Source organism: Caloenas nicobarica, chromosome 1, assembly GCF_036013445.1.
Source record: "Caloenas nicobarica isolate bCalNic1 chromosome 1, bCalNic1.hap1, whole genome shotgun sequence".
Taxonomy (NCBI): Eukaryota; Metazoa; Chordata; class Aves; order Columbiformes; family Columbidae; genus Caloenas; species Caloenas nicobarica.
Genome location: NC_088245.1, coordinates 125,750,075 through 125,893,518, shown reverse-complemented (window position 1 = coordinate 125,893,518; position 143,444 = coordinate 125,750,075). Strand labels below are relative to the sequence as shown.

At 38.5% G+C, this 143,444-nt stretch overlaps 6 protein-coding genes across 12 annotated transcripts; 3 read left to right on the top strand and 3 right to left on the bottom strand.

Annotated features, from left to right (window-relative positions):
- The first annotated feature begins 12,062 nt into the window (after window positions 1–12,062).
- N6AMT1 (N-6 adenine-specific DNA methyltransferase 1) lies at window positions 12,063–19,515 on the top strand. Of its 2 annotated transcripts, XM_065641947.1 has the most exons (6): window positions 12,063–12,249; window positions 13,875–13,964; window positions 14,906–14,996; window positions 15,895–15,978; window positions 17,888–18,029; window positions 19,059–19,515. In XM_065641947.1, the coding sequence occupies exons 1-6, from the start codon at window positions 12,107–12,109 to the stop codon at window positions 19,163–19,165; spliced, it is 657 nt and encodes a 218-aa protein (XP_065498019.1). In that variant the 5' UTR covers window positions 12,063–12,106; the 3' UTR covers window positions 19,166–19,515. The 2 variants fall into 2 exon arrangements, with proteins under 2 accessions (XP_065498019.1, XP_065498030.1); XM_065641958.1 differs by lacking the exon at window positions 15,895–15,978.
- Window positions 19,516–22,439: 2,924 nt separating this feature from the next.
- LTN1 (listerin E3 ubiquitin protein ligase 1) lies at window positions 22,440–54,623 on the bottom strand. Its single transcript, XM_065655200.1, has 30 exons — window positions 54,508–54,623; window positions 52,797–53,000; window positions 52,368–52,466; window positions 51,098–51,328; window positions 50,265–50,317; window positions 49,641–49,821; window positions 48,811–48,984; window positions 47,571–47,761; window positions 46,144–46,291; window positions 44,447–45,229; window positions 43,899–43,940; window positions 42,681–42,873; window positions 40,048–40,287; window positions 38,934–39,087; window positions 38,501–38,651; window positions 37,609–37,810; window positions 36,503–36,662; window positions 36,227–36,331; window positions 35,823–35,965; window positions 33,821–33,956; window positions 32,793–32,937; window positions 30,750–30,963; window positions 30,230–30,467; window positions 29,204–29,278; window positions 28,138–28,324; window positions 27,530–27,701; window positions 25,715–25,935; window positions 25,010–25,204; window positions 24,225–24,392; window positions 22,440–23,475 (listed from the first exon to the last, which is right to left on the bottom strand). Exons 1-30 carry the CDS (start codon window positions 54,547–54,549, stop codon window positions 23,413–23,415), a joined length of 5,310 nt encoding a protein of 1,769 aa, XP_065511272.1. The 5' UTR covers window positions 54,550–54,623; the 3' UTR covers window positions 22,440–23,412.
- Window positions 54,624–55,207: 584 nt separating this feature from the next.
- Window positions 55,208–59,525, bottom strand: RWDD2B (RWD domain containing 2B). 2 transcript variants are annotated; one of them, XM_065644849.1, is made up of 5 exons: window positions 59,466–59,525; window positions 58,159–58,377; window positions 58,004–58,071; window positions 56,931–57,293; window positions 55,208–56,300 (listed from the first exon to the last, which is right to left on the bottom strand). In XM_065644849.1, exons 2-5 carry the CDS (start codon window positions 58,363–58,365, stop codon window positions 56,063–56,065), a joined length of 876 nt encoding a protein of 291 aa, XP_065500921.1. In that variant the 5' UTR covers window positions 58,366–58,377; window positions 59,466–59,525; the 3' UTR covers window positions 55,208–56,062. The 2 variants fall into 2 exon arrangements, with proteins under 2 accessions (XP_065500921.1, XP_065500929.1); XM_065644857.1 differs by having other exon boundaries at window positions 58,177–58,377.
- On the top strand, window positions 59,294–82,140 carry USP16 (ubiquitin specific peptidase 16). Of its 3 annotated transcripts, none has more exons than XM_065644837.1 (18): window positions 59,294–59,403; window positions 61,460–61,558; window positions 65,153–65,334; window positions 65,970–66,073; window positions 68,493–68,596; window positions 70,413–70,591; window positions 71,619–71,711; window positions 72,405–72,535; window positions 72,903–72,990; window positions 73,831–73,909; window positions 74,776–74,867; window positions 75,686–75,742; window positions 76,898–77,065; window positions 77,648–78,314; window positions 78,997–79,091; window positions 80,333–80,419; window positions 81,588–81,744; window positions 81,855–82,140. In XM_065644837.1, exons 2-18 carry the CDS (start codon window positions 61,498–61,500, stop codon window positions 81,977–81,979), a joined length of 2,469 nt encoding a protein of 822 aa, XP_065500909.1. In that variant the 5' UTR covers window positions 59,294–59,403; window positions 61,460–61,497; the 3' UTR covers window positions 81,980–82,140. The 3 variants fall into 3 exon arrangements, with proteins under 3 accessions (XP_065500909.1, XP_065500890.1, XP_065500900.1); XM_065644818.1 differs by having other exon boundaries at window positions 70,410–70,591; XM_065644828.1 differs by lacking the exon at window positions 59,294–59,403 and adding an exon at window positions 59,627–59,709 and having other exon boundaries at window positions 70,410–70,591.
- Window positions 82,141–84,404: 2,264 nt separating this feature from the next.
- CCT8 (chaperonin containing TCP1 subunit 8) lies at window positions 84,405–96,017 on the bottom strand. Of its 2 annotated transcripts, XM_065633057.1 has the most exons (16): window positions 95,869–96,015; window positions 94,141–94,231; window positions 93,463–93,542; window positions 92,119–92,268; window positions 91,666–91,846; window positions 90,916–90,977; window positions 90,097–90,234; window positions 89,475–89,653; window positions 88,456–88,522; window positions 88,284–88,371; window positions 88,060–88,175; window positions 86,755–86,826; window positions 86,374–86,538; window positions 85,823–85,942; window positions 85,306–85,404; window positions 84,547–84,637 (listed from the first exon to the last, which is right to left on the bottom strand). In XM_065633057.1, the coding sequence occupies exons 1-15, from the start codon at window positions 95,926–95,928 to the stop codon at window positions 85,312–85,314; spliced, it is 1,662 nt and encodes a 553-aa protein (XP_065489129.1). In that variant the 5' UTR covers window positions 95,929–96,015; the 3' UTR covers window positions 84,547–84,637; window positions 85,306–85,311. The 2 variants fall into 2 exon arrangements, with proteins under 2 accessions (XP_065489136.1, XP_065489129.1); XM_065633064.1 differs by lacking the exon at window positions 85,306–85,404 and having other exon boundaries at window positions 84,405–84,637; window positions 95,869–96,017.
- A 17,657-nt stretch (window positions 96,018–113,674) lies between these two features.
- On the top strand, window positions 113,675–142,635 carry MAP3K7CL (MAP3K7 C-terminal like). 2 transcript variants are annotated; one of them, XM_065653423.1, is made up of 5 exons: window positions 113,675–113,726; window positions 114,244–114,352; window positions 123,116–123,174; window positions 132,735–132,850; window positions 141,522–142,635. In XM_065653423.1, the coding sequence occupies exons 2-5, from the start codon at window positions 114,283–114,285 to the stop codon at window positions 141,700–141,702; spliced, it is 426 nt and encodes a 141-aa protein (XP_065509495.1). In that variant the 5' UTR covers window positions 113,675–113,726; window positions 114,244–114,282; the 3' UTR covers window positions 141,703–142,635. The 2 variants fall into 2 exon arrangements, with proteins under 2 accessions (XP_065509495.1, XP_065509489.1); XM_065653417.1 differs by lacking the exon at window positions 113,675–113,726 and adding an exon at window positions 113,961–113,989.
- Window positions 142,636–143,444: the final 809 nt, after the last annotated feature.

Below are 143,444 nucleotides of genomic sequence, written 5' to 3'. Positions count from 1 at the left end.
AACGAAGGCTGTTACTGATACTTTCATCAAAGTCATACGATTTGCCTGATTTTTTAAAGTTTCAAAGCTATTTTTGCTTTGTTTTCTGTTGCAGGCGTTGTTGAAGTACCACTTACATATTCACCACAGATCCTGAGGTTTGTACATGGGCTATGTAAGTAATAACAATTAAGGTGCAGTAAATATCCTGAGGATTAATGACCAGCTGGGAGGAGATGAAGGTCAGCAGCACAGCCAAGGATCGTTAACCCAGCCTGGTCATTAATCTCAAGAATTTGTCTGGTGCCAAGGTCAGCATTGTTATTTTAAGCTGGAAATTAGAAAAACATGGCCATATTAATTTTTATTTGATAGGCTTAACTGTAACATCTAATATATTTTAGAAAAAAGCAATTTTGTTTGGGAGAATCACATTAGCTCATCAGACCACCAGCCCACCTTTCAGTGTTTGATTAGTTTTGCTTTCTTTAACATATAACCCGGACTATGACAGGCATAAAAGATTAATAACATTTTTCTTCCATGTGCAATTGCTGTGGACCTATTAAATAGTGGCCTTGTTTATGTATCTATTTACAGGTTTTGATTTCCATTCCAAATTTTATCTCCTAGGGCTTACCGACATCTCCCATACGTTTGACTGAACATCTGTTCAAGTTATTAGAGTTTTGAAAGTGATGTTTCAAAATATTGTTTTTGTTAAGTGAGGGTATTACAGATAACTAGAGCGTATCTACAATTTGGGGAGCATTTACTCCCTTTAGAAAGCAGTACTCTCTTTAGAAGAAAAATAAAATGGCAATTTGGATATTCGCATTTGCACTTGTGGTCATCTAGTATTTAAATCAATACCGTCAAATAATCCTTTCTGTAGCTATTCATCCTATTTCCATGGAAATACACATATGCCGGGCTTAAAAGACTTTAGATTCTTCCTGATTAAGAAGGATCCAGCCCTCAGCTCAGCAGCATGGTTCATGGGGGCACACACCCCCCGCTTCCACCCCTTTCCTGAAAGAAGACCCCAAAAACATCGGTGCTGCCAGCCCTTGCGTCTAGGCACCAAATGTGCCCCAGAAGACCAAATGTCCCCCACCTCTTCTGGCACATTCCAATTTGCCACTGGTACAGGTGACAGTTGAAAACTCGTGCAGACTCGGCAAAAGGAAAAGAAATTGGAACTTATCTTCTACAATACAAGAAATATTTAGATCTAAAGCAAATAACATTTTCTTTGTTTCAAGGTGGAGCTTGTCTTTTGGTTTATAATGTTTCTTCTTTCTAGGAGATTTGCCCCTGCGAGTTCCTCCTCAACTTCTCAGCCTTTGCAGCTTTAAATCTCCACTTTTTCCTTTCCCTCTTTGCTCCCAGCTGGGGATTTGCTGTTCAAAGGGACCAAATGGATCTTTGAGTTCAGTCCTCCAACTTTGCACGCAACTGTGCAATGGACGCAGATCTACAGAGTTTTGACTACGTTTGACCCAACTCACTGCAGATCACAAAATATTTTCCAACATTTCTGACAAACTTTAGTTCTACACTAAGAGACCAAAAGGAGAGTGTAATGTGCTACACAAAGAGAGCAGGAGTGACAAGGATCCATTGCAGTAATTTTACTTGCTCAGCTGTACCTGTATCCAGCTGAGGTCAATCTGCAATGCTTTGAGTGTGGCTCACCAACCAGGCACCTTGAAGATTTTAATACAATTCTAAATCACCTCATTTATTCTTACTGACACATATTACTTCTCTACTTGTAACATATTTTTAGTATTTCCTTTAAAATATATTAACAGGTGTGCATGTGAAAAATGGACAGCTTAAGGAGGTTGTTGTTGCTGGACAAAGACTCAATTTGAGTGTAGTCCAATGAAAATGTTACATTATGTAGCCGTACAAGCCAAAAAAAAAAAAAAGTTCCCCAAATCTCAAATTCTGATTGCAAGTCAGCCTAACTCAGCCAGAAATAAGATAATCTTCAGTCTCCTTCTCAAAATATATTTAGTTTCTTCTTTCAGTCATGCTTTTTTGTATCTTCTCCTTCTACTTTCTTTAAAAACACTAGGAAACATATTTAAAGGAAAATCTTGATGTAAGGTTATTTGAAAACCTGCATAACCCATGAAATATAGGATTGCTTCATTACTTATTAAGTGCCAGCAAATGTTCATTGCTATGGAAAGCCATAGCAAATGTGGACTCCCATCCATAGTACTTAGCATTAAGGTAGACTATTTTGGTGGTAGTCTTACCTTGGCTGTCTTGAACTGTGATGAAGTCCTTCATTATGGGCCTAATTTTACTATTCTTTTTTTAGACTGAACCATGTATGATTTCAGAAATGATTCTTCTAAAACAGCCTTATGTGAATACCTGTGACCAGAACTTTTACAACGTATACTTATCAAACATCTGCAATATCTACAGCTATAGACAACATATATTTTGCATAGCATTAGTGTCTTTTTCCTAAGTCTGTCAAGATGCTTTATTTACATAACCATCAAGAAAATCCTCCGAGGTGCCTGATGATATATTCTATCCAGTACCCACTAAGCTTGCTATAATACATCAACGTCCAGTGTTTTGGTAGATAGCTGCCTAACCCCCCCACTTTTGAAGCATGACTGCAATGGGGTATCAAATGTCATTATGAAAGACATTTCAAGGTTGTTTTGAAATGAAAATCCTTTTTAATATCTCTTTATTAGATTTTCATACTAAAATACACACAGCGAAAACTGCCACCCAAAATATAACTACATACAGAGTTTATTTAGTTTCTTAATAGTCACGCTATCCTTTACTGACTATATGAACACATTGAAATTGTCCAGGAAATAGAATAGATAAGATCAAGCTGGCAAAATGTTCATAACATATCCAAACAAAAAAGAGAAAGAGAGACATAACATTTACAAATGCAAGAACCACAGCCTGCCAAATTGAGTATCAGTGTCAGTGTAATCGGTATTGGCAGTGTCAGCCAGAACAGGGTACACAAAATCTTCCCCAGGATGGGTGGGTGTTTTCCCTGACATATTTACAAGCAGGTTGTATAATAAAGGACTCCCAAGCAAGTTTTCAGATGACAACCGGTTTTGGGACACCCCAATAGAAGAAGGAAATCAAATTACTAGACTCTGTCCAGAGAAGGGTGACCAAGATGGTGAAGGGTCTCGAGGGCAAAACTTAGGAGGAGCATCTGAGGTCATGTAGCTTGTTCGGCTTGGAGGAGGCTGAGGGGGGACCTCATCACAGTCTACAGCTTCCTCAAGGTGGGCAGTGGAGGGGGAGGTGCTGATCTCCTCTCTCTGATGACCAGTAATAGGACACAAGGAAATGGTATGAAGCTGCATGAGGAGAAGGTCAGATTGGACATTAGGAAAATTTTCTTCTCTGGGAGGGTGGTCGCTCACTAGAACAGGCTCCCCACAGCACCAAGCCTGTCAAAGTTCAGGGAGCACCCGGAGGATGCTCTTAGCCATATGATTTAGTTTTTACGTAGTCCTGCAAGCAGCAGGGAGTTGGACTCAATGATCTTTATGGGTCCCTTCCAACTTGAGATATTCTACAATTCTGTGATTCTGTGACCTGGCAGAAGGACAAGAACCAACGGGCACAAGTTGAAACAAGAGAGGTTCAGGCTGAATATAAAGAAAACGATTCTTGCCCTGCGGACAGTCAAGCAGTGGAACCAGGGAGGTGGTGCAGGCTCCATCTTTGAAAGGTTCCAAGACCTGCCTGGAGAAAGCCCCAAGGATCGCAGAGCTGGCCCTGCTTTGGGCAGGGGGTTGGACCAGGGACCTCCTTAAGCCCCTTCCTGTGTGCGTGACTCCTTGATCCTATAGTTAGAGGCCTTTTAATAGAAATAATAAGACAGAAAAAAAATCAGCTCAAACCTCTTCACAATGTTTCGTTGTTCTTAGGGAACAGTCCTTAAAGATGACTCTATTCCAACTGAATCACTTTGCTTAGTGAGTTTCTCCTGGTACTCCTGGTGTAACCTGCTTCAGCAAGTCAACAGAAAATGACATTTTTTTTACTAATGACTCTCAGTAATCACTCTTAATGTAGCGTAACCCCATCAGAATTAAACCTAAGTGCATAATGTTTGAAAAACTTTACCATTTAAGAAATCCTACTCCAAATTCCCATTTGTGAACAGCTGCTTTTTATCTGAAGCAAAAGAGTTAGTGAATTTATTGCCTGTTCCTTAAATAAATGGTTTCAAATTGTTGGCTTCATTTACATGTTTTGAAAATTAGTTCTATTACTTAATTATATACTATGAAAAGATATATTTCTTGCCTTTAAGTTTTATGGGTTCCTGAGAACTCACTTAAAGTTTCAATTTATTCAGTTCATACAATGTAGTTTTCAGCATTTACTGCTTTAAAAGCTTCAATCACATTTTATTCTTCTCTTCCCTTCTGTAGCATCTAATCTATTCTCCAGAAAGTCAGTTTTTCCCTGGCTTCAACAGCTTTCCCTCATCCATTTATGAGCTTCTTTAAGAAACTGATACACAATAAATATGATTATATAGGTATATAAACATATATATACATCATCTTGTAACACAGATTACGTATATGCAATACCATTTTGATATTGCATTATATATATATGTATGCTTATTACAATATTTCTATTTTTATTTCCTCTCCTATTCTGACCTAAGCTATAACTATGCTATTGTTGCATTTGTTAAACAGATGTTCACTGATTTCCCATTACAGTAATCAATTTTCTGAAGAGAGACAACAAATTTACTCTGAAATTTATATGGGAAATTATAATTGTTCTGTCCAGTTTGTCTATCTTTTCTTTTAATGAACACTAGTGTAGCTATGACTCTGCTGAAGTCAATAAAGTTAAAATCATTTAAAAATAGGTAAAGACTTAATCTGTTGTATTGATACCTACTCGGTTGCCTGTGATAAGACAAGATTGGTATTATAGTTTTCTCTAACAGACTAATTCAGATACTGACTGACTGCAGTGTTGCTGCTTCTCTATAAAGTCCTGTACAATGATGTCAGAACTATTTCAGATAATTTGAGCAATTTGTCAACCTGTTTTTTATCCTGGAAATGGAGCACATTTTCTTTGATTTCTTTGTTAAAACTTCTCTAAACCAAAAAGGAAGGTGTTCTCTCTGGCTGGCTCATAGACTTCAATGTTCTATCAAATGAAGAGAGAAAGATCTAGCAACCAAAGAGCTTTCTTAGGGAGATGCAGGAAAAAACTGGCCCTCTTAGGATAACTTCTGAATTTATTCAGTCACTTCTGCTTAGCTGTTCAGTAAGTTCTGTTTCACTCCAGTGCCAGTGGCCTGACACATATAGAAATTGTGCATTATTCATGTAATGAAAATGTCAGTTCAGCCTGAGTTCTGAAACAGGAGAGTTTTTGTCCTTTTTAGAATGTGTTTGCTGAACATGTGTCCTAGATTTTTTTTTCTATTGTATGCAGCCTTGAGAGAGATGTCCTTCTAGCCAGTATGTTTTTCTCCTGTGTCACATTGCTCCCTGCAGATACATACATTTCATTAATAATGTAATTAATGTAATTAAAAAACAACAGAAGTCTCTGTATTACGTATGCATACATTCAAACCAGCTGTTTCTTTAGTAAATTCCTTGATGTGATCCTACTGAGCCTGACTATGCTACAATTTTGTTATTTTTAAGTGATTCCAAATCAACCTCTTACACCTCCCTGTAGGTGAAGGTTCCAGCTGAAGCGTGCAAGGAATACAGCTACATTTTAGACTCAACTAGTTGCTGACAGACTAATATGGGGATCAAAGTAATCTACATTATTTTTAACCTTTTTAAAAAGGATTCCTGATCCTTTATAACTGTCAGGAAGGAATATTGCACATCATTTTCCTATTTTCTCTCTTTCTCTGTGAATTCTTCATTGAAAGTCTTTGGAGGCAAAATAAGACTGCACACTCAAAAGTAGCAGTCATGATAGAGACTTCAGTATTTGGGCAGTCAGGAAGCAAGGGAATCTCTTATCTTACTAGTTTGTGATAAACCAATGCAATAAAATATTTTTTGTCTTATTTACCTCTAAAAACTAACAGTTTAAAATGGCAAAAAAGCAGAAATGCCCTGAAAACAGGTGGAGCCAATCTGCCCTCAGGCACATCGTTGTAGGTGCTTGAGTAAATCGGACATCATTCCTACCCGCTGAAGGAGGCAATGTTGGTAACCCAGTTACAAAAGAAAGCTCTGCTACAACTCTGCTGCTCAAGGTGTTGCAAAATGTAAACCAAAGGGCTTGATGATTTGTGGCTTAAAAATCTCAATTCAATTTCTTTGCATGAGCAATAGGTTTTTTCTATATTTCTGGCCTACATCCAGTTAAAACAACTATATGACTACTTACCTAAACATTCTTTTTCTGCTTAGTTGATTATGGTATTATTCATTTTCTCTCCTGAAGTGCTGAAATACTTTTGTATGCTATTAAAAAGTTCCTTGCCTTCTCCCTGAGGTAGCTACATTTCAGTGATGAGTGATGTAATTCCTTCAATAGAATAGTTGGTAATTGGTTTGTAAAGTTTAGCATGCACTCTGGGATCTTTTCAGGAAGGGCTATAAACAACTATCCATCATTCTTACTCTCTAATATGTCATTCCTGGATTTTTCCTTAGCAGGTCTAAAAATTCCACAGCTGTGATTAAACATTACCATGCCACAGTGTATTGAAGCAATGTTGTGATGTAAGGGCAAGAATTTTCATCAGTCAGTAGGGAAGTAAGGAAGTGAAAAAAGATTGAAGCTATTGACCTTAGAAATAACAAAAGAAAGAGCAGCATGTAAAAAACAGCCTTGACTCATGTGACAGTACCTATGGAGAACAGAGAGTAGAAAGGTTTTCTTAGAGTATAAATTCCAAGGTTTGGCTTTTGGTATGGTTAGGGAACTCAATCATATTATTAGAAAGGGAAATGTTATTGGGAAATGTGACATATGGAAAAAGAAGTCAATTGTCCAAAGACTAGAAATGAGTAAGGTCCAAGTGTTCGTCACATCAATAGTAGCTGATCATAGTTTTTCACTTATAGTCAGGGAAGCAGTAAAAAGATACTACTTTTGACTTTGCTAAGTAATGAGTATGGTGCTTCAAAGATGTCAAGGAAAATAACCTTACACGATTGACCGTAGAATAATGCAATATAATTAAACAAAGGATAAACAAAAGTAGATCTCTAACTAAAACTCACTATTCTAAAATGACAAGCTTTAACATTAAGAGAATAAATGAATGAAATAAATCAAACTATGGAAGGGATTTCAGGATGTGAATGTGAAAGAGGACTTAATTATTTTAGGTCAAAAGGGGATGAAAATATTTGATTGTGTTTAAAAGTGGCAGCATGGAAATGAATGTGTGTGGGAACAGGGTTCAAACCTAATTGGTTAAATAACCATCTCAAGCGAGATATTATGAATATGCAGAGTGTCAAAAAGTAATAGAAAAAAAGCCTGATCAGTAAAAAAGCTATGTCTTAGAAGGTAGAAAATACAATGTAAAACAAGAATTGGTAAAATCAAACATAGAGCAAAAAGGTTTGCACACATGTTCAAAGAGACAAGAAGGAAAGCAGCAGGACCTCTGTACCATTAAGCTGGGATAATGATTAAAAACAACAGACGGATGATGATTTTGGCTGTGATGGCAAAGGCAGTACATCTTGTTACATTACTGCAGCATCTGTCTCCATTTTCAAACAAGAAAAATGAAGCACAGCAAATCTACTTAGACTCCCATGCAGCTTTTGATGTGATGTTACATGGAAAAGTATGAACTAAGCTGGAGATAATGGAATTGGCAGAGGGAATAGGAGGTGAACAAGAAACTGAATAAAGGTTAGATAGTCATGCATCAATGCTGAAACACAATAGTATCAGGTTCAAAGCCACTAATGGTGACTTCCTGAAACATCAGTCTTGGGGCTGATTTTATTTAGTGTTTTTATCAATATCCTTGTCATCACTCTGATGACAGCATGAAGTCAGGAGACATGATGCAGGGGGAACAAAATGATCAGAACATGAGTAACAGGCATGCAAAGGGGACTAGTAAAAACAATAAAACACTACAGAATTCTCACTTTATAGTCAGTTATTTGGAAACCATTGAGGAAAAACTGAGGAAAAACAACCGATTACAAAATGGTAAGAAACCATTTCTACAAGGAAAATTCCAGGGGAGATAATGAAGCCAGTAAATACTGCAAAGCATCAGTAAGGCGTTACCTGGAGTATTTCGTACAAGTCACATTCAGGGTGATGTCAGACTTGAATCCATATTCAGAAAGTCTAAAAGAGTGGTAAGAGAAATGAAAATAATGTCTTATGACAGGAAACTTTTAAGAGCACATCTTATTTAGTCGAACACAACAAAGGCTGATGAAAACCTTTCTTTGTCTACAAATCCATCACGCAAAAACTACAAAAATAACTGCTTAAGCTTACATATTTGCCAGACGAATTAGTATAAAACCTATCACCACTGCATTTAGGTTGGGAATTTCAAGGTTTCTAATCATTAGAGCAGTGAAGTGTTATAATCGCTTTTCATTAGAAATATTGATGACAAGAAACGTAGCTACTTTTAGGAAGATACTTCCTCAGTTTAAGAAAGAGATTATATGATGTTGTTGCCTGCTGGACTACACAGCTAAAGAGATTTCTTCCAGATCTCTCTTAGCAGTTCTGTCTTTGCAGTGATCCCAATGGTTCGACTTCCTCAAATGCACAGAAAACAGGGGTATTCACGCGTGCAGCACAGGCCTTTGTCTCTTCTGGGGTGCGGAGGGCCGGATGCTGTCATGACATGTTTGAGAAGTTTACAATGGAGACCTCTGAGGGCTGAGAGGCAACCAGGAAGTTACGGGTTAAGCGTCGCTGTATGAGAGGAATGGTACTGAATTCCAAATGGGATAGAGCCATACAGCTTAGTCAGTGTAAACAAATGGTTATGATTCCTGTCAAGAACAATTTTTCATCTCCATAAAGCCTAGTCTAATAACATGGCACAGGCACCACTGAAAACGGGAATATTGGCTTTCCAACAATTTCCCAAAATTGAAACAGAATCTGTTTTGGCAAAAACAGTACAGTTGTCTACCAAGAAAAACACTTTAGGTAGTTATATAAGCAATAAAAATAAATGTTTTATAAAATTCACTTAGAAGGACTTATAAGTATTAAAAAACCCAATAATAATTAAGCAGATTTCATGAAGTATGAAACTGCCAAAAACAACAACCAATACAGCTGAAGATGGTGAAGTCATTTCTTCTACTGCACTCCAAAGCCCGACCACCTGTAGAGATTAGAAAAATATAACCAAAGAATTAATTCTCCTAATATGGACACAGTGCAAAATTCTGCCTCTTAACATGACTTCATTTTGCCAAAGTAATGGAATTTTATGCAAGCTTAATATGTTTTACAAGTACTTGTTCCTCTGGCGCAGCAGCAAATCATTGGGAAGGCAGATAAAATGAAGGAGTATCTACTGAGATTCCATTATGCATTTAAAAAACTGGTATGGTCTCCAGACAGGCTATTGTTCACTGCTGCCCACCGAAGCAGCCTATTGTGCTCCACTCATGATCGAGGTAATTTAGGAAGAGCAGACAGGTTAATGTTAACCTCTGTCAGAATCTGCCATTCTGACACAAATGTGACAACCTTACTCTGCATCAGCCAAGGGACTTCCAGTAAAGGAAGGCATTAGTACCTTCTCACAGGGTGAGATCTTGTTTAGCCTGTTTGCAGACACCAGGCTGAAAGACAGAATAGCTCCTATCAGAACAGGTTCAGAGAAGAGCATGTTCAGGACATAAATTAGGAGGCAACAATAGTTAATTTTGTTGCCAAAATGGAGGTGGACATAGGATATGACACTTCATATGAGGGAATAAATCAAGAGAAAAGAACATCTTAAACTAAAAGGTAATACTAGTACAAGATCAGGTCAAAGAACAAATTCACTCCGGAAGTTGAAGTTTTCTGAACTTATGAGTTTCTAGAATTGCTTTATAAGCTAGACAGTGGAGCAAGGATAAACCTCGATGGTTTCATTTCTGTGACAGGACAAAAATGATCCTTTAGTTAAAACCTCATATTTAGATCTCTGATTATTAGTTTCTGGATATCTGTTTGCACTGGCTTGCCCCAAAATACCAGACATAATGGAGGATGCCTGCTTACTACTGGCTGATCATAAATCTTTTCACGTATTTCTCGTATATTATGATTCCCCATAATTTCTGTTGGTTACATGAAAAAACATTGGCTTTCAGGCTAAAGAGTAGCATGTTGATTTTACTTGGAAATGTCAAAGGAGGGCCATAGTAAGGGCAGAGGTAAAGCAGGATGCACTAATACTGAATTTTCAGCTAAATCTTCCAGATACCTGACTGGTGAGCTGGTGTCCAGCACTTGGGCCAGGTAACAGCAGTCACCACATCTGCAGTGAGAATGGAATTGTCCCCTGCTATAAGAATCCCAGAGATTCAGCATTTGCTGATCCTTTTTTTTTTTTTTTTTAATATATATGTATTTTTATGTGTGTGGGTCTCCAGTGTGCAGGCATAGTCCTTCCCCTGAGAAAATTTACCTGAACAAATTTCTTGCTACTGCAAGGACTGAGTATATTGATAACATCATTTTTTCCTCACATGTGTATGTGGAATAGATGAACTCTGAACTTTCAGGACAAAGTATCTATTTCACAGTTCTTTGCAATGAAGGGTAAAGGATGAGACTCTCCCATAAAGCACTTTCTGTGTTTTCCTACATTCCTATGCAAAGCTGACCCATGGTGGATACAGAAATAAACAGAATAAACCTAGTCCAAAATGAGTTAGCTGCATTTATGAACTATGAGCTGCTCAAAAATCAAGTTCTTCTGTATGAATGGAAGACACTCTCTGTTTTACAGAGGTTATTTACAGTTGCAAGTGAAAAACAGAAATTGGATATCTTTCCTTTGTTCCCGAGCCAAAAATGGAGGCTAGCAAACAAAACACACCTAAACCCTTAAATGTACTTAAGATAATAAAGCTTAATCTACTGGATTAGTCACGCTCTTTTTGTTTCATACTTTCCCAAAACTTATTATCTCCAAAATTATTGCAAAAATAATGTTTTAAGATTCTGGCCTGTTTATTAGCATCATCCTTTTCCTTCATTGACCTAGACATCCATCTCACTCTCAGCATTTCAGTGTTCAGTACATTAATAATTGAACACAGACGTTTCTCTCTCCTACATTTCAACTAAATTTGTTTGCTCATTTGTGTTTTGTTGTGTAGAGCAAAGTATTAATCTGATCTATACCCTGAAATTTCCACTCAGTTCTTGGTTTTGCAGAGTCTCGTTTTTCTTTGAATTCTGGAGTTCATAGGGTTGGAGCTAAAGATGCTGTTGAGTGTCACTGGCAAAGAATCATACGCACGTATTGTTTCATAACTGGAAAAAAAGAACTTAAGTTGAATATCAATGTAATTCTTTTCCCTGTGTGCTTCGCTGTAGAATTGCCAAGTAGAAGCTTCCTCACCACCTCTTTTGTTTGGCTTCCTGCTAACTCGCCAGCCACGCAAAGCCAGTATGTTGCAATTAAAGCAATTATTTTGGGAAGGAAAGGCAAAAGTAATAAGATCCTTTCATATCAGTCTTCATGGATGGCCAGGACACCTGCTGTGGGGACGCCTATGCGCACTGACACTGATTTAGTGAAGATTTTTAGTGTTGGATCAGTTGAATCAGTACGGTGAAACCTGACGCTGGAGCTTCACGAGAACAGCAGTTTTCACGGGAAGTCAAGGCCGGAACTTCACTGACGCCGAAGCGGCCACCGGTACCCCCGACAGCCGCCAACGGCTGTTAGGCCCGCGCTAGGGGCGGGGCCAAGCCGGCGCCCTCCCATTGGCGGTGTCGGTGGCGCGAGAGCCCCGCGCGGGCACCAGCCCGACTCTCGCGACGTTAGCGCGCCGGCCGCGCAGCGTCCCTGGGTCCGCCCAGGCCGGATGGGCGCGCCTGCGCATGCGCGCCGCGGAGCGGGGACGGGATGGCGGCCCCCGCGCTCCCGACCCCGCGGTACGACCACGTAGGGCCGGACGGGCCCTTCGGCGATGTGTATGAGCCGGCCGAGGACACCTTCCTGCTGCTGGATGCCCTGGAGCAGGACGCGGCCCGGCTGCGGGAGGCTCGGTAGGCGCGTCGCGGAGGGGAGGGCCGGGAGCAGTCCCCGGGGGCGGCCAATTGGGCGGGGCGGGGCCAGCGCGTGCCGCCAGGGCCGCGAGGGCGGTGCTGAGGGCTCCCGTGCGGGGCGGGGGGAGGGGGAGCGGCCGCGTCGCTTGGGCCCGGGGTGTTCGAACGCCGGGAAGGGGCCGTCGAGCCCCGCAGTCGATTGTCCCCGGGGTGTATTGCCCCCAGCTGCTCATCGGGTCTCAGCCCCTGCGGGGAGGTGGGTGACGCCTTCCCGCTGTGAGCAGAGCAGGGGGGGAATGGGGCATCCTGGGGTGTATTAGAAGGGGGGTGGTTAGTAGGTCGAGAGAGGTTCTCCTTCCCCTCTCCTCTGCCCTGGTGAGACCTCATCTGGAATATTGTGTCCAGTTCTGGGCCCCTCAGTTCAAGAAGGACAGGTAACTGCTGGAGAGAGTCCAGCGCAGAGCCACGAAGATGATGAAGGGAGTGGAGCATCTCCCTTATGAGGAAAGGCTGAGGGAGCTGGGGCTCTTCAGCTGGGAGAAGAGGAGACTGAGGGGAGACCTCATTAATGTTTATAAATATGTAAAGGGTGGGTGTCACGAGGATGGAGCCAGGCTCTTCTCGGTGACAACCAATGATAGGACAAGTGGTAATGGGCACAAACTGGAACACAGGAGGTTCCACTTAAATATGAGAAGAAACTTCTTCATGGTGAGGGTGACGGAGCACTGGAACAGGCTGCCCAGGGAGGTTGTGGAGTCTCCTTCTCTGGAGACATTCAAAACCCACCTGGACGCCTTCCTGTGTAACCTCATCTGGGTGTTCCTGCTCCGGCAGGGGGATTGGACTAGATGATGTTTTGAGGTCCCTTCCAATCCCTAACATTCTGTGATTCTGTTATTTTGGTAGCAGCCACATGTGTTTGAATGTGGTAAAATGTCAGTGTCTCAAGGCTGGAGAAGCTGTAGGATTTGCATATCTGCTCAGGTTGCTGCCCAGTGCCAATCATCTCCACAGCTGAAGTGTGTCTGCACAACTGTAACCGCTATACATGGTGTTTCAAAAAGATGGAAAAGCAGAATATATTTCAAATTGGGTCTGTCTTTTTGAAACACTCTGTAGAAATCACCCAAGGAGTTATATCTTATGAGTGATTATTTTGAAACTGTCTGCCACTGCTGTTTGTCTGGGGCTGGCTGAAACTCTCCTGAGGTACTCTGTGTTTAAGTCTTGCTTTCATTGTGTGGCTTCACGGTGATCTTCTGTAACTTCTGTTGGAGTTCAGTCCTGCTGCAATAAATGTGTAATAAATGCGGTAGAAATGTAGCCTGTACTGTTGAGATTGTGTAGTTAATGGAAACTTTAATGTTAGACGGGGGAAATACATGTGTTTTCCAAAGTGGCTTGTGATAACCAGGAACTGTCTATGGGCACAAGTAGGCCTGGCAGCTATTATGAAACAGGCAACATAATGTGGGCTTTGAAGGTCATATGATCAGCAAGTACTTCAGCATGTTTGGGAGAGGGGCAGCAGGTTTCATAACACTGTCTTGGCTAATTCTGCATCTGTTGCAGGTGCTCTTACATGTTACAAATAAAAGTCATCCAGAGTTTTCTCTCTCTAGAGTTGAGATCTGCCTTGAAATAGGATGTGGATCTGGTGTGGTTTCAGCTTTTCTAGCTTCTTCCATTATTGGATCCAGTGCACTGTACATGTAAGTATAGTAGGACTTCCTTAAACTGTTGCATGTGATAATAAAGAATACATAGCTCTCACATATATACTTTTCATTTCCACATTTTAAAAACTAGTCTTTTCACAAAGAAATCGTAGAATCATTTTGGTTGGAAGAGACCCTCAGGATCATCAAGTCCAACCATAACCTAACCTAACCCTGGCACTAAACTATGTCCCTAGGAACTTAATCTACACATCTTTTAAACATGTCCAGGGATGGTGACTCCACTACTTCCCTGGGCAGCCTGTTCCAATGCCTGGCAACCTTTCTGTGAAGAATTTTTTTCCTAATGTCCAATCTAAACCTCCCCTTATGCAACTTGAGGCCATTTCCTCTTGTCCTATCACTTGTTAATTGGGAGAAGAAACCAACACCCTCCATGCTACAACCTCCTTTCAGGTAGTTGTAGACACAATTCTGCAGATATGGAAATCAAAGCAAAGAGGGCCTAAACTATTTACTTCAGGTTCTGTAACAATTTAGTGGTGCAACTAGAATTCCGTTTTCCCACTTAAACAAATTGCTAAGCTTACACTTTTGTTTGATGGGTTGAAGCCTAAATTTTAGCCACTGGCTAGTCTTACTGAGGTCTGATAACATAATGTTTGTTACCTGAATGTTGGTAGAACCTGAATTTTATTAGACTTGTATGCATATATATTTATGCAGAGCATTGAAAAGGAGATCCTATACTTCACCTTTCCGACAGTCATTAAAACTTCCAGTATAGTGTTGAGTCGTTTAGCTGCTGATATATTGCGTGTATTTTACTGGCTTTTTTTTTTTTTTTTTACTTGCGACGAAAAAGGATGCTGGAAAACATATTTTCATTGAACATAAATTAGTTTACAGCTCACAGGGTTAAGCTTGTAGATACAGTAGGCAGCAATTTATATTTTGTAATATTTTGGTTGTAGATGTACAGATATCAACCCGATGGCAGCTTACTGTACAGTGGAGACAGCTCTGCTTAACAACGTTCACCTTCAGCCAGTCATTACTGACTTGGTAAGGCAGATGTTTCAACAATATCTTCTTTATAGTTTTTGTAATTTTTAATACTTATTAGAGATACTGAAAATTAACCATAAAGTCCAGAACAAACATTGTCTTAATAAGCATGGATGAAAAAAAGATAACAAAATGTCAAAGTATTTGTGAAAGAAGGGAAAAACAAACTACTTAAGCTCTAAAATTCAAATTTAAGCTTTAAAAATACATAGAATAATTTTAAAAATAAATTATTTACATATAGTTTGGAAAATCCTGCACAAGGAACTCTGCAGTGTCCTGACATTATCATAACCCTTGCTCTAATGCTATGCAGTTCTTGGTTCTCAGCTCTTTCTGATTAGCAACTGTGTATGTTGTTACTTTTTGTTTCTTACAAAATTTGATAGGGAGAAAAGCTAAGTTTCTCATCTCTTTAGCAAGATCTTTGTTTAAAATACCGTGATTATATGTGTTTATAGAAGATGAAGATCGGCAACGATAAATGTGATCTAAAATGAATGAACAACTGCTCATACTTGAACTAAACTTCAGTTGTCGCAAATTGGTCATTTTGAGTAACAAATGTTAACCGGTGATAAATTCAAAATTCTTTCATATCTAACCTGAATTCTGAACTGAGCAAGAATAAAGTACTATCTTTGTGTCTGCATATGTGTCTCTTGTTCTTCTACATCCCATATATAACACAGTCTTAAGATTACTGAAATTGTTCTGCTATGCACGGTCCTTCTTGGTGCTGCTCTTGCACATAGAAAGTAAAGATTAGTATTCTTGAGTCAGTCTGAAATGCTTGGAATATCCAGCACTATGTAACTGTATTTTTACAAAATGTTTGCATTCTTTCTGCCTAAAAAATAAAAAATTACAAAAGGATCATCACCTTAATCTATAGGTCGAAGGTCTGTCTCCAAGATTAAATGGGAAGGTTGATCTACTGGTATTTAATCCACCATACGTGGTAACACCTTCTGAAGAGGTAGGAAAAATTTTAAATGCACACAGTAAAAATGGTATTTCTGCTGTCAGAGGACAGATGTCAGGGGTTTTTTTTTAAGGATGCTGTAGGACCAGCACTGTTGTAACAGCATTGTAACACTGTTATAGGGAAAATTATTTACTAGAGTAGCTTGTAAAGACTACGTGGGAATAAGGATTGCTAGCTGCTGCTTCTCAATACCTAGTTTCTCCATCAAGTATAAACCATGTAAGGCTTCTGTTAGGCATGCTAAGGTATTCTTATAGGAGACTTTCAATGGAAAATGCATTTATTTCCTGCAAAATAAATACCCTTTGAGGCAGTCAACATGGCTTCACCAAGGGGAAGTCATGCTTAACCAACCTCATAGCCTTTTATGAGGACATAACGAGGTGGATAGATGGCAAAGCAGCGGATGTGGTCTACCTTGACTTCAGTAAAGCATTTGACACAGTCTCCCACAGCGTCCTCACAGCTAAACTGAGGAAGTGTGGACTGGACAATCGGGTAGTGAGGTGGACCGCAAACTGGCTGAAGGAAAGAAGCCAGAGAGTCGTGGTCAATGGGGCAGAGTCTGGTTGGAGGCCTGTATCTAGTGGAGTGCCTCAAGGGTCAGTACTGGGGCCAGTACTATTCAATATATTCATTAATGACTTGGATGAGGGAATTGAGTGTACTATCAGCAGGTTTGCTGATGACACCAAACTGGGAGGAGTGGCTGACACACCAGAAGGCTGTGCTGCTATCCAGCAAGATTTGGACAGGCTGGAGAGTTGGGCAGGGAAAAATTTAATGAAATGTAACAATGGCAAGTGTAGAGTCTTGCATCTGGGCAGGAACAACCCCAGGTTCCAGTATAGGTTGGGGAATGACCTATTAGAGAGCAGTGTAGGAGAAAGGGACCTGGGGGTCCTGGTGGACAGCAGGATGACCATGAGCCAGCACTGTGCCCTTGCGGCCAAGAAGGCCAATGGCAACCTGGGGCATATTAGAAGGAGGGTGCTGAGTAGGTCGAGAGAGGTTCTCCTTCCCCTCTACTCTGCCCTGGTGAGACCTCATCTGGAATATTGTGTCCAGTTCTGGGCCCCTCAGTTCAAGGAGGACAGGGAACTGCTGGAGAGAGTCCAGCGCAGAGCCACGAAGATGATTAAGGGAGTGAAGCATCTCCCTTATGAGGAAAGGCTGAGGGAGATGGGTGTCTTTAGCTGGGAGGAGACTGAGGGGTGACCTCATTAATGTTTATAAATATGTAAAGGGTGAGGATAGAGCCAGGCTCTTCTTGGTGACAACCAATGATAAGACAAGGGGTAATGGATACAAACTGGAACACAGGAGGTTCCACTTAAATATGAGAAGAAACTTCTTCATGGTGAGGGTGACAGAACACTGGAACAGGCTGCCCAGGGAGGTTGTGGAGTCTCCTTCTCTGGAGACATTCAAAACCCACTTGGACGCCTTCCTGTGTAACCTCACCTAGGTGTTCCTGCTCCGGCAGGGGGATTGGACTAGATGATCTTTTGAGGTCCCTTCCAATCCCTAACATTCTGTGATTCTGCAGACTCCTACTCTCAGAATTTGACCCATGAAGACTTAAAGGGTTTTCTGGCCACCTTCCACTTGGCAAATAAGGTCATAAAACATTACAAGAAAATACATACAAAGCATGTGACAAAATGTAGTTCTTTTGATTTAGTTTAAGAGTGGAACTTGAAACAGAAGTATGATGTTTTTCATGTGGGAAATAGTTTTGAAGTAATTTTTCTGCATGAACTAATCTGCTGAATCAAAGGTGTCAGATTTCCAATGGCAGACACCTAAAACTAGATGTTATGGTGATGTTTCTCTTACAAGTACCACTGACGCTTCTGTCATTCCGTGTTAAGACAATCTTTGCTTTCATTCTTCCTAGGTGGAAAGCCACGGAATAGAGGCATCCTGGGCTGGCGGTAAAAAGGGCAGAGAAGTAATGGATAGAGTTTTTCCATTAGTACCAGACCTACTTTCAGCAGGAGGATTATTCTACTTGGTCACAATTAAAGAAAATAATCCAGGTGATCATTTTCCTTGGACCCTTAAATATGCCAAATCACATTTAACACGGTAGTGATCAAAATGTTGATCGTAGCTGTGTTTCTAGGTTATTAGACTTCAGTAAACAAGTAATGCATGACATCAGTTGAATCCAACATGTGGTGACAGCAAACAATTGAAGATTGACAGCACATACTGAAATTCATGTAGGTGTCCTAGGTCATTACTTAGAAATCCTATAGCTGGCTAGGTTGTATCTGCAGGCTTCATGCAAACTGTGGCATCTCTGTGGACTCTTCTGCTTCTCATCTTTCAAGGTTGTGTGGGTGTCTAATCTGCAGAGGGACTTTTACATAACCTGATGCTTCTTGGAATTCTTTCTCCGAATTCATGCCTTGTGCATCCAGTGTCTGGTGAGGTAGACCAAAAATATAAGCAAATTTACCAAAACTAAGAACTCCCTACACTCATTTGGAAAATGGTAATTTGCAGGTCCTGAGCCCAGCAGCTCTGCAAGACTGAAAGGTGACTGTAAATCTTCTCAACTAAGTAATGAAGCCAGGCCAACCCTTTCTCATTAAAGTGAATGGTGGTATAAACTTAAAAGGCAAAAGCTTTTAGTTAGAAGTGTTATGTCTTTGCTTTTGACATGCATAGAGAAAAGATTCAGACTTGCTGCTTCTGGTCTAATGCTTAATGGCTATACATTATCAAGTAGTTTCAAGAAGAAAGATTGTTCTTTCACGTGTGATTGACTAGGCAGCTTTTGGGAGAAGGCACAAATTTCAGCTTCTCCTACAAATCAGCTTCATAACTGAATGGTTAATTGCTATTAATAACAACTACATACAGAACTTAAGTTAGTAAATTGTAAACTTTATTTGTCCCTGGTGGAAGACTACTTTGCATAAAAAGTACTGTCTGAAAGAATAAGAAGACACAGTTTATAATCTTTGCTTTACAGCTTATGTTTGCCAGATGCATGAGCACCACCTTTTGTGGCTAACTTCTGTATAAACTCAGTTGTAACATTGCACTTTCAATTACAGATGAAATTCTGGAAACAATGAAGAAATGTGGCTTAGAAGGCACACGAGTACTTTCCAGGCAAGCAGGACAAGAGATACTTACTATCCTCAAATTCAAGAAGTCTTGATAACTGTTCTTAACCTTCCAGATACTAGCCATGCAGAAAGTTGAACACAGAGTTGTCAAATGAATTGTTAATCCAGGATTTTCACCCTCTTAAGGTGTATCCTCACTTCTTATTACTGCAGTGAAACTGATCAAGACTCTGTATTTATTTTTATTCTGGATGTTAACCAGCTGTTACCTGCTGTCGGAGGTGCAGTTGTCCTCTGGCTATCCACAGGACTGTTGTGGGGGAACTGTGAAATGCCACACTTTGTTGCATTTGCACTTCAGCACTAAAGACTTTTTCCTCTATAAACAGGTATTTGTATATTTTTTTCATTGTGGCTTATTAAAATGAGGTACTTGATATAATTCATCTGTTTTAAGAGGTAGTCTATACCTGTACTGAGTTTAAATGAATATTTGGAAGCAGTGTTCTCATTGTGATGTAGTATTGGGCACTTTTGCACAATTACTCTCTAAGGCACAATTACTGAGTTTGTTTCTGTAGTAAGGAAACAGATGCAGTAAGTATCTCAAGAGCTGGGACAAAGGCAAGTTCTTAGTCTCCTCAAGTCTTCTGGGCAAAATACTGTGGTGATTGTGCTCCCTATTTTGCCATTTTACAAGGAGGGTACTACGATGGAGATGTAGATTAGATGAAGAGTTCTCATCCATGAAATTATATTATGGGGAAAAAAAGCATATGGTATTAAGGCTAGGTAGCTGAAAACAATTACTGTGAGTAGAGAAGTGGAGCAAAAGTCCTCTCTCAAAATTGCTATCCAATAGAGGAAGTGATTTCCTGACCCCCAGACCCTGATAAAGATCTTTCCTCTGCAGCTTCCTCCCACTGCCCACAGAAGGGTCTATTACAGCATTGCCCTGGCAGCATTAGGAGATACGCAGTGGGCACAGTCCTATGAGGGAGATGTTTCGCTTACATGTAGCAGAAAGGTAGAGATGGTTCAGGTATGTATGCAGCACCACTAGTGCTGTCTGGGAGAATGCTTTCAAAGAAACTGACCTTTAAGGGCGTGTGTCAACAGAAACTTTACCTGATGTTACGATAAGCCACTAGCTGGTTCTCCTATGGTGACTCAGGTCCAAGGATTTTTCTGTTAAGATGCTGAAGCATTGAAGACTATTCCATTTCAGACTTCAGAACTAAACTTACACCACTGTACGTACCCAGCTTGTACAAACATTAAAAGTTCTTCCATGTTTTGATCTGACCACCCAAAAAATTTCTCTAGGAGACTGAAAACAGGGGGCTTTGGACAGGCAGAATAACGCATAAGAAGGATAGGAACTGTTTGCAGAACGTATGACTGAAAACGTGGGTAGACCATTTGAGATATTTTTACCACAATGGAATGAGCAGCTGCTTTTGACTGATACAGGTCAAAAGTCAACTTAAAGTGCTCTGGCATACAAGTTGTTCCTTATACCATCCTGAAGAAGATGCAAAAAGGACCGGATGGCAGGAAGCATGCAGTCTGACATATCCCAAGAGTCACCATTCCCCAGCTTAGAAGATGTGGCAGTTGCACTTCCCTGCCGCCGCGCCCTGAGAACTGGTGTGGCAGTTGCATATCCCCCTCTCAGAACTGGGGCCTTCAATGGGGCAGCTAATGGCTCTCTTTGTGGAGACCCAGAGCTGGTGGGCAGGGTCGTCAGCAGAGGAGGGGCCAAGAGCGCCCACAGCCCAGAGAAGCCAAGAAGCTTCTGGAATGCCCACAGTCAGATCTGAGCAGACTATAAATGGGGTTCCCACCGGAGATCCCCTTTGTGTGGTTTCCTTGGAGCTGCGGGTCTGCCAGAGTCCCTCCCCTTAGACTGAGAAGCCATCTAAGGTAACCTCTGGGCATGGGGAGCTCCTGACCTCCGTGTGTGGGTGAGTGATAAATTACTGAATATATGCTCTAATAAGTCCTCGCCTGGTAGGCAAGTGTAAATTCCTCGTCTGGGACAGACGAGTGTAAAGTCCTGGCCGCAGTGGGCTAGTGTTTATCTCTTATGGGCAAAATGGGGCAGAGAGGGCTCTGGTTTGTTTTCTTGTGAGTGCGTATATGCACGCTCTGGATCCTCATTATTCTTATTTCGCTGCACCCCAAATAATCTCCTAACCTAATATCCGAACCTGTATCTTACGTTATTGGAGTGCTAACTAATTGTATAAACCCCGTTTCTAATTGGTTTATCGGTGGTACTTTTCCAGCCAGAATAAAGTTCTGTTTTGGACCTTGTTGTCCGCCTAAACTTATTTTGGGGTGCCTCTGTGACAGAAGACTACTGAAGAGCAACACAGCTGTGTTTGAGTTGTTGAATTGCAAATCCATCCCTTTCAGTAACTTTTCTGTCAAATTGTTTTTATAGACATAAGCGTGAATGTGAACACAAACACGCAGTAGAAGGATTTAGTGGGAACTCAGTCATGTTAAGGATTCTACTCAACATTTATGCTATATACAAGAAATTCTAGTACTTGAAACTACTGAGTCTAAAAAAATGTGTTTCATTGACCAAAGTGTGGCAAGACTCAAGACTTCGTTGATTCTTCCCTTTGGAATAACTGCTCCCCCAGACCCCTGGGCACCGCTCTGTCAGCAAGTACCAGTGTCAAAAGACATGCTGCTGCTTTGGAAGTGCCCACACTTCTTTGTTCTAGCAGAACCAAGACAAAAGCTCTCCCCAACACTGTTCCAGTAGACAGTTTGCAAGTTAGTGCCTGCTGGAAGAGTTTAAGATGTCTCTTTACAAGTAATACCTAGTTAACCACAATTAGTCTTCAGATCAGTTACTGAACTTGCAAATAAATCGTTTAGAACAACCAGCCTTTTCTGAAACAAAGTGTGGCAATAGAGATATTCCTGGAGGTTTAGTATCAGTAATTATGAAAACAATACACCTTGCTCCTTAATCTGTTTTTTCAGTTAGACCTTTTCAATACTACTTCTATATTCTTTCCATTCTCTCTCAAAAAATGTCAGGAAATTTCTCTTCTTGAAGGCCAGAGCTACCTGTTAATACAGACTTACCAACACCTAAAATAATTTCTAGAGCTGCCACCTCAAAAGAGACCAACTTTGAGAAAACATGCAGAATCTAAAAAAAAAAAACCCCAAACGCACACAAAAACAACTAAAACAAAGCCAGCTATTGAGGTACAGCCAATTGAGTACACTATAAACTTGACATCCGAAAATTTATAGTATTGATTTCTGAAAGTTTATCGCACACAGAGAGCAATCCAGAGACTACAGAGATTGATCAAAGTAATTTATTCCTCCCATTTTATTGACTTTTCAAAGAAATTTGCCACAAATACCACCCAAATTGGAATATATTAGTATGCTACTGCTGTTAAAAAAAAGCATGAAAAAAATGTACAGTTTAAGACAATATTATATTCTGATGCATCTGTCATGTTCAGAGTCATTATTATGGGGCAGTGGAAGGACAGTGTACATTCAGTGATAGGTAATTTGCCACCTAATTAAGATATTAACTGAAGTAATGAAAACAAGAATTGATCAGTGTGTACGCTTTCTCTTCATTTAAAAGCCAATGGTCACTGAATAGGTAGTGTTTGTCATGCAGGAATGATTGTACTCGTTCTACTTACTTGGGCTTCCGAGTTTTCTTGTTTTTAGGGTGCTGGATGGCTGAGGTTTTTTGGGAAAAGAAGACTGTTAAAGGTGAAAGCTCACCTTATAAATATGTTAGAGTATGCTATGTTTAAATTTTATGCCTTAACAGAAGGCTATCACCCTAGTTCCATGCCTTAATGTCTAACAGCAACAACATTTTTTCCCATAAGAAGAACTATTATGAACGCACTATAATAAAAATAACCAAGGCTTTACACCACCTATGTTAAATTCACCTGTTACATTAAGAGGCAGGATCTGGGTTAAGTGCATAACACCATGTTAGAATATACCTAAAATAAGAGGTTTTCATCAACTATGCTGTGGATTAAACACCACTTTTCTGACAACTCTGCAGTATTTCTGAATTTTTAACATATCTCAATACCTTAAAAATATACAAATGAAAATAAGTTATTCTTATATATTTATTTATATCAAAGAAGAATCTTCAAACTTACAAAAAACAGTCCAGAGGTAAATATGTGTTATCATCCTACTAGCCAAGAATTTAAAGTAACTGACGTTATTCCAAGTTAGCTTCTTTCAGCGTACAGTTTATTGCCTCCTCTTAATTTATTACTTAGCTCACAGGAAGAAGAAAGACCGTTTAATTTCAGAAAAATGTCTCTCGACAGAGTGGACAGGTGGATTTGTTGCTGGATGTGAACCATTTGTACTGAAAGAGAAATACAACTGTTTAATATACAGATTCAAGCTGAATATCAAAGAATGCTGGTTTTTCACCAATAACAAACATTATTTGCCAATGAATACAACTATCAAAATATTAACTATACTTAAAAAAAAGTAAAAACACACCTTTCCACTTGTATATGTGTGCATATGTATATACACATATTACACACACACACATAATACTGCAGTTTTATTCTAAAAAACCTGACACAAATGAACTCTTGTCTAGTCTCATTTTAGAATAAAAAGATAAGGGTTTTAAAGCAGCAATATTTCCTCTATTATCTGGCCATACAGATGCCAACCTGTTCCAGTATACTCTGTAACCATACAACCAATGCCTATGATGACTTGGATGTAGTTAAATGTTAACTATCCAGATCAGCAGAGTTTACTGAAGAGTGTGCTGCATAAATTTAAATTTAACCTTTTGTATTCCCATAGCTGAGCTGTTAGCAACAAGATGCTGTTGCTATACCCTATGTACATGCAATGGTTTATGTCTTAGTGAACACAAACCAGAGAGTTATTATCTGTGAAGCATAGCAACCCCTCTCTCATTACATGCCCTTACAACTTAGTAAAAATCCATACAAATAATTTATTAGTTCAGTTAATCCCAGGTACTCCAATGACGTAATGGAGAATTGGTGGTATTACAATAGAAATTCCTGGTTCAACCTATAAATTGATATTTTGCCTATTTAAAAAAAAAATCTAGGTACTTACCAAGCAAGCTGAATGAAACTTTTTCTTGCATGTTCTGCAAGCTTTTTTGGGAAGAGAATAGTTGGAACTATGAATGACTGAATAACAGATCATGCAATCTTCAACGCCCTCAAAACGTTTATCCACGTTGTTTTTCCACAAAGATAAGCCTTCCATGATACTTCCATTCTAACAGAGGGAAAAGAGCTGTTAATACTGTAGAATTCCTTCAGAATATTCTTACTGTTAATTCGTAAGCACATGAAGGAAACAAAGCCCGAAGGCTTTATAATCTGAGATAATACATAATATATGCAGTGAGCAATTTATAAAGCCAACACAGGAAATACAGACGATACTCCATAGAAATGCAAGCATTCAACACAACAAAAAGAATGCACTTAGGAGCACTTAAAAGAGGATTTAAAAATTTTCAGTCACTGTTTTGTTTTGTTCTAACCACAGATTATGCAATTTCAGCAACCACCAATCTTAGAGAATTTAATGTACCGGGTTTTTTTGGTTTCTGTTTTTTTTCAAATTATAGTTGTGATAGTATTGCCATATGGGGCAAACACTGGCCCATGTCTTAAGATATCTAAATTTTCAGCTTTGGCTATGGATTTAACAGGACTTGTTAAGTAGATAATTCTACCTCTCTGTTTCAGCATCTGGTGAAAAGCAGATGGTAAAAGTCACCAATCCTATGAAGTCCTTTGAGATCTAAATAATATTACATTACTAGGTATACTTTTCTATTATTAGGACGATTACATTTCAAAACTACAGGCTCTCTCTAAACTCACCTGATGTGTAAGATACGTGCTTAACTGTAGCATCCAATTACGCCACTGCTGTACAGCCACACCAACCCTCTTTCCACTCTCCACTGTTATGGATCCCAGTGGGTAATTTGATGGAAGCTGTATTATTAGTTCAATAAATATGTCATCAACTGAATAGGTAGCAATCACTTCCCGTGTGGCGGACCGAGCTTTTACCTGTGAAAAAAATGCACGTATTAAAAAGCTCCACAGAGAGATACCGCCTCTAGTCTTTTTATATATAAAAGCCATAAATACTTTACCGCAGACATTAAATAATTTTCTTAGACCAGGAAAACACTTTTCTCAAAGAAAATAAAAACCCACTCGTATCTTGGCAAACCAAAAAAAAAATTACCAGCCATTTTTCAATCTATTGATTGATTATGTTTTTTAATAAACCAAAAAGAAGTATATTGATAGCAGTATCTTCCACGGACCTCCTCAACTACTCCAACATAGTAAACCCCATTCTTTTCTATTTTTTTGCAAAGAGAGCATTAATAAACATCAACTTAATGTATCAATACCAGGCTAAATGATGTTTTCATCAGTCATTTAGAACAACAACAAAAACCCAATCATATAAAACACTGTAATACAATCTAGTTCTGAAAAGCAACATTTCTTGAAACGTTTGCAAAAACACTAAAGTGAATAAAGAAAAGGACATAAGGTCTTACTAACCGTCATGCTGTTAAATAACTGCGTGCTAGTCTGAACAGCAGATATTTCCTGTGCAGAAAGCACATTGCTGACATACTTGCTTGTGAATTTATCTACAATGTTGAAGACGCGTTTCTCGCAGCTGTTCCACCAGAGCCTGACCATGGCCGGCAAGTCTTTCAGTGTTGTACGGTACACGGAGCAGGCCAAGTGCGGAATCAGGGATGACAGGACTCCCGTCCCTGGAAGGGAAAGGAAGGATGTTGAAACACATCAGTCACAAATGTTGGTTCGTCCACACCATGCACAGAAATTTTGATACCAACATGACTGTGGTAACCAGAATTTCACATACATGCTCCTTCTATATTTGCTACTGTACTTAGCACTGGTCAGGCCGCACCTTGAATACTCTGTTCAGTTTTGGGCCCCTCATCATAAGAAGAGCATTGAAGTTCTAGGGAGAGTGCAGAGGAGGGTGATGAAGCTGGTGAGGGGCCTGGAGCACAAGTCTGATGAGGAGCAGCTGAAGGAACTGAGGCTGTTCAGCCTGGAGAAAAGGAGGCTGAGGGGAGATCTTATCGCTGTCTACAGCTACCTGAAAGGAGGGTGTAGCATGGAGGGTGTTGGTCTCTTCTCCCAAGTAGCAAGTGACAGGACAAGAGGAAATGGCCTCAAGTTGCACCAGGGGAGGTTCAGATTGGATATTAGGAAAAATTTCTTCACAGAAAGGGTAGGCAGGCATTGGAACAGGCTGCCCAGGGAAGCGGTGGAGTCACCATCCCTGGAGGTGTTTAAAAGACACGTAGATGAGGTTCTTAGAGACATGGTTTAGTGCTAGAGTGAGGTTATATTTGGACTTGATCTTAAGCGTCTCTTCCAACCAAAATGATTCTACAGTTCTATACTGTAAGCACCTGTTTGATTCTGCCTTTCTCCATCGGTCTGGTTTCTTTGTTGCTCAGGCTAACACTCCACAACTGGGAATTCATCTTCTAATTTAGAGATGAACTCCAGATGGGCAACCAGAAGTCAAGAATAATTTTATATTCTAGAAATTGCAAAAAGCTCACTTCAGAGTGAACAAACAATACAATGTTTCAAACATATTTGAGGTTTGCAGCATTCCCTAAAAATGCATAAAGAGATAAGGGAAATCTTTGTCTTGGGATGTCATGTTAGTCATTCTTTCTTACTGTCATCCAGATAAATTGTTCTGCAACATAGTGATGTTCAAGCAAAAAATAAAGACATGAAAACTCAGTATCTTTGCTTACATCTATACAGGTACATAAAACAGCAGTTTCAACGAAGTAACTTTCAAAACTAATTCTCATTTTCATGTTTCTCAGCTAAAAAAACTAACATATCTTCTCTCATCACAACTGATTAAATCTTGGTCTTCTGAACAGCATGACAAAAACAACACACAATGCCTCAAACACTAAAAAAATACATCTTAACAATATTTTTGTTTTAATTTATTTATAAAAATAGAACAAAAAAAAAATAGAAATTCCATTTACAGTTTTTAAAAGTATCTAGGAGCAATGGAGAAGTCCCAGAATAGATCACACATATTTAGTATTTTGGAATCTTTGTATACATTCAGGATTCAAATACTAGCAATGTATTATTTCTGTCCTAAGCGAATAATCTAAGCATTTCCTGGGATTTTTTCCTTGGTTTTCTAATAAACATTTCAGTTTTGGTTAAGCTTCAAATGAGGAGCGGTTAGCCAAAGATTTTTTAAATCTCTATTTTAAGCACAAAAGTATATTTAAACTTCAGCTATATCAAAACTCTCTCAAATGCACAAATACAATTTTTACTAACCTTTAACATCTAAATGTAGCTCTTCAGTAAAGAAGGTTTTTGTGTCCTTATTTGGAACTTCTGAAGTTGGCCCAGACAAGACAGGGTTTTCAGGCATAAGTCTGAACAAGTGATAAAGCAGCTTATTCAAGCTTTTAGTTTTTCTGAAGTATTGTGAGTAGAGAACTCGCAGCTGATAGTGTTAAAAAACAAAACAAACAAAAATATACAGATGAGACTTAACAAATATAGCTTACTCTGTAAATAATATCTTTCTGTAGGGAGGAAAGGCAAGACTGTGATTCAGAACAAGCGAAGAATGATTTAGTTCTCTGCACCATTTTGAATGATTATAAGGTGATAAAATGTAGCAAGTTTGTTTGAAAATGCCAGAAAAAGTCATCTATTAATGAATCTTCATTCTTTGTACTCTAACATTACCGTCCTTAACTACTGCAGTGCAGAAACCTAAGTCTATTGATGCTTTCAGAATTTCACTAATTCCACAAAAATCAGAGGTAGGAAGATACATAACTAAAAGAATACAAAGGCTGAATGAAACTTCAAGATTCAAACCAAATAAGCATGTTAAGAAATTCAGTTAAAAGGAAGAGACTCTGAACATATACCTGAGAAGAAGCTGCTTTGAAGAAAGCTAAGGTTAACTTCCAAGTGAGAAGATATCCTAGAACAAGGCAGAACTCATCGCTCAGGGGATGAATAACTGCAGATTCTCCAACTGGAACGCATTCCAGGATGTCTTCTAGCAAGCGTTCTTGAGTGGCCAGGACAGACATAAGAACTGCTGGAGGTGATCTATGGAAAAATGTTATCTGTCATAGTAAACTCAAATCTTGAGCAAAGCATTAACTGCATTTATATCCACAGTTTTCCAGAAACCTGTTAGTAAAGCCAGGAACGTAGAACATAAAAGGGGCCTTTTATTACAGGAAAAGTTACTTTCAGATTCACACATTAGATTTAATTTTTTTTTTCCTGAAATGGACAGTTTATGTTTTTACCTCTTGCAAGACAAATATAAACTGAATCCTGATCACTTAATCTGAAAGCCGTCTATGGCTGAGCTTATGTAACCAACATCATGGACAGCTGGTTTGCTTGCTTGCTTCATTTGTCAAGTCACACCAACAAAGAAGCAACTGAACAATGGATCACCTCATCACTGAATGTGTTGGGTTCAGGCTTTGGCATTGGATTAAAAAGCCTTTTGCAGCTCCATAGCAAAGAAAGGAATTAATCATTGGGCTAAGGTTAAATAATTTACCATAGTCCCTCTTCAAAATGTTGACTTTATCAGATTCAAACTATAAAACACTCAGGTTAATTCTGGAGGTTCAAGAAACTGAAGTTATCTGTGCAGCTGAACACATGCTAAATAGATCAGTCCAGTAAAATCCTGTCAAGATTTTACAATGTAGAGCACATATGTTACACTTTAGTAACTGTACCTAGAAAACAATTGCAAATATTGTTTCCAGTTTTAGCACAGAGGCAGACTTAGCCAATTATATTGAATATCTTCAATATTTATGGCCCTATTGTCATAGCCACGTAATTTTTTTGTCTTTTAACATCTCCTGACAGACAACTCGTCTGCTGCAAATCACAACTTTCGTAACACATTTTAAAAATACGGAAAACAGTCATTAAAAAAAGTGAGGAAAAAATACACACAATGACAACTCCTCCTCTTCGTCACCATAAGATTTGAGATCTTCATCATCAAATTTAGGCAATTCAGGCATTAATCTATAGAAACATGGAAAAGAAATCAGATTCAATTTTAACTGTTTTAATATATGCGATGCATACTTCTTTGCTCAATGTCAACATTAATGACAGGCAATAAAATAATGGTAATTATTCCTTAATAACAACACAGAATCTTTAAAAGACATGTCACCATTGCAAAGTTGGTTTCTGAATGACAACTAATGAGCTGTAGCTTTGCTCCATTCTTTTCCAGGCCTTTTACACTTCCCAAGTCACGATAAAATAAACTTTTCTATCTCCAAATACAGCTATTGCAAGACTATGCCTCAGTATAAGTGAAAGGGTAGATTCTTATGCTTATGCTGTCTGCTTCACAATCTGCATTTTGAGCAGACAAATGCACATACTATTTGTCAAATTCTGCATTCTCTCTTTTGGTATTAGAGATATCCAAAAAGTTCATAAGAATACTACACATTTTTATTCAGTTCTTCTATTTTCTTATCTAAATTAGTGAAAATAAAAAGGTTATACTATTTAATGATACTGTCAGACCCAGATCAAACCTGAAATGTTTGAGTTTACATTTTAGGATTCTCTGAGCATTTAAATAGAGGCTAAATATAAAATGCTTTGTAGTTATGGTACTGATATCTATGTAACTATGGTACAGAAAATAAAATTTTATCTTCCTGTACTGCAGTAAAATTTCTCAGTATATATTTAGTCTACCTTACAATTAAATTTAGCATTCATAGTTTTACATAATGTTCTCCAATACAGAACAGAAATTACCCAGTTAAGGATTTTCTCTCATAATGGAACATGACTTTGCTAAACACATCTAAAAATGCATGTTCTACAGCACATTTTAAAATAGTAATAATAATAAATAATTAATAATAATTATTATTATTAATAACCATCATAATAATAAAAGAGGGTTGCAGGGGAGGTGAGGGAAGTGGAAAATTTGTTGCTTCTTACTTATACAACATATGGTAGACAGAAATCTGTACAGGTCTAGCTGGGAAAAGCAACATTGGACACAACGTATTTAGTAGAGTCTGGAGTTTATCTGGAAGATTTGTTTTCTGGCCTGCAACAAACTTTGCTGGCAATTTATGGTTTAACAACTGGTCCTTTGAGATGTACGTTAGAGCTTCACCCAAAGACGTTAACACAGAGTTCTGAAAGGAGCCTTCGGATGCATTTTTGGTTTCTCCTATTTAAAAGGGAGAAAGACAAGTTGTGATACAGAACGTATGGGCGTTGTCATAAACATGCATTACTAGAAACAACTCAGACTCCTCTTATCAGAATCCATCTAATCTTAAATCACAATGTTAAGTGCAATTATTTTACTAATTAGCATAAGTGTCCAAAAAAGTGACGTTTATAAGGCATGTTGACATAATATTCCTATAAATTCAAAATATGGCCCATCAAGTTCTGTTTCAGAATAGCTTGACAGGTACCACTATTACCCTCCTTCCCATATACTTGCCTGTGACTTTCACCAACAAAGGTAAGAGCAAATTGTGAATTCCCTCAGAAAAGAATTCTTTCCATTCACTGATCAAGTTCTCAGGAAGGTTTGCAGTAGTTTCAGGAGCTGCCGCTTCAAAGAAAGCGCTAAGGGCAGATGCCAAGTCACAATTGACACAAGCAAAAATCTGCACAAGTGGGACATGATAAAGCGAACTGTTTTCACTTGTTGTCTAGGAAGAAAAAAATAAGAGGGAGATTTCTTAATTATAAATTTGTTTTAAAGTATCACATTCCCTGTCTATATCAGAAAGTGTAATTTCAAAGAAGAATCAATTGCAAAAGCCATTTTTAAATGATTTGGCAGAAAAATGAAAGAAGTTTAAGAATATAATCTGTATTTTAGTAAAACTTGCTGAAAATTATTTCCAAGTCTCATCAGCATTTCGAATCCTGGATTCCTTCCCTTATATGACCTTTATAATGACACAAAGAAACTGCCACCAAGTGGACTCAAACAGAAATGTAGCTTATCTGGAGCACTTTTGCAGCCAAGCGAGCCAAAAATCGACATTTGAAGTGCTCTCACTTTTCTCTCCCAAACTTAGAGGCCGTACCAATACCATGCTTGTATTTCCGAACTGCAGAAGTAAATTGGCAACACGCTATTGTAAACTGGAAATTATTGAAGTGGCAATCAGAAGAATAATTCCTCTCCCCCAGTATAGTTCCTTTTTATTCTTACGAGTTTACCCCAAAAAGCAGTATCAGTAAATATTAAAAATATTCCCAAGCACTTAATCTACGCAACAAGTTTTGTGGTTTGTTGGTTTGTGGATTTGTTGTTGTTGTTTTGGATGGGTTTTATTTGTTTTTATTTTAAAAAATACAGTTTTGAGGGACATACAGTATAGGTAAGATTAATCCTGAGACCAAGAAAGGCCTCATGGAAGTTTCCAGCCTGCCCTTGAAACAGTGCAGTGACAAAGGGCACTATAATTATTTTAAAAAAAAAAAAAAAAGAAAGAAGAAAGCTAGTGGTTAAGAGATTCTATCTTTATTTGATTAATAAAGTAGTCAGCTGTTTGCTCTGACTTGTTAGAACATAATTTTGATGTTTCATGTGATTATTTAGATATTGAAATACAGATACTGCTTTTCATTCAGTTAATTTTTATATGTCATATTAGACTTTGGTCTTAAAGGGATATTATTTTTCAACATAGAGACCTATAGCAGACACATTTCAAAATTATTCTCCAATTACTAATGACATCACTAAACATTGTAACATCATATTACTTAAAGGGGGAGGTAATTTCATATCCATACACAAAAAGAAACCAGAGACACAGTATTGCTTGTGCTTTTAAGCCACACGTGACGTATGTCAAAGTCCAATGAAAAAGGATTTTGTGCAATTCTTTTTAACATTGTGTCAAATGTTTGCTAAGCTGAGAGAACTATGTCCCTGCATATCCAGAGAATAATATAAAAGGTAAGTACATCAAAAGTGGAGATGCAACATTAGCACTCATGCAGCAGGTAAAGTTCATTTTTTTTAGTTCAATATTTGATAGAAATGCTTTTTAAAATAAGTTATCTTTGCAATGCTGAGTACCCAGCTATTAATATTCATAATTACTCTAAAGTACTAGGAAGTTAGCACACATATTAGACGAAACAAAGTCAAAATTGTTAAGACCATTGTGTTCTAAACTCTAAGTAAGAACGGTTAGGAGCATTCTGATTTTCACTCCTCTTGGCAATCCTCATGCATCTTTGTTCAAATTTAATTGCTGTGTGGCACAGCTTCTACGAGGTTTTACTCTACCATCATGATACTCAACTCTTCCACTTTGTAAACAGATGTGTGAACTTTTAACATACAGCTTTCAAAGATTTAGGATGAAATGTCGACCAGTAAGGTTATAAAAATGTAGTTATTTTGCAGCCTATTTTTTTTTAGCTGCCCCCCATCCCCTGCATCAGTTCAGTAGGTTCAGGAGGATCCTGTTGGAAGCTGCGATGCCATGATTAGCAACAGTCTCTCCCGTATTACCTCTAACCAAGCCAGCATGGAGCACAGGATAAAGTCCCATTCATTATCGGCCAAAGGAGCCATGTGATACTTCAGCAGCAAGGGAAGGAAACGCATCACCTCGATGTTGAAAGCAAGCAACTGAGCACTCGTTTCTTTCAGATTGCTGCAATAAAAATACAACTACAGCTTACATATCTTCATGGTGTAGACACGAGTATTTATATTCTTGCTTTCACTCTTCCTCTTAGGACAAATTGGTCTTGCACCAGGCTCTGCCCTGTGTGCTTTTGATACTCTTGTGTTTCCCAGTTAGAATAGTACATTAGCTGCCAAGTCTAAATAAGTCAGTCAACAGGTACAAAACAGACTATCAGAGCTACTTGCTCATTTGCAACTTACGCAAATTCCTAAAATTGTACAATTTACATATTCACTCAAGTAATACACTTACATAAATTATGAAATTTAGTAATTTTAATTAATTCAATGCAGGAAAAATAATCAGTTCTTTTTAAGATTAGTAACTTAAAATATAAGCCCTCAAGTGTCCAAATAGTATACATTATTTCAAGACTTTGTTGCCTGGATTTTTCCCACTATACTCAAGAAAAACGAACCTCAGTATATTTCCACTCCTTGCTGGAAGCTTTCCAAGTTACATTTTCAGGTCCAAAATTTTAAAAACCAAACACCTAAGTCTGGTATCCAAGTTTTTGTTCTGCTACCTAAACAAGCAATCAGAATTTGGAACTCAATATCCAGCAACACCTACAAAACCAGTTGGCATCCAGGTGCACTATAAAAGCTCCTAGTTTCCCAGACTCCAACCATGTGGATAATTTTCTTCAGTGTATGAGTTACTAGATATTTAAAGATAAGTATATTAAGCCAAGAGATGCAGTTCTACAAAGGCTTAAAAAAGTACCATTAGAGCAGCAGATGGTGGTTGTAACCTACAAATTGATTTTGAGTTAACAACCACTCTGTATTTTTTTAAACTGTTGGTTTAGAAATCTTAAGCCAAATTATCCCAAAGATGCACCCACCAGCTAAAGAGAAAGCTGTCCTCGTTATCATTTTTCCAAGACATTATGATACTTAGAATTCCAGGTAGTATACCATCAGCAACAATAGTTCTGTCATTCAAGCAGGAGTTCAAAATGGAAAGACACCCAAATGGTCCTATAACATAATAATAATATCATCCTCAATACTACTTAATTATCAAGACAAAACAAACATTAGAATGTGTGTCAGTTGACTGGACAGTTTTATCTGAACATTAAGATCATAAGATAGCTTGGACAATACCTCAGCTTTTTTGTTTGAACACTTAATCCAGAGATGCTGTTGCTAACTCAAAAATACTACATCCAACACAAACTTCAAAAAAAAAAAGAACAAAAACAAAACAAAAACCCTCGAACCAATTAAAAACTCCTGTAAGATTGTTGGTTTATACAATTAACAAAAAAAAGGAAAATACCTGCTCAGATTTAAATCTATTCATGCTACTAGAATGTATGGTAAGCAATGATTTGGACAGATTATTAAGTAAATGTAATTGTGAGTTGTGAATTCCAATATTGTTGCAAGAGTGTTAATTTTTATTTTCAGAGTGAAGTGCATTAGTACTGTTTTCCATTTTTAAGGAAAACTGCATTCTTTGGAAAACACTTCTTCCAAGCATGATAACAAAAAACTGAGTTAAAGTACCACTTATGCATAGCAAAACCAACCAAACAAAAAACTCACTTCACTTAAGCAGTAGCACAACGATTTACAAGAACTTTATCAGCATTTTGTTGATCTGAAAAAAAATTAAAACTTGAGTGGTAAGCCCACAACCTACGCCACACTTAATGGGAAAATTTGGGTATATATTGTCTGTTCAGGAATACCTAGGAAAACAAGAGGCAGCAGAAAGGAAAATGCAGACCAGTGTTACAAACGAGAGAACTCCACAGCAGGAGAGGGGTGAGCATTCTTTTTCGCATTTTCTCTTTAAAGTTTCACAGACACATTCAGTTGGTTCAACAGTTAGCTTGGAAAGCCAGGAAGGCCTAAGTCCAAAGAGTAAGGAGCCAGGGAAATTACCACAGTGGCAAGAGTCAGGATTCCTCTCAATTGCTGCACAACATTAACAATGCAAATTTTCACACTTTGAGGACATCCATTTGAAGAACTCGTCTGAAAACCTGGGCACTGCCAAGGCATATAACTCCACAGTTTAAAATCCAAGATAGTTTTTTTAATTTAAGTAAGCACAGTTATTTTAAAAAATAGAAAAAAAAAGAAAAAAAAAATCAACAAATCAACTTTCAAGCTTTAATACAGACCGATCAATACAAATATGCACAAGAAAGCACAAAAGCAATACTTAGAGAAAAAGCTCTTTAAGTGATGTCTAATTCAAACATGTAGAAGGACTGTGTGTAAGTACTTCCAAAGAGTTTTCTTGAAAAGTAACAAGTCTGTGAAAACCAAAAGGTCTGCTAAGGAATGTTCAAAACAATATTGCAACACATCTCAATCACCTCCAAGTAATGTTTCGAAAACTGCTATGAGTGTATGTACAGTATTTCTGACTCAGCACGCTATATCCCACGCACTGGAAGAACTACTCAAAAATTATATATAAACTGTGAAAGAGTTCTTGCTAAAACATCTTGAGACAATCATGACACTACCAGTTGACAACGGTAATACTCTGCATGCTGTATAAAGCCTAAATGACTAATTGAAAGCTTCAATATTTACAGATGTGTTTAAATCAGATAGACCAAACAAGAACTAGAGTAATATAAAAATTCTTTTAACAATATCAACCTGAATCCTTTAGTTCTAATTTTGAACCAGGCAGTATAGCTTATACTTCCTTAAGGCAGAAAGCTACTATGCCAAACAGTCTACAAGGAATATGCAAACTGAGAAGACATTTCTTTCTAGGAAAAATATCATTATAGTTAACGTGGTTTATCTAAAAGCAAAATTACTGCAAAATAATGTTCTTATATTCTAATGAAGTGGACTGAGGTAAGAACATACCATCAGTACTGGAAAGCTCTGTCTGTGGGCACGTCAAAAGTTTGCTCACACAGTGTAAGACAAGTGCTTTGTTTTCTTCTGCAGTCAAAAGAGGTGATAGACACTGAAGTGTATGCAATCTGCCCTCTGTTAATGGTGGAAACCTATTCATACAAGCAAAAAAACCAAGAATGAGACAAACCCAAAACTTTACCTAGTAAACAAAATGTCAATTGGTTCATAATGATTGAATATCCTATGATGTAACTAATCCCCCACACTAAACTAAGCTCCACTGTTACATACCACATCCATCTACTACCAAATTTTCAGTCTTCACATGTCACTCATCAGAATCAGTATCATTTAACATTATCAAACATTTGCAACATAAACTAAAAGGTTATAGGCAGCAGTGTCGATACCCTTCTGTTGTCTCAAAAGGTTTCTTCAACTCAGAGGATTCAAAGTTTTCCACGCGAATCACTTTAGCCATGGTTAAGGACCAGAGTCTTCCATGTTCCTCTGATCTTCAAAGAAGAAGAAAGACCCTGGTTAATATATAGATGCACAGTTCACAACAAAAGCATTTTGATGAAGTTTGAATCAATATACATAAGGAAATACAGTGGCCCTTAATACTCTATACAATGCAAAATATGCAGACAGAGTTAAGAGTTGTTTTACTTGTTCTTACATACCTATCTAATATGGTTTGCTGAAGGCTGGTTGTATTACTAAGTGTACTGAACTTCTCATATGTGATGTGCATGTCTTCTAACATATGAAGATATTCCAGAAGCAGATAAGGAGGATTCTCCAATTCTTCAATCCATTGTAATGAGTACAACAGCTCTGCAACTAATTAAACAAAAGTTGTTGTTTAAAAACAGCTGCTGAATATATTCCGTGCATTAGCGAGAAATTTCAGGTCAAGGTTGTCTGGGTTTTTTTAAAGTATGGGTTTTTTAAGTATGTTTTTAATGGATTTAAAAGATGCCATTTACATGCAATCCCAGGTGCTTCAAAGCATGAGCTGGATATTTGCCATTGCATCATAAAATACAAGCTAAGAAAAGGCAGCAATAATCTACTCCAAATGTCGAGGAAATTTTAAAGCAAATCAAGGATGACAAAAACTCTAACACCTCTCTATTTTTTTTTAAATTTTTTTAAATACAAGGCAATCAAGATCTAAGTCCAGAAAGAAAAAAAAAATAAATTGATGCTAAGAGTTAGCATATGGTTTCTTCATTAGCTTACAAAGACCCACCCTGAACAATTACACTTCTCATCATGGTGAGACCTTCAGAGATAGAACTGCTAATTCAATAATGCTGGCTCTCATTTGAACATTCTATATATAAAAAGAAACAAGACACCACCTGGTGGAATGAACAAAAATTGCTGCCTCAAAATATCTTTACACCATGGCTAAACACCCAGGGTATTTATTTGATGGCATGGATACAGTTCCTATTGCCCGCTCACGCCAAAGCATCGTGTTTTGGCAATGAACAACTTTGAAGGTCATTGTAAATTCAATCTTCTCCAAATTCAAAGTTCTGTTGAGATAGCACGTATATAATCACAAAAGGCCCTAGAAATATAAACACTATGCTTATGCATACTTGTACTTTTAAAGGTGAACTCAAGAGAAGAAAAGGAAACCAAAAAAGATAAAAGAATGATTTCTCATACCTATATGCCAAACCTTAACTACTCATTTCTTAATCCATTATCAGTTCAGATTACATTACAACTACTATAAAATCAAATTCCTTTAAGTTTTAGCATTCTAACTTACTTATATTGTCAATTTTCTTTCTCTCTGTATCATCATTTCCGTGGACTACACCATTTTCCAATACAAGTAGCACCATTTTACTTAATAAGGCTGAAGTACACAGATGGCCTGGAAGTTTAGTTGTGCCACACAGCTTGACACATGATCCCAAAGGTTCACAATTCATACTAAGCCTTCCTTCCAAAAGAGGTTTGCGTATCCACTGTAATATGTGCATAAAAAGAGTATGAACAAATAATTGACATTTTAATGGTACATAGAAGAGCTATGATCTGTTTAACCTCGAAAATTCAGAATTATTAAAAAATTACTATGAAAGATATGAATTAACACCAAAAGCACAATGGTGAGAATGACCCAATCCAGCATATTAAAAAACCTAAATACACGGCAGTAACTTGAAGCTGCATTGCTGACTCAGAAATATGTATCTTTAGAACTCTATGTATTTTACAAGAAATACTAAGGTTACTGAAGGTTGGTGTTGGACAGGAAATTTATGTCCTTCCCTCCTTCCACTCTATGTATGTCAGCTTTTTGTTGACAGTACACCATGTTTCTCTGCATATATTTGTGTCTTTCACAAAATTAACCTTACAGAAGAACTAACTTAAAAACACCTTCATGATGCATACTCTGTCAGACAAAATTCCTGAATTGTAAAGTAAGTTGCTAGTGTTCCAGGCAGAAAAGATTTTTATTTTCTCTAGTAGTACTGGATGGGGCCATAAACATACAGATTTTGTCCTCTGCCACGGACAGAGGCTGAAAAGAACCTTTACACAGACATAACTGCAGTGCCATGTCAAAATAAAGAATGTTTATCATCCTGAAGGACAGAGACATGAAGTAAGGTTGACTACCACATGCAATTCCATTATCGTTTTCATACCTCAGTGGAGAGAGACTCGTGCAATTTCCCCCAATCAGTTTTGTTTGGCGTGACGTGCTCAACATAAGCTCCCACAAGATATCCAGACTGTCCATCATCTTCCATAAGCTTAGACAACAAATCACTAACTGCAGAGATCAAAACCTGAAGGCTTAAAAAAGGACAAAACACTGGAAACAAGTTTGTACCAATGTAAAATAAAGCAGTTTGCTTTTACTGGACAGTGCCAATGCTATATACATTGTATCAATGCTATATACATGCTATACTAATGGCATTTTAAGTTATGCTCTACGCCACAGTTCTCACCTCCGGCAGGCTGAAAAAACTCTCAGTAACACAGATGCCAATTAAATCAAGAAAAGTATAGCACTGATCTTAGTTTGTTTTGGAGAACAATGTATTATGAAACGGACATATACATTACAATTACCTTTTAACATCCAAAGAGGAAGACTGAATTTGATTCTTGACCCACAGTGCAGATTTATGCAAAAAGGTACTCTGTTTCTGCATACTCCGAAGTTGACGCACAAGTGAACTTACACCAGACATCCAAGTGTGTTTTAATTTACATACAAGTAAATCTATTGTAGGAAAAAAAAAAAAAAAAAGACAAACAAAACCACCACAAACAGGTAAACTAAAATTACAACCTACAGTAACAAACACATGTGTAAAGGTCCTAGAGCAAGAAAAGAATTCTCTTTTCCATGTGGTTACATGCAATAACTATTAAGAGCAAATATACATGTTTCTTATTGTAGAGCAATTTTAAATTAACTCTGACACACAAGTACTATTTTGAGGGTAGAAGTGATGTTCCTGTTGTCTACTACAATATGTTCATATGGTCTTCAAAATCACAGATCTCTTTAGTACTGAAATACTGAACATTCACATCATCAATACTCATTTGCAAAGCAGCAATGGATTTCAGGTTAGTCTTGTCCACTTCTATGACAATACTGCAACATTTCCTTTGTATCTATGTCAGTAAATGCATATACCAATTTAACACGCTCAAATTCTGCACTCGAAGAACATACATCAGGATCTCAGTCTGAAAATGAGATGCTGGTGGAGACAGAAATGGGTCATAATTTGTCAGAGCAACTTGACCAATATAAATGGTTTCAGAATAAATATTTGCATTTTTAATGAAGTGATCGCACACATTTGTTCACAGGAACCACACACTGTAGAATGAGCAAAGAAACGCTCATTCTTTGTAGTTCACAGACGTTAAACAACTTTTGTAGCACTCTAGGAAGTGTGGAATATCACAGCCTCAAAGATAGCTGAAGCACAGGGATACTAACATCAAAAAAGTTGAAAATCCTTGTAAAGATGTACAGGACTTGATGTGTAGCAGTAACTACCAGCATTGTAAATTAAAGTACAAATTTTGGTGTCAGTTACAGCTGCAAGTGCTCATTGTGAACTCAATATTCTACTATATACTTGAATCTGTTTCATGAAAAGAAGAATATAGATTTAATAATCAACTACAAAAAAGTCTGGTTGAAGTTGTTTTTCAAAATTACCTGTTAAGTGTGTAGCATCCTGCCTCTGAGCACACAATTGGAAAATGGTAAGCAGCAAGTCTTCGGAGGATGGCATCAGTAAACACCCTTTAACTGAGCTGAAAAAGCTTGAGGCTACATCACAGATGAAAGATACTGATGGTTCAGTATTTCCAGCTTCAGAAAGATCCTTAGCTTTCGACAGAGCTGCTTGAAGTTTATCAATAATCCTTTCAACAAAAGTTTCACCAATCAAAGATTCTATTGGGGAGAGGAAAAAGACAGCATGCTTTGATTAGATGATAAACATGATCATTCAAATATATCATATTCATACGTACTGATTTGTTTTTTATTTATTAATTTTGAATGCAAAATAAAGTGCAAAGCAGTTTCAGTCTAATGTATACCTAAACTCTAGTTCTTATTCCACAGTCATCTAGGATCACCTAGCCAAAGTTTGACATTGCCAAGTATTCCTTCTCTAGACCTTCTGAAGCTGCTTAGACAAAAGGTATATAAAATAGAGCAAGTGCAGAGTGATCCCTTCCCCTTTTATGCCTTCCCAGCTTCTGGTAATCAATTGCAAGTCAGGGATTACACCTGGACCATGGCATATAATTACCCAAATCAGGCCAATCTCTCATGAATATGCTTAGTCCCTTTCTTGCTGGATTGAAGTAGGCTAATCCCATTTATCCTCAAACTCCACAGCATCCTGTGGCAATGAGTTCCATTATTTGATTATGAACTGTATGAGGAGGTATACTTTTCTCTTTCCTCAAACCTACTATCTCAGGCTCTTCTGTTTAAGAAATAATGAATAATTTCTTCCTGTTTGCTTTTTCCACACAAATTATGATTTTATGGCTCTTTACCACAACCCCATCCCAAATCACTTTCATTGCAAGCTGAAAAATCTAGTCTGTTTTATTGCCTCTACAAGCTGTGGCCACTGCATTTGCCTAACCATCCCTGCCATTTTTCTTCGGGCATATACTAATTCTATCCCCTCTTTTTTTCAAAAGCGCATACATGAACAAGAATATTGTAGTGACCAAAACTACAGGCAGTATTCAAGATACTGACACATCAATGCTATAATAATTTTCGTTTGTCCTCTGTTCTTTTCACACCAACTCCTAATAACCTGTATCCTTTACTTATTGCTGAGCACCAACCTGCCACTTACAGGGAACCATCACAATGACTGAAGATCTGTTTCCCAAGTTTTAACAGCTCACAGTCCGCCACTGAATAGATACAATTGTCTTCTTCCCATGTATTCTTTTCATATTTATTGGTTTTGAAATTCATTTTTAATTATATCAGTTAATCTATTCAGTATCACAATACACTGCTACAGCTCCCTGACGTTTCAGTTTTGCTTACTCTCAATAACTCATCGGAAACAATTACTATCCTTTCAGCATTTATCCTTTTTCCCCTTTAATTCCTATCATCTAACATGTTACTGATCCATGAAAGGCCCTTCTGTTTACTCCATGACAGTTTACCTTGAGAAACTTGGATGAGAGATCTCATCAAAAAATCTTTTTGAAAGTCCACATAATCTATTTTGGCCTAAATCACTAAATCAAGAAGAATCATAGCTCCTGAAGGTCTCTCAAGACTTCATCCAACACAGCACCCAGCACAAAAGTTATACCAGCAATACCTCCAGAGCCAAAAAGCGAAGTCACTGGACAATCAGCCCTAGGACACCACTAACTCACAAGTGAGCAAGTTCACTGAGCTCTCTCTGGAAAGAGGGAACAGGTTTTCCTGATGCTTCTCTACGTCAAAAGTTCTAGTAACAGAAATAACAATCCTACACCACCTTCAGGATGCACTATCTATGAACATCCACTGCAGTCAACTTGTTGTGTGCATCTTTGAAACTTGAAAGCACCACAAATGCATTCAGCATTCAGATAAACTGAAGCACATTACCTCAGGGATCAAAGCAAATGCTGAGTTTAACAAAATGCAAATGACAAGTTCACAGAAAAAAAAAAACCAAACACAACAAAAAACAACAAATCCAAGAAAACTGAAGTGTACAAGAAGTCTATATCACAGATATCACAAAATGCAAGGGAGAAACTAAATAGGATGTTATTAATAAAAAAATATATTACATATACAGCATAAGTGCACATATACAGTTTTTAAAATACATGAATCTAACTGAAAATGCCTCAAAAAAGCAACTCATAGATCCTGTAATAAGGCACTACCAATGCACTCACGGACCCATAGACATTGATTTTTTTATATTCTAGTTTTTAAGGTAAATTTCAGATATTTTACAGCATGCCAGCTAACAAATCAAACTTACTTAAATTTTCCTAAAGTTTTCCAGACTCACAAATCTGAATCTGTTCTTTAAACACTGACTTTAGTTTAGCAAAGCAGACCAAACAAATTGCAATGTCACTGCTGCAAGTCAGTATATACAAAATTAAACTGAATATTGTTAATTGGCTCAGGTAAGAAAAAAAAAAGGCAACCACACCACAAACCCAAACAAATAAGAAAGCCTACATGTCACAAATTAAGTATTCTAGAAGATCTCAAATTCCTTTCAACCTTCTACAAAGCATAAGTGAGGTATTTACACTTCACAAACTCCAAAGAATAAATATGCTTACCATTTTTTATGTGTTGTGACAACACTAAACTCAGGAGGGTCCACCTTTCTGAAGAGGATGATTCCGAGGAAGCTGCTATAGGCTTTAAACCCAGGTGACAGAGATCATCTGCCAGCATTACAAGTTTTTCTCCAAGTGCATCTCCTTTGAGCCAGTCAGAGACTAAGGAAAGTTTTGTTGTGCTTGAGCATGCCTGAATCACAAGAAAATGATTCTAATAATCTTTTGAGGGTTTTAACTTTTATTACTAACTAAACATAAGATTAATACGTCAAACTTGCACACACAGAATGGGAATCATATAATCTGTCATAAACAAGAAGTCTCTAGGTGTTTACGTCTGCAACAATCCCCCCAACTTTCTTTTTGGTCAGAGACAGCAACTTATGGCTAGGTCAGGCCTCTACTTTAGAGTGAAAGAAGTCACTTTCTGAAAGCTCTTTTTCCTTTTCTCCAACTATAGAGCCCAGGGAATGCCTACACTAGAGTTACAAAGACAACTTCTGAAAGACCAGGTTGACTAAAATAAAATCTATTTACAACATAAAATCTATTTACAGCATCTGAATTTCTCTAAAAAGAAATGCAAGGTCACAAATCAGAAAATCATTCTTTTGGTGATAAGCCATCGTAAGTTATGAAATCATAAAAACAGAGGATTCCTAAAATATATAGTATATGTGAGGAAAGATATTATGGTCAATGCACTGGATTGTAAATCAAGTGCTAGGAGTTCTTGTCCAAAAATTTGTAATACACTTTATATTTCATCCCAGTCAATCACTTAAATGTCAGTCTCTCAACATCCCACATGAAAAAATGGCATACTATCTTTTCTTTGTAAGCATGATGTAAGGGCGATGATAGAAAGAATCATTTAAATTATTGGTCTATTACCCAATTCCATTCCCTCCAGCTTAGAAAGGATGACCAGAAACAAATCAGGAATCCCCCTGTCTCAAAGGGCAATCTGACCAAAAATCGAACAAAGATGCTTTTGTTTTGGTATCATTATTTCATTTCTAAGACTGTCCCCTGATTGAAATGCAGTTAAAACAAACAAGACTCTGAAACTATTATTACAAGATTTTCAAACAATGGAAATTATTACTACTTAAATTTTTAAAAAGTCATTCAAACACATGTAACTCTCAAAGCTAACCCCAGGAAAACATTCAAAGCGATGCAAAACAAGAACAGAGAAGTCTTAAGCAGCACCTTTTGAATTAACTGGAGAAAAATAATCCATTGCAGATCCATCTGAAAAGAAAAACAAAATTCCACAATATTTAACAAATTATTTGCTGAATAGGTAGTATTTAATACCATTTTAAATGTTTGGTTTACAACTTTGTTACTGAAACATAGCAACTTCTGCTTAACCTCTGCAGAAAATAAAGTTACTGATTATATTATTTTTGGATTCTAAGTCTTTACTACACAGATCAATAAGGGACTATATTTATAAGAAAGGCCACTGATGACTGGTATGAAAGCACAGTGTATAAAAAAGAACAGAGAAATTGACGTACTTTTTTTTTTAAATGACTTATACCATATACAAAGGGCCATATGTCATAACCTTTCACCCCAACGCTGACATGTCAACCTTTCCGAAATCTACCTTCCTTACACTGAACTTATTCAAATTCACATAGAATATCTTCCATTCCACAACCCCAAAATAAAATGATTAACCAACCACAGCCCACAAAAAGAGTACTCATTCTGATAAAAACTAGTAACAAAATGTACAAGAGTCATACCTTCGTTAAATCATCAAGAATGATCTTCCTTTCATCATTACTGTTGCAACAATTAAGCACACTGTACAAAATATCAACCAGAAAATGGGTGTCTTTCCTCCAGTCTTCTTTCAGCCAAGTTATTAAATTCATATGCAGAAATTGTACCGATGGACTTTCACAAGCTTCAGTTTCGTTTTGGGATTCAGCTTGAGCAGAGCTTGCATCATTTCCCTGCTCTAGAAGTACTTGAAAAACTCTGTTTGAAGAAAACGAGTTGAGCAGGGCAGAGAGAAATTTCAAATGCTGTTCTGACTTCTGTTCATTGACATACACAATACTCAGTTCAGCAAGGCTGCAGACTAAGTTCTCTAAAGGTTCTTTCCTTAGAAGTGAACTATGCTGCAAATCAGCCTGTATTTCAGAGTCACTATTTCTCACTTCTGTGAGCTTTCCATTCTCTGTGTCCCTTTCAGATTCATCCTCATCTGTAAATCTGATTTTCAGAGATTTTCTGTTGTTTGGTTTTGTAGCACTCTTTGGATTCTGAAGAATTTCTAGCATTCCAGATAGAGCAAACAATGATTTCTCATCAGCATCCAACGTATCAACATGAAGTACACACATTTTTAAAAGACGGTCCCAAAAATTTGACAACAGTTTCTGGAAAGCTTCATCTGTGCCATCATCTTTGGAGATTTCTGCTTTAGCTTCCCAGGAGCTCAGCGTTTCTGCTATTTGATAAAATAACGGTCCATTCTGTAACTTGGGCTCCTTAAGTACAGCATCAGTAAGAGGAATTAGCTATAAAGACAAAAAGATTATTAACAAATAGTGATCTAACTAGATGATTGTTTTATTCTTTATAATACCAGGAAATTCTATAATTTTGAAGAACGTTCTGGAAGCAATTTCAAAAACATCAGAATTACTCATGCTTGAACACTTAATAAAAATATATAGGGTGAGGTGCCTCTTTTTTAAAAAATATAATTTGAATTACATAGTAAAAGCCATGATTTTATAGGAAGGAAAAACGGAATGTCATGGTTTCAGCTGGGATAGAGTTAATTTTCTTTCTAGTAGCTGGTATAATGCTGTGGTTTGGATTTAGTACGGAAGAAAGCTGGAAATACACTGAAGTTCTGGCTGATGTGGGTAGTCAAGGACTTTTCAGCTTCCTATGCTCTGCCAGGTGCACAGGAAGCTGGGAAGGAGCAAAGCCAGGACAGCTGACCCCAAATGGCTGGCCAAAGGGATATTCCTCATCATATGACATCATGCTCAGTATATAAACTGGAGTTGGCCAGGGGGCAAATGGCACCGCTCAGGAATGGATGTGGTATTGGTGGTGTGGGTGGTAAGCAACTGCACTGTACATCACTTCTTTTGTATATTCTATTATTATCATTATTTCTTCCTTTGCTATCCTATTAAACCGCCCTTATCACAACCCACTGGGTTTTTTTTCCTCCCTCTCACTTTTGATTCTCTCCCCCATCCCACTTGGTAAGGGGGAAGGGTGACTGAACGGCTGCATGGTACTAGTTGCTGGCTGGTGTTAACCCATGACATTGACTAACTTCAGTAAGGTTATTTTTTCCATAAAATCTAGTGAAACTTTCAACAGAGAAGTACATTGTCACAGAACCTTGTTTTTCTTAAACTTTGAATTATTAAATGTACCCACAACTGTATTAAGTATTTCTAATAAATACCTGGTCATATATAAGCATTTGATGAATTTGTATTTGGTCATCGTCTTCATCTATTTTCTGTAGTATGGCAAAGCGCAGACATTCCATAAATGCAGTTATAATCGCAGAACTTTCTGAAGGGCTGGTTATTGCTCGCTCACTAGACAACCTATTGAAAGGCAACATCAGAGGGGGGCACGCTCAGTCATCCAGGCTTCTGAGAAACCCAGTATGTACATGAATGTCACCTTGGTTATGTGGTTATGTTGTTCTTACCCAGACAACACCAATAAGAGAATATAGAATCACAGAATCGTTCATAAAAGTCAGATCAAAACATATTCAATAGGACATATTTAAAGAGTCAAAATATTAAATTCAGGCATTTAATATAACTTGTACTGAAATAACTTTTTCATCTAGTTTTCGCATTTTCATTAAAAAAAAAATCTATGTAGATAGAGGAAACATATCCAGTGAAGCATACTGTCTAGCATTTCCAGTCTTTGCCAAAACTCCTTTGCAGTTTTCTACACAGACCACAGAGGTTTAGAGGAGTCACCTCCTGTCACTACAGAAAAAAAGAAAAAACTAAAACAAAAGGCCACCAAAGGACAGTTTCATCATAGCCAGTTTGAGTCTAAGCAATTCCAATTTTTTTGCTTTTTAATGACAATTAGACCACACAAATTACTATGCAAATACAACCATTTTACTACTTGTAATTAAATTCTATACACTTTTCAAAACCAATCCATACATAACTCTCTTCTCCAAGAGCTCTGTTAAAGGCCATGTCAACGTCAATTGAGAATTTATTTTTGTTTAAATAGTTATATTTTAGTCTTCCATAAAATAACTTATATAGGCTTTTGTACATGCATCTATTTAAATCAGATTTGGTAGAAAGCTGGGTTTGATGTATTTAAAAGGCAAAAAACTATAGCAGTTTCAATCATTCAAAAAATCAGTATTGCAAGAATTAAAGTTCCTGCATATAAGAAATTTCACAATTATAATGCTAATCCACAATAACCTCTGTGATAATTAAAGACTGGTGAGAAGAGACTGATATCTTCAAAGCCACTCTTAATTCTAAATTAATTTCCCATTTTGAAACTTATGGAATAAACAGAAAGTTTTGGCAAAGAAAGATAAGAATGCTTTAGGTAAGGAAGATGTAATAAAAGAAAGGCTGAAGGTTTAAGAAGACAGGGACAGCCACAAAGGACTGACTCTACTTTTGGATATTTAAAAGTATTTTAAAAAATATTATTTTCAACTATCATATTGAAAACAGTCTTTTCTGAAATAAACAACTAATGTGTATTTAAATGTCTTCAAGCCAAATATGTTATCTTTAAATACTTAAAGAAGATTACTTCTCTTATTTCCAAATGTAAAAGAGACTGATTTAAAAACAAACAAACAAACAAAGTGGTTCATACCCTTGAATTATAGAGCTGAAAAAAGTTCTGAAATATTCCAGCTTTGGTCCTGCAATGCCGGGAGGTACCTTGCTAATGAACGGCAAGAGATTTGGGTATATCACGGCAGCTAGTCCTCGTCCGCCTTCTCGAAGCACTGTCCATAGCTTTGGTAGAACTCCCTTTTTGGCATTTACATGACTCCAACAGTCCTACAGAACAATATACATTTGCTGTAAATTAAATGAGCATATGTTGACTTGGAAGAACTCCCAAGCTAGACATTTAATTTACCTATGTTGTAGCTGAAACAAGTTATTGTAAAATTTAAATTCACTTGCCAGTATTTCTAAAAATCACTTTCTCCCTATTTCAGCTTGCGAATTTAAGATGCTAACGTGACAAAACAGTTTCTGTATTGTTTAAAATCAATGTACCTTCCTTCTTAGCAAACTGCAATTAAAGGCTCCTCTTTAATAATGCCTTAAGGATGCCTCATTTTTGTGAGTGGTCTTGTATTTAACTCTGAGTTATTATTCTCAAGAATAAGCAATGATTTCAAAATTCTAACTTCAGACACATCACTAACTTCAAAACTCCCCTCAAAAATTTTCTGATGTTACAAAATATCTTGGCATTTTCACCCCATACCCCAAAGTTTTTTGTCATCTGATCTCATTTATCATAGTTCCTGATAACTATACTTACAGCAAGCTGAAAAAAGAGGGTTTTTTTCCCCATAAATTTTTACAGTTTATACCAGGAGTTACAAAAGAGATCTGCATCATCAAACCCTCAAAGCATCCCAGTCTATGGCAACACCACTCATCCTACTAATAAATTCAAAGCCAGTATTTCGCTTAACTTCAAAAAACAAACACAAACACCAAAACAAAACAAAAGCATTAAATCAGAAGCAGAAGAAAGCAAACCAAAAATGCACTGCAGGTAATTTTTGTAACTGTCTTTAACCAAGAAAAATTTTGTAAGTATTATTTTACTTATTAGTAACGACTTTTATTCAAAGGGATTCAGGTTAACGTAATTAAACTCATAAAACAACTCTGATTTTCAGACATGCCGGACATAATATATTTGAAAGTTACACTGAGGAAGGAGCAGGTAGCATTTATAAGTTAATATTATGAATCATAGAGAAAACCCAGTCAAGGTGTTCTTCCTAATTCTACAAAGAGAAAAATGGCACTTGTGAAAACTTAAATTTGAGTAAAATATCTGCACCTTAGATTTCCCACATTACCTCAATAGTGGCAATAGTATAAAGTACAGCTTCCCAAAGAGCAGGACACACCACTGCATCACTGTCGTCAATGCTGAGAAGAACAGCAGGACAAACTCTTGATGCTTCAGTTTTCACCAGCTCAGGCAAGTACTGGCAAAAGGCAGAAGCCACCTCAAAGAAAGCTGAGCGAACCTGACATAGGCCACAGAAAAACAAAATTTTAGTCTAATGACAACGCTTTGTCACTACATGTAGTTTATAACACTGCTTTTAAAGTCACCGTAACTTCCAACATGCAGTATTTTATTTAATCAGCAAAGGTTTAAATATTATTAAAAACAAAGAAAAATAAAGAAATTATTTGATAAGCCTGCTTAATATTTTAAAGTAATTTATTTGGTGCAAAATGCTTATGAAAAAATATTTTAATATACTTCTCAAAAGACATGTTTCCCCAAAAGTGCCTTAAAAGTTTAAGAAAATAATACCAGAGCCAATTCATCACTCTATGCACTATTGGTCTTAGCAGATCAAAGACCAATAAAATAGTTTAAAAAAAAGAAAATCCAATAGCACTAAGAACTCTGTCAAAGTTTGTATCTTTTAATAACAATGGTAGATTGCCAAGAAGCAGGTGATGGTGACACGGAAACAACATATTAGTTCATTGGGCAAATTTTAGAGCAATATTGTCTATTTAAGGCTTAGAAATTTGAAGGCTGCTTCAAACACATTTCAGTGTAGTACAGAGTTCATTCTTGTAGAATACGAGTAATTAATACTTCTTAGGTTTGATGTATTATCTTTAACTAAAAACAACAAAAATAAAGAAGAAACAAGAAAGTTACCTGTGGCATGCTGTGTTTGCTGTATTTCCAAAATTTGTTTTGGGACAGAAGTGACATTAACTTTTCCTCCAACGAATGCATCTCTTTCTTTGGCAACATGCTAAGCAACTTTTTTAAAGCTAACAAGGAACAGGTCAGAACGCGGAAAAATTTGGCCTCCCTTTCCTCCTCTGGTACAGTTCTCAGAAAACAAAACAAAACAAATTAAAGTGAATCATAAATAAATCAGTGGCTTTCTCAAGCTCTTCTAAACTGTCTAAATGTATCTGTCTTCAGTTTTTCTGTGTTGTTCTTTTGATTTCAGATGCCAGCAATGTAAATATGTAAACTTTCCATAGGTTCTAACACTACCAAGTTATATTAAAAAGTGTTAGAAAAAGAGAGAGTATCAAGTCATCTCCCAGGCATTCAAAAATGCTACTCCTAAAAGAGCTGAAACAAGAATTAGACAACTGATAACACTTTCAAAAGCATTTATACTTTAGTTCCAAAGAAAGTTGCTGGGATCTGGACTCAAATAACTATTCTGCCTCTCAAAACTAAATTAAATCCACTACCTCCAGTGACAGAGAACCCAGTACAGACAAAGACTTAAACCATATACATTAAAGAAGACTGGCATACTGGGGGTCACTGAGTGTATCAGGTGTTTCTTTCACAAGGTGATCTTGAAGTACCTAAGGGGAAAAAAAAGTATATAAATATTAGATTTTCATGTGTATATATGTGAATAATATAGTCTATACATTATTCAGAAACAGCTCTACAATAACAATTCACAACCTCTGAGTCAAGTCTTTTAAACACATTTTAGACACACTAGTGAACACGAATATAATTTAACTGAATCCTGCTGAATGTAGCAGCTGTAGCACTGTTTGAATCAAGACTGCATAATATTTTGTAAATTGCAGTCCTATGACAACAGGCTTCTGGTAAAAGGAAGCCAAACTGAGACAAAACAAAATGCTTAAGTTTGCATCTGATGGGCCACCAATGCAAACTTTCACTTTTTTAAATTCAGTCAATTCAGTTTTGTATAGGACTGGCAGAAGGGCATTAACCTTGGTCAGAACCAAACTTGCAGAATATCTCCGAAACACTGCTCAGCAGTCTTAAATCCTCTACCACTACAGCTAAACTACTCCAGCATCATTATTCCATCTGCCAGCAACATTATGTGATGACTGAGCATCATTACATAGAAATGTATACAAGAAAATTCACTTCATATTCATTCCTCTGGTTCCGGTCATTCTAACCCCAAGTTAAAAAAAAAAAAATAGAGGATGTGTCTTTGCCTCAGTCTTCTCTCCACTTTAGCAGGAGCAAAGTTTCAGGTGAGAAAGAAATCTAACCAGAAAAATAGATGGGGGCAGGATGAGTTTATAATTTGTAATTAAAGTTGACATATACTCAACACAAAGCCGTAAAGAAGTACATAAGTATAAACTCACATTAAGAATTTCATCTTTACAGAATGCTAAGGCTTCAGGCTGTTTGCTTGAAAGAAAAGCTTTTTCAAAAGCTACTTGTGCAGCAGAAGCAGCAGGGGAGTAAATGTCACATTGAGCAATCAGCCAGTATCCCATGATACTTTTTAAGTAAGGAGCTAAGTGTTTCTTTACTTTAAGAATCAGTTGTTCAAAAGATTGCTGAGTTGCTTCTCGAACACGGCGATCATGATCCTGTTAAAGAAAAAAAAAAAAAAGAAAAAATAGAGAAAAAGGTTTATTGGTTTAAGAAATGTACCTTTGATGCCAGGTACTTCAAAGCAGAAGTGATGAGGGAAAAAAAAAAAAGCTGTCTCTCAGCCATTTTTGCATCAAATCAGGCTACATAGATTTGAAAATACATAACAATGACCAAAAAAAGTCTTGCTATCCCTAGAAAAGTGGAGAGTCCTAACTTAGCAGCATCATATGCCTGATGTGTTACACATTCAAAATTGTAACCTTTTCCTGATATACCTATCTACAGTTCTATTTCCATTTTATACAAACATTTAAGAGAAAGACAAGAGGCAATAGAAAAAATGTTGAAGACACTTTTTGGACTAAAACAAACACAAGCCTACACAAACCGTGCATCATTATCTGTTATTTGTGTAAGAATTAACAACATCATGACTTTCTATGCTCTTGCCTCCAGAAAGAAATACCTATGAATTGCTCTAATGGATCAGAAAAGTTATTCTTTTTGTCTTATATCACGTTTCCAACAGTAGACAGTCCAGATATTTTAGAGATATATTGAATGTATCACAAAATTATGATCTGGCTACGCACAATCTTTCAACGTTTGGTGCATTTTTGTGTGGTTTGTTTTGTTTTGGTTTTTAATATTAAGTCTGGCCAGATATTAGTCCTAGATCAAAAAGATTTATCATGACGTTAAGTGAACAGTACATTCTCTTTAGCTGTTCTGGAATTTACATAAAAGAACTTTTAATGAGAAGAAATACCTTGTCATCTCTTTAACACAAAGGTCTAACAAATATCTATCTCCATCCAGCAAATAGAGCCCAGGCATCAACATTCAAGATTCCACCCACGGCCAATACTGAAACATCTCCACTATAAAGAACACTACTTTCCTTCAACTTCATCCTTTTCCTAGAACAAGTCAGTAATTCCAGCAAAGTTAGAAATATCAATAAAGACTGCCTTAGAGGTTTTCACAGGAAGTATCCAGAGAAGCTTTTAATTTAGATACCTTAATACTTACTAGTGAGATTTTACAATAAATTCTTGGCCAGTAAGGAAGAACACCTTTAACAACATCCACTTCTCTTTCCTTGCACATTGTTCCAAACTCTTGCATAGCCTAAAATCAAGATATCAAGAGCATGATTTAAGAAGTCAGACAGATATGTTCTGTAATTTACCAGCTTCTACCAGACATTGCAACACTCTTTTTCAAAAATCAATTCATTTCTTGCAATTAAGCGTCTATAGAGTTAATTTATGAAAGCTGTCAGCACTGCATGATGGACCTTTTAATAAGTCCTCCAAGACACCTTCTGAATTGCAGTTCCAGCAAATTTAGCTACATGAAATTAGTATTAGTTACCTTGATATATTCCTCTCCCATCCTTACGAAAAGTGTACGGGTTTCTGACAAAAGAATATTATAGGGAACAAAGGATACACCTACTTTTAATTTTGTTGTGATATCTCTTTTAGAAAGTTTTCGCAACACCATCCGAAAATCAGCATCCATAAGGCTGTCTATTTCCTCTGCTCCTTGAACTGCAGGAACATATCCTAGATCACTCTGAGATGTTCCAAAGCCAATAAACCCAGGCACTGTTCCACGTTCTTTGGCAAGGAGCTCTGCAGCTTGACCACTGCTAGAAGGCTGACAAAAAATGGGGACAGAAATCAGTTATTTATTCCAGCCATTTTATTTTGCACACATCATGCATTTCAAACAATGATCCTATTTATATTGCATAAGTAACCTATTTAAAATGAGGTCTCACAAAAAAGGCCTCCTATGCTTTAAACATAGAAGTTTCATCTAAAAAATTATTCTTTCCTTTAGAATCAGCATTCCCTTCTCTCGCAGTGATTTTAATTCATGAATACTTACGGAAAGTTATATTGTTTTTATACATACACAAAAAAGAGTAACAGAAAAGTCCTTCTGTAAGTGAACAAATTCTTAAGAAGCCATTTACCTTCCTTCACTACTTCTGTTTTCACTGGTTCTTCTCACATTATTGCATATGGACCAATACAGTTCCCAAGGAATACTCTTTGTTATCATTGGAAAAAATAATAACACACACAAGAAAAGGATGCTACTGGCAACAAAGGGGCCAAGAAGGATTTAGAGGAATGGTGTAACAGGGTACGTATGTAGCACAGTATGATACTATCCCATTAGTATTACAGTGAGTGTTTTGGAGTTCAGCATCTCTTCTAGTTTGCCCCAGTTAAATCAGCACCTCGCTCATGATACCAGTGACTCACATTTATGTCAAGCACACTTTTTTAAAAAGACTATTCCAAAACCAACTGATGCTTTAATGTTCTCTGTAATACGTTATAGTCCAAACACCTTTTATTTCCTAATGACAGTTGCAGTTTTGTGAGCTTTGTGTTTGGGTTTTTTTAAAGTAATGACAATTCGCTAAAGTTCATCGTACTCTTCTGATTTTCTTGAGGTACATAAGCCACATTTTACCTGACTACTATATCTACATATTAAGTCATTTTTTCTGTATGTGAAACCTCAACTATAAGGACATGCTTCTTTGTGTTCCCTCATCTTCTCTAAACACGAGAGGGAGAAGACTCGTAGGAATTACATAAATTCACCCACACTTCTCCCATCCTGAGCGAGTATCACATATGATGGATGTCACCCCACTTCAGACACGGTGGCAAGACAGAGACAGCACAACAGGTGCACCCTAAAGACTCCCCACAGAAAAACACACTAAACGCACCCACCGGTACCTCGCTGAACTTACACCCGCGGTGATTTTGCTGTTACACCCCCGCACCCTTGCCCCTCTCAGGAGAACGCGCACCGACGCCCCAGGCAGTTGCAGTCACACCCCCCTAAACCACGGGCCCAGGCCAGGAGTCGCCCCCGACCGCCCCGGCCCCAGCTACCGCAACCGGGCCCGAAGGCAGCGCCACCTCCCAGCGGGGGACGGGCTTCGGCGGCCCACAGCCCCCTTCCCAAAGCACCGGCAGGGCGGCCTTAACCCGCCCGTCGGTGCCGGAAGCCCCCGCCCCGAGGCCGAGGCCCAGCCCCGCCGCCCTCCCCAGCCAAGCCGCCTGCCATCCCCGCCGAAGCCACCGGCGGAGGCCGCGCGGTACCCGGGGCCCACGGGCGCGGCGGTTGCCCTCACCTGCAGGTTGCCCTTGGTTCGCTGCTTGTTCTTGCCCCCCATGGCGGCGGCGCTGTCGGCGCTGAGCACCGGCCGAGAGCGAACAGCCGCGCGGCCGGGGCGGGCGAGCGCGGCGCTTCCGGAGGGCGGGGCCGGGCGCGCCGCGCCGACGTCAGCCGCACGGAGGTCGGTGGGAGGCGGCGCGCTGCCCGGCCCGCGGGTGGTGCCGGTGCCCGGGGCCGCGGGGGACGCGGCACGCACGGCCCCGGCTCCTCGGAGCGCCTCTGGGAAAGGTGAGCCGCTGCCGACGGGGAACCTGCGGACGGTTTCAGTAATCGCCAACGCGCTGTCGCGAAATGTGACGTTGGTGGAATGTAGCTGAAATAGCCTTAAACTTTGTGCTCATCGATAGAGTGTGTCGGTGCGGAGACTGCCAGCACATCCTGGGGCCTTTATTAACCCACGGTATTCTACACTTACAAGGATTTAAGATTCGGCAAAGCTTCAAATAGAGGCACATCTGCACTTGTCGGATGAAGTCGCCTGGGAGTATCACTACGAAACGTGTCCAAGTCCACACCAGAGGTCTGAACATTAGGAATTTTACCAGATGTACCCAGAAATATTTAATCAACATCAGAGGCAACCAAAGTCTGCTTTTGATTACATGTGCATGATTTAGATACAGAAAACATGAAGAAACAAAGTAGCATTCATTGATACAAATTTGCTGAAACTAGCCTCAAAAGCTTATCATAGAATAGTTTGGGTTGGAAGGGAACTTCAAAGGTTGCAGCATAATGCACTTTAAATCAGTGGACTGCAAAGCTATGAGCTCAGCAGGGTAAGGTAAAGATTGTTGTACTGGAAGGGAGCCCAGTCCTTGGTAAGTTTCTGCTTTTATAAGAGATGAGTAAACAGACTACAGGAGCCCTCAGCTACAGCTGTCGTGGAGCCACCACAGTATCTCTCTCATCTGCATACACAATGTTACCTACAGAAAATTCTTATGCCTTAGAGCAGGCATCCTAGTTCACCCTATTTGCATGAACAATGCTTTTGTGAACCTGCTCTCTCCTCTTTTTTTTTTAATAAAACATTGATCTCATGGCTTAATATACCTTCAGGTAGAAAGTAGAAGAAAGGATTGTTACCAAAAAACGTCTTCATGTAGTGTATATAAACAGTAACAATGTAAACATCACATTTCCTCTCCTGAGAGACCCACACTTCATTTTTGGCTCATTCATATATTCATTCACCATAATTCTACCTATTCATTCATCTATAATTCTGTAACTGCCCAGCAGGTTATCAAACATATTTTCTTTCATTGCAATTATGCATGTACCCTAAATGTCCTTAAAACCAGAAAGTGTAACAAAGCATTCATTTAGTCATTGTCATTATTCAAGATTTCAGCACATATTTGTTTTCATTGAAAACAGGATTCATCACATAAACCACAAATTATTAATTCCCTTTCTGGTCAACTGTTACAGAACAGCTAAGGAATTTGTTACAAGGATTAATTTACAAATGCAGGCACTTGAATCTGTGCTCATCTTCAACGCGCTCAATGCCCTTCAACCCCAAAGTACATTTGAAAAATGTCAGCACATCCTTTTTCTTCTAAAAACTTATATAGCTGCCCCAAATCCATATGATTTCCTCTGGCACCATGTGCATCAAAACATTTTTCTTCCAAAGTGGAAAACTTTCTTTGTTTCTGAATGTCAGCATGTCCTCCACCTTCCAAAGAAACATCTTCTCTGTGCCGAATAAGAATTCTTTTCCACGTTAATCTTTTTACTCTGAAAGCAATTGGAGAAATATTAATGTATAAAATAAAGACTGTTTTAAAAAATACTGTGACATAGCTATTATTACAAAAGTCAATAAATTCCATTTGTACATATATGTTCACAAAGCTAATGGTTCCCTAGCTGCTCGTAGAAAAACTGTTCACACATAAACACTCCTATATGCAGGAGCTTGTTTATATATATATATATATATTTCCCTAGGATTCAAACCCCATAATGCTATGCCTCACAAAATAATCGATGATGATGTGGTTTCAGTTTCAGTGCTCAGAAACATAAATGCTGGGAGCAGAATAAAACACAAATGTAAAGTGATACAACATACATATCTAACACAACTGAGGTGCTGCAGCCCATTGCTATACAAGTAAAATACAGAGGAAAATGAAACAGAAACGTGCACCGTGCGGTACCTGTAGCTTTGATTGCTGTAACCAACAGCACGCTGGATATTCAGAGTTGTAAATACATTAGGATAAACACAAATACTTTGCAGACTTCTATAGGTTGGAAAGTGGTTGGATTTCCCACCTTCTGGTCACATGAACAACACAAAAACAACATTAAAAATGTAATATTCTGACTACTTATGGCATTTAAGTACTAAGAAAAACTAACCTTGACCAGAACTCTTCACAACTAGTTTGTAGACCTTCTACACAAACAACACCTGGTTTCCCTGGCATGCAAAACCCTGACAAAGAGAGTTCCTTCGCCCAGTCAATAATATTCTTTCTTTTTTGCTTGTTGTAAATGTGATGACTATAGATCCACAATCGAGTGAACGTGATGTCTTCTGACTGCACAGCATTTGATGTCACTGAGGAAGACGAAAGCTCTTTGTCAATGTAAGCAGCTGCATGGTCTCTAACCCATTCCCTTGCACTCAACATGCAGGGCTCGCCACTGCAGTTTTGCATCAAATATGTTTTCAGATCAGAGTTCAGGTGAATCTGCTGAGAGCGGCTTAATAATGATGACCTAAAGAAAAATATAAATGCAGTTGTAATATGCTTACAATGTAGTATGTTTTTCAAGCAGTTTAACTTCAAGCTGCCAAAAACTCAGGCCATATTTAGATGGTATGCACTTGCTATTGATAATGAAAGTCATATTAGTTATGAAAAGGTCTTAATTAGTATTTAATTGGTGTGCTAGTTCCTGAGTTCATATATAGTATTAGCAATCTGTAAATTAAAATCAAGAAAAAGATACTTGAAATGTAAGTATGGTAGCTGAATGAATTTCCTGTAATATGCAAGGCCACTTCTTTAAACAGGAATGTTCAAATAAAAAAAAAAAACTAGAGAAGCCTGGGAGTAACAGCATTTTGACAAGGGAAGAATAAGACCATTGACTAACTTTTCACTCCTTTAGTTAGTGTTAAGCCTTGTCGAAATGGACAACAGTCTGTCAGACCTGTCATCAGACCTATGAACCGTATCTACATGTAATCCCTCTGTTCAGAAGTTGGCACTCCTCCACACTTCTCCCCATCTTTCTCACTTATTTGCTGAGGACACCTGAGAAATCACAACCTTGGAGATTTGTTTTCCTTCAACATTCTTGTCCATCTGGCTTAATTTGACAGTAAAATATCAAAAAAGACTGCTTTTTCTTATTATAACTGTATTTATGTGGTATATCATAGCTTCTAGATGTTTTTATTAGCTGTACTTTTAATGCCATACCTCACAGTAATTTCTGGTAGAACAGTTGGATATTTTAACGGTAAGGCACAGGCCATAGAGAATTCCACCTAAAAACAAATGAGCAAATGTTCAGTTCAAGTAAGCCCTAAAATCCCTTAAGATTTTTTTTTTTTTAAAAAAGGTGTTTACAATACCATAGAGGCATTAGAGACCTCTGGCTTTACATTCAGTATAAACTGAACTTTTGAAGATGGCATCTCTGCAGATTCATTTTCAACATAGTGCTTTAGTTCTGCCACAGCCAGCTGGTCAGTCACAATGAACTCTTCCTCATAAGGAAACATGCTCGAGAGTAAATCTAATTCCGAAATTTGTATCTCAGCTTCTTCTCGGTTAGTCATTTCTGTTGTTTCCTAGGCAAAGGAGAAATTAGGGAAGAAAAACAGGAAGAAAAACAGGGCTTGAATATGGGACAAAGTTCAGTAACTACCCCATGTAAATGATATTAATCCTTATCACAGAATCATTTTGGTTGGAAGACGCCCTTAAGATCATCGAGTCCAACCACAACCTAACTCTGACACTAACCCATGTCCCTAAGAACCTCATCTACGTGTTTTTTAAACACCTCCAGGGATGGTGACTCCACCACTTCCTTGGGCAGCCTGTTCCAATGCCTGACAACCCTTTCCATGAAGAAATTTTTCCTTATATCCAATGTAAGCCTCCCCTGGTACAACTTGAGGCCATTTCTTCTCGTCCTGTCACTTGCTACTTGGGAGAAGAGACCAACACCCTCCATGCTACACCCTCCTTTCAGGCAGTTGTGGAGAGTGACAAGGTCTCCCCTCAGCCTCCTTTTCTCCAGGCTGAACAGCCCCAGCTCCCTCAGCTGCTCCTCATCAGACTTGTGCTCCAGGCCCCTCACCAGCCTTATAACCAAGACCATCAGTACTGGCTCATAGATGTTGGGCAGTCCGGAGGACGAAGATACTTTGTGACAGCCCATGTGTTTTCCATTGATGTGCGAGGGGACAGGGCGCGGTGCTGTCACCGAATAAACTTCTCCGTCGCAGGGCTGCACGCCTGGGGCGCAGCTGCCTCTGCCGCTTTGGCGGCCGCGCAGGTGGAAGCCCCCACTCCCCCGCCCAGCAAGCGCGGCCCCGGCCGGAGGCAGCTCCCGGCACCGGGTGCCCACCGGCACCGCCACGGGACGCAGGGGGAGGCACGAAGCACCGGCGCATGCGCGGCCAAGTCCTCACCCTCGTTCCCTTCACCCTGCCCCTCCCCGCGCCCCGTGCTCGCGGCCCCACAATGCAACGCGCCGGAAGCGCGCATGGCGGACGGTGACCGTTGCCCAGCCGCCTGGGGATGAGGTGAAGTTGCCGGGCTGCCCCGAGGCGGAGCCATGTGCCGCCAAGCTGTTCGCCCCGCGGCAGGTGAGGGATGGAAGCCCCTGATCCGGTTGTCGCGCTCCTACCGCTACGGCCGCCCTCCTTACCCCGGCCCGGGACTCACTCCTCTGCTGATCCGTAACCTTCGTTCCGGCCGGACGGCTGGCTTTCTCTATTGGCTGTGGCGCCTGTCAGTGAAGGCGCGGGAGGCGGGTGCGGGCCAATCGGAAGCAGGCGGGGCGGTGCAGCGCCGTGGAGTGCGCGGCTGCAGGGCCGCGGCGGCGCCGGCGGACACGTGGGCGGCCCGGCCCGGCCCGGCCCGGCCCAACCCAACCCAACCCGCGGGACGGGGTGAGTGGGGCGGCCCGGGGGGGCTGCGGGGGGACGAGCCGAGCCGAGCTGAGCTGAGCGGCCAGCCGATCTGTGCCGAGTCCCCGGGGCGCACCTGCTCCCCGCCGCTGCCCTCGGGACGGGGAGTGCCGGCTCCCTGCTGGTGACAGGTGGCCGACGGGGCCCGGCGCGGTGGTTTCCCAGGCGTGTCTCTGGGGGTATTTTCCCCAGTCCTCCGTGCGACGCAGGTGTAGTTTGGGTCGTTTGCAAACCCCTTTTTCTAACCAAAAACAAAAAAAAAGCCGTCGCTGTATCACTTTAGTTATTGGGCTCTGTAGTGCGTTTCGTCATGTAGGCTGTCGTGTGGAAAAGGCTGGTGAAGGGCCCGTCAGACGAGTCTGCCCAGACACAGCGTGAGTTAAGCCAAGAGCTACGGGTGTTAGTGCTGTCCCATCTTCCTGGCAGGAGCAAAGTCAAATTGGAAAGGATTTTAAGGGTTTAGAGTTGTTCATGCAAGATCAAATGTTGCAGCTCTTTGCGGAAAAATGTGCAGTAGAGGGAGTTTGTTGGATGAGCTGTCATTTCTTTTTCTGAACAAAGTGCTAAGTTGCAAAACGTCATAATTCTACTCTTAATGAAGTGGCTGCCTACCTGTCATTTAATAATTGGGTAATCTTTCCTAAAAGGGATGCTTTGAAAACGTTTTGGAGACAAAAAGCCCTCAGTGGGTATCATCTCTAAACTCTTCCCAGCTTAGTTTCTCTCTGATTCTCTTGGGCCAGCTTCATTTTTTGTCTGTGACAGCTCCAAGCGGGCAGCTGTTCTCTGTGGCTGGTGTGTTGCTGAGTATGAGCTAAGAAATGGTTTTGAAAGGGTGGATGTTATAAGTCAGATTTGGTGCTATTTCACCATGTTTATGTGAAGGGTGTGCAGCCGGGTTAGGCCAGCCTGCAAAGACTGCAGAGATTTGCTTTTAAATCATTTTAGCTTTCGTGTTTTCACAGTATAGCATATATTGATTTTTAAGTTTACCTGATCTTTTTGAATGACCTTTTGTGAGAGAAGGCACAGGGCCTTACAGGGGCTACAGACTAGAAGTTACAAATGTCCTGCCATGTGTGCAGTAGCCAACTTTTTGAAGGCAAGCACTTGGCTTAGGACTCTGTAGTGGCAGATCACCCTTGTCTAGAATGGTCTACATGCATACCAAATAACAGACCCCATCTGAATTATTTGCTTGGTATGTAGGGAAGGCAATGATAAATCTCGGTCAGTGAAGAAACTGAAAAATTGGAGCTCCTATTGTCTATATATTTTCAAATATGCTAGAGTATTTGCATGTGTCAGACTTCATCAAGGATACAATGAATTTGCAGTAAAGTGAAAAATTGTAACTGCAAAAAAGTTGAAGATTTGATTGGGGCAAATCCAATTATTTTTTCGTAAAATCTGTGTTATTAGTTAGTTAAAGTACAAGTCCTAAAAGTTTATACAATTTTTGACGCTTGAGTTTCCCATCTTGTTCTTTTGCGCAATCTTTTTGATTTAAGGTTTTAAGTCATTTGTTTTTTATAATTCACACTGCGATCTTGCCTCTACAACAGATGCAAATGTTTTGTGTTAAAGTATAAATAATTTTCTTTTGAAAATGTAAAATTAAAACAAATTAATTCATCTCAAGGGACATCTTGGCTATAGAAATAATTTATTGTTCAGCAGTGAACAAGTAAACCAAAAACCTACTTTCTAATTTACTGTTTTTCTTTGCTAGGTCACTGTTCCATGTAAGAAAAATTACAGACTACAAATATGGGAAAGAAACGGATCAAAGGCAAAACTGCACAGTCTGATGAGTCTCTGGATATGCTGGGTATGTTTCCTCAGAGAAGTCTGTGGTCCTAATGTTTCTTTTAACCTCATAGAGGGCTTGAAAACTCATTAGTATTAGAAGGCCTTTACACTAGTCACTGGCTTTGAAATCGCATTTACAAAGTGCGGGTTTGTATAATTGAAGTGGAAGTCTACCAAGAAACATTAGTGTTGCTACTTTTCTGAGTACGCTAGAAAATAATAATAATCCCGTCTTGAAAACTAGGATTTTCTGCTTTTCAAGAAGCTCAGACACACAGTTCTTTACTCCTACGCAGATCATATTGAATTGTATACAATTCGTCAGAATATAAAGTGTTTGTAGAGTCAGCTGCCTACTGGTCATAGGTTTAAGTAACATTTTCGTAATAAAGATTTTTTTTGCAGAAGATTCTTGTGATTGTGATTAAAGATTGTGATTAAAATATTTCTGTGAAACCATTTGTCTTTACACTAGTAACTAACTTCATACTGGCCCTTGACACCTCAGCTTTCTAGTCATAGTGCTTTTTGGTTAAAACTTCTTTCTCTTCGTTGCCTTCTATTCCTTTAGAGGAAATCCCAAATTGTTAATGTTCTCCTTCTAGCTGTACTGGATCTCACCTCCATGTTGATATTTTATTTGTTGTCTTGTTTACCCTGGTTATTCTAGCTCTTGTTTTTGCTTGCCCTGTGTAGTATTCTCTTCTACCACCTTGTCTCCCAGGTCACAGACTATGTCTTGCCCACATTTTTTGTTGATCCTGACTGCAGGAATGAGTTGAGCCATGCTAGTTTAGCTGGGAGAGATAGCACTTACAGTTTTAGGCATAAGTATAGTATAGTAGCAGTATATAGATATACTGCAGTATATAAATATACTGCAATATAAAAAAGATTTGTTTAAAATAGACATTTTTTTAAGTTGTAGATAAATCCTGTGTTCTTTTTAAAAAGGCTTTAAAGAATGCATATAAATATCTGTATTTGCCTCTTATTGGCTAGCATCTGTACTGTGGTAAAATCCTATAATCTTGGACAGAAACAGAACTGTAGGTACAAAACTTTTCACCAGTGTCAGCTCATGCCAAGAAAGGTTTGCTATCTTCAGGCTGTAATCTTGCATATGGACCTCCACGAAGATAGATTCAGAGCTGTCATACTGTCTGAACAATAAAAATACCTCTGTAGCAATGGACTTAAGACAGCTGAATTACATAAACAATTCTGTAATTATTTTCAGTAATAGTTTCACAAGAGTGTGATATTTTTTTAAACATACTAAGTACATACAACGTTTTTATTTTAGCATAGATTTGTTTAATCTGTGCTTTTTGACCATTAAGGTATCTGTACTGTCAGATATTTCACTCTGTATTTACAAATGTAGACATTTGTAACTGGAAATAGTGAAGAATTATAGGCTGATAATGCTAAATGTCTTAGAAATGTGCATATTAAAGTTAAAATGTTTTTCATTTTTTATTTGGAAGAACTTGAATCAATTTGCACATATACGTTGTCTGTCAATCACAAATTTCTCTGTACATGACTTAAGCTTACGGGCAGCTTCTCTTCACTCAAGTGACAGTGTAACCAGCAACTTTAAAAATTAAACAAAAAAGAAATAAGATAATTAAATGTGTGATAGTAGCTCTTAACAACAGATAACTGTTCTTAGTAGAGTTTGATTAAATAGAGTTCACACTAGACCCAGAAGACGCAGCTCCAAGTAGGGTGTCATATTGTAGTGCAAAGTGATAATGGTATAGAGGCACAGAACAGTTTAGGTTGGAAGGGACCATAAAGGTCATCTAGTTCCAACCCCCCTGCCATGGGCAGGGACACCTTCCACTAGACCAGGTTGCTCAAATCCCCACCCAGCCTGACCTTGAACACTTCCAGGGATGGGGCATCCACAGCTGCTCTGGGCAGCCTGTTCCAGTGCTTCTCCACCTTCATGGTGAAGAATTTCTTCCTTATATCTAATCTAAATCTACCCTTTTTTCAGTTTACAGCCATTATCCCTTGTCCTATCACTACATGCCCTTGTAAAAAGTCCCTCTCCAGCTTTCTTGTAAGCTCCCTTTCGGTACTGGAAGGCTGCTCTATGGTCTTCCTGGAGCCTTCTCTTCTCCAGACTGAACAACCCCAACTCTTTCAGCCTGTCCTCATAGGAGAGGTGCTCAAGCCTTCTGATCATCTTCATAGCCTCCTCTGGACTTGCTCCAATAGGTTCACATCCTTCTTATGTTAGAGGCCCCAGAGCTGGACACAGTAGTGCAGGTGGAGTCTCACCAGGGCAGAGCAGAGGGGGAGAATCACCTCCCTTGACCTGCTGGTCACACTACTTCTGATGCAGCCCAGGATACAGTTGGCTTTCTGGGCTGTAAGCACACATTGCCAGCTCGTGTCGAGTTCCTCAATCTGTTCTGTGCCCAGCCGGAATTTGTGCTTGGGATTGCCCTGACCCATGTGCAGGACCTTGCACTTGGCCTTGTTGAACTTCGTGAGGTTTATGAAGTCCCCGCTCTTCAAGCCTGTCAAGGTCCCTCTGGATGGCATCCCTTCCCTCCAGCATGTCAGCTGCACCACACAGCGTGGTGTCACCAGCAAACTTGCTGAGGGTGCACTCAGTCCCCCTGTCCCGTGTTGCCAACAAAGTTGTTAAACAGTGCTTGTCCCAATACTGACCCCTGAGGAACGCCACTCATCACTGGTCTCCAGATGCACATTGAGCCATTGATCACAACTCTTTGGAGTGCGACCATCCAGCCAATTCCTTATCCATCAAATCCATGTCTCTCCAATTTAGAGACAAGAGTGTCACGTGGAACAGTGTCAAATGCTTTGCACAAGTACAGATAGATGACATGAGTTGCTTTTCTCTTGTTCACCAATGCTGTAACCCCATTGTAGGCGGCCACCAAATTTGTTCAAGCACGATTTGCCCTTAGTGAAGCCATGTTGACTGTCACCAATCACCTCCTTATTTTCCATGTGCCTTAGGATGGTTTACAGGAGGATCTGCTCCATGATCTTGCTGTGCACAGAGGTGAGATTGGCTGGCCTGTAGTTCCCTGGGCTTTCCTTTTTTTCCCATTTGGAAAATCAGGGCTATAGGTAGGATGATCGTGTTGTTCTTCTTTACTATGGTCTTCTACATAGTTTCAGTAAAGCAGCTCAGCTGGAAACGTAACCTACATCATTTCCACTTTCATAGGCCAGCCAGGTGCTGGGAAGCATGGCATGGGGCTGTGGCTGTTCCCTGGCAGGTTGGGAATCATAATGCCACAATACTAGAAGCCCACAGCCTGGCACAGTTGGTAGGTTTGTATCCGAAGGTTTTGTCAACTCCTCTGGCTAGATGTAGATTTGAGTGATACTTTTTAAAAAATTTATTTTATTCTTTTACTGATGCAGTAGTTTAGGATGCAGCAACAATATCCCCAGACTATGAGCAGTGACAACAAAGGTACGTCTGCTGAATTGTCGATGTTTCCTTGGCTCTAGAAAGGCTATCCTAGCTTCTGGATTGCTGCCTCTGTCTTTGAAGTTTAGAGACGTTTGCATTTATCATGATACCGACATCCATCTTGTGCTTTTTATTTTGTAGAACCTGTGTGCAAACATATTCGTAAAGGATTGGAGCAAGGTCATCTGAAAAAGGCACTGCTGAACGTGGTGGAATGGCATGTTTGTCAGGACTGCAAGGCAGACAATAAGACAGAAGAGAAATCTGAGGAGGAGACTGATGAAAGCCCTTCAATATGGTTATGTTTAAAATGTGGCCACAGGGTATCTTTTGTTTTGTTGTTAATTTGTCTTAATATCTTTCAGTGCCTCATAATACAGTGGAACAAGAAAGCTTCTAGTTCAACTCTTTATTCTAAAGGCGGTGCTACGTAAATGGTTTGACATACTTTAGTGTGATAAAAAATGTCTGCTCTGAATTGCCAATGAAGTACTTAGGAGCTTGGCACAAAAGCATTTAGCAGACTTAAGGCTAAATCACCATCTTGAGGACTTATTTTCCTAGAAAGTCCAAATTATTTTGCTAAGAAAATTTCAATTAATGCTCCTAATTTGTGATTTTCTTACAATAAGGTCTTGTGCTAACATTACTTTATTAAACTTAGAACTCTGCATGCTTAAGAGGTTTATGGTTTTGTTCTGTATTGTTCTTCAAGTTGTTCAAACCGGAAGTTGTAAATTAGGTGTTCAGTCCCTGAGCAACTTTACCCTGCACCCAGTAAGTTACTTCTTTTTCTGCAGAAATAAGTGTCTTGAAATAGAGAGCCATCTGTTCATTGTAATTAGTTTAACATAATTAATCAGTTTTTGTTTTAATACTTTTTTTGTACTCTGACTTTATATATGTTTCATTGATAGTCAACTGGATTTTGTGACGCTTCTGGTTATCAACATTATAGGGCTGTGGCAGAAATTCTCCAGAAGGCCATGCTTTAAAGCATTATACAACACCGAGATCAGATCCCCATTGTTTGGTTCTCAGTTTGGACAACTGGAGTGTGTGGTGAGTTTGTCAGGCAACAGTTACAAGACATATCTAGAGGGCAACAGAGGCTGGCATAAAATTTGTTTTCTTCTCTTTGTGATTTCTAGAACTTCTCTCTAGAAATTAATAAAGCATTTCCACACACAAAGTTCCCAGCAGTCTTTGCTGAGATTTGCTGAATAAATATTACCTGTAAAATTTATAACTAGAAAATGTTCATAATTGAAGTTGAAATTGACCAACTAGTAAATGCTGTTGACTTCATATTTTACTGCTTTTGCTCAGTCAGAATACTGACATGTAGAAATTTGTGTCATTATGTAGTTCTAAATCTTAACTTTCATCCTTGGGAAAGCTACTTTCTGATGCACAGTTAGTGACAAAATTCGTTACTTTTGTTTTCCCAATAAATATGACTTATTACTATATATATAGTTAAGCAGCACAGCAGTAGAATTACAATATGCTACTGGATCGCTGAATACAAATTCCATCTCCTTGGTAGTATTTCCTTCTCTTAAGAGGAATTCTTCTGAAAGGAATATTCTCAAAAGGAGTAGCTTGTTACTATATAAGGAGGAACTTGAATTTTCCAAACTGTGCCATACAGAAATACTGTGCCTTACATAAAGAGTTTTCATTTTGCTTTGTAATCTTTTTTTTAAACTTATTACTTGTCATTATGTTGATTTTATATGACATTATATCTTGATCATACTTAGCACTCTTATATGCAGTGATCAGTATTTTTATTGAACTCTAGAATGGAAATGGACTTTAATAGCATTTTTACTAATGAACTAGTGAACTTATTTTTGAGAATTTAAACAAGTTTCAAAATCGTTATTTTAAACGGCTTTATTTTCTCTGTTGTAAAACTTAAATAGTTTTAAAATCAAAGTACTTGAAAATGAGAGGAAATTGTCCAAGCAAGATATTTTGCTTCCTTCTGTAATTTCTTAGTTGTACAAACTTGCACAAGAAATTATTCAGAAATTTATATATTGGGTATAAATTATTGTTTTAAATCAACCCCCCAATCAAGAACTGTATTTCGCAGTGGGCTTGGTACATAAAAGCAGAAGCCTTTTTAATCAGAATTTATTAATGCTATGAATACATGAATAGATCTCTTTATAGTGTGCATGCAAATGTAGTTGAAATTGGACTTGAATAGTATCTGTAAATGATTAAAAGAAAAGGTGTTGAACATGGAGAGAAGGAGGAGAGTTCGAATAAGTCATTAAGTTCTGCTCTTCTGGCATTACAACAATTGCTATTGTACATGTTTTTAGTACTGGTATGACTTACTAGTTGGATCTAGTTAATGTTTTTCCTCCACTGGTCAAATAACCATCATTGAAAAAAAACTTCTTTCCAATCCTTTGATTCCTTCAAGGCTTCCTATAAAAATTTTTGATGGGTGAAAGGTTACGATGATAAAAATTGCCCATGGATGTAACTGTCCCTCGTTACTGCAGCAGTGAGAATGCCTATTTTTATAATTAACCAGACAGACAATAAACGCCTACTCAGGGATCCGAAGGTTGAGACAGTTTTTTCAATGAGACATGAAGAAACATGAAAATTGCAGCTGATTCCAGGGATGCTAGAGATTTAGGGAAGCACTTTGTTGCAGATTTCTGCTACTTTTAATATCAGAAAATAGAGTCTCATTTATGGTAATCCTGAAATCTGCTAAATGCATTTGTGCCTAAGAACTGCAATGGGTGTGTTTCAAAGTGCAGAAGTATTTGCATTCTCTTCAGTACCTTTTGTCACCTCTTTGAAGAGGTGATTGGGCAGAACTATGAAATCGGATTATCCAGCTCTCCTGCTGTATGTCTTCCAGCAAAATTTTACTCTTACTTTAGGCTTTGTCACTGGAGCTTCTCTCACAATTTTGTTTAAAACAGATTAGTGACCTAACCACACACTTCTTTGCTTATAAAGAGACAAACAGATATCAGTAACAGAAGAGCAAATAAAAGTGTGCAGGACTAATGGAGGACACTGATTTGTTTCTTATCTAGTTTAAATGTAATGAAGTACTTGCTTGGCTAGAATACTCAGAATATTTTTCCATGCTATAACATTCTAAATCATGTCCTTTAGGGTGCAGTATCTTAGTTTTTTGATTTCAGCAAAATTTTCCCTGCAGACTAGGTTTATAAGCACATCTTTTAAGGGTCCAATTTATATTTGTAAATTGCAGCCTCCAGTCACTGAAACAATTTAGTAAAGATAATTTTTAAACTTTTTATTTTCTTGATCAGAAATACATAGAACTCTTCTCTAGGACTTCTAAATCTTAAAATGAATCTTATAATTTTATAACTTTATGTAATGAATTGCATCAAACTAGCAAATAGTTTAGGATTTTTAAACAATAGAAAAAATAGAGTTAATTGTTTTTCTTTTTGGGGGGCGGAGACAGGTGCTACATATGTGATAATGAAGTCTCATATAACACTTCAACCCGATTGGGTCAGACTGTGGATTATGTTAGAAAACAAGTTTGTACTGACTCATCATGTACAGGTAAGTAACTGTAGTACAAGTAGAGTAAATCAGGCCCTTAAATGTAGGAGACAGTACAGTAAATCAAGAACATACACTGAATTAGATTTAACTTTTGAAGCACCTTAAGCTAAATCAGAAAGTTAATTTCTTCCTTTTTTTTTTTTCTTTGTCAGAATTCTGATAGCATAAGTAACATCCTAGCCCTTGGACCTAATCAGACCAGGATTTTGCTCAGTGTCCCCAAAACTTTTACAGACTAGAAATAAATGAATAGAAGGAAAAAAATACCATTTTAATGTGACTTTTTTAAAATGTGATGTTCGATTATTCTGTGAGTAAGAAATTGACTTTCAGTACTTAGAAGCGCTGTGTTTATTTATCAGCACTGCTCAGTCCATCTTGAGATCTGAAGAAAAATTGTCATTGCTTAAGGAGAATGCGATTTCCTTTTTTAAAAGTACTTTCGTAGGTATTTGTGAATTTATCAGCTGTTGCAGCACATTTCCTAATGGAAGGAGTATACAAGAGGATTTATCTGCTGGGTCTGTACATGTTGTATAGGTAGCTACAGTGCATTCAGAACTCTCTAAAACAGTATGTTCATCCTGCAGTCTCGTCTGCAAAATGTGGTTGTTTAAAAGGAAACAAACCAAGCAAAACCCCCCAGTTTCCACAATGGCAAAACTGTTTTGTACAAGGCATTTCCACAGGCAAACTTGGAAAAATTTGCATATCAGAATAAATGCTGTATAACTCACAGCTATGAAAAATTCCAACACTCTCCTACCCTTGGGTGAAATCACAGCTGCCTTGGGAAGTAGATCACAACCATCCAGCAGTGCCAAGTGGCTGTCTCTGAGTATTTCTTCAGGAAGCAGCTGAAGTTTCCCCACAAGGACCAGATCTTTGAGTGGTTTTCATCAGTCTTTACCAGATACGTAGTTTGTCCACATCTAATATTTGAACTTCATATCGGTTGCTAGAATTTTCTTCTCAGGTTTGAACTAGAAAATGGACGAATACCTGGGTGCAGTTGCAGCCTGTTTCAAGTGTTCCATCTGTTGTCCATCCATGGTTTCTTGTCCCTCTGCAAAGATTGTATTGCCTCATTTCCTTCCTTTCTCTGAGCTGGCATTACTTTTAAAGTTTTAAAGTTAATCTTGGCTCACAGCCCTATTTATCAGAAACCTTATCAATAGTAGACTGCCAAACTAGCAGAACCAGTGTGGGTGTTATTCTGAAAATTGCCTGGAATTCCCATATGGTTTTATTAAATAGGTGACCGAAATTTTGAACTATACACCAAAGTAGTTTTTGAGAAAAATAATGTGCCTAGAAGAATATAAACTTCCCAGTTTCATCTGTTTAGGTTTGTGCCATGAACATGAGAATGCTTTGACAGTGGGAGGCCTGTGCATTTCATCTCAGACAATAGTGCCATGGCAAAAGGGATATTATCTCAGATTCTATCTTGTTGAATGTTGTATAAAGCTCTAAATTTTGCAACAGAATTGAAATTTCAGATAATACATGGAGAGACTGTTAGCTTGAATGACTTGTGGGCCAAGTGGCGTGTTTAAATTGTATGCTCATCTGAGATGGCATTTCAGGGGTTTCTTGAACATCTTTTTTGTTGGTTTGTTTTGTTTCTTTTTTAACTACTGTTACTTAGGCGGTTTAAGAACGTAACCCAGTAGTGTTACATTTATGCAATTGCATAATTATCATGTGTTTAAGTTTTAAACATTGTAAATTGCTGCTGCCGAGAAGTTTTTCCTAGCCCATTTCCTGCTACTGGGTTAATATGTGGTATGGTTTTTTACTCTTTCAGTAGAAAAACAACAAGAGAACAAAGAATTAGAAAACAAGAAAGTAGAAAAAGACAGCAAAAATGAGCAAGAAAAAGAAGTTTTGCTTAAAGAAGAGAATTCTCGTTCAAGTGCTAACTTGGAAGTGACTGTGAAAGGACTTAGCAACTTGGGGAATACATGTTTCTTTAACGCAGTGATGCAGGTATGGTAGTTATTGCTGCTCTTACTTTTTTTTTTTTTAATAGCAAGAGGAAAAAACCAAACAAAACCCCAAAACAAGAAACAAAACACAAAACCCCACAACAACAACCCACAACAACCCCACCCCCAGTATTGTACAATGTCACATTTAGAATGTGATTTTTATCTGCCAAGAATGATGAGTTAATTCTAAAAATAGTGACTTGGCCCAGAGAAATATGAAGAAATATAGCTGCCTGTTGAGACTTGCTTTAAGGGAAGATATAACAAACTGCCCTGACTTTGAGGGACAGCATCTTTCACTGATATAGATTAAGCATGCCAACTTTATAGTTTAGTAAAAAAAATAAAATAGTCTGGCACATCACCCTTAATGACTTCTTAGAATGTAAGAGATTAATATACAAAGACCATGGATGTTTACTGAAACAAAAATGTCTCAGCAACAGGAAATCAAATAAAAGTAAACACTAACAGGTTGACCATATTGCATTTCCATCTTGTGTCTGTTGCTGAGCTCAGAAGTGTTTGGATAGAATAAACTTGCTCTTCCATGTGTATTTAAACTCGCATGTAATCTTGTGCTCTTTGGCTTTTGATACTGAAGCTTTACTCAAAATTCCCACTGTACTTGCAGATTTTATTAAAACATTTTATTTTATTGTTTTTAACATGTTTTAAGACAAGCAAATATGCACTCTGCATTTTACCTTTTGATTTTAGAAACAGACACTAGTAAACAGACTGTCAAAAGATCAGTCTGTAGAAGAAAAGTACATTGAGGGTTTCTGCAATCTGAAGTAGTATATATAGAGGACACTTGGAAATCCCATTATCTATATGGAATGTACTTTTAACTGTTAAACACTGTTAGAATTTCTGGAGTGGTAGTTACCACTCCGGTTCTGTGTTTGGGAAGAATAAATTGTTGCTAATTTGGTTGCTACAAATTCCGTGACTGGTGGAACTCAGCTGCCTTTCGCTTGTTCCCCAGTTACCAATCCTTTTCTTTCTTTTATGTTCTGCAGAATTTATCACAAACTCCAGTCCTGAGGGAGCTGCTTAAAGAAGCTAAAATGCCTGGCACAACAGTTAAAATTGAGTCACCCGAGTTATTCATGGTATATATGCTTCGACCTCCATGGTGTTTCTCCCCACGTTCTAATCTGTTAAAGAAACAAGCAGTACTCATGTCTGGATTTTAAAGTTCTTTCAGCTAAATGCTAACAAGATTGAGATGTAAAAACAGTGGGAACTTTGCTATTGACTCATATAGAGCTGCTTCTGAAGTCAGCAGAGTTCTTTCATTCAAAGTGAAAGAGCAGTGATTTTGATGAAGTATTAGTTGTTATCAAAGGAGTACTTACATTATGATTAAGTTATTTAAAGGCTGAAAATGTGTAACTTTTGCTATAGCATCACTTTTCTAAATGCAAAATAGGAAACCAGAGGATATCTACAGAGCTGACTTAAATAATGTGCCTATCATTCCAATGAGGAATTTGATAGGAAAGAAGGGTTGTGCATTTTATGATGTTGTCGTATTTTCCTTATAAAAGCAAGAAATTCAGAGTTGCAACTAAGCAATAAATAATGAATGATTCTTAGCCCACTGTTTTGGTATTGTCTCATGGGAAACCATGTGTCGATTGTTTTTGTCAGATTAATTTATTGCCATTTTGGAATTTTGCGTGTGCTAGTTTATAACAATGTTTTCAAGAGCTGAAGTGTTTAGATAAGGAAAAACTTACTCCAGAGTCACCAAATTAAGGCAAAATAATTTATTGCTTTTTTTTTTTTTTTTTTAAAAACAGGAACCTCAGCTGATAAAACTGGATCAGCCAGGTCCTTTGACATTAGCCATGTATCAGTTCCTGACAGAAATACAAGAGACAAAAAAAGGGGTAGTTACTCCTAAGGAACTTTTTGCTCAGGTTTGTAAAAAGTGAGTATCTATACAACTGCATCTCATAGTGAGTGTGAAAAAAATTTTTAGTTGTTCAAAAATAAGGTCAGTTTTCTCCCTTTTTTTTCCTTGAGCTCATATCACAGCATATAAAATTTTTATAATAGTTAACAAGTTTAGAAAGAAGGAGATAAAGAGCAAAATATAAATGAAATAAAATGTAAGCTATTCAGTGACATATTCTGATTAGCTAACTTCATATTTTTAGAAAATACCATCTGTAGACACTTGTTGCTTTTATATACATAGACTCTTGAGATGGTCCTTTTGTGTCTGGTATGAATTGTTTTTACTTTGTCTATCTCTAAGTTCAGTTACCCTTTGCAATTATTGTTTCATTTAACAGAGCAATACGATTTAAAGGCTATCAGCAGCAAGACAGTCATGAACTGCTTCGTTACTTACTTGACGGAATGAAAGCAGAAGAAATCCAAGTGAGTGCCAATTTCATAGATGTGCATACCTTTCTTCTTCACACCCCAGACCAAGACTTTCTCCCATGCTGACGGCAGAAAGAACGTTCTTTCTGTAAATCAGCCCCTGTGGAGCAGTTTGTGCTGCCCATAGCCAAGCAACAGAGCTGTAGAACTGGGCAGCCTCTAAGCAATGGGGTTGTGAAGGAGCAACCACGAGTATTACTATTTTCATTTAACAAAACTATTCAAAAAGAGAAGTTTGTAGCCTACATCTCTTCCATATATTGCACACGTCATTTAGGTTTCTAAGGTAATGATGTTGCCTGTCTTTTCGGAAAGCAGCGTGCTGGTGATTCTCTGTGTGAGAAATGAAATCAAATAGAAAGGTTCAATTTTGTTTGGTCTTTGGTTAATTCAACACTTCTAATATAAATGTCTGTTGACCTTTAGAAATAGATTGACTTGTCCAAAACTACTACAGAAAATGTGGGTTTGGAGTATGTGTAGTCACCCTAAAGAATGTCCTTTTTGTCTTAATTTCTGAAATGCCTGGAAGTTCAATTGTGGAAATTCCATTATTTTTTTGCCAGTTTTAATTTGGGAAAGTATTTAATGTTTAGATTGCAAGTAGTATGTAAGAAAATCAACACTACAGTTGCAAGCTTGTTTCTCGGTTGGTTATTTTTTTAATATCTGCAGGAACTATTTTGTGCCTCTGCAGGCATTTGTGTTTGTATTGATTCTTTCAGTTGGCAAATATTCAACTTTTCCCACCATCTGAAACATTTTGTAAAATGAACTAGTTAATTGAATTAGTGTAGGAAATTTTATAGTGTGTATTTGTTTTAAAAATTTCAGCAAATAAGTGTTGGAATGCTGAAGGCGCTTAGCGACTCTAACAAACAAAATGAAGAAGAACTTAAAAAGAAAATTAAAGGTAAAATACATGTTGTGATGAAGTCTTCTGTTTCATCGAATGCTAATAGTATCAACTAAAAAAGCTACATGTGTAATTGTACAACTTCATGCCACCTCTTGAATATGTGTGTATCTAGGCTATAATGCTCAATAGTGTTAGTCTATTTATTTAAATGTCTTACTGAACTTGACGTTTCCTTCTTAGCAGTGTAAGAGAGAGTTGATTCTATAGACACTATATACTAAAATGTGTTTAGGTGGTGTTTAATCATTCTAATATTTTGTAAGAAATTAAAATATTAGCACATGAATGTAAAGATTTATTCAGTCATAGTAGTCCATTGCTACCTAAGAGTGGTATTAAAAAAAAAATGAACAGAAGACTTTTTAAACTTTTCAGCATGAGTTAGGTTAGGAGATGAAGGCAAGTTTAAAGAGAGACTATGTGCTACACTGAAAATATGAGTTGAGGAAATTGGCTTTGTTTTTAGGGCACCTATAAAGACAAAAGTTGGTGCTTGGTTTTTAGGTTCAGGCAGTTGTTTGATTTAAGTCCTGAGAGAAAACAGGAACTCTTACTGGGATGCAGTACTTCTGGGGAAAGAGGAAAATGTGTTAGAATTGAGAAAGTAGTAAAGATGTTGGTTCAGTCAAATTATCTTCTGCAAATGTGTTTTCACCCCCATTCCTTTGATACAGTAAAGAAATTTAATTTAAGAATCTTGCTGTACTTCCTGAGGAAACTAGAACAGGCCAACATGTGCCATCATACATCTTGCCTACTGTATTCTCTTCGTTTTTTGTTTGGTATGCCATAACTAAATTGATTGCCAGTATATTATATGTAATATTATTAACTTTACTATATACTTTGTCAATTCTCAGAATACGAAAAGAAAAAGGGAATACGAAGTTTTGTAGATCGACTCTTTGGTGGAGAATTAACCAGTACGATTATGTGTGAGGAATGCAGAACCGTAAGTAAAACTGCCTGCTTTGAATAGCCCAGGGTACAATTTTATGTAATCTGCAAGAGAATCCCTAAGTAATTATATGTAGAAATAAGTGAAATTGGAGAGATTTGCTAAAGTTAGTACACTTCTAAGAGTTGATTAGCTGCATGCTTTTCAAAGAGGGACATGGTTTGGCTGAAATCTTTCTACCCTTATGTTATAAAGCTAACCTTTCAGTCCCTTTCAAGAGATTTCCAGAAGAAGAGGTCAGGAATAGCAAGCTGCCTCTGCCAGAAGAATTTGCGCACAGATTCCTGATCAACACCTTCCAGTGCTACAAATTGTAGAGGGGATGAATTGCTCTGCTAGTGGCAGTACACTGCCGGGGGCCCTTTTTCATCAGATGATGAGGTCTTTCCCTTTCCCACACTGAAATAAATAACTGTGGGATTGTCAGGAGAACAGTTAAGCACAAAGGCACTACTGGGATAATGCATCCTGAGAATGAAGTAATTAAAGGTATTAGTGTGTAGGCTAGCAGATGAATGTCGTGACAGATTGCAGAGATCAGTCTCATAGGCCGTAAGTTTGGTTCTCACATTCCAGGCCATTAGAAATCTGAAATGTGTAAAAGTATTTCTTGCTTATAGCTGTGGTAATGACTGCTGGATTGTGGTCATGGGTAGCTGTTTGTGAAGGTAGATAGGCTGTGTTTTATATTTATGTGCACAAGTGGAGGCATGCATTGAGTGCAAACAAGGCTACATACAAATAAGCCTATTGAGAGCAAGCCAACCACTTCCAAACAAAATAAAATTGGACTCTTAAATGTTCATTTAAAGGTATCCTTGGTCCATGAGTCTTTCCTTGATTTATCGCTTCCTGTACTGGAGGATCAGGTAAGAAATTGTACGTTTGCTTTTTTGGCTTAGTTTTTGTTTCCTTATATGAAATCAACTTTGTTATATAATCACTAGGGAATGAATTTAAGCATCTTTCTAAGTGTCTCTTTTGAAAGTTAAAATTATAAATTTGCCCAGAAAGACAGAGAATTAAGATTTTCATGAGAGTTATTCCTGAAAGTTGTGGCTCATAAACTGTCTATGGAAAATCACTGATAGCCTATTCGTGATCTTGCTGCTTTGTCAGTAAACATTTCTAATGGAGAGGTTACTTTAGGGAATAATGTAGTATGTTCCAGTGTTGTCTCATTTGTAGAAGACTGAGTTGCAAAGAACAATGTTTCCCAATTCATCTTCACTGTTGTAAAACCAAAGTAAATTGCCTGAGAGTGAGGGATGTCTAGTGGTTGCTTGAATGCTTTATATATCTATTTTTTTTTTTTACCTTTTTCATCCATTTTTCTGCACTAAGTGCAAGAATACTTCTCATAATATTCAGGTTCTTGAATAAAGTTAAACATTGGTAGGATAGTATGTGAATACTTACTTAGTCAACTCGATTTATGTCATTGCTCTTAGACACTCAAAATACTTGATTTGCTTTGTGTTTCATGTTGATAATCTGTATGTGTAATATTTCAGATTTGTTATGTAGCACTACTTACACAAAAGCTAATTAGTAAGTGTTGAAATGAAACTGCCCAGCCAAAGGGATCATATGTCTTCTGCAATGAACAAATTTCATTTTAGCAGAAGCAAACGAATTCTGTGGCAGGCAGTTCAACTGAAAAAGTCTTCAGTTGTGTAAAATGTTACTCTTCGGTGCACTTCATGAGATCTACATCTGTTAGAGCCAAAGGTAATGTTGCCCCTTTACGGGTTAAGAATTTGGCCCTTCATAGGCTTTCACATACTGTTTCATTCTGCAAGTCGTTATTTCATGTGGACTCCCTCTGGAGTGAGACACCTCTCTTGTAAACATTAGGGTGGCATAAATGAGTTAGTTGTATGTTACAGTCACCAAAATGTTGTATCTTGAGCTGAAAACTCAGATAACATCTCATCCTTACAGTCTCATTTGGTGTACTATTTTGCTATTCAGGACAGTAACATCTCTACTTCTCTGGTTGTTTTGTGACTTTTTTTTTGTAGAAAATAAAAATAACGACTGAGAGAAACTTTAAAAAAAGCAAAGAAAAGGAATCAGAAGATGAAGAAGATAAAAACAATGATTGTTATCTTAAGCAGAGAGATGAGCCCCCTGGTACAAGTAAGCACCTTCAGAAAAAAGCAAAGAAACAGGCCAAAAAACAAGCCAAGGTTGGTTTTAATAAGTATTTCACTTTTATTAATGAAGTGCTAGCAGCTTGCGGTAAAACAAATTCTTTTTGCTTCCTCGATTTAAGTGGAGGAGGAGGAGACAGCTTAGAATTTCTCCTCGCTCAAATGCACAACTGGAAAGACAATTGAATCTAGACCTTTGCTTTTAAGAAATTACATATTCTGTTAAGAGTTGCTGTGCTAGGAATAAGCTAATATCCAGAGGAATGTGAAATGTATGTTGCCTGTCTGAAGTCATTAATCTGTGTCAGACAACTGTTCTCCAGTCATTGATTCACAGGCCGTCAGAATACAGACATAAGAAAGAATCAGGACGATATAAAGGGAATAATTATTTGTATTTTGAAGATACTCCATAACAAGGAGCAGTGGCAACTCTATCTGAGTGAGGATAAAGTCAGTATCGGTTGAACTGATCACAGATTATTCTCCCCTCTCCTGCCCTTTGCAGCTATGGCATGCTACAAAAATTTTGTTAAAAGAAATGATAAGAAGTGCTAAATATCATTTAAACTTGCTTTGTTTTTTGTATTCATATATACTATTTATTCCAATTCACAGAGCCAGCGCCGCCAGCAAAAACTTCAAGGAAAGGTGCTTCACTTGACAGATATCTGTGTAATTGAACAGGCAGAAAAAGATACTGAGTATATCCAAGAATCAGAGACAGAAATTAACTCTGAAACTCCTGATATGAAGCAAGAAGAGGATTCATCAAATGATTGCAAAGATAACTGCTTAACTCAAAAAGACTTGAGTATACAGGGAAGTAGTATAGAAGTTCAGAGCACGCATGAAAATACAGGAAAGCCAGAACAAGAGTGTGTAGAAAATGAGTCTCCTGTGGATCTCCCTATGGAAGGCTTAGATTCTCCTATAATGATTGTCAATGGCCTTAACAACCTATCTTTGAAAGATGAGGAGGATGAAGATGAAGAAGAACTTGCTACCGACTTTTCAAAACTGCACTTGGGTGCCAATGCTGAATCTGATACAAGTACCTTAGATGACCTTCCAACTGTTCCTGTCAAGACATGTGAAGTATTGACTGAAGATCCAGAAACAGCATTTTGTACTCTTGCAAACAGGGAAGAGCTGAACCTGGAAGAAGGTTCCATCCATCACTGTTTGTATCAATTCACCCACAATGAAAAACTTACTGAGACCAATAAACTGCTCTGTGATGTATGTACACAAAGACATAATGGACCAAAGAACAACGTAAAAAGTATGACAAATTATATTTTAAAAGAAAACTTCAAATATGTCCCTATCTGCTACTTGGGTGGGTAAGAGGCAGGGGGAATGTCCCTAAAATGGTATTTGTATAATTTGGATCAGTTGAACTAGTATTCAGTGGGGAGGTTGTGGGAACCTCTTTCACAGAGATTAATGCAAGTAAGTTTGTAATTGAGTGGAACAGTAGGCTCACAAGCTTGGGTGCAGAATACTGCAGGACTGAAAAGGAAGAGTGAGCAAAGAGGAGTGGGTTTGAGTTTGAGAGGAAGGGGAAAGGGCATTTCCATCTAAAAATTCATTATGTGGATGAATGTAGGGAGTGGCAGGTGACTTTTCCATTCTTTCCTCGGATGTGAAAATTTTGCTGTAACAGTCATAGGGAAGTGATGTTGATGTTTGCTCAAAAGGCCAATATAAGCTGCATGCAATTTCTGATTATGAGAGTAGTGGAGAACAAGCAAGAATTCATCCTGCTTGTGCTGATGCTGCTCAGACATGGTGTGAGGAGTTACTTCTGTGATATGGGATCTGCAAGGTGGCAGCTGTTGTACAGTTCATCATGTTAAACGGGAATGTTCAGTTTCTCAATTCTTCTAAGGAGTGAAAATAAAGAAGTTATTGCTGTAACGTTTATGTAGATGTTAATCATTGGTGGTTTTTCTTTTCTGCAGGTGAAAAGAAATATATTTATACTAATGCCAAAAAGCAGATGCTAATCTCTCTTGCTCCTCCTATTTTAACTCTTCACTTAAAGAGGTTTCAGCAGGTAAGTGGCAGACTGATACTGCAAGAATGTGTATGTATATAGTATCGGCTTAATACGTACATATGCACATAGTACTAGCTTAACTTAGAAGTAATGTTAGCATATTTTCATTTCCAATAAGCTTGTTGTGTTTTGGTGGGTTTTTTTGTGTTGTGTTTTTTGTTTTTTCAAGGTTTGGAAGGCATTGGTGTTCAGAGTTGGCTTTTGTGGTCTTTGAGGAGTTGGGATATGTTTTCCTGTAATAAAATTCCATTAGTTCTCCGGAAAACACTGTTTTGTGGGATATTTGCAATATATTCCCTCACTATATGTTATTGCTTACTGTGTTAAGCAGTATCTTAGCATTAATTGTTTCCTGCTAGTACATCAGTTTATGGACTCTTACATTTCAGTACAGGTAGACAGGATCCCTTACTACAAAAATGTAACAAATAGGACAGTAGAATTGGAAAAGACAGGATTCTGAGCCTTACTGAGGGAAGAAGAAAAAGAGAAGACGGAATGGAAGGCAATGCAACTTAAGTCTTATTTATAGACACCAAGTAAAGTGGCTTACCTTTTCTCCAAGTTGTAGGAAAAATTTTAATTTAGGGCTTTAGCTTTTCAAGAAAGAAAGAGGAAAGGAATGGGGATGGGAAATAGTATTGCCTCTTCTAAATTTAAAGCCGTTCAGTATTTTGGTCAAAATTCTTGGAAAATAGGGGAGGTAACTTTAAGTAGATTAAAAGCAATTCCACAGTGAAACTGGAAATGTGTAGCCTGTTCCAAGAGACTATAATGTGATTGAGGAAATAACATTTGTCATCTTCTCCTTTTGTTTTTTTCCAGTTTGATACTGGAAGATTTTTTGAATAAGGTGGAAGTAGAAGTTACATCAGTTTTGACAATATAAAATTAGATCCTCAGGCACACTACAGTATCTGAGAAGCAAGAGATGTCTTCATAGTTACATATGTACATAGAGCTGATTATTTTTCTGCTTTTGGTACCATTAAATTACCATAAGAGTGAGTTGAAGAGCCGTCTTAGTTTGTGCTCTAGTGCAGTATGTGGGGACAAGGAGGTAATGCTGGGAAAACTTGAGCATTGGAGGAAAAAAAAAAAGTTGCTTTTTCCCAATTTTGTTTAATGTTAAACTAATTTAGTATCATTGAAACATTAACCTGAAACATTTAGTAACTAAGCATGCTTTTAATGTGCTACACTTTAACATTATGGGGTTTTCCTCTACTTTGTTTAAGGCTGGATTTAATCTACGGAAAGTTAACAGGCATATCAAGTTTCCAGAAGTGATAGACTTGGCTCCTTTCTGTACAACTAAATGTAAAGTAAGTGGGAAAACAGTCAGATTCTCCTTTCCCATGTTCTAATGTGCTTTCACAATTAAGCTGCTTAGCAGAATCTTTGTAGAACACTTGCCAAGCTTCAGTTATTTTTGTGTGATAATGAACGTTAATTTACAAGTACAACTTGTGTACTTCCACTGATCATAGTGGTAGTGCTTGCATGAATCTGTAATGACCAGCTGCCCTTTCAGCAGCAAACAGATCAAAGCAAAGTGAAGAGTTTACATTCTAGCCTTGTTTACAACTCAGTACCTGACTGTCCTGACCCACCAGGTGAAATTAGGGATGAGTTGGCTCTGAATACTCTGTGTGGTAACACAAAGTGCTGACAGTCACCCAAGAGGTTCAATTCAATCACGAATTTACTAAAAACATTTAGTGGAATTACAGCAAATAGTGACTTGGCAAAATCTGGTAACTATATGATAAAACTTAGCAAGACTTCAACAACAAAACTCACACAATATTACTCTTATGTGCCCAGAGTAAAGTTAGAAAGAGAGAGAGATAGGTTGAGATATCAGAAAAAAAGGTAAGATCTCATCACTCCATTGTTCTCTGTAGCTGTCTTGGTGGTGGGTGCGTAGCTTTGTTAATGCTGCGCAGCGCACACACACACAAAACACAAACAGGCTAAAAAGTGTCCCAAGTGAGGAAGTTCTATAACCCAGTCTATTTGCACGCGAGATAGGAGAGGGGCAGTTTGTCTCCTCCCTCTGCTCGCTCTTCATGCTCATTAAGAAAATTGTTCCAGAAATGACTCGGTGGTCGAAAAAATTAGAGGAATGGTCACATTGTTGACCAGAAGCGAGTTTTGTCCGTTAAGGGTAGCTGGTGATTTGTGATTTCTCCTAGCAGTTGATTGTCCAGTAGATGACCCATCTTGGTCATCCCAATTAACCAGGAGACCTTGGTAAACTTCAACACCGTTCTTAAAAAATTTATGCCTCCATTTGTCAAAGACCTCAAGGGGAAAATATAGAGTGTCTGTCTTCACAGCCACCTATCTTTTCCTGTCTAAGGTTGCAAAAACCAGCTGTTTAAGGCATAACGTATACCATTAATGAGTCCTTTGTTTTGCAAAGGATGGAGAGGGGGGCGCTTCAAGGCTGTCACACTGACTGTCATACCTAAACTTTTGCTTTTATAGAACGTGCCTGAAGGAAATACAAAAGTACTGTACTCTCTTTATGGAGTTGTTGAACATAGTGGAACAATGAGATCTGGGCACTACACTGCTTACGCTAAAATGAGAAGTATGAGCAACCATCTCTCTGATCTTGTCCTTCGAGGACAATGTCCTCAAGGTAAATAATTAGAAATATTTTACAAATTATTTCTTACCGCAGAACAGTGACATGATTGATTGCTTCAATTCTTTGTAATAACTTTTACTCCTAAATTCTTCCTTTCACAGCTTTAGAAACTGAACCAGCAAAAGGACAGTGGTTCCACATCAGCGATACCCATGTGCAAGCTGTGTCTGTGTCAAAAGTGCTGAGCTCGCAAGCCTATCTCCTCTTCTATGAGCGACTACTGTAACTCGTCTGAGAAGCCTTCTTGTGTGTACAGCTGTCTTCAGGTGGTCTGAAGGAAGGCAGAGAATTGCACATCACCTTGTTAAATGTTGGAGCCACTGTATACAACTGCAGGAATATACTTTATGCTTCTTAGACACACTGACAAGTGGTTAACTTATACTTTTTCCAGTATTTTCACTACTTTTAAATAAAAGTATTTTCAGAGTTACAGCTTTGAGATTCTATTGAGTAATTTGTGTGTTGGCACAGACAAGTCACCGCTACTTTTAGTTTCCTGCAAGTGCTATACATCTTAGTCAGCAAATCTTTCCCTTGGAAGGGACCAGCTATAATTCTGAACTATAGTTATCTCGGCTATCATCTGTTCCATGTGTATTTTAGAGCTGGGTTCCAAGCATAAGAAGCTGTTTCTTCCTGCACATCTTAGAGCTGAGACAAATTCAGCATCAGGTCTCTTTCCACTGTTGGTTTGTGTCCAATAGAGGAGCCTTCAGTTTGCAAACTCTCTAGGAATTCTTATACTAGTAGTTTGGCAAGCCTGAGAGCTCAGACTGCTCTCCTGTTTGCTACAGGCCACTCCAGCTTTGCCTTTCTATGCTGAAGGGGTAAAAAACACAAGTCCCACAGTGATGTATAAGTGCTCCACAGGCTAGGCGTCACATAAATACAATCTTGGCTTCTCCACGCTAGAGCAGCAGCTGCTTACATTCAGTGCGTTTTTCACAACAAACTTGCTAAGAAAATGGGAGTCTTATGTATTCTTGTTATCCTCACAGTCAGCAGCACTTGTGCAGCTGACTATATCGGTATGCCAATCCTTCTGAAAACTTGCTGAGCTTATTTTTCAGCTACAGCAGCAACTGACTGTAAAGCTAGCATTAGTGTAGCTGTTGTATGGCAGCCTTATTTAGGCATAAGATATAGTTCCAGACTTGATTTAGCTTTCCACTCCCTCCTTCCACTCCCTTCTGGCTATGAAACAGAGTAACGCTGGCAAGAGTAATAAAAGGATTAATTATTGAAGTGGCTTGAATGTCAAGTGCAGTTCTCCTTTCAAGCTGTTCTGAGACACACAAGCTGTTTACTTTCCAAGAAGAATCTTAACAGGGGCCTTCAGCTGAAAGATTCCAGCACCCTGCATCACACGAGCTCTCACCGCTCAGCGTTTATTTTTAAGGCCATTAGAAGGAGATGCAGTTTGTTGCTGCCAGGCTGCCATTTTTCAGAGTGTTGAGACTCTTTTAAAGGGTGAGGGCGAAATAGATGTGTGTAACAAAAATGAGCGTAGGCGTGGGCCACAGACCTGCTGCCATACTTAAATTATTTCACTGCTCATTTGACTATTTACACTCAAATATTGTGTAAGGAATATGATTATAAATGATGCCTTTCTATAGTTATGCACTCCCTGCAGTAGGGCACATAGTCAGGCTCCCTCATCCACTGCACTGGGTGTAGGTGTCAAGATGGTGGGGTGGGCTGCAGGGGCCTCTGTGAGGAGTGGCCAGGCATGTCTGCTGCTGGACAGAGCTGGTTCCAGTGGACCTACACCTTAGGGCTGAGCCCCGCAGCAAAGACGTAGCACCTTGAGGAAAGCCTAAGACAGGACAAAATGCTACCCAGCAGGGAGGGGAAAAGTATGAGCAACAGCCCTGCAAGCACCCAGGTGAGAGGAGAAGCTGCAGGCACCTGAGCAGGGTTTCCCTGGAGAAACCACATTGTTTGTCCCCTGCAGCTCGTGGAGAAGACCATGCTGGACCTTCACACTGCAGCTGTGGAGGCCCCCAGGCCAGAGCAGATGGACCTGTGCCTTGGAGGAAGCTGCACCCTCTAGAGAGGAACCCAGACTGAAACAGGTCTCCCTGCCAGAAACTGCAGCCCACAGAGAACCACACAGGAGCAGTTCTTCCTGAAGGACTGTAACCTATACAGAGGATCCTCATACTGGCCTGTATGGACTGTACCCTGTGGGAGGAGGAGGGGAAAAGTGTCCACAGGAAGGAGCAGAAGCAAGGAGTTGTCATGGACTAACCATAAGCCCCATTCCCATACGCTACCAACAGGTAGAGTGGGGAGTGAAGGCGTACAGCTGGGCCTGGGAAGAAGGGGAGGTGAACAGAAAGGTGGTTTTGTTCTTGTTTCTCACCCTCCAACTCTTATTTTTAATTGGTAATAATTTTTTTTTCCCCACACTGAGTCTGTTTTTTCTGGGACAGGAATTGCAAAGTGATCTCCCCATCTTTATCTCAACCCATCAGCTTTTTCAACTTATGTTCTGCCTCTGTCCTGTTGAGGAGGGAGCGTGGGGCAGCCAGCCAAGGTCAGCCCACCACACTCAGCCACTGTCACCTCCACACAAACACCTGCACATTCACATACTGGGAACAACCACGTCACGCTTAGTCCAAATAAAACTACAGTTAACATTTTAACAGTGAGTACATTTATTAAAGTGTTTGAAGTTCTGCAGGCCATTGGACACCGCTCATAACTTAAAGGCAACAGAACATTGTGACAGGCTCCAACTGGAATATTAAAAAACTCACATAATTGTGTCATTTAAGAAGAACAGTTACATTATTCAATCATTTTGGTCTTCATCCCAGTCTTTCTTTCCTGATGGAGGTTTAGGGCCACCAGCTGGTTTTGCCATAATGATCTTGAAGATAATAGGGAAGTAGAAAAACATAAGGTTAGAATCAGACTATTACCCCACCTCTTACTTAAAACCATATGATGCTTTCAACATTCACTAATTTCATGCAGTTTCCCCACTCTGAACCTAAGCCAGTGAATATTATTATTCATCTAACTAAGATATTCACAAATTATTTTGTTCTTGAAAATGGCAGAAGGTGAGCCCCGATACACAAAAAAGGGCTTTTACCTCACTTTGCATGCAAATTAGGGCTTCAGTTAGTCTACAGAAAGCGAGTGCTTAAATATGCTAACGAGTGACTGGCTTACAGGATGCACACTACAGGAAGCAGAAGAATTAGCAGAGCTATTGTTCTGAATTATTGAGTCTAAATATCACACTTTAAAGGCATGAAGTCCACTAGTCCTATCATGTTAAAGTCTCATTTTCTGCACTTGCTATAGTGACAAGTCAGGTAGAACTAAAACTGCACTTGTCATCAACAAAATATTGGTTTCAGGAGTAGAATTCGTTTGCAAAGGCACAAATACAAAATGTAGCAATCAGCAAACATAAGACAGCAGTGTTACGTGTCCCAAGGAAAGATACAGTCTGCCATGTGCTTGTCAATAATTAGCTCATGCATGCACTCACACACAGGTAACTCTCTGCTAGAGAACAGAGCTTACTGCACACTATTTTTCAGGCTCATCTTTCCAGTCATCCTTATCCCAATGTCCTTGTTGCTTAGGGGCTTTTGGACCGCCTGCTGGTTTTGCCATAATAATCTACAGAAATTTTACATGCAAATACATTTTTGCTAAAGTTCCACAAAAATATATAAAGAGTTCTGTCATTAATATTACAATCTCCATTTTTCCTAAAAGTTGGATTTTCATGTAAAAAACAATATATGAGAGAAGCTTTCTTGCATTAAATCTTGTTCCTACAAAATTTAGGATAACTTTCTGGATATAAGTATCAACTGCTCGTAGTGCTCCTATCGAGGCAGCAACATGGCAACATCCCAAACTACGAGCTCTTGAAGAAACTACTTACTGGCTTTCAGAAATAAATAAGCCACAATTTCAAGTATCATATTTTTATGCCTTGCTTTCCCAGAAGATTCATATATTTCGCATTAGTGTTCTGCATACTGAGTTAAAAGGTTTCAGTTCAGCATCCAAATTACAAGTGTAAACTTACTTGATCTACCCTTAGGACAGTTACTGCTGCATTTGTAGCCAGCTTGATTCCCCAGGATTTTCCAAGGTACGTATCTAATACACCAGCTTCCAACATATCCTTCACAGCAGCAGCTTCGGCCTATCACACAGGGGGAAAAAACAAGATTCAAAACTCTCTCAGGCTTCTACCTAGCAAGTTACTGGGTTTTTAAGGTCACAGGTTTAAAACAAATTATCACTTTTCTGACTTCCTCTTCTCTGTTCAGAAAACCTTCATTCCTAACCCATTAACAGGAAGACAAAATAAATAGTTACTAAAACTTATTCTCCATCACTTAGTTCAGAATCTCACTTTACCTCCTACATAAGGCCACTATACTACATTGAAAGTAACTGCTGGCTGATGAAAAAACCCACTTGAGCATTACAATTCTAAGAAGTTATTCTTCTAGACTGTGCAATACAGAGCTTCAATGGTTTAAATTACTCTATAAATACTTCATAATGATAGAAGTATGATTAAATATAACCCTTATTGCAGAGCACCAAATAACATGAAAGACTATTTACCTCAATATCAAATCCAACATTTTTGTTCCCTTCCTGATGCACAGCATAAAGTTTGGAGATCACCTCATTAGCCTTTACTCCAGAGTTTTCTGCCAGTGCTCGAGGAATGGCTTCAAAGGCCTCAGCAAACTTCTTGATGGCATATTGGTCGAGCCCAGGACAAGTCTGAAGTGAAGTTGAAAACCATGTCAGCATGTCAAAAACCACACAATAGGGAGGTATTTTTGTCCATATTTTTAATTGATTTATAAGCATAAATACATACATATATATAGGTATAAAATGTGTATATTTCTGTAAGTCACATGTATATTTAAGTACATATATGTGTGTGCGTATACATATATAAAAACAGAAAGTCCAAAAGCCCATTTGCTGTACCTCTCCATAAGATGTGATCTGCTTGGCTAACTCGATCTCTGTTGCACCACCTCCAGGAACAAGACGTTTATCCTGTGAACAGACCATCCCAAAATGCAAAGTTTGGCTTAAAGCATCGTATTCTTTTTTACTTTTTAGAATTTATACATTCTATCAAGAAGAACGCAACAGAACTTTATCCCACACAGACTTATCAAGAATCTGCTTCAGAACAAACATCCATTGTAAAAGAAAATTACCAGGGTTTACTCATTCATTTCAAATGTCTTTGAAGAAAGATAGCTTCTTTTGTAAAAAGCAAAAAAATAATGCAGTGGGGTTTGTGTCTGGGGTTTTTTGCTGCTTTTTAAAAAAGTAATTTCAACTCTCTGCTTAATAATAATAATAGAATCCCTAGATTTTCTCATATTTTCCATTAACTGGTTGGGAAATATGCAGGAAATCAATCAACTGCACACTAAGTTTAATATGTCAACATGTATCACAAGATCTTGGGCTTTGTTTTGGTGGGTGAGGTTTTTTTGTTGTTGCGGTTTATTAATTAAGTATTTTGGATATCCCTTGGCAAACTCCAGCATTCATTTAAGAACTCCCAGTCTTTTAAGCAGTAATCATCACAAATCTTAAGTTAGGACAACTCCTGGAGACAGTCTATGGCTGTTTCTGTACTCTAAATCAATGCGCATGTGTTGGTATGTACAAGACATAAAGTGTCAAACAGAAGTTTAGCATTTTTGGCACGCCATCTTCCATGTAAATATACAAACATTTCCTTTTGCATTTAAAAAAAAAAAAAGAAGAATATTCAAATCCACAAAAGCTGCTCAGTAAAATATTTAAGAACTGAGTTCTTCCATCTATAAAGCGTATCTGCAGTATGTGAAGGAAGTGTCACCAATGAACTAGAAACTGAGTTTGCAACTAGTCAGTTCCTCTGGATCCCCAGTGACAAACAAAGCAATCTAGCTTTTCTTTTGTGCCCAATTTCCAAGGAACATTATAAAACCTTTAGAGAAATAGTCACAAAGAGCTGGCTGCATTAGAAAGAAACTAATCTGCAAGAACTCACCTCATTTCTGGAAAACCAAGTGCAATACATGCTGAGCACCATCTTTTACACACACCGTATTCACAAGGATGTTGGCAGCAATCCTCTCTACGCAGCCCTCCACACCTCAAGAAGGCTTGTAAGCTGATAAACATGTGCTACAGCCTTCGTAGCAAATGAGCACAAAGCAAGCACATGTCTTGCCTGAAACCGATCTGTAGCTCAATTTTGAAAACTGAAGTGTTCTGGTTACTTACTCTTGTGAGTACTTTGAAAGTATTGACACCATCATCCACTGCTCTCTCAATGTCATCCATCAGATTGTCTGTAGATCCACGAATGAGTATAGTAGAAATGGCACCATCCTCCTTTTCTGTTCAGACAGACGTGCATTACTGAATTAAGTTTGTAACATGTAAAACACATATGAACGTTGTACTTCTAGAACAGTAGTATTAGGAGTTCTACAGAACATACATACCATGCTTAAACACAACAACTTGTGTATCCCCAACCTCCGATAAATACACACTATTGCAGTGACCCATTTCTTCTAGAGTAGGGGGAGTCTGGAAACAAAAACAAGAGTTAAGAGAGACGTGAACCTGCTCATCAGTTCTCCCCCTTTTGCTCTTCATCTGAAAAGTCCATACCAGTCTGGGTAGGGCTGTTGCACCAACAGTTTTGCACAGTCTTCTCAGATCCCACTTCGAGTTCAACCTTTAAAAACAAGTTTCCAGAACAAATGTTACACGTAATTAAGTCTTAACTTTGCAGAATTTTGTGAACTAATGACAACTATCAAAATTTACTGCATCAACCTATAAAATCCACTCATCTATTTTTTTTCAAGTTATAATTACCTTTTTCAGAGATGTTATGCAAAAACTATTTCCTGAGAATTTACAAACAGGAAAATAGTTCATATACATGGAAATTATCAAACTTCATCTTCTAGTGCATAAGACTTGAATTGATCTTTACAGCAACTCTGTAAAAATCCTTCTTCATTATGCAAGAGATTACAGTATAATGTTCCATTTCCAGAAGTTCAAACTTTTTGGACACCATCAATAAAGTTACAGCTTTCAACAAAAGACCACTTATTTGTGAGATGTGAGACACGCTGCTAGTAATTTGACTTTATGTTGCGCAGAATGTATTTCAAGGACATACAAATGTGGTTTAGTTATAGATAAGATTTAAGGCCCACAATAATGACAGAAAAGTATTAAGAATTAGTCATTCCATCCATTAATACATTAGTGATGCATGGAGGTGCACCTCATCATTACTAAAGTATCACGTGAGGACTGTGACTAGGAGGGACCATTATGGTAAAGTCTTATATGCCTTTGAGGCCACATTCCTCTTTACTAGATCCACAAATTTTGATACTCTTGATTTCAGTTGTACTACAAAAGCACTTAAACCAGAATAACAGTACCATATAAACAAGTTACTCCCCAATTAGCTGTCATACAGAGGTAAAATACTATCAAAAAACATAAGCTACAAAACAATCAAATTGCAGCTAAGGTTCAGATACACTAGAAAAACAAATAGCCTGCAATATTTTGTTTCTAATTTGTTTGAGAGGCAAGAGACAATATGGTAAATACATTCCACAAACCTGGTAGATCGAATGTTTTTATGTTCTTCTAGTACTTACCTGACTAACATAAGATTGTATTTGTTGGCATAATGAAGTGCCATGTCTGCCACTTTGCCACCTGTTACTACGACATTTGCACCACTATCAGCAATAGCTTTGACTTGCAAATCCATTAGATTTTCTTCTCCCTTACTGAAATTCATCAGTTCTTCAGCATTCTTTATAAGCACGGTACCCTAGTAAAACATATACACCATTATCAATTCAGCTTTAACTACAGGCGTAAAAGTTTTTGACAAACTGTTTTGTCTCCCAACCTATGCAAGTCATCCCAACCTCAAGTCATCCTGTTTTACAATACTGCCACCCTTCCCAGGCAATGGTTTAAAACAAGTCAAAAATAGGGCAATTCTAGTATTTCTAGACAACCTTGACATTTAAACAGTCTAGCACCTAGTTTGGTTCAAATAACCCAACAAAACCAACAACTCCCTACTCCCAAGAACCTTGTACAGCAAAATTAGGTTCAGACATTTTCTATGAACTTTTTTAAACTAATGAACTCAATATTAACAAAAATATCTCAATCACTGAGTGTCAAGAATATTTATAGTTAAGTCTAAAAATAAGAGCACATGAGCATAAATAGATATCTAACTCATTTTGAGCTTTTACATACCTTAGTTTCAGTTATCATGCCATCAAAAGGGCAGGAATACACAGCTATTTTTGCATCTTTGACAGAAGTAACATCTCCTTCAGTTTCTTTTTTAAAAACCATGCCATGTAGTACTGAGGAAGCAGAGATACCAGCACCCTGAAAGGAAAGAAATTGAATGAGGCAAAGTTGTATTATTGATCATTTATTGTCAAAAAGCTGCACTACCCTTTATGAAAAGCAGTCTTTATATTGATTTGAATGTAGCAACCTAAGTTTTCATTGCAGCCCAAAGAAACAAGACTTAAGCTGATTTAGAAACAAACATTGTCTTACATGTTCCCATTTTAAGATTAGTTGGTAGTCAAGCTTGTGGCCTGTGACATTCATTTTCTTGCTCAACTTATTACATATTTATTATCAGGGAAAAAACACAGGGAAATTCATAGTAGATATAAGCTTGTTCCAGTCTTACATACCACACTGAGACCTAATCCCATTGACAAAAAGAATACAAGATTAGATCGCTACATTTCCACCATCCTGCATTTTAGCCTAATCTTGTGAGTACTTCTACAACAAAAATGCAATCAAAATCCCTGTGTATAATTAAGTTAATGTATTTGACTAAGTATAAACTTTCAATATTAATTAATTCTGTTTCTGAAAGCTGCTACTGGGTACAAAAGAGGAGTGTAAAGACCCATTTCCAAAACTTATTATGCATGCCGTAACACAGAGATTAGAATAGAAAATGCACTTTCAAAGTTCAAAGATATAAAAACTTCCATTAAACTGTTTACCTTAACAATACAGTAAAGCTAGCTACTTCCAACTTACCACAATTTTGCACACTCTGATGTTATCAACATTGAAATGACCAGAATCAGGAAGAATAGAAACTGTGTGGAAAACAAAAAGAATCTGTGTTGCTTAATGAATAAACTAGAACAATGACACCATAAATAATGCCTAGAGTTTTTCTGAAGTACTACAATTCAGTAGTTTGAGATGCCTGACTAAATTTAAGGCAATTAAAATCTGATAATAACCCGCATCAAAAGAAACAGAAATTTTGCTTTTCCAATATAGTAATCAGAAAGTAACATCTATTTAGGCTGCTCGGTTAAATTAAGTCCAAATATCCATTTTCACACACACATTCAAAAGTGGAGAAAACAAACTAGACATGAAAGTTTCTTCTTGGACAACTAAAGGGAGAAAGTAACAACACAACTACAGTCTTGCTTCCATTTTTCTGTGGCTCAGAACAGTAACAGCTTGTCTGAAGCCTACTACATCTTCCTAATGATAAAAAAGAGGGAGATGGGTTTCTGCTTTAAAAAGACTAGACAGCTATTCCTATAAACATCTAGTACAAAACACAGACCTCTTCTGAGCCACAATGCCAATGAAGAGTTCAACACAAGAAAGAAGATAATACTCATTTCAGAGGATAAAGTATTCCATTCAATTCAACCTGATAAACTAACCATAACTTTTATCTTATGTGAAGACACTATTAATGACGATAAGCAAACTTACTCAAGTTTTTTAGATGTATGCACACATCTGTTCTTGTCCACTTACCACAGGCCTGAGCAATAAGCTTTGCTAAAAATTGTTCATTGCCATATTGTTTGCTCATCACTGAAGTGTGCAACAAAGATGCCACTTCTTCAACATCTCGAAGGTTCTTTGCAGAACAGCACACCAAGTCTGGCAGAATTTCTAGGGCTTTCTTGCAAGCCTTTTCATAGCCTTCAATCACCTGTGTGGCAAACAATAAATATTCACTACACCACTTCACTATGCATTCATACTGCTTCTATCTCCTTTTCAAAGGGACATAAACATTACCAAATGCAAAAGCTTACAAAGGAAGCAAACACAAGCAGCAAAACATATACTGTTCTTCATACACCTCTATCAAAAAAATTAGTTCAGAAGGAAGCAGATGATTCGCAGCATTATGATCCAAGAATTCTGACCAACAGAAATCTGATTTCAAGCCGTGTGAATTCTAATAACAATATAACTTGCCTCTGAGACTGATAACCCCATCCTCAGAAGGTCTTCTGCCATCTCCAGAAGAACTCCAGCAAAAACAAGGACAAAGTTTGTTCCATCTCCAACTTCTTGCTCTTGCATGTGGGAAGCCATCACAAGCATTTTTGCAGCAGGATGCTGGACCTTTACAAGAAGTTACACATCTTAGTTACTAACATCCCACCTAGACTACAGCTCCAAGCTTTTCTGTGATCCAGCATAAGCTCCCTCATTTCAAACTGTACATAAAGATACTAAAAATGTGCGAAATAGGAAAATAAAACAGTGCAGATTATCTTAATTGGCTGACTTCCCTAATAAGCAAAAGTACAAACATACGGAAAAAAAATCTAAGAATGGAACATTTCCCCTACAACATGAATTAGACATCCCTGACATTGGTTCTGTTCTATTTTTACAGGATGCAGTGGCTTCACAATCAAGGTCTGCAACAGGAAAGTAGCCTGAAGTTTAAATCTTCAAGCTGAATTCGTATGTGTAACATGTCACGTAGATGTCTAAATTACATTTTAATTCTAGGGTTCTCATCTGCTTAAAGGTCACACTGCTTTCCCTTTCTTTCAAAGAAATGCAATAGAAGTACTGTATTCTTCAATACAATTAGAGCAGCTGTCATTTTTTTTCCAGAAAGTAACATGCACTACTCATTAGACTAAGTAACTAGTCCAATTATTTTTTTAAAACAGAACTGAGACTTCCACAGTTATTCTACTTACATCAAACACTAACACAATGCATTAAGGAAATACTTAATACTTATACCATTTCTATCAGTAAGTACAGAATTCAATAAAATATTATTTATGTTGTGATACAAATAGGAATTTGATAGTAAGAGAAAAAGGTAGAATAGGTCAGTCTTTCCACAATTTTATTGTATTCACAAGTGGGTGCTGCTATATCCTCAGCTTCTTAAATCCAATTAACGTATTCTAAGCAGACAGGAGAACATGGCAACCACCATCCCTGGGAGAATAACACAACAGCTATTTCACTCAGAGTTTTCCAAACACTGTATTGTCTAGACATAATCTCTTCTAAATCTACACTGGTCTGAGAGGAAAAAAAGTAGGCAATTATTAAGCATCTCCTGCAACTACTTAATTCTGCTTTACAAACGAGTTCTATTCCTCACTGTGGATTATAGCCCATTGACTTTACTTAAATCCAGGGAAAAATGTAAATGACTTACAAAATGACATATGTAAATCATCTGGCAGGGTGACATGTATTTCCTTATTAACACTCAGAACCACAGCAGCCCGTGAACAGAAACACCAGTTCATGACCGACATCTTCTGAAGCAAGAAAACTTACCTCCAGCTCTCTCAAGATAGTAGCAGCATCATTTGTAACAAAAAGCTTCTCCAGATGATTGATAACCATTTTGTTCATTCCTAACAGGGAAAGAAAAAATAAAACTATTCATTAGGCAAACAATTCTGTACACAGATACTGCTTCATAACTTTCAGGTACATCTTACAAATTAAAACATTAGCCCTACTTATAATTTAAGAACCTAAAAGATTTTCGTGAAATAATGCTTGGAAGTGTGTTACATTAAGGACAAATCAGTAGTTTCTAAATAGGCAGTTTTCTCTTCAGAAATATTAGTACATCATTTAATTAATCAATAGTGGAAAACACCTTTTGCTTTGGCATATCTGACCGGACACGGTATAGTTATGTTCATTAAGACTATCTACCAAGATATTGTCTTGAATTTTTGTAGGTCATCCATATAGCAGTAAGACAGCAAAGAGGACATAGTAACTGGTACAAAAACCTGGCAAAGGCAGGTATATTGTGCATAACTTAAGAGCTATCCAAGCAAAGTCTGATCTGTGTAGCCACAAAGACTACAGTTAGATTTCTAGAGCAAGTCCTATGTGTTTGCTCAAGAAACAAACAATCGCTGTTTTGTTGAGGTAGGTTTAGCCTTCAAACATAACATTTTGCTCAAAAATACTACAATAGTTTTAGGATTTATTTACCATTTGGTCCATAAGCTGTACGGGTGGTTTGAGCAAGTTCTTTGCATGCCTGGATGTTCCTATAGACAGCTTCTTCTAGTCCTGAATAATGCTAAAAAGAAAAATGTTCTGCTCAGAATTAAGCTTTCTAACAAAAAAGAAAGGGATGAACTTGTCATTTCTCATCAACGCAGCAATAATCTATTGAGTCTGTGACAGTTCTTGATTAATTTAGATTGGTAATTCACTTAAAGTTTATCAGAAACTAAACCTTACCCACAGACAGTGAGAAGAGAACTACTGTGTACTCCTCACCTAGGCAGCTCAACAGGCACACTAAGTTTCTGAACAGAAAATTTGAACAGTGATTCCATTTTCAATACAGTTTGCGTCTCTTAAGTCTTTCAAAAAAAGTTAGTTGCATGTCAAAGGAAAACAGAAAATAATTTAACACAAAAATAATTTAATTCAGTTCTACATTCAAACGTGTGGCTGGAAAATTCAGAAGCAGGATGCCTCACAAAATATTTGTGTTCGAGAAGCCAATCGGCCTGGCTTCAGTTTGGAAACCTTAAGGAGGGATCCCTAGAAATGGCCTTAAGAGCAGAGTAAAACGTACTGTGTTGCCTGTAAGAGAAGGGACAAAGGTACTAGTAATATTTACTCTCTAAATAGAAAACAAAGAACTCAGAATACCAGCTGCCTCCTTGTTTTATAAAAGACATCTTTTGGTATCCTGGCCTTTATTTCTCTATTAGAAACCAGCACCTAAGCCACTTTGTCTCCCATCTCTCCCCCTGCCCTTCACATATGCCATTCTTTGTCTTCAAGGCCGACTCTGAAATGAAAAATAGAGGGCTCAGTTGCTAACTTCACTTTCCTATTAACTGAGTAACTGCAACCAGAAATTTTCTCTTTTTATTTTCCCTCACGATGAAAAGAAAATCCTGCTTGCTTTCTGCCCACTTATTCAAAGAAAGCTTGTGCTTTATCAGGCACGGTCCTTGAGTACTACCAAAATCTCTACTATATTAACGTTAAATACAATGAGAAGGGATTTATGGAAAACGAATATATGGAAAATATCACGTTACTCTACAACATTGACAAAGGTGCTTTTCTCATGATCGCTGTAACAGAAAAAAAAAAAAAAAAAAGGAGTCGATGACTGTACGTAACGAGCGGGACACTTCTGAACAGCCAACTCCACAGAGCCCGGTGCCAGCTCGCCGACCGCCACCCACAAAAGCTCCCCAAACAGAAGGCCCTCCCGGCGCCACCGCCACAGCCGAGGCGCGGCTCGGCCACACAGCCCGCCGGAGCTCACCGCCGCCCGGGCTGCTGGCCGCCACACACGCCGTCGCCCCGCCCGGCAGCGGGAACCCACCGAGCGTCCCCGAGGCGGCGGGACGCTGAGGCGGGGCCGGGGCGGGGGCAGGGAAGGGAAGGGATGCCGGACCCGGCAGAGCTTTCTGGAAGGCCGCGTGCGCCGGGCCCGCCCTCCTCCCTCCGCCGCCCCGTGCCCGCGCGCCGAGCGGCGGCGCGAGGCGGGTCCCCGCCCCCGCAACGGCCGCCGAGGGGACCGAAGGCGGGAGGGAAGCGCGGAGCCCCCTCGGGCCCCCGCCCCGCGGGACGCGTGGAGCCGCCGGGCGCCCGCCGGCCTTCCAGAACCTTCCCCGCGCCGCCGCGGTGAGACTCCCTCTCCGCCATCCTCCTGAGTGAACAACGCCCGCCCGGCGCCGCTCTCACCTTCGCCCCCTCCTTGAGCATCTGGGCGAAGCCCGGGGCCTTGGGGACGTGCAGCGCCATCTCCGCTCCGCTCCTGCCGGGCACCGCGGCGCGACGGGGGACGACGGGAGAGAGGGATCGCGCAGGCGCGCTGGGGCAGCCGGGCCGCCCGCAGGCAGGACGAGTTGCGCCCAGGGAAGGTCGATGGCGGGGCGGAGGGCGGTGAGGAGGCGGGGGCGCGGTTGCTGCTTCTCCCCAGAGCCGGCGGTGTGTGGCGCTCGGCTCCGGCCGAGCCCGCGGTCCTCACTCGGGAGGGTTTCCTGAAAGCTGCGTCTCTGACACACCATCCCGCCCGACGTGTCTCCTGGCAGGCCCGGCTCAGCCCCGCAGAACGCCGGGTGATGGCTTCTGGGCTTCTAAAAGAGGGCGAAGCTCGGTAGAACGGGCAGCACGTAGAGGCTGCTGACTCGAGGGATGGCTGGCTTGCCCTGTGGCTGCGCGCTTTCCTTTGGGTAAACGAAACCAACCCAAGTCGATGGTTCACCTCACTTTTCCGGTAGTTGTGTGACATTTATGTCATTTATTAAAAGGAAAAGAGCCCAGTTCATGTTTTTTCTGAAATAGGTAAGGCAGCGTTGCTTAATTCGTTGTGCTGTTGGTAACTCGCTATCTCTTTTTGTCAGGAGTGCCGAGTTGGTGGTGTTCTTGCCTAGGAAATATTGTCTGTGTATTAAAGTGATGCGCGGTATCGTGGTGGGTGATTTTGGCTCCTTCAGTCTCTCTTTCACTGTGGAGTTCAGCATACTGTCTCCCAGGCATTTTTCTGAGTACGTGTAGAGATCCCTGCTCCAGAAACCGCTAAGAGCCTTCATTGACACCGATGGCACAAACTGGTCATAAAACTTTGCAGACTCTGGTTGGGTATTTGGCTTAGTACATATCTGACTTGTTCAAATGGAATCGAAATGTATTGATAGGGAAACTAAATACAGCCAAATCCTTCTTATTCAGGGTAATCCCAGGTAATATGTGTGCTACAAGACATGCTGAAGAGTAGTCTGGAGGCTCACCTTGACATCTCTACAAGTAGCTGGTGTCCACTTAGGAGGCAGTAGAGCTGCTCCTATATGGCTTTAGGTTTGATAAGTTTTATTAACTTTACTGATGTGCTACACAAAATCAATCATACTGTTTCAAGACAAGAACTTCAAGGTGTAAGAAAACATACTGCTGTGTCTGACCATGTAACCCAACAGAGACTGTTGCTCCACCTCTGCATCACGAATAGGCCACCTGCAAGGTTAATTAAATTACTTGATATGTGTTGGGTAAGCAATCTGAAGAGGACACACTTGAGTTAGTTTTGCCATCCTGTAGTTCTTAAAATTCAATCGGTTTTAACCTGTAACACATCATGGCAGTGTAAAAAAGAGTCGTGATAGAAAACAAAATTACATAAAGCAGCCTATGATTGAACTTCAAAAAGTCTGTATACAGTTTTGCTAGAAGTACTTAGAGACAGATACCAGTTGAAGCAGAAGAGGGAAGCTCTTCAGTCCTGACTATCATGACCAAGGAGTGTGAGCACTGCCAAAAGGAAGTGCTGGGGTTTGTCATAGTGGGCATAACCCCATTTATCCCTCTTTTCTCTCTTCCAATGTATCTGCACCACAGTGCAACCTGGAAAGAAGGAAATGTTTGTCCTGTTCTACAGCCATGATACCAGAAACTGTAGTTTATAAACAACTTCTGTAATCTATTGTTAGCCATGGAGATCTGAGGAGGTACCTACTCCTAAATTAATGCAGAAGACTTTTCATAGTCATGAGCATGAAGTCACATGCGTTATATCAATAGTGGAATGCATTCTCATCAGAGACATTAGTTTTAGGGCAGAGAGGGAAGATGGTTCAAGTGGTTAGATTGCTGATTAGTAACTACAGGATGTGTTTCAGTTCTCTGAGACTAATACCCTGCAAGACCTCAGGCAAGTTTTTAGTGATTCATGAGCATTAAAAAGTTTTGTCACTTTTTTTACCATATATTTTACATTTTCGGTGCCATCATCTGGGTGTAGGTACCTCATTGTTGTAGGACTTAACATGAGTACGTTTTTTTCCAGGTGGGAAGTAAAATGGTTCAATATGAAATTGCTTTCTGGAAAATTTGCGGTCTTCAGCCAAGAAGACAGCCCCTCTTTCCTGGAGGTATTGCTAACCTGGGCTTAAATTATGATGCCTGAAACAGTACTGATTTGTATTAAAAAATGTTTCTGAGCTCATTGGTGTACATTGGTATTATTCTCTTTCCTTGATTTTCACCAAGACAAATATCAGAGCAATCAAAGCAGTCATGTGTATGTTGCTAAAGAAATGGGATTTTACTATTAAAAACACTTCTCAAGCTTATATTAATTGTAGGCATTCCATAACAAGAAAGGCTGAATATTGATCTTTTTATAACTTCTGAACTCTGTTCTCCGATTTTCCAGGGGTGGCCTCTCCAAAACACTCGCTTTGTCAGAGCCTTAGTAAATGTTAGCTCAGAAATTAAATCAGGGGTTATTATTGCCTGGAAATGTGGCATGTTAACCTTGTGAGCATTCATCTTACTAAGAAGCTGACATTCCCTTTCTGAGTCTTCAGTGATTAAAATGCTGTTATTTAATTAGTCTCTCAAGTGACTCTATATAGGAAATGTAGCTTCTACAATGTTGGACCTACAGCAAAAAGCAAAGTCAGCTCATGCCAGCCAACAGTAACTATTGCAGCATTGCATGGCGCTTCTTGTTAGGTCAACTCAGCTCAAGTGAAATAAGCAACTTGGAGGTGAAAGACTCAACTCTTCTTATTCAACACTTCAGCTGTCCAGTTCTCTCCAGTTTAGGCTTACTTCCTAAGTGTTGCTTTTGCTTGAAGAAGTAAATTTACCCGTGTTTGTTTCTACCAATAATGTTGCAGACTCATAAAGTCAGTGTTGCTCAATGATTCCAGTTTCCAGTTCTAGTATTTTTAGCAAGGACAGTTGCCACAAAGGCAGTCCCGTCTCTGTCTGAATGTTTCACCTCTGCATTCTCCTTCCCATCCTCTCAAATCCTCTCTTGCCAAACATTTGTGCACCCATCTGATGAATCGGATTAGGGAACTGATTTACATTAAGACTAACCCAAAAGGCTCCTGGCTAGCTTTCAGCTTTCCTGGTCACTGCATGGCTGTGCAAAGCCTTGGGCTGGCACAAGGAGAGATGGATCCTCTCTGCAGCAGTGCTGCCTTATACTATCTTCAAATATTTCTGGAACTGCCATGTTGGTACAGTGCTTTTATTGAAGCTTATGCTAGCTACATTTTTTAAAGCCAGAATCCCAATAAAGCTAAGATATATATGTACGTTTGTGACTATGAATATACGCAATATACATATATATTAACCTGTATTAAACTGTCACAAAACCACCTCTCTGTTACAATCAGGAGTTATTTGGGACTTGCTGTCTAATCACGACTTTGACTTGGCCTTGATCTTTTTTTAGCTACTCATCTCTACCATTTATGTTCTGCACAGGCATAGCCATGCTAAAAGACCATCCAAAGGTCAGAGGGTTGGCTATTGACAGTTGGCTGCCCTTTCACCAGCCAAAATCTATTACTGTACACGTGGAAATCCCCAGCTTATCTGTAAACACGTTTGTCAAATTTTAGGATGGTAAAATTTTAACAAGATCTTGGGAAGTTCATCAAAAGGACAGAATGTTAATTTCTATTTGCTTATCCAGCAGCAGGAACCTGAGCAACTGGAAAACAAGGGACAGAAGAGTATCTGCTGAAATTGTGAGAATAACATCTGACTGTGATTTTCCAATGACACTGACATCTGGCCAATGAAAAAATGTGAGTGGCATGTTGAGGGAAGCCCAGGAGCATACCTAGTTTGCTTATCATGCTTATACCTGAAACAGAGAATTGTGAACCACATAGGGCTGAAGATTCAGGGTCAACATAATTATCTTAGTAACAGCAGCAGCAGTCACATCAGCTTTTCCCAGACTGTGCTTATCTCACTTGTGACATAATGAGAAGGAGCACTCTAATCAACTAGAGTACTTCTAATCAACTAAGTACTCCTTAGGTCATTGGTCCACAGCTCCTGGGTTAAACGCTACCCTCATCCTGGGCTTATCTTGCTTGCTGGTGCAGAGGATTGCGAGCCAGACAGGAAAGCAAGATTTCCTTATCATTTGTGTATTCTTACCTCAGTGTATGTGCTTTCTGGTATAGATAATCCAGTTAGCTTGAGTCACTGGAAAGCACGTCTGGGGATTTAAGAGGAGTGTTGCCTTTGCATGGGATCAATAGATTAAATTGTTTGAAAATGTTGACATATTAAAATAGTGATTACAGTCCCCAGCTGAGTTAAGGATCTAGTATGTTTGATTCTATCTGCACAAGTGGCAAGAATTCAGAGGTTCCACTAAGCAAACAAGATTGGAAAGGATGATCGCCTCTAAAAGGAATTGGTGCTGTTTGTATTGATTTTGTATTCCAAGTACAATGAAGGTATGAAATCGTGCTGTGACACTGGTCCAGTACACATGAAAATACAATTCAAGAGCCTCTGCTTCATGAGAGAAAGCAAATTTGTTGAGGTCTTTCTGGTTTTGATGTCTTAAGAAAGCAAGCATCATTGGGCAAAAATGATATGTGTTCTAGATGGTGAGTTCTGTTTTTCACGAGAAGGTCAAATCCAGGATCAGATAAGGGCTAGAGAAATATCTCTCTTCAGTTTTCAAAGTGGTCATATGGGTACTTTTTTTCAGTGAAGTGCACAGGAGCATGGAAATACCTAGAAATACAAGCCAACTGCTATTGAAAGTTTGGCTGTTCTTGTTGGGCTGGGAAGAATTTATCAGTACCTATGTGGATGTGGAAACTTGGAGAATATCAAACTGAGGAGTGAGGGAAATAGGAATTTTAAGTTGTAATTAGACAAGATAAGAAATAGTGGAAGAGGATAGCGGGCTCAGCATTGAATAGATGAAGGCTTCTGCAGAAATAGCACACAAATGAAGCCATGAGGAGTAAAATAAATAACAACTGTCTGCAGACTCCTGGAAACAAGGTACTGCTACACTTGATTTGCTCTTCTTTTAGCTCTGCAGAGACTAAGCAGAAAAACGTGTAGCTAAAAGGTAGCATTCAGAGATCAAGACAACAACTTAAACTGGTTGGCGCCTGGGCCACTGAGACCTGTGGTCTTCTTTCTTCACTGTGTCATGCCGTGAATTGGATGCCCAATTTGGAATTTTTTAAGGATGGTCTAAAACAGTAGTAGATCTTCAGGAAAAAAGACAGAGATTTTTCCAATTTTTAATACTTTATTTCTCATACTGTCCCCATTCTTATTTGGGGATTAATTTTAGGGTTCTTAATCATGTGTTGTCTGAATATACCTGTGGAGAAGTCCATTAATCTTCCAGAACTCAGGTCAGTGGGAGTCTCCTGGCTCACGTGCCTCTGAATTGGGCCCTTCTTGCTGCCAGCATAGAGTGTGACCCACCAGCGTGACCTGGGGAACTTCTGTGTGTCCCAGTATTTCCTGGCTACTCTGTCAGCCCTGTCTGCCAGCTGCTCAGAAATTGGCCTGAATCTGTGCTTGGTTGTGAATCAAATAATTCCAAAGACATCTTTGCAGCCCTTGTTTCTGCACTGCATGGTCTTCCTGGCTGTAACTAAGAATCATAGCTTGCACAGTAATGCATAATCTTACCTACATGATTCTTGAAGTGTTTAAAGAAATGTTCAATGAATAAATGCTGTGCACTTCTGCAAAGCAGGAAAAACTGTACCATGTTGTACAAATAAACGAATCATGCCATAGTGCAGTAAGGGCCAAAGGCCACGGAATGGATTCATGCCAAAAGTTGGGGCTATTGCACGGGACTTGTTCCAGTATTGCATGCTAAATCCCCAAAGTGTGATCTCATATCTGACCTGCAGACACATCGCCTATCACCTAAAAAACCTGTTAAGTTGAAGAATATACCATTGGTATTTAAGTTCCACAGTAAAGAAAAAAGCAACAGGTATAAATTAATAAAATAATAAGGGACAGTTACCATAGTATCACTGAAGCAGTGCAACACAGTTTACATATAAAGAATAGGCAAAGAACATTTTCTAATAGACAACTTCAAAACAGGTAATTGTGAATGTAGTGGTGTTGTAATATGTCCAACGAAAAAAAAATTAATGTCCTGGAGGTTTATTTAATAAGAAAAATCACCCTAATATACATCTAATCGGCAGGAACTCATGTTTGTACTGTGCTATGACGATATGTAAAGCTACCAAAATACTGCATTACTTTGTTCACTCAGATTTGCATGTATTTGATAAGTATTTGATCTACGCACACTTTGCATACTACACAATAAATGGGTGAAAGGAGAATGAGAGAACTAGGCTGAAGGAAGCAACAGGATGTTAGCAGACACTGAAGTTCCAAGGTGAAGGTGGCAACACCAGATCCCTGATTCAGCAGTATCAGTTTTCCTTGTTGGCTATCAGCCAGATTTAATTCCAAATTCTGTATTGGGGTTAAGGTTCTTGAAAGAGTAAAGAAAAAAGAGTAAAGAAAAAAGAATCTCTGCCTTTTTTGCATTTCAAGGATAATTGTCCCAACTGTTTTTCATTGTCAGTATTGCTTATCTTACCAAATCTGCAGGCTAGGTGTTCATTGCTTAGCAAAGAATAGATTTTATCTGTGATGCATTAGAGCTTCTTCATTTCTATTTTATTTTTTTAACATAGTACAATGAAGTGAATGTCTAAATGCTTTTTATGCATTTTTATGGTCCAGGTTCTGAGTTCTATTGACTAAAATATGGGCCTCAGTAAGCCATGTGTGAGATTCACAACAGATTCTCTGCTCATCACTCTCTTGCATGAAATTGGTACAAAACATATACTACAAGATCACACCAGTAATTTTGATCCACTAACAGATGTCCTTGTTGTCAGCCAGCTGGTGAAGAGACAGCAGAAGACACTAAACTGGTGCGTGAAGTGGGACAATATGTGGCAGCAAGCCATACCACCACTCTCTTACTTTGAACATCAGCATGTCGTGGCTTTAGCAGGGAATCATCCATGTTCCCCACACCTGCAGAAACCCTGAGAAAGCAATCGTCTTGTTTGATCACTTGCAAAGGCTTTGGATAGGTTGACCCAGAAGACACCACCTTTGCAGAAAGGAGGAGTGGAAGGCAGAGTGTACAGGATTCCAAACCACACTGCTATGTTTTTGCTTCATTTGAACTTAATTAGCTTTATTAATAAGAGAAGGCATTTGACAAAGCAATTAGACTTGCTTTGTGCTTGAACTCGGAAAAACACAGTGGAGTGTGGTTCAGGAAGATATCTTTGGGAAAGATGAGAAACCAAAAGCAGTCATTCAGCAGTGTGTGATTCCATTTATGATGCTTTTGAAAACACCAGTGTAACTCCCTTTGCTCTCATCAGCAGTTGGATGCCTGCTTTTCAAGCCTGCAGAGTCCCTGAAGTTTGAACTCTCACACCTAGTGGGGTACTTCATTGTGCCTCCATGCGTCTAATCCTCTATGATAAAGTCTAACCAGCAATTTGGTTTTGATCTTGAGTTTCTGTTACTGCTGGCATGTACAGGAGAACCACAAAAGAAAATGCCCTGTTTTGATGCAACTTATAAAGGATTGTGAATTTGAGAGCTAATAATTGATTTAACATACTAGAATAACAGTCCAAGCTGAAGCAGTGAAATATAGATTGTGTGCTCTTAAGGGTGCCATGTACAATATTTTTACTGAAAAAAAGAACAGCTTAATGATTTTACCCACTGATGATGTAGGTTAAGTTACTAGTAATGTTGTGGTTTATTCAGTTAATCTATGGTCAGACTTAGTAGTTATAATAAATTATCCTACGACTGTCTACAGCATGAAAATAAGGGAACTCTTAGAACAAGTGGGATTACAGGGTTTTTCCTCTTGTATGATATGTAGTTCCAAAAGGTTCCAAATGCCCCAGAAGCCCTCCTGTAGACTTCTCAACAGCTCTAAAGAAAAGGTTGTTTTCAGTTGTGCGTCTGTCTCTAGTTGCCTGCGTTAAAGTATTCCAGATATGTGCTCTCAATATTTCTCCTTGAAATCATGGAGAAAAGAGTGCATCCTCTAAATAGCATCTTACAGTCCCATAGGAACCTACTGCTTTAACTTTTTGTGTCTGTTTCTTGATGTTAGGAGGCTTAAATGAGGTTATGGTGAAATCTGAGAGTGGCAGCATGAACAGCAAAAACCATGTAATATTTATATATTCAGAACTTTTAAAAAGGAGTTTCATCAGCAAGTGAAATTAGAAAATGTTTCTCAGTTTTCACTATTTCATAATCATTATGGCAAACTATGGCTTGTAAAATCTTTTAAGAGAACAAATATTTGAAACAGGTTTTTTTTCTTGCATTTTTAAATTCAAAAGCAGTCTGTCATGTCTATATGCTATGTTTTTTGTAACTTTTGAAAGCAATGCTTTCAAATTGAAATGTCATCAACCATAAGCTGTGGTAGTACAAACTATCCACTTCTAGTTAAACAGCACTCTATGAGTGGATTTAACATTTCAAGAATTGTGGGCTTTATTAATAGTTACATTTTTCATTTTAAACTACTGTCATTTTATTTATGGCTGTAAAACTGTAGAAACTAAGTGAATGGAGTGGGAATAATTTTCATTTTTGATATTTCTATTATAATTTTCTAATTTTGCACTGTGTTTGAAGATTTGTAATACTCAAGTGGCGAAGAAGTTGATGATTTAAACTGTAACCTGGAATGTACGGTTTTACCCAAAAAATGTATGTGCTACCCGACCTGTCTTACAGCTTTTCTAATGATGCCATTGACAGCTACTTGAGACTGCAGTCTTGTGTTTGATAACATTTCATCTGAAATGGACAGTTACCAGAAATTAAGATCTAACCGCTCATCTAAAGGAAAGGCATTCAAGGTATGGTGAAGCTTCACATATGGATGGAGATGTATTTTGCAAGATGAGAATCCTAAACATTTTTATCAAGAGCTTGTAATTGATAATTTAAATAAAAGTATTCCCTGCTGCTTCCTTGTGAAGGTGGCATTCCCTTGACTCTCACATGAAAATCAGAATTTAGGGAGCTCCAGCAGGAGCTCCAGCAGCCTACATATAGTTCACGGTATTAAAACAATTAGCTGCTATTGCCAACAGAGATGAAAATAAAAAAGGAAAGGAAAGGAAAGGAAAGGAAAGGAAAGGAAAGGAAAGGAAAGGAAAGGAAAGGAAAGGAAAGGAAAGGAAAGGAAAGGAAAGGAAAGGAAAGGAAAGGAAAGGAAAGGAAAGGAAAGGAAAGGAAAGGAGGGAGGGAGGAAGGAAGGAAGGAAAGAAGGAAGGAAGGAAGGGGAAAAGAGAAATTTAAAAAGATCCAGTACAGTTTTAGTTGGAGATTTCATTTTGTTCTTGGATTATTGTGGATGATCATGTGAAGAAAATAATAAAATTGAAACTAGGATGTCATTAGAGGCTTGCATGAATATAGGATGGGGAATCAAGGTTGCTTTTTGTCAAGAATTGCTGTAGCAAAGGCAGTTTCTTAAAGTGATTAATGCCTTTTACATTAATATGCCATACTGGTGAACTGTCAATATCAAGACAGTCAATAGCTTCCAAATGGTGCAGCATTATACTGCCCTGATCCAGATCTCCTTGTATCATCTTCGAAGGCTTTTTTGACATGAGATGGATGAATTTCTCGGATGTGTCCTCTAAGGGGCAGCATTGAAGAGCAGGTCTCTGTAAACTGCTGATTCTGTTCGTGATATGGACTAGGTGTAGTAAGTGACTAACAAATCGGTGCTTATTCTCTGTTGTCTGGAATTACGGGTTTTGAAAGGTAACTAATATGTTTGGGAGTCATTACTGCCAATCTGTCAAAAATCCTGTAGCAGACGTGTTTCAGTTTAAGTGATAAAGCCTGTGGATTCTCCCCTGTGGAGTACACAAAATCATACAAAAAAGTTAGGGGTTTTTTTGGTGGTGGTGGTGGTTGTGGTGGTTTTTTTAGTGAGAAACTGATGGCAGAGCCTATTTGCATTTCTTTCTTGTGAGAAATATCAATATTATGTCGTTTCTAGAAGCAATATGTTGCCTTGACTAATGCTAATTAGATAATGTCAAGACTTTCCTGTCAGTGTTGCACATAAACAGTATTGTGTGGGTGACTTAATATGGGAATATTCTGAAGAATTTATATCACTGGCTTAGTCCTGTATATTAGATCACAAGAATATCTGCTTCTTCCTTATTAAACTCCTGTGATAAGAGGAAGAATATGGCATTAAGAATGATAAAATGGTAGTGCTTGCTCCTTCACTCACAGTCAGCCGCAGGGGTGTGGGTAATCATTTAGGAAGAACAAAGTTCAAGTGCTCTTTCCCCCTCTGAAAGAGAAGCAGTTTACCATCCTTGCCCTGCTTTGTCTTGCCAGTGTCCCAATAGAAAACTGGTAGAGTCTTGTTTTCTGGGCAGGATCTACCCCTAGGTAAGATGGCCTTTGACGCTGTCTTATATAATTTATGTGCCAGAGCAAAGTCGTGGCTTTCTTTTCTTTTTTATTTTTTTCCTTTCTTTTGCTAGTGTGCCTTTATAAAGAGATAATATCTTTGGGTTTATAAAAATATAATATCTTTCTTTGGAACAATCAATTTTGGCTGAATTTGGGTTCATGGGAGAAAGTGGCGTGAGCATCTATCGTTAAAGACCGTATCAGAGATGCACAGTGATTCCAAACAACTGTAAACAGGGAGGCAGGTCGTAAGCCTGGCAGTCTTTGACTTTATAACCATAATGATTTCTTGTTTAATGTAGTTCATTCTACAGAACAAGATAAATTCATGTACACACATCCTGTCACTGTGTGATAGTCATGCGCCTGATACATCTACTGCACTGCTGAACTGTCTGCTCTGCTCTGGCTTGTTATAATATACATTTTCTCTTCAGGGAGGGAGGAAAGATAAATATCTAGAGGAGGTGTGAGGACTTCCTGGACTACTATAAGATGCATTTACTAATAATTTTTTTTTGCAATAAATATTCTAAAGTACATTATTTTACCTGTGTTAAAATACTACCTAGCTCAGGATACCGGAGGTAGTATCTAAGAGCAGTAACGAAGTGCTCTGTTGGCTGCTCTTGTTAACATGACTTGGGATGTTAGGTTGTGAGTGAGGTGTAACAAGACTAAATAATGTGTATTTGATCTATACCTCTCCATTATCTGAAAGACAAGAAAGAAGTATTCTTCTCTGCTAGTGGATTTCTGGCTGGGAAAATTGTGATTTAACTACATCATATCGGATGTTCTCATCTCACCCAGGATAACTGCTGCTGTAGTAAAAAACCACTTCTCTACCCAGTTCCATGCAGACTTGAAATGGTTACCCTTATGGTCTGTAAGAAAGGTCAATAAAGAAATTATACTTTTGTGGCTGGTGTGAGGGCACTTATTCAATAACCATGCAGGCAAATGGAAAATACCATCTGGCTTTAAATATTTGGCAGATTCTGAGCCATGCAGTCCAAGTGGTGTTGGAAATTCTGCAGGGAATGTGGAGTTAAAGGACATGCCTCACCAATGTTTATGCTTTCAAAATCAGTTCTCTCCAGCGTGGAGCAGATTCACCCTGATCAGCCCCAATGTCAGTAAAGGAGACCAAATCCCTCCCACAGTGGGATTTTGACAAATTTTCCTGCAGAAATAAGTTCATCAGAAATTGTCAAAAATGGAATTCTGTTTGTACTCAAAGGAATCTATAACATTAAGATTTTACTCTCTGTGAGGTTTTAGGCAAAACATTTTTATTTTTCTAAAATTTCTTCTTCGAACATCTTCCACATGGTAGAATATTTAAAGTGTATTTTTAAATAGTGACTGGCAATCTGTGAAACACCGTTTTAGCATGAATGAGGTCATATGCAACTGAAATACGTCTTATACTAGGAAACTGAGATGAATTGAAAGTAGCATAGCTAAAAAAGGGAAGGCCACAGGTGTTTTATTAGATAGCAGATACTGGCTCTTTTTTACATCTGTGGAATAGCTGATACTTCATCCTAAAAGTTGTTACGAATTTGCATGTTTCTTCTACTGAATATCAGCAAGTCCCAGTGTTCCTATTTTAGAGTATGTTCCTTTAAGATATTTTTGATTAATAAAACATATCCTCTTCTAGCATATCACCAGTTTCATAATGTGATACAGAATTGAAATAATTTTGCTTGAGTACCAGGCATCTGATGACTAAGAATATGCTGGAAAGAAAACAGGGTAGGCTGTGCTCCTGCACGGAACACCTGGAATTATCTGTAATTTTCACAGAAATGACTGTAAGATGTATGTGCAGCCTGCTATAAAGAGGTATTTTTTGTGTTGCAATAAATGAGAGAGTAAGATTTCAGTCACCTACTTAGTGAATGACAGAAGTGGGATTTATCTCTATCCAAAATTTACAATGCCTTTGAATATTAATTTGAGCAAGTCATGGAAGTGAAGCACCCTGGACTTCGGGTTCCCCATTGTTTAAAATTGAGATCTTCCCTCGTTTATTGTTATAAAGTACTTTAGAGAACCTTTTAAAATGTCCTGTTCAAATCCATATTGTTGGGAGCCTTAGCACCATAGTCCCAGTAATAAATAGATGATAAAACAGTGACAGTCACATCATTTATCCTGATGCTTCATATTTAATGTTCTGTATACAGAATGCTATAATATCTCACATTTTAAAAATACGCTGCCTTCCGTAAAGTAGTAGTTTCAGGTGACTAATCTTTGTGTAAAGCACAGAACCAATGTTTAAATGCAAATCAGGGGCCTTTTGGTTTGTGCAGTTGTGGTATCTCAGCACATGAATTGCAGCTTCCAGAAGCAGCGCACCCCTTAGAAGAGGAATGTGCATATTAAGTGAAGTACAGGTGATTCCACCTTCTTTTCTAAAATGCGTGTAATAGTACAGATTTAACTAGAAACACTGACATTTAAAAAACATGTATGCAATGGATACAAAACCAAATTATTATGAAATCAATTTGCAAATGCAGATACTATTTAAACTGAGTACAACTGAAGGGTCAGTCTGGAAATGTGGAGTGTCAGAGGCACCTGGAAAAACCATCCCTAGGCTATTCAGATGTAATTTCTGTCCAAGACCCTTGCTGTTATGGCTATGGAAGATTTTGTATGTCTTAAGATTTTACATAGATAGCATTTTTTAAGCTTTACTGTAATGGCACATACTGAAGGCACTCATACCATCTAAATACCATCTGTCCATACAAAGCAGAAGAGGTTCTCACAATTTGGGGGGAACCCTGGCTCCATGGAAACTGCAGCAGAATATTTTTAGTGACTTCACTGGAGCCAGAATTGTCTGTATCTTCAAACAAATACTTTCACAGTAATTAGCCCTGGAGATCAATATCAACTGCTGATGGTATTGAGCTGTAGAATGTTATTTGCAATAATGGTTGTGACAGAGACAAATATCTCCCCCTCCTCTTCCAAAGGAAACATAGAGGGAGGAATCATCAGTCTTTTCAGAAACACATCAAGAGAATTATAGTTTATAGAATGTCCTGAGTTGGAAGGGACCCACAAGGGTCATCAAGTCCAACTCCTGTCCCTGCATGTGACAACCCCACAGTTCACACCATGTGTCTGAGGGCCTTGTCCAGTCTCTCCTTGAACACTGTCAGGCTTGGGGCCGTGACACCTCCCTGGGGAGCCTGTTCCAGTGCTCCACCACCCTCTGGGGGAGAAACCTTTTCCTCATGTCCAACCCAAACCTCCCCTGGCACATCTTCCTGCCATTCCCTCGGGTTCTGTCCCTGGTCACCAGAGAGAAGAGCTCAGCGCCTGCCCCTCCTGCTCCCCTTGTGAGGAAGCCGGAGCCCCATGAGGTCTCAGTCTCCTCCAGGCTGAACAAGAGAAAAAGGTCAACGTAGTCAGAGGTCTAGTCCTGCTTTTCACTAACTCTTTGGGCCAGAGCTCATAGTCTGCTCTGAAATCACACTGCAACTAAAAAGGTGGCCTCACCAGATACCTACCTAATGGTGTAGCTGTCCGATACCCTCCCAGGTCATTGCTGGGGGAAAGGCAGTGTGGGTAGAATATCTTTGCAGTTTAGTCATTTCAAAGTATGAAAAAGGTCTTTTGAGGCCACAAGGGCAACTGCTGGCTTCCTGAGATTTGCACTGATTAGATCAATCCTGGGCTAGGGCCAGGAAAGGATAAGGAAGGATGAAAGTTTGACTTCAGACCTTCACGTCTCCATTTGTCCTACAATCTCTCTATATCTCAGCTGAGCCAAGAGAATCTAGCAATGTGCCTATACAGGAGATTTGTGTTAGATAAACATTTTCCATTTAGAATTTTAAAATATAAAATATACCTTCTTGAAATACAAAAAGGAGGATAACCCCCTTTTCAAGCACAGAACAATACAGAATATAAAGATATTCTGTATAATCATTCCGTAATTGTTCTCAGTTTTTCTCCATTTGTTCTAATGACTGTGATAGCAAAGAAGTCACATAGGCAGTACATGTGCATGGCACAGCTACAGATAATAAAAGTTTAAGCTGAAGAAATGAATCTCTCTTGTGATACTTCAAGATTTATCTATTAATTGCTTGCCTGTGGTTTCAAAACTGACAAAAGCTATCCAAAATTGCACTAGGAAATCCTCAGAGTTCAGTCAAATCTCTGATTTAGTCAGCTTCAGCTATCACTACCATCACCGGTTCATCTATAAATACATCTGCTTTCACAGCATACACATTCTGAAACTTGCCCATTGCCTCCTCAGAAGTGCCGGGCTATCGTCTGCTGTTAGACAAGCCCAGCTTCAGCAAAGCCAATGTGAACCCAGCCTAAAACGCCAAGCCCATCCCGTGTTGTTAGCTTTGATAGCCGCTGCTATCATTTGATAGTTTGCTTGTAGCCAGTCCAAGTTGGCAGTGTCAGCCCAAGCTGATTGGAGCTGCAGACATTTTTGCTGACTGGAGTCATGCTATCTTTGCCAGTTTGCTGGAATAGACACAGACACTGATTGGGTCATGCTGAAAACATTCCTGTCCTATGAAGCAAGTCTGTTTGTATTTTAGGTTTGCCAGGACTAATGAATTAAAAATCTTGGGCTCGCCACAGTTTGCTGCTTAATAATGCCTGTGACAGAAGGATTTTTTCCTCCCTGAAGTGTGACAGCATCATAATTCCTCGTCACTGGCAAAGAGAGGAAGGAAAAGCGGAATTGTGGAGAAAAGCGGAAAAGGGTGATCCTTTGGGACAGCAAAGTCTATGGGAAGTGCAGGTAGCAGCATGTTGCCCTGACAGCTGTCTCAGCTTCTCAGACCTTGTCAGTTTGTTGCTATGCAGCAGGTGCAGCCTTTTCTTTTATTGAAGCTTTACTCCATAAAGGCAACGACAAGCCAAGGCAGTGGCTGGCCCTGGATTATACAAGTGCAGACACTCCGCTAAGTGAGGTAAGGCAACAGGTGTGAAAACTGAACTAAATTGATAGAGCTGTAACAGCGCTTAATCTGAGTTCTGATGCAGATTTTTTATGGAGAAACAGCAGCCAGTTCTTTAGGCAATTGTTGTGAAGAAGAGAGCTGCACATTAAATCTCATTAAATTCCAGGTTGCCCACTCACTCTCGTCTCTGTCTACAGAGATATTATTCTCCACGCATGAAGAAAGCAGGTGGGGAATCAGGGCGGTCAGTCTGCATGTTTCCTGTGTCACCTGCACGCAGGCTGCTTCCATCCCTCTCTCTTCTCTTTGGTTGCTTTTTGTAGCGAAGAGCTTGAGGATTCCGCACAAAAAAGAAGTGTAAAGGGGTAGAAGCAATAGAAAAAAAATGGATAGCAGGATAATTGTTGTGTGTAAAGATAAGATTTATTTTTGTGGATCAGAATAAAATGAAAACACTCTCGTGTTATGGTAGAATTCACCATTGCTTATTGAAGGGGTATTGATTTTTGCCCTCACATAGTAGATGGTTAAAAGAGGTAATTTAAAGGCATCCAGACCACGAAATATGTGACTGGGGTAAGACAACAGATTTATTCCTAGCAATATTGTTATGACAACTTTAAAACCTCTAGCAGAATGCACAATTCTAATTTCTTAGGCTATGATATGAAATGTTAAGTATACTCTTATGTGGAAGATCACTTGAGGTAATAAGCAAATGTCAGGGGAATGTGTTCTACCAACACAGAATGATGAACAGCCTTGTTTCAAGGATGTGCTTATTGTTTAAAACCTTTTTTTTTTTCTTTACCTTGTATTGGAAGGTATGGAAGGGAAATATCAGAAATAATTTTGGATTAGTAGTTCTGTCGTTTTTTAAAAACAATGAAATGTCTCAAATGTTTCTTATAAGATGAGGATCTGGGGGGAAATAAAGAGATCAATATTGCTCAGAAGGTTAAATTTATTTCATCTAAATCAATGCACTTCAAAATAAAATAATTCACTTGACTCTAAGGATATTTTCCTGAGTCTAAAATCATACACTGCGGCAGTTTAGTTGACTTTTCTTTGTCTCTGCCCAATAGATATCCGTTCAATTTTTGTATGTCTTAATTATTAGTTAATGGGGAATAAAGAATGATCTCTGATATCCTTCGTATATTAGTAGAAAGAGACACTCTCGGTTCCAAATAAGACATTCAAAGTAAAGATTTTAGATTATTTGTTGTTATTTTAAGAAAAGATTATGCACTTCAAATAAACATTTCTTGTGTAGCATTGCTACAGAGTAACCATATCACTCTGCTAGCTAAATATTAAGACAGACAAAGCAAATAAAAAAGAAATGCTGAAATTAATGGGCCCAATGCAAATTTAATATTCTTCCACTGATTGCTAGGCAGTCATACCAGGAAAGGCTTTGATTCACTTGTGCATCATCAAGAAAGATTATAATCCTGAAGTATTGTTCCGTTCTGTTGACTTTCTGAGACTGCCAAATAATTAAGTGTAAATTAGAATGAGTTGTTGGGATTTCCATGAAACACAATAGCCACTTTACTGAAAAACTGCAAGACTATTGGCTTAGGAAACTGGCTTTTGTTTTCACTAACTAAATGCTGTGTTGTCTACTGACATGTGGTACAGCTTCTGGTAAATTAATTGTATTTTCCTGAAGAATTTGGTTTCTAATTGACTGAGCAGTTTTTATGGCAATTTAAAAGCTACTGTCATAGTTGTCCACATAGTTGGTATGGATACAATGCACTCCGGATGGCATAGTCTTCAGTCCTAAAATAATTTCTTTATGGGCAGATCTTTTGCGTGCACGAAGTCCCACTGACTTCGTGTTCTCTGCACATGTAGCTAATCAGAAGATTAATATCTGTGAATATTATTAGCTTTGTGCTAGATATACAAGGAGATTAAGTTTGTATTCAGCTATTTAACAGAGTTTAACCCAAACTGTTCATTCAAAAGGTTAAATATACATAGTAGGGCTCTGAGTACAACTTTTGAGTGTTCAGACATGCTTTAATTATACCATTATGGATCAGTAGTTGCTAATTCTTTTGTTGCTCAACCATTCTTTAGTGCCCTGCTTGAAATGAACTAGCAGTTTTCTTAATGGACAGGGTTTCATCTCAGTAAAACCACTTTTTGGAATTGGTGGTCTCAGAAGAAAGACTGAGGACTGAATAAGGTCCCGATCCGGGAGTCAAGCCCATGCAGACAGACCCCTACACCTGCACAGAGTTCCACTGAAGAATCACCACCAAGGTTTGGAGACCCCATAACTTTCTGGTCATTCAGTGTGTGACTATGGGGCACAGTTTGACTGGGGGAGTATGGGTGGAAGGTAGGAGGATGGGTGCCTCCTCGTTGGCACCATGTGGAGTGGTGTGCACGTTTCCAATCACAGGGCAGGCTGGGGGTCATGTTACTCTCAACTCCCCACCCCTTCTTCCTTCTTCACCTTCAGAACCAGGCAGCATTGCCACGAGTCAAGGCTTGCTGAAGGGGCAATGGCGGGGAGCAAGCAGGTGAGGAGAGGGGAAGCTTCCTTTGCCATTGTTCTTTCTAATCTGTAACTAGCAAAAGAAAAGCAATCTCTGCGCTGAATTTCGCTTTAACCGTTTTTAAATGGAAAAGTGAAATGATGCTCCCTCAACTTTGATTCTGAAAGTTGCTTAGCTAGAATGAGAAAGGTAGCTGCGAATGCATGAAAAGCATTAAAACTCAGTTGTTGAATGGTGTCACGTGCTCTGTAATAAATATATTGTTTGTATTATTGCAGCTGGAACAAACGAGTAAAAGCATTGACTCAAGTGCCCACATGATCACCACCGCCAGGGTACCTGCTGATAAGCCAGTACGAATTGCCTTCAGCCTGAATGACTCCCCAGGTACAGTTTAATTTATGGGGCAAACCTCAATGAAATAATTGCTTTTAAATTTTACATGTTCTTACAGTTTTTACAATATCAAATGAAGTCCAGTGTTATGGTTGGATTTTTTTCCTAAGTGATTGCATGTGATGAATTTTCCTGTCTGATAACTTTTAATGTTTCAATTAACAGTTTCATTAGACTAATGCCACTAGACTGACAGTTTCGATCTTAGCTTTCTTTCAGTGGTTTGTGGAATATACTGAGGACTGCAATTAACTATCAAATTTACCTGCATATGCAGTATGTCTGATTTTAAGGAATTTTAAAACAAGTAAGAGGGTTTTTTGCATTGAGGATGAGGCTAGAGCAGGAAGAGACTTTCCCTTCAGCAGGAAGGTTGGAAAGTACCGCACATGCCCAGCTTAGTGAAAGGTTTCAGGAAACGGATGCCCCACATGCCATGTTCCATGAGAAAGCAGCAGAAATTTCACTGACACTTATCCTGTCAGCTAGTGCTGATTGAGCATTAATTTCCCCAAACGTACCCTGTACACACATGGGCCCTTTGGCTTTCGGAATACACAAATATTATCAGTTTGCACCTTAAATATTATTGACATCTAGAGAGCTGTTGCCAAACAGTAACAGTCAGAATGAAATAAAGTAAATTGGAAGCTGGGAAGCATCCCAAAAAATGTTGGCTGTGTTCTTGCTAAAGGTGAGTGCCTGGAGTCAAGGTTGAGATGTGTTTATGGCATGAAATATAAGGATCTCTGATAATGATACCTGAAATCCACTGCTAATCACTGCTTTACGGGATGGTATGCATTGTAGAATAATGTGTGAGGCCACTTTCTGAGCTTTTTGTGAATAAAGTCTCAGCTTGAATACGATTTTCTAATTTAAAAAATATTTTATAATATGCATTATCTTTCCTAGCTAATTGTTGTGTCATATTAATTTCCAGCTACAAGCCTGAAACAGAATCTTGTTCCCTAAGCAAGGAAATTTAAAACCAAACATTTTCGTATATTATTGCGCATAACTTTCAGCTCATAAAGATTAGTGATGCAGAAAGATTGAGACAAGGAAGCACATGTGGCTGTCTAGGTGCGCTTCTTTAATAAATTAAAATAATCTGGCAATTACATTTTTATTACAGAAAGTAATAAGGAATCACTCTCATCTCTCAAGACATAGTAACATGGTAAATTTCTTATAGGAATTATGGCAAAGATAAGTCTTGAAGAGAGATGTAAAAGGAAGGACAGTGCTCTTACGAATTATGGAAAAAGAATGCTTATGTGAGACACTGAAAATGAGTCAGGGAAAGCTGAGACCATGGGAAAATCAAAGAGACGGCAGTAGGAAATGACAGGGTTGTGAATAGCTTGGAAGGAGAGGACATGAAAGGCAGGAAGCCTAGCTTCCTTAACATTGCATCATATTTTATTTTTTCTTTTCTATCCTGCTAATAATTCCAGCCTCTCTCATAACATTTAGAGAAATAAACTCAATTACAGAAAGGTAATCTTTTCTGCTATATTTTGTTAAACTTTTCTGTAATTTTGAGTCCTTAATTGTATATATATACAAGTGTTCCTGCAGTATGCAATCCAGAATCTCTGTGAGTACTGATAAAAACTAAATAGCCACCAGTAAAGTGAGTGCCATGTTCTCCTCTCCATTGCATCCCCTTGGGGGCTATCAGGAGATCTAAACCAGCATACTGTTTTACCGCGTCACAAGAATTCTGCTCTTGGTCTTAGCGGTAAGCCTGAATGTGGTTATTATATTTGATATATCTAAAGAAGGCAAAGGAAATAAACTTCTATGAGATTTTAAAGTTTTCAGCAGAACTTAGTTGAATCAAGAGAGTACAAACTAGTATTTAACACTTTTTTTTTGTTTTTAAGATGAGCTGAAAAACATTTAACAGATAGACCTTTAGGTATTCCATACTTGGTGCTTTTTATTTTCTCCTTATGTTTTAATATTTCTTTAGTTTTTTTTTTTCTTCTTGACAAGGACATTTGTTTTGAGCTCAAACAGGAGTTACCTGCTGTAAGTGTGATAGTAAAGCATCGAGTGAGGCTCATGTACTGCTAAGGTATATACAAAACTTCTTCACCAGGGCTGAGTGGTGAGGGAATCTGTCCATCTTAGGCTTTTCCTTAAATTTTACCTTACTTGAAAGGCACAGTGACAGATTTCACCAAGAAAGGCTGCATTCTTCTTCTGGGGGTTGTACAACTGCTTACTAGGAGGAACTGGCAGCATAACTAGATATAAAAAGGGGAAATGGAATGTTTCTTCTGGGTGGTGATTATCTCACTGGCTAGGATTGTAACCAAGCACTGGGTGTGAGGAGCAGCGAAAGGAGAAACTGCTCTCAACTCATGAGAAGAGATTACTGTGTGTTAACTGACCTATAAGACCGAAGCTGGCTTATCCTGAATGTACAAGAAATAATTTAATTGTGTTATATTATTTGTCAGTCAACACCTGATGACTGAAATACTGGCCAGCTTTGTGCAGTATTTTTAATATGAAAGTAGGCTAACCAGTTCCTTAAAAGTCTCAGGAGCAGCCCATCAGTATGTGCTATATAAGAAGACAGTTTTATTGTGTATCTCTTATTCCTGTATATATAGATATCTATGTTTGGCTCTTTTACTCAAGTTCACTAAGCTGTCATCAAACATAGGTTTCCCAGGGTGTGTCTGCACACCATGTTGCACCAGTTTGACTTAAGGTACCTTTTAAAATTAATTAATTTGAACCATATAATTTCAGGATATCACTTGGAAACTAATGCAAGTTAAACTGATTATGATGTTCTAAAATTTATATGTGTTCCCAAATAGAAAGTTCATTGTTGTTTATCAACATCAATTAAATTAAACCAATGAAATTCAGTATGTCCTAATTTATATCACTAACTCTTATTTACTGAATATATTAAGATACAATGATTATAACAGGAACTTTATTAAATTTAGACAAGTGGATTTGGTTTGTGTGATAGTTCTAAGGGAAGGTTTTAAGGTAAACATCTCTTTGCCTTCCCTCCTAGAATAAAAGCTTGAAACGAGCAGAAAAGCTCTGCTAGTGACATGTGGTGATTAATGACTGGTTTTGAATTTACTAGTACTTTCTTTTGTTTGAAATCAGCCTACCTCTGATATCACTCTCCAGAAAAATCACTGATAACAAAGGCAAAACATACATCTTCTAATGAAACCAACAGACTGTGGAATGGTGTAATATTTTTGCAAGCATAGCAAATGAGTTATTTTACTCCTCTTTATGCCTTTGCTATGCTAGTGGCTATGAAGAATATTTTGCTGTTATAGTTGGTCATGCAAGACTGTTTTGCAATGGTTGCTTCTTCAATAGCAGCCTTCAAATCCCTACTACATCCTCATTTTGGTTGTAAAGGCAACAGAGGCCTTCCAGCAGATAATGTATTGGCTGAAAACCAGCAGGGACTGCTAAAATATCTGGCTAAAATTTACAAAGCTAGTTTCCTAAACTACACCCAACCTACAAGTAAGTGGCTTGATCTTTGGGAATTGAGAAAGGAACTTAGGTGAGATACCCTCAAGGGGGTGATGGCTGTGCATTCATAGGCTTAGGTGAAGGTATATGGAGTAGGAGGGTTTTGCTCTTACCTCTTCTGCTATGGGCTGTTTCTATTTTTGGGAGGTCCACAACTCTTATTATTGAGCAAGCCTTCATAGCCTATTCCTGGGTCAGGCAGTGACCATTCCCCACTATTTTACGAGTGAGGTAACTGTGAGGTTGTGTAAGGTCACATCAGGCAGGGCTGTGAATAGAAGCCCGGGAGCTTCAGGCAGCAGTGCCAAGTCGCAGTCACTTAGCCACACAGCCTTCCAGGACAAATTCGATGAGTCCATGCTTGTCTGTCAGTAACCAGGGCTGGAGCTGCTGGATCTCACCACCCTCCTGGGGCCAAGACTGGACCCCGATACACAGTTTGCAGGTGTTGTCCCACTGCGAGTTGCAGTGCTTGCAGTTGAGTTTGAGCACTTTTCCTGTGTAAGGGCTGATCCACTTACAGGATAACAGCCTACTTATGTTACCAATTTAATTATTTAATTTAAGAGGAAGGGATCTGAATACACTTGCCCACGCACGTAGGAGAAAAAAATAGTACCTGATTGTATAATTAAAGACTAGATCATAACTCAGTTACTCAAGGAAGCAGAGCTGTGATTGGCATTTCCTAAATTTTGAGTGCTTGATTTAGCAACTTTAACGTGCTTTCAACACATTTACATTTTTATGTTCTGTCTGTCTTTGTGAAGATCCTAGAGAAACTGTAATTTGCAAGTTTATACTGCAAGTAAATCAGATGTTGTTCTTATTTATTCATTACCTACTGTATTCATTACCTACCATAGTATTTATTCGTTACCTACCGTAGCCCACAGTTCAGCTAAATGGAGCACCCATATAGGAAGAGACTGAGGTGTTACACTTCATTGTACCAGACATTGTGTCATTCAGACAGCGAAGTGTGAGGGATTTCACTTGTTCATCCACATGATGGAGATCTGGGCTATTGGAATCTCCAGAAGGCCAGAACATGATCAAAAAAGTGAAGCTTTCCAGAAAGCATGATTCATTCTCAAATGTGCAAAGTTAGCATGTATCAGGGGACTGAATGCATCGGGACATCACTGGTAAGTAGTAAGCCCTTTGTATAAAGACAATCAGTCTTAACACAGTTCAGCCTTCTATATCGGATGGCTTGTGTGAATCTCTGTACCACACATTAGAAGCCCATCTCACATTGGTATAAATGGGTGCTATCAGCAGAGGGACAAGAGCTTATCTGGACAGTGAAGGCTGAACAGCTTTAGCCTTGCTGTCCCTACACAAAGCTGCTCATCAGGCCATTTCAGCATGAAGGTGCATTGGCTGGGCAGCGTGCTTAGGGAGCTGCTTCTTTTGTCATGTTTTTTGTTTTGCTGCAGGAATGGTCGGAGAGCTGCCTCTGATAGAAAAGGGTATTTTGTCTCAGCCCCACTGATGGAAAGCAAAAGGAGGGAGTGATTTCCCCAGAGACCCTCCCTCAGGTGCTCTCAGTTATAATGACAGTTTTCAGCAACAAGCAAAGTGCCTGTATGGACCTGATTAAACAAACACGAAAGTCAAGCTATTCCATACACATGAGCCAAGTTTTTGGTTAAAAAAACATTAACTCTATGTGCAGAGACTTCATCTTGTAATCACAGTACAGGTCTTTACCTTTAGCGCACCTTTAGATATAGACCTTCAAAATTAGTTTCAGGATCTATGGGAAATCAGGACGTGCTACTCATTTAGAAATCGTGCGACAGATACTTTAACTTAGGTGGCTGGATGAAGTCCCTGATCAGACTCTTTCACATCACAGGTTAGTGCTGTTGAGCTTTCTGGGATGGTCATAACATTCATATGCATATTTGTCCTCCTTTCTCGTCTTCTTTTGACCAGAACCTTGACTCATTTCCAGGTACAGCAAGTTTCAGTCTCTGCTTTTTTTTTTAATTTTTATTTTTAAACAAAATATGTTTTCCACAACCAGCATGAATTGTAAAACCTTTTTATTGATGAATGACAGGGAAGTGAGCAGTAAAATAGTAACCACAGGGGTGAGATGCGTTTTGTATCTGGTGAAGAATCAGCCTAGTTATTTTCAGGGTTTTGTGGGACAGAAAAGCCATTAACTTTATTATAAATGGGTCTTTGATTATATCAGTGATTCCTTATAACAATCTAGGCACTCATTAAATATTGATAATAAGTTGAGAAAAGGAGAAAAAGAGATATTTCTGAATTCTGTTGTCTAGTTACGGATATATAGAATAGAAAAGAACAAATACAGACAGATAAGGAGAGGGTTATGAGAGTGTTTTGATCTTCAGAATATTTTCTTTGACATTTCAGACATTTTCAATGATTCTAATTTTCAGAGTCATAGATTTTTAAGGCTAGAATCCAATGTGATTTTGTCTGATCTCGTGTAACACCTAGTATTCAAGTTTGTACGGGCCAGAGTGATTATTTTGGAAGGAAATGCAAGAGTTTATATCTTTCCTTTTGACTTTCTGAAAACATACTCAAAAAAGCTCTAGGAAGCAAATGACTGCTGTCATTTGCTTTCCACTTTTGTGAAATCTAAATGCGTTTAGTTTTTACCAAGTGATTTTTGTTGTTATTGTTGTGGTTGTTACTTTGACAACAGTGAAATACAGACTGACCTGATGCAGTAATTTATTTCACTGGAAGCTGTGGGGAAGGTTTTTTGTTGTTCTTTTTGTGGAAAACAAGATTGCAGTTAGCTGTGAGGCTTTATCTTAATTTTTGAAAACTAAATACTTCAGCTGAAAATTTCAGAGGAGCCTAAGAGAATTAGGAAGTGAGAAAATTTTCAAACCACTGAAGTTCCCAACTTTTCTCAATGATGTTCTGCACATCAGACGGTGATTTAAACAAGTCTTAAACTAGCATAACTAAAAAAAACCCTAGCAGCTGTTCAATAGATGCTAGGGCAGGCCCATTATAAAATGTACTATGGTATGTCATAATGGTTAGGATACCAATATGTTCTATTTTTAGTACCATTGACTCAGTCACTTGAGTTCAAAAAATAAGCAGGGAACATCTGTTTATTGAAAGGATTTCCTTCATAGTAATTTCTCTATTCCATTGTTTTAGAATTATTTCCAAACTTTTTTACTTGTTCTTTACTGAAGATATCCAATATATTTTCTAATATTCTGACACTGCATTATTTTTTGTTTTCTTACTAATATCTGATGCAGTGAAAAAGTAATAACTGGCTGATGTTTCTTTAAAATTCTTGGAGTTGTTTTACTTTGTTTTCCTTAAGTTAAACTTGTTTGAGGTCCCTCCTTAAAGCTACTCTACCAAAGACTGTATTGCTGGAATTGTCAAAACAAATAGCAGCTTAACTGCTGTCCACGACTCTGGTCCAATATCTCTGTCAGAATATTTAACAGCTATTCAGCCAAATATTTGTAGAGCAGCTGTACCTCTAGTCAGACTGAGTCCTAGTCTGTCCTTCCTTTTAGCCTTGCCATATGATTCATCTTTCTTCTTTTAGAAGATTAGTCTATTTTTAAATATTGTACAAGAAAGCAACAGCATATTAAAAGTAAACACTTGCATATCAGCATGATACAATTCTATACAATTAAAGCAATTAAAATATTTTCCAGAATTGACATATTTGGGATATGGTGTGAAAAATGAAGTTGGGGGGGTAGAGAGTATGAATTCTTGATAATACTAGCAAGACCCCTACTCCATGAAAGTACAGAACTTCACTTTGTTTGCTGAAGAAGTTCAAAAGCTTTTGGTTTTGCCCTCTGTATCACTGTATTTTTTCTTCTTCTCTGGGCATCTTCTCTGGGCTTCTCTGGGCATATGGGCAGTCTCTGACCATATGTTAGCTAGTATGTTTATTCTTCATAGGATAGGGTGTCTTATTTTACTTTTTGCCCTAATGTTCTTTGCTGTATGACCACGAAGGGGAGGATGAAGAGATAACAAATAGTTGACAAATAATTTAAAGCCTAGTCTGTACTCTTTAAGAATATTCAGAATCCTGCCTTGATATGTGGTCCTCTAAATCTTGTTGGGGTGTTGTTGTAGTGTACAAGTCTGCCAACATAGAGCAGGTTGCGGGATCTGACCTATGTTAGCCATTTTCTCCAATGAGAGCCATCGTTGTTTAATTTTTGACACATTACAAATAACTGACTCCGTAAGACAGCTAATCGTAACCTCTTCACCTCTCGTAACCTGTAGTAAGATGCATAAACAGTCATCACAATCCAATGCAAAACTGATAGTGTGAAAGTCACTGGGAAAGAAATATTGCTGTGGCTAGCCGTGACGCTACCAAGTATGATTCATATTTCTGATCCCAGTCCAGCTACTAGTGGGCAGGTGTCCACACCACAACACTGACGTAACTGGCACAGTCTATCCCACCTTTGCTGGAAGCCTGTACTAAAAATAAAGAAATAAATAAAAACACAGTTTGGCCTGTTGTCATGAATGAACTAACTCCAGTCCGTAAGGGTTGTTATGTACAGGTTAGCATAAAGACAGTTCTTTTCAGGATGGAGAAATTTGTGGTGCCTTCCCCACTCTAATCATGTCTGTGTAGGTAACAGTCTTCTAGCTCAGGGGTTGCCAGGCTGGTTTGTGTGTTCTTGTGGCTGCCTTTAGGTGGGGAGAAAAGAGGTTTCTTTTACTGTTGGGATAGCCCTGGTAAGTCATTGTATTGTGATGGCAAAGATATCTTTCCCTTCATTCAAATAATGAACTCTTTGGTAGCAAGGATGCTGTCCTTGGAAGGTTCTTTACTTTGCAGTGTAATGGAGAGACCAGCAAAGATAGTTTGCATTTCTTGTTTTTATTAAATTATCACGTTCTGCTGCACTAACTGGCTTTGTTTGGTTTCTTAATCATTGTGAAAAAGCAAACAAACAAACAAACAAACAAACAAAACGCTTTCTGTCTTACCAGCACCTAAACATTTTCTGCTTGCCAACCCACTAGTATTTTCAAGGAGTCTATTAAGGTATGTCAAGTGTAAAAGATAAGCAGATGTGGAGATGTTTGCAGGATCCTGATATTATTGTGAATATATGCAATGTACAACTACATTAAACAGATAATTTGAAATGCCCTATTTTGTAGACACTGACTTTTAACATCACGTTTACCTTTTAGATGATGCTTCCTCTGAAAACTTTCCTTTGGCATTTCCAGATCTAGATCAGCAGCTGCAGGTAATTTTTTCTTTTTTTTTACTAGAGTTCTACTTCACCTTCACTATATATGTTATATGTTATATATGTTATGATAAAAAACTCCGGTTGTTACACTAAGGTGAAAGTTTTCAGTGGTGTTTCTCTAACCTATTAACATATAACAAGACTGTATATTTCCATAGAAGAAAACATTTCAAGATCTGCAGAAAAATTCATTTGACATTTTTAAGCCAATCGTAGGGAAATGGCTATTTGAACAACCTCACGTGCTTTTTAAACTTTTTTACAATTCCTGTGCAAAACAAAGCGTGTGCTGTACTGCAATGAAGAGAGTTCTTGCAGTTTTGATGGGAGAAGGAGTGAGCCAGGTATTATATTCTCCTGCCTGCAGGCCATGTGAAAACCAGCATGATCAGCTTTCTCTGAAGCATTCCAAGAGAATGCAAAGGTGTATTTTGTAGTGCCATCTTATCTCTAATCTTTGGTAACTAAAATCAGTAATCAGGACTGATGAGAGCCTCCTCACAGGTGCTCTAGCTCCTGCTGCGTAGCCAGCAACCCTGGTGGATGCCCTAGCAGGTGTCTGCAGACAGCATGGGACAAAAGTGGTGACCATTCCCATTTGTCAGTGCAGCACCATGGAGCCCCGATACACTGGACAGTGAGGTGGCAGTTGATGGCAACTCAATGGATCACCAGGCACAGAGCCAGCTCAGTATCCAGGGTTTATTCCCCTTTCCTCTGTGGCAGTTCTGGAGTGTTTGTTGGCTTTCGTAAACTACTTCAGATCATCTGTTTCCCAGGAGCATTTAGACTTCCTCTGATATTTCAATATGAAGGCAGTTGTTTCCTGAGTGTAAATTGAGAAAGGCATTAGCAGAGCGTGTTGTCCAATGATGTCATCCTTCCTGTCCCCATCAACGAGTGAGACAACTCTGGAGGGTTGCTGACTTAAAGGACTGACTCTCCTCTTGTGCTGCTCTCATCAAAACGATGACTGAAGAAGGAATGGAGGATGACAGACTGTTCTTGCTCTATCCCTCTAATCCTGAGAATAAGGGCAGGTTCTTTAGGCATAACTTGGAAAGGCTAAAGGAACGAATAGCAACCTGAGATTTGGGCTGAAAGGAACAGGGCAGTATGCTAGCCTCTGTATTCTGCTGATCTTCCAGTGCAGCAAAGACAATTGATGTTTTTTTCCCTCAGAAGAATTCTGTTTGAGAAAAGCGATATTTTTTCATGGCTGAGGCACTGAATTGAAAGCAAAGAACCTGCATTCTGTTTGCAACTCTTGTCAGTGACACATTGTGTGATCCTGGAGGAGCTGCTTCATCCATCTGCTCATCTCTGAAATGAGGTTAATAATTTTTACCTTTTTTGTTAAAGAGCATTGAGATCAGCAAGTGAAGACTACTCTAAAAGAGCAAAGTATGATTATCATTACTGCTGTTGGTACATAAAAACAAAATTACTAGTGTTATATGTAGGTACTTCACAGGACAAGTAATGATTATTTTTTATTAGGACTTTTATGACCCATTTCTGGAACATATAATGTACTCTAAACGTGTAATTTCACGATAGACTGAAATTGCCCCTCTGGAAGCATTCAAGTCTGCTGGATAAATAATCGCCTTTCAGTAAAAGTTTTTTAAGTACTCACTAGAGCAATTCCACTAAGTACACCCTCTTGGTCTGTTAAATATCTGACATTTTTTCAAGAGAACCTTCCTTTACTCTCATGATCTCAATATGATAGCCAGTTCAAAGAAACAATCAGAGGCTTTGATTCAAACAATGTTCTTTTTATTATCCTTCAGAAACTTTTTTGGGTAATATTGAAGTAGTTGCAAGGATAACTTATGAGGACTATCTAGATGACTCAGCCATTGAAAAGAATAGAGCTAGTGGTAGTGCTTCATCCTTTAGCTTTTCAAATGTGCATATTTATATTTAGATGCCTTTATGTTCAACCAGAGGCAGTTAAGTCACCACAGGGTTCTGAGCTGATGCAGAAGTAATGGTGCATTTAGCTTCAGTAATGAAAACTTGAATTTCCTTGCTTTTATCAATCTGGATCACAGCTTAAAGTTATAACTAATATAATTACATTATATTTATGTTGCTTTAAAATTTCAAACAATCAATATCTGTAACAAAGTTATAATTTACTTAGTTACATTTTCTTATTCATTGCTTTTTAAAATTGCTATAATCCAAACTGCTAAAGGTGTGTCAGCGCCGTGTAGCATGTGGTTGCAATTTATGTTAATGTAACCATACCAGCTTTGAAAAAGGTAGCTCCTGTGTTACAGAAGCAAACTACAAGATGGGCTTCACCAGGACCTGCAGAAGTACTTGTCATTCCATCCGTGCTTTTCCCTATCCCAAAGTTAGTTAGGATAAAGCAGCACACATGAAGTATCATGTTATCCAACCCTTTAATCAACTGTGGCATAGCAGCCTGAAATGCTTGAATTTGTAAGAATGCTGGTACATATTTTAATAATAAAAATATCACATCTAGAGCCACAGGATTTTCATCACCATGCCATAAATACAGTCAAAAGCATTTGTATTTTATTTAAAGAAACAAACTATAAATGCAGGGTAGGTGGCGATATAATAATAGGCACTTAAAAAAAAAAAAAAAAGAAGGTAACTTTCCAGGTTTCAAATATCCAAAGGAAAATTTTGAATACCGTTTAAAAAACAAACAAAAATGGCCAGATTAGCTGATCTTCACACTGGATTCTGAAAGCAGCCTGAAAGCTATGTAAGTTCACTGAGTGACTTGGAAAATCAGAGCCTTAGAATTTTATGCATGCAGGCAGCAGACCACAGCCTGAGTACCAAGCAATTTGCACCTCTGTTTTAGGCTTCGAGCCCTTGTAGTTCTATGTTAGGCCCTGGCAGACAACTTGGCTGTTTGAGCAGAATTACCTAGTGTTCCCACTTTTCCTACCACAATCCTGCCATACCTGCTCCCTGGGCATCGGTGTCCGATGGCAGGGCAAAGTTCAGGGCAGCCTCCCCTGACAGGGTAATAAACCCTCCTGTCCAAGCACCGGTGCCAGCTTTACAGAGGTAGAGGTAGGATTGGCTGGAGAAAGGTATTTCTAGGAGACTAACTGCAAATAGCAAATTATCTATAAGGACTCTTACTAGAAGACAATCCTAGTTGAAAGTTACGGCTTCTTTCTGAAGAATAAAAATGATCAATCTAGTGTTCTGATCTACTAGGTACGTTCAGACCAAAAATGTTTTCTTTTCCAATTACCTTGTTGAATGTTACATTTTTCTGCTACTCTGAGAGGAAGAAATTCCAAGAAGCAATTAGTAAGAAAATAATATCTATTCTCTAACTTGAAAGTTTGACCCTTTTTGTTTGGTTGGTTGGTTAGGTTTTTTTGGTTAGGTCTGGTTTTGTTTTTTTGCTTAAAAAAAATTATGTATAGTCAACAAGACACAAAAGCTCTACATATGAGAACAGAGCAGTTTAAGCTATTTACAGGAAAAGCCTGGCCTCTTTTGCAACTTTATCATTAAAAAAAACATGGAGAAGTTCCTGATATGCTACCAGTGCAGCAAATTTCATATTAATAAACTTCTTGCTTTTCAATTCCTTTTGTCTGCAGTATTGGAAATTTTTCTCTTCCCACTGAGGAGCATCATTTTGACCGAGGCTAAAGCACTTGCTTATTTGGGCTTCAGTATCATTTCCCCCTGCCCTTGTGTGAGCAACGCGGTGGGTAGCGCAGGGGGGTAGGTTTGCTGCGTGGGTCAGTTTGTTATTGGGAAACATTAACCTTTGCCTCCTGCAAAAGCTGGACTGGGCCTTGGACTTCCTTGATTAGCTGCATAGTGGGTGGCGGCCCCCCTGACAGACACTCTACTACGGGTTACCTGCTATATTTAGACACGACATCAGCATCTAAGGCCCTGTTGTTTAGGTCACTGAATACAGAGGAAGGTATCCAGTGTTAAGTACCCGCATTACTATGCTCCCTGTGCCGTCTGTCCTGTTCCAGCATTTCCTGTGACTTGCTCAGTTCACCTCCCTCTTCTCTGTCAAAGTCTTTATTCCAGCTGGGAGTTTGAACCTCAAGAGGGAAGAACACAAGTCACATATGGATGCACAGAGTGTTCTGTAATTCTTTATCATCTCTTCTCATGAAATCATGAGCTTCAGAGTGACATTTATGCCATATTTTGTATTAAGAATCTGTTGAGATCAATGGAATTAGATGACTGTAAAATTGCTTCAACCATTTATAACACCATTTTGTTAAATCAAGGGACAGTTTTTCATGCTTTAGTGGGAAATGTCTATACAAAATAAGCAATTAAAATATTATGAAAGGGTTTATTGTGTGTGATACCAGTATTTAGCAGAAACCTTGTTTACTCTGGAACTTTATAATGGAACTATCATTTCTACTGACTGCCAAGGCTCTTGTTAGACACATACAAATTATTTTAGAAAATTTAAAAGTATACTGTGTTTTTAAAGGGTATGTTGTATTGTTAAAATATGTATTAAATTCCAAGAGAATTCCTAGAGTATGGTGGTACTCTGTAATTAGATTTGATTGCCTATGAACTTGATAAGTATCCTGTAATCATGCTATGATAACTATTACCTTATATTAGATTATGTAAGACATGGATGGTTACAAAGTCAGAGCATCATGCCAAAGTTAGAAAAGAATGGAAAATCTCTTATGAAAGAAGACCAAAACTCTCAATTGCTCTCATCCAGTTGACCTGAATTGTTCAGAGGAAAGATAACTGCTTACTTTTATAAAACTATACTAGATATATCCTAGACTGGATATCTGAAACTGGTTGAAGACTTCCAGTTGCACAACAAAAAGTAGCTGCAATGTGCAACTATCACTTCTGCTTGGAATAATGTGGTTTCTTCCATCACGGAAGAGTACACAAAGCCATATAATGAACATAGGCCACGTGCAAAATATTTGCACTGGACTTTCTGTTTTTTCAGAAAATTTTAGCTGAAAATTACCCAATTTACAAAAAGCAAGACACTGCTCTTTTATTAGATCAGTGCTAAAGACTGCCTTCGAGACAAGTCCACATGCTCAGCTGGCAAAACTGCGTGATACAATTTTTTCTTTAAACTTCAACCTTTTCAGGAGAAAATTTTAATTTTTTTTTTCTCAGTAGAACCAAGAAGTAAATGCAAACAAACAAAGGTGAATTAAAAAATAAACTGTATTAAGGGTTTTGAACGCTTGGGCAACACTGTCAACTATATAGCTTTTGTGGATATAGAATGCTGATGTTCATATGACAAGGCAAAACACACTTAGTCATGTGAGCAAAGTAAAAAAAAATACTGAAAACTGTCCTTTTGTGTCGCCCAGCAAAGATTTTAATTAGAACAGCTCCTTCAACCTGTTTGAAAAAAACAGGCAGAACTGCTCAGGCTCTTTCTACTTCTTCGTGAACTGCTTTTGTGTATCATCTTCCAACATCTTTCATAAATGGATTCCAAACAAAAATCTACATAAACAGTGCATATGTCTGGTAAAGATATCCATACATACATGCAGTTACAGAATAGCCTATAACAGGATCTCTTAGTGTCTAGTTGCTGGATTCTGTAGAAAGTTTGTCAATGTCACAGTGAGTTATTCAACAAAATACAAGGAAAAATCAGACTTTGTTGAAAATCAGGCATAGCAGGACAGACCGCTAGTATGACTGAAACCTGTGGCTTTTGTACGAGCTTTTTGAACAAAATCAGAGATGTTCCTGTGCATATTTTGACAGCACAGGAAAGTGAGGGGAGATGACACTGAAGCCCAAAATAAGCAGGATTAAAAGTAGCAACTGTTGCCATTAAATATAACTTTATTTTGGCAGGGGTGTTTTTTTGCTTATGTAGCAGGTATGCTTTTATATATATTAATTTATGGATGGGCAAGATACTTCATGAAGTAACAAGCTCAGGCTATCCTAAGGAGAATTCAAGTATGGCTGGTGGCTTCTGAGTGAAAATAATACATACCAAAAATTGAACTTTATTAAGGCCCGTTGTAATTATTCACCTGGGTAAACCACCAAACTCTTACCAAAAAAATAGTAGACAGACTTCATGGATGAAAAGTGCTTTCTACTGGGAATTCCAGTTCTTTTTCTCTGCCATGGGAATGCCATCAGGGCAGACTCTGCAACACTGGCCATGGCGTGGCCACAGGGTTCCAAAAGAGTCATTCCAGGTGGAATGGGGAGCAGCGAAAGACTGCTGGGATAAACTAGGGAAAATGGAAATTTAATCCAGGATGGCTTAGAGGAACGCAGCTTTACCGAGACATAGGTCTTGGGAAGCATATGAGAGCCATCTGTAAGTACATCTCAAGTAAAACCGGTAGGACGAAGAACGACCATTTGAATGAATGATAGTTCTGGCACAACAAAAGACTATACAAATCTGTCTTCAACAAAACCAAGCTGGAAATGACAAAACTGTGTCTAATCCTTGGTGAGGCTCTGGGCCAGGCCTACTACTGAGGCTGAGGACTTCTGTTTTTCTTAGGCAGAACTGGGCAAGCCTGTGAAGCACAGGATTTGCTTTTGATAAGAGGGAACTGGACTCACTGATTTTGCAGGTTCCTCCCATTTCCATTTAGATTAATATGGGCTAGTCCCATATTACTAGTCATATGTTATTATTCTGGTACTCTTTTCTGTGGAAATATGTTAATACTGTAAATGTCTGCTGGCTAGTTGGAGATACCGCTCTGGAACACACAAGTTTTGCCTCTGTTTCTGCATTTGTTTTTCAGGAGTTTGCCCTGTCATCTTCTAAAAACGCATCTCTCGGTGGGAGCAGATGTATCATTCATTCTTTGCACTCTTGTTTATGTCAAAAAATAGGTTGTTAGACATGGGTAAAATAATTTCTCTGTGCTTTTGTGTTGGCTTGCATTTTCTTACGGGCAGCAAAGAACTGACCAGATTTGCATTGCTCAATTTTTTTCTTATGATTGCAGTAGAGGTGTTTGTTAAATACTGAATGCATAAGCCTGTTTTACGTCCTAATGGCCAGAAATTACTCATGGACAGTGTGGGTACTATCTCCAAAACCTTTCTTGGAAATTTCAAAATTACAAAAGAGCAAACCAAATTGTCCAGTCATCTAGTCATATAAAAACATAACCAAATTTCGATTTTAAAGTAAAAATACACTCTAAAATTTAAAAAGTTATTGATATAGTGCTTAATAGCATCAGACTAGATTAAAAAGAATTGTACGAACAGAATATTAGTCAACTGATTTTATCTTTTGTTGTCAGTTTGAGTGATAAAATATTAATGTAAGAAAAAATGACACTGAAGAGGAAACAATGATAGGAAGGGGTTTGAAAATCAGCAACTGGTCCTAAGTGGGAATTAGATACTAAGTCTCAGCATGACTAGATAATTTTTAGCTCTCTATATATATCTTTTGAGTGGGAAGCTGGAATATAGAAACTGAATGCTGCTTTAATTTTTAAAATTGTTTAAGCAAGCTAGATTTGCAGAAACTAAGTTGGAAGCAAAAGCAAGTTGTTTCTTGTTTGCTTTTTTTTTTTTTTTCCTTTTGAAGTATCATTGCTTGGGGACTTTCCTCCTGGGTAGTGTTCAAAATTGTTTTATTGTGACGCATTTGTTGTTTGCTGATCTCCCATAGATACCAGAGATGCTACTTTGGCTCACCCTTGCATTCTTGGGTTAGAGCACTGAGACTTCTATATTCTGTCTTGTTAAGTTTATGCTTATTATTTGGGTGGCTATATGAATGGTGCTATTGCTCATCCACATTGAAATGTAAGTAAAACCCCTTTCCTAGCCACTAGATTCATCAAGTCATGGATTGCCCTTTCCCTGGGGTCCCAGATTCTCTGAGCTCAGCGAGAATAAAACAATGTGCTGTGAAATAATCCTGCCACTGCATTTTTACTTTTAAAACATGGAAATCAAATGTCTATTTTAAGATTTCAGTAAGGACGCATGTATCATCTACAAGTACTTTCAGGGTCCATACATTAGTGATATCTCTGCATTGGGGTACATCTGAAGCCAGATTACCCCGCCTCCTGAATAAAGGTGTTTTTAATCTTTGTTTCTGAATACGTTTAGTAAAATTTAAATTTCCGGTTTATCTAAAGCAAAGGTTTACGAGATTATAAATAGGAAAAGTCTGAAGACCCGTGTTTTTCTTTTCCTAACAACTGAATTGAAGGAATAGTATACTACAGAGAAAAGTCAAAGTAGGTCAAGAAATAAAAAATAATCTACTTATATTGTGAAAGGCAATTGGATGTTCTTTAACTGGACAGTAATGAAACTATTTTAAGTGCTTCCTTTTGCTTCAAACAGGTGGCTCAAGCATGCTATTTGGAGTTCATTTACAGTCAATTGATTCATGGCTAATAACTTAAAAATACTACACTTCCTGAAAGTATTGTAGCCAAAATGTGACAGTCAAGCCTGAAGCCTGAATTAAGTTGCATTCCTTTTAAGGAACAAAAAGCATTGACATTCAACCAAACTGTATTTTCAGTATCTTCATTGAAATTCATATGAGGAATCCCAAGACAGAATGGTTTTATTTGCCATACTTATTGCCTCCAGTGTGCATTAAAAAAAATTAAAATCTTACCGCAATAATATTGGCATTTAGGCTAGGAGGTACAGTGTTTTTGTCTTCATCTTGTCTTTTTTGTCTGTTTGGGTTTTTTTTGTTAATTGCTGTGATTGTTCTGCTATCACTCTCACACGCACTTTGCAAATATAGCTGATTTATAACATTTCTGCTAACTAAGTATAGCTCCTTTTACAAGAAATAGACATGCAGAGAAACTTGAATATGATCTTGAGCAAATGACTTGCAGCTTGAGGCGTTGCTGGGATAGAACCCATCGTGAAATATTGGCTGCACTGCGGTCGGCAGTAAAACTCCTGTTGAGTCCAGCAGAATCAGCCCCAGTGTCCCAGTTCGTGGTCCTGTGCCGTTTAGTAATAAATTGTAATAAGCATTGCATCTATGAAGAAAAGAGTGTTTAGTCAACAGCTTGCTATGACTTTCCATTCCTGCAGAATTGGAGAATAAGAGCTTGTCTGCACTCAATTGACCTTTCTGCTCAGTGCTGCAGTTCCTGCAGTGAAAACATGCTTATGTATTTTATGGGTCCGACAAATGCATCAACTTTAGCATTTGTATATCATTGCAGCTGAAAAATAGAGTGATAAGGGAAAAATCTTTCTCTGAACAATCTTTAGGGATACTTTGCAAAGTTGACAAGGAAAGTTCAGAAAATCCTTACAAGGTTTGAAGGTTTATGTATATTCTTATGCAAGGAAGTCGTTTTTTCCCTTCCATGGAAGGCAATCACTAGGAATATTTGGCCGTATCTTGCAGTTAGGTGGGGCAGTGTGGGGGGGAATTCTTTAAGTATCCTCACAGGAATTAAGATAAATATTGTATCTTTCAAAATATATTTTTTTTCCTAATATGTCATTCAAAAGCAATATATATATATATTTTTCTTCTTCTTTTCTTATAGCCGCTGCCTCCTTGTCATGACTCTAAGGAATCTATGCAGGTGTACAAACAGCACTGCAAAATAGCAGAAGAGTACCATGAGGTCAAGAAAGAAATTGCTCTGCTGGAAGAAAGAAAGTGAGTAACTTTCCCAAAGTATTTACTGTTGTATAATCTTTTTGTAAAATCCTGTTTTAAACATGAGGGTTTCACATGATGTTTTCTCACCTTATACTTCTGCCTGACCCTCACAGTACAGCACAACACTTAGGACATTTGTCCATAGGATCAACTGGGGCCACTAAGGACACAGAGTTGTCATTGTTCTGGGCCCTCAGTTATATAGATGTCCCTAAAAACCTTCATTGACAACCTCCACATCACATAACAATCTAGTTCATATGATGTGAGTCCCCTTTTTAGTTTTAGGGATATTTTTTTCAATTCCACTTTACACACTTTCATGAAGAACATAATGGATTCTCAGTTAGGTTTAGAGTACTTGACAATATTAGGAAACATTTTCCTGTGAGGTGCATTGTCTCTATGTACATTGACATTTTAGGTGTACGTATCCAAAGTGCATAAGCTGGAGATGATTATTTTTCTTGTCTATGGCCTATACTCACACCTCTGTCATCTTTGCATGACTATTAAATGCCAAAGTGTATTCTGTGACTCTCGGTCCCTTTCCACAAGAAACCTGAGAAAGAAATTCAGAAAGAGGAAAGAGGGTGAGTAGTGGAAGCTTTTAACAGACAACCAACCCCAAGGAATAACAGTTACTGCTAAGTGAACTTTCTCTTTCAAATGCTTTTTTATTTGTACATTCACACCGAAGGTGACTTCAAGCAGTGTTGCCTTCTTCAGGGAGAGTTACCTCAGTGTCGATCTCTGAGACTCCTTGTGAAAATGAAGACCACACCATTATTCTTCCAAATGTTGCTTGAACAGAAAGAGCTCTGTTGCAGAGTGGGCTTTGAGTAGAAGGTGGACCACTGTATCTGTTTCATAGCAGTATTTGCACAGCTGACCATGCAGTGCAGCCAAATGTCCATCCATGGTGGTCTTCAGCTGCAGAAGTAAGCTGATGGGAGGGAAACTGGTGAAAACTTGTAGTCTTACAAGTAAGACGCCAAAGATCTCCTTGAATCCAGACTATTCTGGGTAAGAAAATGAGACTTGTCTTTATCGGAGTTGATGGCTGCAGGCACTAGATAGATAGTTGTTGCCTAAAGTGTCAGAACTAGCTGAAGTTCCCCCCTATGAATCCCCTTCCACTGCAGGACCTGTATGGCACTCATTTGCTGACATACTGGCACAAAAGTTAAAAAAGAAGAAAAACTAAGCAGAAGAGATTAACACCACATTGTCCCAGTGTTTGCATTTGATTCATCATTAGTTAAACTTGGCCAATCAAAAGTAATTGGTGGTTTTTAAAAGATGTAGAGAAGATAAGTAATTCAAATAATTTCACAATGATTTGTCAAAGTTGATTGTCTAATATAAGCTGCTTACATGTGTACTTAGCAACCAAGCGAATTCCGAGGAAAACGTGTGTTTGTCTTATCTGAAAACCCAAACAGAACATAAAATATTAAATGGTTGTTTAAGTGCGTAACTTCAGACATATAAACTCAAAAGGTAGCTTTAGATCATTTGGTTTTTAGGGTCTACTAATATAAATACATTACTATTACTGACACATCCCTGAATCAGTTATGCATATTTATGAAGTAAGCTTGGAGCCCTTGAAAACTAGACTCACATATATATTTTTGCATTTACTAGAATGAAAAAAAAATGCTGTTTGAACGCATTTTTGTTTATGCATTTTGTTTTATGTAGTCTGTGGTACTAGCTGAATTAGAAATATTTTACTCCGTGGGAATGGTAGGTACCTGCACAAAATTGTTTACCTGAGCTCTAAGCAACCTCTGAGCTGAGACGTCAGCCTCTCAGCAGCATTTATCCTGGATGAACTAAGGAGCTTCAGGCTGGCATTCTCTTTCATTCCACCAGTACATGTCAATAGCAGAACACTGTGAGGAAGCTTCCGCCACTGATACCTTTGCTGAACCTTTCTGTGGTTAGAAGATTTAATGCCCCAGTAAACATATGTGAAAACAAGAGTGGCTGGATAAGGCAGCAAATAGAATTATATTGTTGTGATTCTTATGTGCCTTCTAATTACATATTTGTGGCCTAGATATTCATATGCTGTGTAGCTGTGAAATGCCTAAACATGATAAATATCAGTGCAGCACCTTTCACCAACTTCCAAATCTCTTAATCTGAAGAAGTGGTCCTACAAGCACTGGGATTGAAGATGCTTAATTTCCTACAGGTTGGTGCACTGTGGTTATTTGATTTTGAGGTTTAAAAAGCTGCAAGTTCCAAATGAAGCTTTTTTCTACAGATGGGAACTACTTATGACTCCTCCCTCCAGGTAGCTTCTCCATTTTGTAGTATTTTGGAGGTCTCACGATACTGCCATTCCCCTTTGAGGTGTCTTTCCTTTCTGTAGCAGTCTGTTTATATAAAACCTTCCAGAAACTGAGGCCTCTTCATTTCATGAAGTTCGGTTGAAATTGAAAGGTGGATTAAAAAGGTATTAAGACACATACACCTTTACACACATGTAAGGATATACAACCTGAACACATTAACCTTGATTTTTTTATCAAACTAGAAAGAAAAGGAGTATAAGTGTGTAAGTGAAGGAGTAAGCAAAAAGTAAAAGAGAATTTTGGTCTAGTGATCACTGATTTTTATCTAAAAACATTCTCTACAGTTACAGTTTGAAAGTTAAAGGAAGTTTATGGGGTAGCATATGCTGAATGAAAAGGAGAAGAGTGGATTACAATGGCTGGGGTGGCATGCATGTTGAATATTCCATTCTCAGAAGGGAAGAATGCTTTGACTTTTCTAAAAAGTCTGATGAGATGCATAGCTTTCAGGCTCAAAAGCAGTTAAAGTCAAATTGAAAAGATGGAGTTTGCAGCTTTCTGAGATGTGCTCCTGTTGCAGGTGTCTTTATCTTCTTCTACATTTGAATTTGAATGTATGGAAATAAAGATTCCCAACTGCCTGATTCACCTGCTACCTATTGTCTATTTCTTTTAAATATTATTTTGATAAAATCGACAGAATTTCATCCCTTGTAATGGGAACAAACAATTTGTGCAGTGTTCTTCAGCATACATTTTTACCAAAGGCAACCCAAAGTGCTGCTGGATGGTGCTGCTGCCAGTGCTCCAAACTTCCTTTCCACAGATCAACGTACCTGTAGAATTTAAATGTCAAGTCCCACCTGGCAGTGTCTGCACCTGCGGTGCCTACTGAGAGTACGCTCTGCACAGAGAATACTGAAGACAATGATTGTCAAGAAAGGAGCACAAAATGGATTGAGCAAATATTGATTTGTTGGCTAGGAGGAAGAAATAATGTTAAGTTAATCTGACATAAATGTCCATACAAGTATTGGACCTTTTTGGTAAAACAAAAACTGGAATAGTATTCATTCTACTTTAAACAATTTTTGTTCCAAACTCCAAAGTTCAGTGTAGCCTTTTATACATGTAATAATACGTGTGGGTATATTTCTAAAAGAGGCATTTTTAAGAAATAGAAAGTTGAATAATGTTGTTTTAAACCGGCGAAAAATATTTGCTCTGTTGCAACTTTTCAAAGCCTTTTAGTGCTGATTAGCTTATCTCTCACTGTAGCGTGAGGATCAAGTATGGCTGAAGAATAGAAAGGCAGTGGTGTGCAACGACAAGGGTTGCTTTTTATCAAGGGAAGAACAGAGCTTATTTGCCCCTTTCTCTTGTACATAATGTAGAGGCAAGAGAAAGGAAGTGGGAGAGAAGACAAGAACTATTTCACAGGAAAATGGGAAATGTGAGAAAGGGAGATTGCAGGTTCAAAAAAGGGAAAATCAAATGACAAAGCAAATGAGAAGGGAAAAGGAAGTTACTCAGGAAAAAGACAAACGAAAGCAAGAAATGGAAAGAACTTAAAACAACATTAGGTAGATTTTTTTCTAAAATAAATAATCATAGCTTTGTTTGCTGTCTTCACTTAGATTCTTCTCATTTATGCCAGCAATATGTAGTATAAGGGACAAAATCACTCTGGAATGGGAGACATGATCGAAAAGAAAGAAAAGGGTGTGGAAGTGAGAACACACCACATTTAGGTCACAGAATGTAATTTAATTTATGTTCCAGAAACACACATGTATTTCCATAACAGATGGTTTTGGGTATCTAAGTTTGGGTGAAAGGGATGGGATGGCTGGTTATTTTGAGCACTTGTTATTTTGCTATTACTAGATAATGACCTTGGATTTTGTAGTTAAATATTAGAGTTGCCATGGCTGCTACCTATATCTTATATTCTTAGCACTGTCTGGTTTTCTCTTTTTCCTCCCCCAGGCAATTCTAATATAACTCTCCAGAAAATATCATTTGATCACCACCTGGTTTAGGATCACTCCTTTTCTTTGCCATGGATATGATTTCTTTTCCTTCTTTTACACATATTAGAGTAGATGTGCTGTGAGGTGTCTGCTTAATTTTGCAAGATCCTTCTATATGCTTTAGCATGCTCTCATGACCACAGGACTGTTTCTAAGGTCTCAATTCCAGATGGTTTCTCCAGGTACACTGTTTCTGGAGTGTCTTCAAGTAGTCTTGAAGACAGCAGAAGAATATTGGTGTGAAGCATAAAGGCAACCTTTTATCTGAAAAATTTTCCCATTCTAGACCTGATTTTTCATCGTCTCACATGTATCCAAAATACGTGTTACCTGCCAAATAGTGTAAATCACAGCTTTTCTAATACAAAGAGAAACTTCAACTTGCCCTATTGCAGTGGTGAATACTTATGGACCTTTTATGTACTGGCATCCAAGACGTATTTTTATTTACATTAAAACATGCTATCTCTTTGTTTTAAAAATTAATTAGAAGACTTTGGACACACAAGGGCAGTCTCCTCAGACAGCAATTACCTTACAGGGTCTCATGATTCCTCCTGACATGAAAGCTATGTCAGATATGGGAAGAGTAAATGACCTTATGGCCACCAGAACACACAGACACTGTTAGCTGGGAAGAAATGTGTAGTACCACAGATGCATGATCCTGAACACATTGTTCGCAATGAGAGAAAGACAAGTCTGCCTCTTTGCACTGTGGAAGGTGTTCTCCTTGAGTCTAGTCCATCTCCAAATACACTTATCTCCAGATAGATTTGTCTGCTTCATCTGTCACTTTTCTTGGTATTTATTCATTGTGAATATTACTGTAAAGGCACTCTGTTCTCCGCATGGTCAGTCATTAAGGCCAGGGCAAAAGGAATAATTTCCTGTAGACCATGCTGAGTTTCTCTCCTGCAGTGATATGGCTCGTGGTTTATTGGTTTGTGATGATGCAAATCACACCCCTCTTCCCTTCCCACCCAAACCCCTACCCGAAAAAGAACACTTAAAGTTTACATTACAGATTGTCTCAAAGCTTCGAGTGTCTCAGCACCATTTTAGAAAATGCCTTATCAATGCTGTTAATATTTAAACGCAGGGTAACCATTCACAGAAAACACAGATTACACAGTGCTAGATCTATTTGTTAAGCATCCATAACAAAGGCTAGATGGTGCAAGAGCTTAGTATGGTGTTCTTTAACCTCTGGAAGCTAAGTTCAAATCCTGGATTAGATCAGAAGCAAATGTTAGTTACTGTCCTCATCCTTTTGTGAGCTTCGTAAACCACACCATTCATAACATTTAGCAATTCCCTGGTACTCTAATTTTAGATCTCTATGGCAGGCTGGCAGTATTTGCCTGAAACATCACCCTACCCTGTAAACAGGTGTTGATCCTGATGGGAAGGGAATAAGTAGGTTCTGCTGACTCAGAAGTGGGCAATTTTACTACCTCAGTGCGAGGAAACTGCTTTCTGCAAGGGAGGTCCTAGAGTGTGGATTACAGCCATGAATATATTTTAGTTTTAATGCATTTATATTTTGTTTAATAGCAAAGCTAAATCCGGGGGGGTGGAAGTTATCTGTGCTGCTTGAGTATTACTGGAGAGCAGCACGAAAGCCATGCCTGCACATAGCCTCATCTTATCAAATTGGGGCTGACATTCATTAATAGAGCTGTCTGAGTTTGCACACTGTCTGTCTGTGCCACTCCTGGCTCTAGTCCAAATAGAGTAGTTAATACCTCTCTTTTACATATACTAAAAGTCCCCATGGAAAAGGTTTACTTGCTTTTAAGATGCTGGTTTCTTATTAGTGTATTTACTGCATCTTCCTTTAAGAACCTTGTAAATGTAAGGAAAGTAAGGAACAATGATTCTGAATTAATTTGTTTGGAACACTTCTGAGTCAGCAGTCTGTAATCTGAAAGAGCTTAATTTAATCCTTCAGTCGAGCATTGCACGAGTAGAATAATTGCAAAAAAAATATTGCTGAAGCTCTCTTTTGGTCCTAAGAGACAAAAATCTTCTAGAGCAAGGGTGTCAAACTCATTTTCACTGTATAAATGGAGGATTAATAACAGTCTTAAAATTACATTCGGCCCTTTGAAGGCAACCGCGAGGCCGATGTGGCCCCCGTTGAAAATGAGTTTGACACCCCTGATCTAGAGGAAGCCCTAAGAGAGTGACGTGATTAAAGCTTCTGGACTTGTAAAACCTCATTGTCCCTAAATGCATTTCTCACTCTCTAAAGCATACATGCAATTACTCCTTTGCGGCCTATGGTTGCATTAATAGGAGCTGAAATATTGAACTGTCTAGCAAGATCAGTTAATCTTGGCCCGTTTGAAAATGAGCTGATCTAGCATGGCCTGAGCAAAGAGAAATGAATCTGTTAATGGGTTGCTGCTTTTGAAATTTTTACAACTATATTGTGCCAAATGTTAATAGAATTTTGCTGAAAAAATATGCTTTTGATATTTTCTCTTGAATATGTGACTGAATATAACTTTCACCTGGTGAAAAGAGAGAGGCAAGGTTTTGCTGCAGCATAGCTGCTATGCATTACCTCAGTGGTATAACACAAAGCCAACATATTTAGCTACAGAAGGGTTGCTATATACTGCAACTTTTGGATGGTTTAAAATTGCTGAAATGTTCTGCTAACTCTTCCCTTCTTTTTTTTTGATGTGGGAAACACAGTAGGGAGAAATAAGCGTGCCAGGGGTCTCTTCTAACTTGTGACTCCTTGAACTGCAGTAACTGTGCCTGTAACAGCCAGCTAAACCATGGGCAAACTGTGCTATTACTGAAAGCTGTAGTAAAGGCAGAGGAAGATCAAACCGATCCTAAAAGAAAGCCAGATCGGAGTGGATTTCAAAATCCAGGTGCTTACAATTTTGCTGCTGTAAGCAGTAGCTTTGCAGCTCTAAGTAATGCAGATGATCAGCAAATACTGAAATGTTAACATTTCATGAATACTCTGACCTGTGGTGATAGAATTACTAATCTGTAGGAATTTCCTGTCTGAAAGCATGAGTCCAGCTCAACAACAGGGCTCCTTTAAGGACTGCAGTAAAAGCTGTCCCCTTTGAAGGCATCGCATCTTCCCACTGCTGATCTGCAAGCATTGTTTTGACGTGACTGAGAAATAAAGTCACAGGGCTATGAACAGTTAAAGATTAACTAATCTCTGTGATAGAATGATCAAAAGAACTGAGAACCTTTTAGAAGAGACTTCCTGTAACAGGGGCGAATGAATGGTTTGACTTAAAGGGGAAAAAAAGCAGAGGCCAGGCTGGCCTGCTGGGTAACTAAGTAGAGAGCAATTAGATACCCTGCGAGCTACTCATGCCTTCAGTGTGTTTTGTTTTAAGACCTCTTTAATCTTAACTTGTGCTGAGGTAATTTCAGTTGATACTATACAGGAGACTCCGACTCTGGGAATACAGGGCACTGTGTGACTCCATCCAGAAGGATTTAACACCTTCAATTGTCCTGTGTCTGCTCTTGGAAAGACCAGGAGGGGTCAGGTTTGCATCTCTATCACTCTTCCTCAGCAGCAGGGCTAAGGTCTGAGCATAAACACATTATAGAAACATTATATGTAGTTCAGATTCATGTGCCTAGTATTTACTATAGGGTGTTTCAAACCCAATCTCAAAGCAGTAGTGATTTCACATTAGGTCTATCTTTTTGAAACACTCTGTAGAATCATTTTTCTTTGTAGCAGAGGAAAGGAAACTAGGAGTACTTAACAGAATTTACTGATAAAGCTAGCCAACTGAACAAAAAACCCTCGCTGTCTCTCAAATATGTTTGGTATTGAGAGAAAAATAAATTATTATTCTTCGTGCAAAATACTAGCGTGTGATCTCCAGGAACTTGATTCTATCGCATGAACTGCATGTTCAACTCTTGCTGAAGTTGAAGTTCACAGAATCATAGAATAGTTTGGGCTGGAAGGGCCCTTCAGAGCTCATCTAGTCCAATCCCCCTGCCATGAGCAGGGACATCTGCAACCAGATCAGGTTGCTCAGAGCCCCGTCCAGCCTGGCCTGGAATGTCTCCAGGGATGGGGCAGGGATACTTGAAGGTCCTCAGCGTTTCACAGGTTTGGTCACTGAACATCAGATCTCTCTGAGATTTTGGCAGCTTCGTCTTTTAAAGGAAAAAGGCAGACTCTAATAAATTAGTTTTCTAGGTCTTTGTTTCACAAGAGCTCAAGTAATTACCATGTTAACCACCAGCATTAATCTAACAAACAACAACAAGTTTTTGCATACTGCCATTTTTAATTTTTTTTTTTTTCATAATCATCAGAAAGGAGCTGATTGCCAGGCTGGAACAAGTGGAAAAAGAAAGCATGGATGCTGCTCAGCTGGCTAAGGAGTACGCAGAACTGACAGAGGAGAACCGAACACTGAAGCTGGCCCAGACACAGTGTGTAGAGCAACTGGAAAAGCTCAGAATACAGTACCAAAAAAGACAGGGGTCCTCATAACTCTCAACTAGCTTATATGAGGCAGTTAATACAGGATTGGTCCTGTGCTGTAAGAGATTTTAAAATAAAGGTCTGTTTAATATGTTATAATACTTTACTACAGATACAGAGTATGTAGAAGTCTATATTTGATTTAATGTCTGCCAGCCAGTAGCTTAATATAATGGATATTTCATCCATTATATAATGGATATTTTATTTCAAGTAACATAATTGAAGTTAATCTATCCCCATTATATGTTCTAGTAGATCATGTTTCTTTTCTAAACATATTTCTTCCAATTTAAGAAGATATGGACACACCAGAAAATGATATAAATAGTCTCTGTGTTGGGAATTTGGACCATACTAAGGCATACAGCAGGGACATTGTTAATATATGGAATACATCTATGTTAATTTTAGCTTGGTGAAGATTTTTTTAATTATTTTCCTCATGCCTAAAGTGTTTGGAAGTTATCTTGAAACAGATCTCCTCATGGGTAAAAACTACTCTATTATACCATGTCAACTTTACACTGTTGTATAAAATCTGACAGATTGCACGTTGAAAATTGAAGTAACATAATTATTTTTTATCAAACAAGTGTACTGCCAGTAATAATTTGCAAGTTATGAAATTAAAAGGAAGTGGATGAGATCAAACTTTCCTTCCTCAAGCATAAAGATAGCTTGAGAGACTTTTTATTGTACTTTTTGGCATGCAAGAAATGAAAAATTAATATATGAATACTACCATCATAGTTTCAACGGAGAATATGTCAGTGAAAGTACTGTGAGGATATTTTGTTCTTATTTTCCTGTCTGTTTTGAAACATAAGTGGCTGTAAGTAGGGACAGGAGTTCCATGATATACAAATAACCTGGAAGTAAAATATTAGTTGTACTTGCTCTATTTATCCCTGTATTTTCCTAGATCAGTTGAAAATTCTTTGTTATACTTCCATTTCTGTTCATACAGTATTTTTTTCATTAAAAACAGATATAGAAAAGCCATTTTATGTTCTGAATGTTCTTAAATCACCCTTTATTTTTAGCTCTGCTTGACAGATGTAGCTTGTTACATCTTCATGAGGCTGGAATTCAACTTGATGTGTCATTAGTACTGAAATGTGTCTTCATAATTGAAAACTATGAACTTAAGATTCCTGCCAGAACTTCTGCTTTGATTATTATCACTAACCTATTATACAAATGGTATTTTAAGTACCCAGGGAAGTCTTTTGGCACCAAAATGTTCCCCAGTAATCCCAGCAGCAAAGAGGGCAAAAAAATACAGGCTGCCCTGAATTCCTCTGTGCTAACTACTACAGTGCTCCCTGCAGCACAGGCGTGAAAACAGGCTCCATGTTGCTACAAGTACTTGACGTTGCAGTGGGAGAGTTTGAGGAGGCAGCAGGAGAGGACAAGAGGACAACGGTGTCCCCACTTCTCCTGCTGAGCCACTGGGCAGGAGCAGCGAACGCACGTGGCGCTGCTCTCTCCCCTACCCCGGCCAGTGCACAGACATGGAGGGAGATCACCTTTCTGAGGCACCTGCTTTCTGCTGGGATGCTCCATGGGCAGCATTACACTGGATTTGTTCCTCTCTCAGACTACATTGTTATCTGAGGGTCCAGTTTTCACTGTATCCTGTGAAAGTCGGAGAGAAAAAATAACTATAATGAATAAAAAACACTTGGGCTGTCAAGCCTATGAATGCTGGAAAAAGCCTTGTCTGAGTTTTGTGCTGATGGCAAACA

Bases quoted from the DNA above. Each gene is read 5' to 3' on its own strand.
- N6AMT1 (XM_065641947.1), top strand. From the start codon at position 12,107: ATGGCGGCCCCCGCGCTCCCGACCCCGCGGTACGACCACGTAGGGCCG. The intron at 12,250-13,874 runs GTAGGCGCGTCG...TTCTCTCTCTAG, and splicing joins GCCCGGCTGCGGGAGGCTCG to AGTTGAGATCTGCCTTGAAA. The intron at 18,030-19,058 runs GTGATCATTTTC...TTTCAATTACAG, and splicing joins AATTAAAGAAAATAATCCAG to ATGAAATTCTGGAAACAATG.
- LTN1 (XM_065655200.1), bottom strand. From the start codon at position 54,549: ATGGGGGGCAAGAACAAGCAGCGAACCAAGGGCAACCTGCAG. The intron at 49,822-50,264 runs GTATGCCAGTCT...TTGTTTTCTGAG, and splicing joins GATACACTCAGTGACCCCCA to AACTGTACCAGAGGAGGAAA. The intron at 29,279-30,229 runs GTAAGAAGCAAC...ATGTTTCTATAG, and splicing joins GTCTACCATATGTTGTATAA to ATTAATGCCTGAATTGCCTA.
- RWDD2B (XM_065644849.1), bottom strand. From the start codon at position 58,365: ATGACTAACCGAGAAGAAGCTGAGATACAAATTTCGGAATTAGATTTA. The intron at 58,072-58,158 runs GTATTGTAAACA...ATTTGTTTTTAG, and splicing joins AGGTCTCTAATGCCTCTATG to GTGGAATTCTCTATGGCCTG. The intron at 56,301-56,930 runs GTTAGTTTTTCT...AATTGCTTTCAG, and splicing joins TGTGAAGAGTTCTGGTCAAG to AGTAAAAAGATTAACGTGGA.
- USP16 (XM_065644818.1), top strand. From the start codon at position 61,498: ATGGGAAAGAAACGGATCAAAGGCAAAACTGCACAGTCTGATGAGTCT. The intron at 68,597-70,409 runs GTAAGTAACTGT...TTACTCTTTCAG, and splicing joins TACTGACTCATCATGTACAG to TAGAAAAACAACAAGAGAAC. The intron at 74,868-75,685 runs GTAAGTAAAACT...GTTCATTTAAAG, and splicing joins TGTGTGAGGAATGCAGAACC to GTATCCTTGGTCCATGAGTC.
- CCT8 (XM_065633057.1), bottom strand. From the start codon at position 95,928: ATGGCGCTGCACGTCCCCAAGGCCCCGGGCTTCGCCCAGATGCTCAAG. The intron at 90,978-91,665 runs GTAAGTGGACAA...TTTTCCACACAG, and splicing joins GCTTATTGCTCAGGCCTGTG to TTTCTATTCTTCCTGATTCT. The intron at 85,405-85,822 runs GTAAGTTTACAC...AAATTTCTGTAG, and splicing joins CTGTCCTAAGGGTAGATCAA to ATTATTATGGCAAAACCAGC.
- MAP3K7CL (XM_065653417.1), top strand. The intron at 114,353-123,115 runs GTACAGTTTAAT...TTTACCTTTTAG, and splicing joins CAGCCTGAATGACTCCCCAG to ATGATGCTTCCTCTGAAAAC. The intron at 132,851-141,521 runs GTGAGTAACTTT...CATAATCATCAG, and splicing joins GCTCTGCTGGAAGAAAGAAA to AAAGGAGCTGATTGCCAGGC.